Source organism: Cyrtonyx montezumae, unplaced genomic scaffold (genome assembly GCF_038088225.1).
Source record: "Cyrtonyx montezumae isolate F1298 unplaced genomic scaffold, pur_monq_1.0 scaffold_7, whole genome shotgun sequence".
NCBI classification, from domain to species: domain Eukaryota; kingdom Metazoa; phylum Chordata; class Aves; order Galliformes; family Odontophoridae; genus Cyrtonyx; species Cyrtonyx montezumae.
In genome coordinates, this window is record NW_027072078.1 from 17,166,656 (window position 1) to 17,291,452 (window position 124,797).

Genomic DNA, 124,797 nt, shown 5'->3' on the forward strand with positions numbered 1-124,797 from the left:
GGAATTTTCTAAAGTCAAAAAAGGAAGTAGCCCACTTCTAGATTAATTTAATTAATTAATTACTTTAATTACTCAGAGGCCATTGATTTCACTGGGTAGAAATCAATGGACCCTAGATAATGTAGTGTTCATCTTTGTTTTTAATTGCTGCCCAGGTCTGGACCTTTTGAGTACTTGCACAGGATTTTAAAACTTGTTGAACAGAATGGTCAGTGTGACTTTGGGTTAGCAGTACCTGCACAAAGATGAAAAAACTGGTAAAGCCCAGTAGGGCTAACATTTTCATTGTCATTTGTTCTGTGCAACAACTTAAATACCCAAAGCATCTGATCTACAAACATCCAAGGAAACATAGCTTGTACTAAGAATGACTCTTTAGTTTGGTAAGAAAACTTAACTGTAGTATTTAAAAAACTGTTGCTTTTGCGTGGTCAAATAGGATGTCAAATGGGATGACTTTGCATTTCTACAGTGAGAACTCCAGTCCATAAACATAAATGAGTGTGTGCTTTCTAATCTTAGTGTACTATTAAAAATGATCTGTCTCCACACTGGCTATTGTAAAAGGTTTATCAGTAAATAAGAGCTAGCCATCTGGCAGCAATCTGATGGTCTGGCATTTCTTTCATTTGGTGTAATTAAGACATAATGTCAATGAGGATAGAAAGATATTACAGGATATTGTTTCCCTTCCTGACAGACAAAAAGCAAAGCAAACCCAGGCATTTAGGGAGAATGAGCTCTGAACTGCAGCTGAGATGTTTATTCTCCTAGCAAAGATCTTTATCCCCCATCTACAAGGTTCTATTACAAAGATGTCATGGCTGTTGTATTATTAGCAATGCAGGCATAGTCATTTTGCCCCACAGATGAAGGTACTATATGCTAAAAGTATTTCCTGAACCAGTAGTAAACAGCCAATTCTAACTATCAAGTTCTGCGACCATCTGTAAAGGAGATATTTTGGAGAGATAGAAGAAAAATCCCCCGTCTCCCACTCTTCAGTGGATAATGTGAATGAATTGTAAATTCTATTTGCGTGTCTATTAAGCCGACAGTTGTACGTTTGCATATGGAAACACAAGCAATAGTAGTTGCAATTCAAATGATGAAAGCACATTACATAGATGATGATAATGTTCGAGCACGCAAGGCTTCTGCAACAAAAGTTAGCCACAAGCATTAAAATGTAAAATTTTTTTGTGCTTGACTTGTGAAGACTACAGAGTCCAATGAAGTCGCTGAAGACAATCATGAAGCAGTGGTCGTTATTGGTTACTAGTAAATAAGAACATTTGCCAGGTTTCCCCTTCTCCCCTTTCAATTACATCAGTAGTGGATAACTGCCACTTCACCTCTGAGTAACATAGTCAACAAAATCTGCTCCTCATTAGAAATATCACATTTGTTATCTGGCTTGGAAAGCTCATCTGAATTAACAGTGGGGGGAAAAAAAGCATTTGTAATTATTTCTCGATTTTTCTTACGAGCATACAAATTTGTTTTCTGTATTTCCAAACACCTTAATTTCTTTTTAAGCCCTCAGTAAATAAAGTTTGGTGAAACATAAAGAAAATATATTCCCAAATATTGGGTTTGTATGTCTTTTCTGGAAAAATAACGTCTCAGTCAATTGGCAATATTTTTGTATTAAACTTTTTTGCATGCTGAAGTGATCAGCAAAGCATAAAGTCTATTTGGAATAATTGAAAAAATCCTTAATAGGAGTTAAAAAAGATTTTTATCAGTGATCTTGCTTTGGCTGTGGGCCTGCAAAGGTAAAACACGCACCAGGCTTGCATAAGAAATTGGCTTCAGTAAAGCTGATATGATGAATAAAGGAATGTCATCGACAAGGAAACAGAATTAACCTAACTCCCCAGCAATAGAAAACTCACTTCACACAGTCCTATTTGCAGCTAAAACATTCCAGGAATTCATCATTCATACATACTTTTGTTAGAACACCACTCAGTTACATGCTCTATCTTCTTTCCACATAATAAAGTATCTCCCTTTGATTTATGGAATTCACGGATACTTCAATAGATACAGAAACTGATCTTGTTTCTCTTTTTAATTCCAGGGATCAGGTCTTATATATTGTGCCAGAAACACTTCAGCAAGTCCAGCATCTCCAGCATCTTTGCAGCACTTTACTGGTGAGTATGAATAAACATGTATGCCTAAAAAGCACTCGAGGGTCTTGACTTGCAGAACAGTTTTGCATTTAAGATTGGACAGGAATGAAAGTGAAAAACTTCAAAAATCTTTATCTAATATAATTTCTTGAAGTAAGGCTGAATTAACCTTTCATTTGATGAAGGAATTTATGGGGAGAAGCTAGTTTTCTTGTGTGGCTCTCTGAAGGCATTGATCCTTACCAGCAGTGTCCAAGGCAATGAAAACATGAACTCTGGGTAGCATGTTCTGCAAAGAGATGGCTCAAGAAAAGTCACAAGGAAGAACACTAGAAGAAAAACTTTTTTTCTTAATATGCAACTACACTATCTTATTTTCTCATTCTGAAAAAAAGCTTGAATTGTGTATTTCTTTTTTTCTCCTATGCCCAGCTGGATCTGTGGAAGCCTCTGCTGCCTGAAGACATGAAGGCTGGAGAAGATCTGCACATAAGGGTCCCAGCTCCTCTGGTGCAGGAAGTGAAAGAAAGCTTAGATCAGCATATGATCTCTTATAAGTATGCTCTCTCATTCTTTGATAGGAAAGGCCAACTCTAGCAATCTTCATTGCCATCCCAGAAGAACAGTCAGCAAGTGATGATAATACCCAGCCTTTGTTCAGGTGTCTCCAACTCATCTTGACCTGCCCAATGCACAGCTTTTAAACCACATTCCCCTTTATCCTGATTATTCTTCCAACTAACCTGGACCTGGAAGGTGAAGCTGAGACAGCCCAATCTGTCTTGTTCCCTGCTGTTGCCTCCTCAGTGGCAGAGAGTAGTTCTCAGATACGCGACTCAGTTCTTTTGTCTAAAGTCAAAGCTTGGTACAACCACTACTGACAGAAGTATGCTTTCTTCTTGGAAAGGATGGATACTGGGACACAGGGTCCACCCAGTTTTGAAGAGCTCATAGATTTACAGCAAAGAGGCAGAGCCACTGTAGCTCTCCATTTCCATTCCCTGCCTTTTGTTGCTCTACTGTTTTAGAGAAGAGCAATTTCAAAGCAAAATATTTTCAATTTAATCAAAGCTACAGTCTTCCTAACTGTTCCTCCTCTGCCTTCTGCCCAGGTGGGTGCAAGTTTCCTAGCACCACCTAGTGCAATAGAGAAATCCTAGCCTAGACCAAAGGTCCCATTGTCAGGTCTCCACTGTACACGGATGTGAGATCAGTCACTTCTGCAAATGGCCCCCAAATGCTTCATCACACCTGCTTAACAACACATCTGCTAACTGCCACTCTTTGGCTTTCAACAGAAAATCTAATTCAGAACAAAGAGTGTTTGAAAAGCTAAAAGGGAATAAATAAGATCTATTCTTCACAGTCCCATTTGGAACTGACTTTTTCAAATAAAAAGTAGCTAGAGACATTTCACATAACCAATCCTGTAGTCATTCAGGACTGACGACAAACACCCTAGGGACACATACTTTCATTTGCCAGAGAAAGGGTAAGCTAGTTACTCCAGTGTAATTTAAGGTTAGAGCTGATCTTGATACCCTGACTGACAAATTGTTTTTAGTGAGTGTGAAGCCTGGCAACCAGGCAAGGAGAGAACGGAGGTGGCAGCCAGTATGAACGATCTAGAATCAGATTTCAGCATTCAGGACCTAGATGACATTCTACAAGATATTAAACCTCTTACTTATAAGAAGGTTCTTAACTTTCTAATGGTTTCAGTTCAATCTATTAGAAATTTTAATACTAAATCACAGGTAGCATCTTAATTTTTTTTTCTTCGGTTGCATTGGGGGTGGGGAGTGAAGCCAGAACCATATCCACATCTTGTACAGTACTAAAGAAAATGAGTAATCAAAAGATCAAGCAGAAATTTTATCTTTGTATTGTAGGGGGGTTGAAATATAGAATAAGGCAATGCTATAGTTGAAGTTCCTGTAGCAGAGTCAAAGCAGGAAACACCTTTCAGTAGGTAGCTGACATGCAAGGAAGGTAACATGACAGTCAGATGAATAATGATAGAGCAATACATGACAAATTGTAATCAGGACATCAACATTCTAACTGTGTCAGACACTGAGATTTCTGTTTGCCAGAGCTTTGACGAGGCATTTTGCATGTAGTTTCAGTCCATAGGTATTTGCACTGCTAAATTTTAGTCTGAAGTTCAGATGTGAACAAAAATCAAGGCCCAGAAAGAAAGTAAGCTGTAGCCATACTTAAAAGTTATATTTGCAGTTTACAGAAATGCTGGCTGATAGGTTATTCTGCTGAGACAACTATTTGCGCTTACAGTGCTTGAAATCACATTTAAGCTACCCTTGCAATTGTCTTATCAGAAGCATTTACATTAAACACAATCTGTGGCTGTGTTACAAGGAGCTGTTCTCAGTGAGAAAGCATAGTGTCTGATCCAAAGTCCTCTGAAGTTAAGGAAAAGGCTTTGACTCCTTAGATCAGGGAGTTAGTCCTGTGCTACACTCATTTCTGAATTAATTTGTAGCTAAAAGGTAGAGTTTCTTAAAGAGAATGCATGCTTTGCAAAAATAAAGTTTTGCGAAGTGAAAATGTATTATACTTGTATCCTTGTATACATACAAGGATACAATTTCACTTTCCTGAATAGTGGTATTTTGAAGAGTGGACCATGAACAGAGTTGGTAAAGAAGAGGAAGACCTTCAATTTTATTTATTTTTTAAAGTCTGCCACAAGACTTCTGTACTTCAAGATTCCTCTTTCATGAAAGTAACCATTTTGCTGTTGGTGATGATTTTGCCAGCAGCCCACAACATAAAGGTCTAGATCTTTTTATTTATTGATGTAATACTGTGCATATGGCATGATAGTTCTGCAGCAATTGTTTTTTTATTTCCTTTTTCCCCTCCTCTCAGAATCCTAATACATGATGTGCAGGAACTTGTGGACCAGAGCACACCAAGAGAGACGAGCAGCAACAGACAGATCCCAGAAAGTTACAACTATACCCAGTATCATACAATGGAAGAGGTACAGATGAACCGAAGTCCGTTTGCTGTCTTTGCTGCTATTTTGCATATAACAAGGAAAGAAACTCCATGCTTGCAGAAAGCTCTACTGAAGTCACTGAAGCTCTTTTTTGCTTCACGGTCTTTTCTGAAGGGTCAGCACCAACTTTGGTACTTTGAGTAGAATCCTGGCCTGGATAAATTGAATGTGTATTAGCCATTGATTTTGATCAATCCCTCAATTCCACCCTGGCCAACATCTTAATGCTCTGTGTGAAGCAGCCATATTATTTTGCCAGCAACATTCTAGGGTTCAATTGATTGGTTTCCTACATTTCTGCCTTACGTCTTATCATAATGTTCAGTATTTATTCATTTAATCCCCATTATATTTGGCCAAATGTGATGGGCAAATGTGATGGGCAATGACCATTTATCTCTGGCATCCCAGTGAGGAAGGAAAGATTCAAAAGAGAATAACATCATGTAGGCAAAGATGGACAAAGGAGAGCTCAGTGACATCCTTTCTTCAAGCTATGCAATAGAAGTAAGAATGCAGAGTCAATCCTCAATATTTTCTTGTGGTATATTGAGTTACCATAAGACTCCCACTGAACTTTCATGAAGAAAATAAGTACCAATACAGAAAATACTGCAATGCTCTTTTGGAGATTTGGTGGTCTGGCTCCATATTCAACAAAGACAGCAAAAAGACACTTGATGTAATGGTCATGTTGAGTGAGATTCATCATGATCAGTGTCATTTTGTAGTGAACATCCAAATGAGAGGAGGCCACGGTTTTGCTCGCAGACAAGTGAAAGTCCTTCCATAACAGGAAAATAATATAACAAGTTGATGACACAGCTTAACTTTAAGGAAGAAACTGTTTGCCCAAGCAAAAGAAAATGCTTTAAATGTGGAAATTGAAGTGGGTAAGAGAAGTAAACTCCCTTTTGCCTCAGGAGTTCTCCATGACTATTTCAGATTTATACATGGATGGCTCACATTCAGAACAACAGTGAGCTGGTGACTCAGCATTACCTTGGGAAGACAATTGAGAATCGAACTATGTATTACCTGCAGGTAAGAGAGGAATTTTACTAAAATAAAACGTAACTTTATGTAAGAGAAGTACAGAAGAAAGTACATGGAGAAGACAGGATTCAGATAATCCTTAGGACAGTCCAAATCCCAGCTCATCAAAATAACGGGAGGTGGTTTTACTCCTCTACAGTAGAGTGAGCTTTCCCAATATCCATACACCATTGCCATAACCTTGCTATTCTGCAGTGGAAACAGTCAATTTAACAGTAATCTTATTTAGAAATACAAATCAAGCTGAAACTAACTTGGAAACAGCCATGTGTGAGGATCAAGAATTGTGTTTTGTTTTTTGCTGTTCTTACTACTTCTCATGGAATGTAATTTTTGTCCGAAAGTATGTCACAATACTGCTATTGGAATCTCCAGCAAAAACTGTATCTTAATAATTGGATGAGTTATTGTCTAATACGCTCCTATTACTGAGTAAAATTAGAATCCTTGCCTTTTTGCAATTCCCCTTCTAAAAAAGGATCTCAGTGTAAGATCAATCAGGCCTGTGAATGACTAATATAAATGAAGAGTCTTTCATTGAAACATCCACTCAACAGACTTTAAGACTCTTGCTCTGATATGCTTAACATATAAGGTTATTAGGAAGGAGGGCTTGTCATAATGATGTCAGTAATAATTATTACCTTAGATAACTGAACAGTATATCAAGGAACATCCATTTCTTCCTGTATCAGGCTAGACTATATTATTGTAATACAAGTTTTCCAAGTGACCATTTTTACATTCTTTTAGATCAGTCAACCATCAGATAAAAACAAAAAGATAATTTGGATGGACTGTGGGATTCATGCCAGGGAGTGGATCTCACCAGCCTTCTGCCAGTGGTTTGTGAAAGAAGTGAGTCCTATATTTACCACTTAAATAATAAAACACCACCATGGATTGCTATGGATATTTCAGTTCCTCATCTACAGTGGTCCCAAGCATTATGCTTTTTCTGCTTAAACATGATTTTCAGCATTTCTAATTGTACAGTAACCGGTAACGATCCAAGTTCAAACCACAGTTTGAGACATGGAACAGCATCTATTAGTGCACTCTTTCTGTCATATGATATGATTCCTAAGTCACCAAATTAGACAACAAACTCTCCATTTTCTACAGTGGCTCTCAGATCTAGACTGTCTGTATCACAAAGTCACAGCCCTCCTGGAATTAAAAACAACCCTAAGATACAGTATAGCAATGCTCCACATACACTAAAGGAATCCTGTACACAACGCCTAATGTATCATACAGCTGTCATACCTGCAAGACTGTATCCATATATAACGCATAACAGAGTGATAGTGTACCCAGTTGTTAAAGTCTGAAGGTACACAATGTAACTACGGATCCAGCGGATCTTGGATACCAAGGTTATAACAGCAAGTGAGTGGTTCTTGGAAATAAGTTCTGAGTTAGTTCTTACCGGCTATTATCTCTATGTTCTGTCTGATCCTTTGTACTTTTTCTTTTCAGATTCTGCAAAATTATGAGTCTGACCCAAAAATAAGGAAGTTTCTTCAGAATTTGGACCTGTACATTCTGCCAGTCCTCAATATTGATGGTTATATCTACTCCTGGGACACAGTAAGTAGTGAAAATTCAAAACTGAGCTGATATTTAGATGTGTACAATGTGTTTAATTTTAGATAGTCATAGCAATTATATTTAAACAGAACAGTGACAGGATCATTGCTAACACAAATCCTCTCACTGCAGTGAGTTTGTTTCTTCTGGTAAAATAGCGTTCACTTGAGATCATAAGACTAAGAATTCCTAGCAGATGTCAAGCGCCTTGGGAAGATGGAAAGTCAAAACCATAGGATCCACTGCTTCTGGGAATTGACTCATTTCCCTGCTAAGAGTCGAGGCTTGGAAGACAGAGCTAATAAGCATGTCTGAAGGACTAAGCTGTGTTTTGCAGAATACCTCAACTAGGAGATGAGTCTAAGCACCTTTGCAGCATGGGGCAGGAGGAGACTTGGTCAAATATCAGGCAATCTAGTTCTGAAATAAAAGTGTGCCCCCAAGTAGTCTTCATTTTCTTATAATGAGAATAATGACAAACTGTGCCGATCTTCAGCAACTCTCTTCATGCCTGATAAGGTACACACGCCCAGGATAACATGTCTTTTAAACACAGGACCTTATTGGATCCCAAAAGGTTCAGCCCACTGACATATGGACCTGCCATCTCCAGGTTGCTTCCCAGCAAGGTTTGGAGTAATGGAGCATGCCACACTCTGTACTTGGATACATTAGTAGTTCAGTCAGGAGGCTCAGACAGACAGTGCAAGGAGTTCTGCAAGGAACCAGGTGCAGCACTGAGTACAAGTATAACAGAGAAGCAAAGAACAGCAAGATTAGATGACAAAAAAGCTTTTACGTTCTTTTCAGATGCAAAAGATAAAATCTGCTATAATCTCTTTTGGACACAGACATATTCAAATCTTTCTTAAAAGTGCAATGCTCAGTAGAAATAGTTCAGTACAACAGAAACTGCATGTATGTTTGTTTTTGGAAGAGCCTCTGGAGGTTCATTTCAAGATGCAGGAAGGTTTGTGGAAGATGTCAGCACGGCTGTAGAAAGTAAAGCTTTATCACTACGTTTTATCATCTTTGAACACAGAGTCCCCTACAATGTAAGAATTACTCAAAAACACAGGTCTAAAACAAAGGTGTCTGAACAGCATACTATCAATATTCCCTTCAGATCACTGAGTTGTTATTACTCAATTTATTTCTGATTAGGCTCGTTTGTGGAGGAAAAACCGTTCTCTGCATATGAATGGTACCTGCTATGGGACAGATCTGAACCGAAACTTTAATTCCTCCTGGGGCAGTAAGTTTCAAGTATTTTAGGTCAACTACATAAACGTAAAGCAACAATAACAGATTAGTCTCTGAAATAAGATGAAGTCCAATAGATTACAATAGAAATGCTTTGGCATCAAAATATATGTAAAAATACCATCACCAACTTTTGACTGCCATCTCCTTTTACAAGATGAAGATCACTGCTCACATTTTTGTACCTCTAATTCACTGCAGGTGAAAGAACCGCCAGTATTAGCAGCTAGGCAGCTAAACACCAGTATTTGTCCAGTCTGGAAGTGTACAAGTTAATTCACAAGTTTCAAATCATATTTGCTATCAAGAGAAGAAAGAGTTACACTCCTCTGGCCCTCTATTCTCCCTGCCCACACACACTTTATCACTCCAAGGTAAACTTCCCTTGGAACTGGACTTAATATGCCTCTAATCTGATCTACTTCTTGTATTCTCCTCCAGCTGTTGGTGTTTCTTATAACTGCAACAGTGAAATCTTCTGTGGGTCTGCACCAGAATCGGAGCCTGAGACAAGAGCTGTGGTCCAGCTTATTGAAAGCAAGAAGAGTGATATTTTGTGCTACTTAACAATTCACTCCTATGGACAGTATATCCTCACTCCATACGGTTCAACAACCAAACCTCCAAGTAACAATGAAGAACTGGTAGGGGAAACCATTCACCTTCTATACTAGTAGAGAACTAGTACAGGCAGCTGTACACACAAAACTCTATTTGTCCTGTTGCATTTTCTTCAAAGAAAACTTCATTTGAGGAATATCTGAGTGTCTCAACATATTCATTTATCTTGTGTAGGGTTCTGGTCTTTTAATCTTATGGGTTCATAAGGTTGGAAAGGACCTACAAGATCATCTAGTCCAACCATCCTCCTATCACTATCCCTACCCAACTACTAAATCAAATCTCTTAGCACCTCATCTAAACGCTTCTTGAATAGCGCTAGGGACGGTGCCTCAACCACCTCCCTAGGCAGGCCATCTTCCTTGTCTACCTGTTGTATGTGTGGCATCGCAAGGTTTCTTTGTCTCAGAATGAATCTAATGAATCCTAATCCTTCATCTTAAACTCAAAAATTGTTACAGATAGCATACTTCTTTGCAAGGCAAGTAAAAAGCATCAGTGTTCTGCTTGCAATCAAACACTGTGTTAGAATGTGTTTGTATTTTAGGATGCTGGTAGATTATGTGCACGTGGTTGTGTTCAGAAGGGGCACTCCAAATGCATTCAAGAAGAAAACGGGAGCAGAACAGGCACCTACTTTTTGGTTACTTCTCTCCCTCAGTTACTGAGTGTTTTAAGTTCAATAAAATGTGTATTCTCAAATATTACTGAGCTGTTGCACAAGTGAAGAACATGAGGAAGTTGGGCTCAGCTTTTTTAAGAGACACTAAACTAGTCATTCAGTCCAACTATGGTTTAGTTTCTAAGGACAGTGAGACAGTCTACAGCAACAGAAGTGTAAAAGATCATTATTGATGTAAGCAGTATCTGTATGCTATATAGCATTGATTCTAGTCTTCCAAAATGCAGCTCTCTCACACTAGAACAAAACAAATACCTTCTCCACCTAACAGCTGTCATCTTTTTATTTAAAAAAAATTACATAAAAAGGAAGAACACCGAGTAATTTGTAATGGGTTTCCCTAACATCTTGAACTAATACTAATAAAACTTGAAGCTGAAATAAATTGGCAGACAGAACAACTGCCAAATTTACTGGTACTGGAGAAAACACTGTTCATATATTTTCACTTTCTAGATGCATGTTGCACAGACAGCAGCAGCTGCTCTGATGGAAAAATATGGGACCAGTTATGAAGTAGGATCAACCTCTTTGATTTTATGTAAGTTTGTTCTTCCCTTTGATTACTCTCTTTTTCAAAGAGAAAGTCACTCTTGTGTCACAGGCATCAATAAGTGCTGTTTTGCTGAGTTCTCTCTTTGAGTAATATTTAATGGACTGGTTCAGTGAAATCGTGAAGGAGTAGTCATTTGAATACAAGATAACATTGTACGTTAAAGCTGACTACAGGAAGGAAGGAAGCATTGATCAGAAGTCAGTTCTCACATGAATTCCTCACAGATCCATCACAACGGACAGAAAGAGATTGGCGATAGATCATTCTGACCCTGCTGAAATCAGCAGCAGAACTCCTATCTGTCTTCACTGGAGTCAAGCAAAAATTAAAATCCCAATCAGGTCTACACTTACTCCACCAGATATTCACACACTGCAGCTGCTTGCAGTTCCGTGTGGAATATGCTGGCTTCAGACTCATTCATAATTACAAAACAGACGTATTATGAATGCACCTTCAAAGCTGGTGCCCGGGAGACTTCAAGGGCCCTAGAGACTGCCTGGTAAAAAAACAATCTTTTCTCAGTAATAAATAAGTCACACAAGTCACCAGAACAGTAAGTAGCTGGCTCCAGTGCCCATATTTTGCATACTCATATCTGCCTATGGCAGTCCCCTAGTCACATGAGTCACCTTCTGCATGAGCAGTGTGATGTAAATATAAGGTAACTTGTCCATGCCAAAGTCTGCATTTTACCAGGGTTTGGACTTATAGCAAATGAGTAAAAGACAAGATCTATGAGGTAGATGAACAATAGCAGCCAGAAATTTTTCAGGCTTTAACAAAATTACACAAAATACATATATATTCACACACACGAGTGCCAAACAGTGCCAATGTAGGAAATGAAGTATCAGAACAGAAGAATGTCCAGTTACCTTGTATCCAACACTAATCATGGCAAAATGCTATGCAGGAGATGAATTCCATAGGTTCTGTGCTTGTTGTATAATATCATCTTACAGAAAAGAGTTTCACTTAGGAAACTTCATGCAAGACTTAAGATAATTAAGAATGTCATCACCTGGAAACACTGCTCTTAATGTCACAGTGATGTACGATTACTGCTTACTTCAGGGATTCTGATACAACCTTGCATTAACTATGGTAAAAAGTTTTTTCAAAGAATGGTGCGTAATACTTATATCTCCACTCCTTTTCTAAATTTACAGACAGTAACTCAGGCTCCTCACGAGACTGGGCTCACATGATCGGCATTCCTTTCTCCTATACATTTGAACTTCGAGACAAGGGTACTTATGGATTTGTTTTACCTGCTGACCAGATCCAGCCCACATGTGAAGAGACTATGTTGGCTGTGACAACTATTATTGACTATGTTGATCAGAAGTACTTCCCAGGTGAGGCTATGATACTGACCTCAGCTAGTTTGGGCCTGAACCTCTGCCTGACAGCTGTACTTACACTGATTGTTTCTTAAAGACACCTTAGAATGCCCAGCAAGGCATAATATCTCTTTGAAATGACAGAAGTACATTAGCAGAACAAAATGTCAAGTATCTCAATAAAAGCTCATCCCAGAAAATACAAGCATCCACTTGTGTTTTAATAGCTATGTTTTAGGGAAGGAGGAAAGGATGAAGAGCTGTGGCAATTTCCCAAGCTTCATTTTCTTAACGTTCTAACTCTGCTCTAGCTTGAGTACACACAGAAACAGAGCACCATTACTCTGTTACTGAGCGTGTCATCAGGGGCTCACTTGGACCTATGTGATCCTTCTGTCAGCCACAGTCCTGCCCTATCCAGTTCTCTCCACCTCCTGACCATGCTGACTCCTGGGTCTTGCTGGCATTACTGGGATGCATGCGAGCCTTAAATATCACCAGTTCTCACTACAGAAAATTGGTCAACTTCCTTGACATTCTCCTTCCTTCCTTAAACTAGCACATCAGAACTTATCAGAAAATACAGTCTTAGGAGGCAGAGAATAATTGTAATCAGGCAGTCATCAAGAGCAGCCAGAAACAAGCTGAAGGGTTGAAATGTCATGTGAGAAAAGACAGGACATGTGGTCCTATCACTGAGAACCAGTCATATAAGTGAATACAGAATTTGTCCAAATACTTAATAAATATGAAGGGAAAAGGAAGAGAAAGATGAAGATGAGGTGATATTCCTCCTACATCACAGAGCATATTAGAGAGTGATTTATTTGCATCCTCAATTGCTGGAACCTCCACAGAGCTCTCAAGAACAGGAACCATTGTAGGCAGTTGAAGAGTGAACCATCAACAACATCCTGAGCTGCTTGAAATGAAACAACGAGAAATGAGCTTCTTTATTGTGACAGCCAACTGCAGAGTGTGCATGGCATTCAGTAAAATAGAGAAAACCTGTTCTAAACCTGTTTACCTGCTTTTGAATCTAGGAGCTCTACATCTCCAACAAACATTCACAACTAAAATTACCTGTAATAGCCAAGTCTTATTTATTTAGATACAAAATGAAGAGTTCAGGAAAAAAAATGCATGCAAAGTCTGAATTTTTGTTTTGCAAATTTCAAGTTTCCACATAAAAAATTAAAGTGTGCTGTGAAGAGATTTTCAACAAAATCTTTCAGACTTCAGGGTAGATAATGTCTTGTTTGTATGCTTTATTACGTAATGACTACTTGAAAACTTGTGATGACAAATATACATCAAAAGCTTCTGACAGAAAAGTCATAAATATACAACATGGAAAAGACTATAATATTGCTGACCAAGTTATAAAATACAGTGAGACTCTAAAACTTGACAAAGATCTCATAGATAGTATGTGGCATAACCTAGGAAATTCTTTGCACCAATCCCCTTCCAATACCAACAAGAGAAAAATGCATATCACTTAACCACAATACCCTTAGAAATAAAAAAACAAAACCTTGCAATCATTTTTCCAAAGCACAACTTACTGACAGTTTTCTTTCCCATGTGTTTAGCTGTCAAACCTTAGCTCCTGTCATTGTCCATAGATACACTGATTTGTAATGATCTAAATCTAACTCCTGCAGGTTCCCTGGAGCATAGTCCTCCAAGACCAACCCACTCATTTACAGTAAGACCCTTCTGTTGCTGGACTCTGTAACAGGTGTCACTAATTAGCACTTCTCCCCACAGGAGCATCACTCTCCAGACTTACGTTTAGTTTAGGATGTGACTCATAAGCCTTTATGTTTATGGTTGTATAGTGTCTTTTGAACTGTAAGAAACAAGACAAACCCATCTGCTCCACTGCTGTGTGCTGTCTTCAAGCAAGTAAGTTTTGATAACTAGCATTTTGTGTCCTTTTGCTAGTAAGCAGCAGTGAAGTTCTTCAGTCCCACCAGGGATGCAGTCAGCACCAGAAGGTAATGCCCTCTGGGGACCAAAGCCTGCATGTTTGCCAGCCCAAAGCCTGGGCTGCCACCAAGCACTTTCTAGAACTAGCCCATGACTGCACTGGAACAAAACCACTGCTGGCTGGGACCACTTTACTGCATTCAGAGACATTCCAAGACAGAAGAAGGGACTTGTGACAAACAAGCAAAAAACTTTGCTGATCCTGGGTACTTTCTGATAGAAATTTGCAGCTGCAAAATGCAACCAAGTGTGTCCTAAGGTTAATTAGCAGATCCCTGTGGGGTGGCTTAGTCCTTTATTAGCTCCCCTTGTTGGAATAACCAACAGCAGGTGGGGAAAGATACACCTGCACATGACCGCTAGGCAGGGGCTGAAAGGATTCCCAGCATTCAAGAACTCTCTCCAGGAGAAGAAAATTTTACCAGAAAAAAGATACTTGCAATAATGATTACCTAGAAGAATGCCTTGTTACTGTCAGTGCACTGATCATTCCTGGACATACAGCTCCTTGAATCTGTCAGCAGTGACTCACTGATTTTGCATAGTAGAAAGTGTTGCATAGTAGAAACTACAAAAGAAGGTGTAGAAGTAATACCTTGCATTCACTGTCATTACAGCACAAATGTACCACAGTGAGTGCTTACATCTCCTTTTAGGAACCACTGCTGCACAAGCAAGTTACAATCACTAGAAGACCAAGGCTGCAACAAATCGCTCTTTACAAACATTATATGGGCTTTATATTTCACACACCCTCCCAGTTTGCTGACATCTCTGTATACCTTTTGTGCTTGTGGAAGGGTGATACATATGGCTGACAAATGACTGCAGAGAGAGCGTTTTGTCAACCATATTCTGCAAAGAAAAAATTTTAAAGAAAAACAAACATGAATGTCTCTATTGAAACTTCTCTTTTTTCATGAATCCACTGCCTGGCTTTGTCACTCCTATATTCCTTTGTAGCCTCAACTCCTTGATTTCACTTTTTCATGAAGTGTAAGAGCCACATTCTAATTCCTTCACAGAAGTTGAGTCTTATCCTACTGAGACAATTTGTCTTCTGCTCTAACTCGTGTAAACACATCAGAACTTATCATGCAAAACCAATTATTATATTGATTGTTATTTCTCCCCAGTAAAGACCCATGACCCTTCTTTCTCCCTCATAGAGAAACACCCAGCTCATGCTTACTTTACTGATATAATTGGTTTTGAGAGGATTAATTACTTTTGGTCATTCCAGTTATTGAACAAAAACAAGGGCATCCTCATTTTGAGTAAGTGTTCAGCATTATCCTTGTTAATATTTCTTCCTTAATATAGAAATAAAGTTTGAATAAAGGGCCATCAATGATCTCATACAATTTCAGGCAAGGAGCTCCTCTCTGTTAATTTCTCTTACATGCTATGTTAATTTGATACAGTCCTCAGGCTCCTAACAAGTTAGCAACACTGTCCTCATTAAAGAAAGATACCACAAGGGAACTACACTATTAAATGAAAGCATGTAGCCTCATTTCTTAGAGCTTCACATAATGAAAGATCAAAAACCTGCATTTTGAAGGGAGTGCAAGAACACCTCTGTTGGTTCATTTTTTTTTTGGGGGGGGGTGGGGGAGAAGTCCACTCAAATGCTATTCTTTTGTACAGGTTCTATTCCAAGTGAAAAAAAAAGAAGCTGGCTCTAAACAAAGCTTTCAGACTTGGGAGTATACAGTAAACCAGAACAGGAAGCAGCCAGTACAGACTTGCTCAGAAACACAGAAAGATGGTCTCAGTGTTTTCCAGGCATTATCGTAGATGGGAATGCACTGATTTCCTAGAACAGAAGACTTAACAATTTGTGTTGTCTCAAATCTCTGTAGCCAGAACTCTTTTCCAAAGTAGACTGGGACCAGCTTCAGGTGGGACAGTCAAGCTTCAAGTGGAAACCAAAGCGTCCTGAACTGGTCTTGGGTTCTAACTACAACCTGTAGGTATTCATGGTCCTGATATGCTTTGTCTCACTCCCCATGTCCCACTCCCTTACCCTCCCCCCCTTTCTTTTTCTTTTAACTTTATCTAGATCTTGCTTTCCTTAACTAGATGAGGTTTTCAGTTTAACCATACATACAAAAAAATACAGCAAAGCCCCTTGCCTTGATGGCAAGCAGTGCACATGACTTCCTGCTACATAAATGGCTGATCAAAACTGCTTCCCCTTCATCCCTCCCTCACCAATACTAAGCTGGAAGGGGATTAAAAGTAGAGATAAATGTAATAAAAAAATCAAAATAACATTAAGGTTCAAATGATTGGGTATTAGAATTAGCAAACTTGAAAGTATTTTTAAAATGCATTTTGTATTTCCTGTATCTTCCTTACAATGAATCCAGACGATCCTTGTCAGTATAAAATATAAAGGAATAATTTGATCACAACTTGTCATCTCTTGCATCTGTCTGCCAAATCACAGTGTCTGCTTATGAACACAGACGTTCATAAAAACAGCTTCTTTCTGAAAGCTGGCAAGAAGTATGATTGTGCTATATAACCTGTGGCAAGCAATAAGAACAAATGCAGTGTCATGCTCACAGCTTTTAATTCCCCTCAGTGTATTGAGCACAAGTTACACATCACAGCTGCCCTCTGTTACGGGAGAAGGCCTCAAATGAAGGCAACACAAGGAAGAGAGTGGATTAAGACTTCATACTGACTGCAGCGGAAAATGCCTCAGTGAGAGAACATTTGCAAAAATAATGGAAGTTTATTTTGCTGTCAAAGGCCTCAGTAAGGGGAAAGAGGAAATGGATGGCTCCCAGATGGATTAACTCCATTTCTAGCTTTAGTTTTTTCTGCACAAGTCTTGGAAAGCAACAGACCTTGTCTTGAAAATACAAGCTTTATGTACCTAGGCCACATAAGTTTCTTTCCTGAGACCACAGTACAAGTGTTTTATCAGTCACTGATAGCACCAAGTAGGTCAGTTGTTATAATCAATCAAGAGTAGCAAAGATCCCCTATCCACTGCTGTCTTCTAACAAGAAGTCTCGATATCATGTTCCTAGATCCTAACCACAAAACAGAGAAATGAGTCAACAATGAAGCCTGTTTTACTCCAAATTCTCACTTCAGCCACTGTAAATCTAGAGAATATATAGAAACATGTTGCAATTTCTTCTTCCCCAGGTTAGCTCACCTAGAAACAAAGACACAAAGCCTCTTTAATGCTTTAGCTTCTACTTGAAAAATGAATCTTGTTTGGAATAAATAAAATCCTTGTGGCCAAACACTGTGATTCTGGAACTCCCTCTGAATTTGCTGTTTGCTCAGTCACCTGTGACACTGACCCAAACCAACTAGGGTTACTTTGAAAACGCTTAAAGAAATCATTACCTAGATACAGAAGAGCTTGCTAGGAAATACTATGCAAGAGTCATTCTCAGGGGTAAAGAAAATAAAAAAATAAAAAGTCCTCCCATAAGAAGAATGCAGTTCCATTGGTAAGAAAGATTATATGCGAGTTTCACAACTAAAATGCCTTACTTAACATTACTTCCGACATAGAGGCAGGTATCAAGCTATTCACTAATCTATCCAACTGTCTTCTAACTGCTACCAAAATAATCTCATTACTTCAATAAGCTTGCTAGTGCCTGAAATCCTCAATACATTGTTCAAGGATGCTCTTAGCATCTGTGCAACTGGGAATCAGTAAGAATTTTGGAAAGAGGCAAGAAGAACAAGGGTTAAAGGCAATTAATCATGAAAAGAATCTAAATTACTTTTAAATTTTAATTTGGTGCACCAAATTTAATGGATTCTTGAATACTAAGGCTACAGTAAACATGCTGATCCTATGTCTTATTGAGTAGATCCAGAGCGTTACTCATTTGTTGTGACCCTGAGTTATCAAGGACATGCTGGGCAAGCAGCCAAGGTAATACATGCTCAGCAATAATAATCTACACTTGAAAGTAACATGATGGCTGTTACATGATGACTGTACCAATTGGAGGAAGGTTAGATCTCCAGCTCTGCTAACTGCTTGACTTAGTATTTGTTTAAGCATATGAGAAGCATTATAAAATAAAGCATGTTTCTTAGAAACAGGAGAGAAGTTGAGCAATGTAAGTAGCAAAGAAATAGGAAGAGGTAGCAGAATGATGAGGGTAAATATGCTCTGAATTCAAGAGCAGTTCAAACATTTTTTTTAAAAGGCAGTGAAAGGCTCTGTGTGCACAGAGGACTGTCATTGTGTGTACCAGGAAAAGAGATCAACACATTATAGGAATCCTGCTCTTCTTAAGGGACGTAGAAATACATAGAGCCAAAGAAGTTAAAAGTAATAAAAAAGCCAATAAAAAAACTGTCCATCTTGTACAATTGCTCTCTGGGGTACATTGGTGGGAGACTCTCTCATTCGATTAAAGCCTCAAGGTCTCCTCCTCCATTATTCTCCATTTTCACTGGAAAAGAGCAAGCTCCAGAAACTGTCACACCCTTCAGGCTGCATGGATAGGATAATCCTGAAGTGCTCCTTTCCAGCTATAGTGAGTGTTTCATCCAGGCTACCAGGAATCTGATGTTATCTACTGCATGCTTGCTTTATAATGTCAGCCAGAGATTAAGCTCTTTGACTGTCTTCCAAGGAAAATTAGGAACTCCAACCTAATACAGACATTGAGAAAAAATTGTCTAATCCAACATCCATTCCATGCTCAGGAATACTCACATTTGGCAAGCTGGTCAGTCCCACTGATCTAGTCATGTAATTATGGTACCTCATCCAGTATTACTTTGAGTGAGGCCAACACACATCTACTGCAAGTCTTACTCTTAATGGCAAGAGAAACTACTTCACAAAATCCCTGAGTGGTAGGCAAAACAGCTTGCATAAGGATACCTGCAAGATGAACTGCAGAACACAGAATGAGCCCAGATCTTTTGAGCCTCAGTTGGCAACCTGCTCATTAGGTCACAACATTCCAACCAAGGTTTATAATAAAAAATGGCTTCAAATAAAAAGCTTTTAAGTATAGGTCCACTTTAAAAATGCATCATGTTCTAGAGCTAACCAGTATAGTTGTCTACAGCATTTGTCTTACATACTATTTTTAGTAATGTATTGTTGATTTCACATTTTGCTTTTCTGGAGAAAAACCATAAAATGCACTTGCAAGTACCATGAATAGGTGTCCTACTAAAATACATGCTGCTTAAAGGTCATCTTTTTTTTGACACAGGCTTTTGATTTTTATAAGTGCCATAAGTTTCACTAAAAAAAAAAAATATAGTAACACACTGCTACACTACTCCATTTCTTCTTCAGCTTCAAAACAGATGCTTTAGAGAAACCTAGAAGGAACATCACTATGATGATGTGTGAGCAAAAATCTGCAGCAAGTCACTGAGGCATTCTGACTTCACAGAAAGCAAACCTCTGAGGGCTCTTTACTAAAGAGCAGCAATATTTTCCAAACAAGAGTGGAAACAGAAGCTCCTTAACATGAAATCATCCTCTCTGTGGACCAGACATTTTTTCTAGAGAAACAGGAAGAGAACTTGCAAAACCACAATGTACCTCCAAGATATATATGCTTTTTTTTTTATGTACTGTTTTTAGGAAAAAACAGTTTTATTTAATAGGGAATGTTAAACTTACTGCATAAATGGTTCCAAATTTAAGCTTGAAATTAGTCCAGCACAACAACAATGCCTCAAAAAATTATAAGGTCTCTGTCACTATGGTAGCTAAATGGTAATGGCTTAATCCTGCACAAACTGAAACCCATAGTAGAACTTCTGCCCTTAGCAAAGCAGGATCTGACTCAGTAAATCTCAACATTAGCCTGATTTCTAAAACCTCTTTACCCAGTTTCTCACGGTAGCTTAGTCTGGGAATTCTGTGGAGACCATTCACTTGAAATGTGTCAGAGAGATTTCTTTCATTCAGCAACAAATTCCTGACTGATTAAAAGACCTGCACTGACAGCCCAATAGGAAGCCTTGCCATCTACTGCTTGGGCAGCCTGCACTATTGCCAGCATGTGCCAATTGAGAAAACAAGGAGCAGTAGGGGAGGGCAACTGGGAGTCAGACAAAGCCTCTGGAAGCTTCCAAGCAGCTTAAAATAGAAGGGAGTTGTTAAATGCAGCCTCCCACAGCCAACTAGATAAATTAACTATTCTCCAAAACATTCTACTACAACATCTTCTCACCAATCACTATAAAATACTGGATTTCAGGTTTTATTGGATCAGGTTCAGTATCAGGATTAAGTAATATGCTGGAGTATACAATAATGCCTAAATAAATAAACAATCACCAGCTCTGTGCCATGAAGTTGCCTTCAAAAACCCATATGCACTGACAAAAAGACTTGAGCTTTTACCATATTGTGCCTTTACCTTCACTTCCTGGAAGAAATATGGCTTAAGAGAATAACAGTATCTCTTAGCCTCTCAATCCTTGAACCCGTCGGATGATTTCTACTAAACTGGGAATGTGAGAAAAATCCCAGGCATCAGAAGTTCCCATAAGACCAAAAAACAAGAATTGGTTGCATAGCATAGAGAAGCCCATGTAATCACCTTTAAGAGGGAAAGGGGCATACAATAAGGTCAGTAATTAGGTCTTTGTAAGAGCAGCTAGGGGAACAGACACCTTAAGAGAAGAGCAGAAATAATTCCGAGAGTTTTTTAGTATGGGTGATGGAACCTGAGAAGTGTGTTACAGGGTAGGAACATAATTTCAGAAATAACTAGTCTTTCTTGCTTTTCTGCTTGGCTGTCCTCCCATCTTCTGTGAAAACTATAAGAGTTAATAGATAAAGCAGACTTGACTGCATTACCAATAGCACTGGTCTTCAGAAGCAGTGAAATTGCTTCAGAATTTTTCACAATACTAGGCAAAGGACCATTAGGAATACCAATAATCATATACAGAAAAAAAATTGACTCACCTAACCAATGATACAAACTCTAGCTATAGAGCACTCCTTTCCAGAAAATAAACTTCATCCAGGAGATGCTTTCCCTGTGGAGGTTAGCCTTTAAACTGATCATGAGGGAAGCACAGGTGAATTGCTTGCACCTGTGCTTCCTGGGCCAGACCCCCTTCACCAGGTGCTCAATCATCAGTTCAGGCCACAACATAACAGTTCCCTTACAAATACAAGACCTGAATCGCATTGCAAGAGAGTGCTGAAAAAAGAAGCTTCAATGCTGAGAAGCCTTGTAATACATAGTATGTAGTCATACAAAATAAGAGCCTATCAACACATAACTTATACTGCATATTAATAAATGTGCATAATAAAAGTCCTCCAAAACAAAACCAAAGGCAAAAAAAAAAAAAACAAGGAAAGAACATGTAGGGTGTTTACAGCAAAGGCAGCATATTTTCCTGCTGAAAGAGGACTGTATCAATTCTTCAATTTTTAAAATACTGCTTTCTTAAAAGCAAGCAGGAGTTTCAGGAAGAGATAGTAAGAATATACCCTCTGTCTTCACCAGGTGGCAGGATGATAACCTTGAACAATATTTTCTGTTGAGTATTTGTCACAAGGCTCAACGGGACTGCTAATTCCCTTTCCTACAACGACTCAGGCTGGAATTTCCCCTAGTTTTGTTATTAGCCTAGTTGCTATTTTTCTTCCTACCTATTTTGTTGCTTAGGAGACTGACAGTCATTGGAAAAAAAAAAAGAAAGAAAGAAACAACAACAAAACCTAAAAAATTAGGCCTATTCTTGCCAGTGTGATCCCAGGTTAACAAATGCTGAATGTCTGACACATGGGATCTGCCAGCGCATAAAGAACATGACTTGTTAGTACAAAGAGCATCCAGGGAAGAAAATACCCAGGCACAGCCAGCGTTTGCTCTCCAACAGCCAAGCAGTATGGATTTACTTTTTATGTTTTCAGGGCAGTAACAGAAGTTTCTCCAGTTGAACAATGTAACTGGGCAATGATTTATGGGGCAGAGGGTTCGTTACATGAAGGAGTCATAGAACATAGATGCAATTTTCCTGCCACTCAGGACTGTAGCATTCTGTAGTATTCCCTGGGGAAAGTCTACTAAAGCCTGTTTGTATACATAAATATGGTACCTCAGCAATTGCTGGCTCTTCCGTTCCATTTTCAGCAGGAGATCACAATCTGCTTCATAAATCAGGTCACCGTAATTTCCTCCTTTCCCCTTACATTTTTATTCTTCCTTTCCATCTTTCATTTTATTTAATGTGAAACTATAGCCAAGAGAACAGGGCAATAATAAGAGCTACTGAAAACTGCTCCAATCTTCTAATGCATGAACATCACTCTTAAGAGAAACCAGTGTACAATCCCAAGATTACCGAAGAAACAGCACACTTCACAAAGGCTAGAAAATGAATCCTGCACTACAATCCCTGTCTCTTGTTATATTCTGGCTTCTCAAAAAGACCAAATACATCCTTTCTTAATGTGGTGTTGAAGCTCTTTAGATTCCATCCCTCTTGAAAATTCTGGTGCTTATATTTAGGATTTCAGCCAAAGGTTTAAGAACTTATGCTAAGCCTCAGTGCTTGGCATGACGAATGTGTGGGTTTCTGGCACATGTATTTAAAAAGAAATGTGTTATTAACTGGCTTTCTAGGAGCTCGAGGAATTTGGAAAAGAATAATTAAATAATACAGGGCATTTGAAAGCAGAACATCTTCAAAAACTGCTGCTACACAAGATGACTCATAATGTGACAACAATGATATTACTAGTAGCACCAGAGGAAAATCCTGTCCCAGGTCAGAAACACTCAGATGCAGTGGACACATTCTAGGAAAGACAATGAAATGTTTCACCAGGCTTGTTTCCTCAGCTGAATAAGGCAAATGAAAAATTAGGTAATACCTGAATTTTCAATTCAAGTGGTAGTTAATGAGGGACTAAGTTCTCATGTCTTGATCATGCTCCTACTTGCAGATGCTGACACATTTCCCTCAGACTTGAAAGTAGGACTGACACCAATACAACCATTTTTTAATTTCAAGCTTCCTCCTTCAATCGGTTGTATTTATTGATTCCTGTGACTGGTCTTCTTAGCTTGCCCCTTCATAAGGGTTGTTTATGTCTGCTTACCTATTTGCTTATGCCAGTGGAGCAGTATAGGTAGCTCTTTACCTTTATATAACATAATATAACATAATCTAATATATATAACATGTTCTATGGTATTTTGGGGAAAACTGACACATTCATTGATCTATCTGAAGCTTGTACTAAACAGCAGATCACTAATGCCCTTTCAAAATTACCGCCCTCCCCAATGGCAGAAATGAAGACATAAGAGGCTATGCATGTGAACCAAAACATATGATCAAGAAAGAACAAAGAGGCACTTTCCCACAAGGTGAAAGCTTATGAGGTTACACTTAGAAGATGGTAATACACGTTCCCTCCTGGAGTGACAACTTTTGTTCAAAGACTCCCAGAGAGGTTGGGAATATGTATTGTAGGGTCATGACCACCTCACCTTTCCTATACTGCTAAAGTGGGAGGATTTATGTATTAATTTCTGTTACTGTAGTTCTTATAGACTAATGCCAATGGGTCAGGGCCATGCTGGACAAGGCATGACAATGACATTTTAAACATAGACAGCACCTCTTCTGCAGTGCACATATTTTGTTATCTAGATGGCACACAGCACAAGGAGGGAGAGACACATAATGAGAAGACAAATGGGGGGCAAAGGAAGAGCTGAGACAGGGGCACTAGGACAGGCATGCTGCTCAGTCACAGGCAGAAGCAAACATTCTGATAGATGTCTACTGCAAGCTAATGGGGTCATGCTGGCTGAGGATGGAAGAGCATCTCATTTTGGGTGCCATCCTGCTTCTGTTACAGAAAACGTATGAGTCCAGAAGTCCCAGACAACTCTCTGGTGCCCCCAGTACAATTTGTTTGTCCCTGTAAGTACAGGCACTCTGATGCTCCTTTACCTCAACATCTGCTAAAACAGCTGAATCAAATTTGAAAGTCAGATCTTGCTCAAGTTACTGGACTTCAAGCTCTCTTCTGTCACCTCCCTCTGTTGGGAACTACTCATCTCAACTGGGAACACTTCACATTTTCTGCATCACTCAGCTTTGGAAACCCATTTTGCCTCATCTATTTACATACCAAGCTCTTCAGTAGTTTCACTGTGGTCTGTGTGTACAGTACAAAGCCATGCATGGTGCAAGCATGTACAAAGCACATGACGTGGTGCCAAATCCCTGCTCATAGTGCCCATGGTTTACTGAGTCCAAATGGAGCCATGGTAAGGGCAGAGCAGAGGAACAACTCTGAGAAGTTATGGGGAGCATAAAGATGGCCAAATTTACCAACGTTCCAATAGCTCCTGCCATGAAGAAGGAGGCAAGAGTACCTATCATAGCAACTACCAGGAATGACCTGGGTGAGGGAAGGAAGATGTTAATTATGGTTGTTAGTAAAGTAAAGGGGGCCGTATATCTCACAGCAATGTTCTTTTTCTATTAACTTGGGATTTTCTTTTGGCACCTTTTTTTTTTTTTTAAATCAGAGACAGTCTAAACTGGAGCCATTTCTGAGTGTCAGATACTTTGCTTTGGAAAATATGGAAAATACAGTGTCATCTCCACCTTTTCTGAAAGAGATAAATCACAGACTTTACATAGGCTTCTGCATCTTTTTTGGTTGTTACTGAAGGCCAAAGGGGAAGAGATGGAAGAGAACTAACCTTGTATTAAAAATACCTGCAGGTTTTTGAATCAGTTTATAAAAATAGGTGCCTGAAGAAGAAAAAAGTAGGAATAAAGAAATCCGAAAATTAAATTCAACACCAAATAGTTTCTACTGTGCCCATCTATTTCAACTAGTATGATATTAATAGAATACACAACAGCAGGGAGTGGGAAAATAAACGTATTTTCGCTCACATAAGGGAACTGACTAAATGACTCACAAATGCCGTGATAATCTGAAATGATATTATACTCACTGAGACAAACCAGCTTCTTAACTGTAACCTAGCATGTTAAATTCAATCAGTTTTATCTGAGGCCATGGACAGATTGAGTGATCAATCTCTATTACCTTAGGCTCTTTTTTTATTCCATCTTTACAGTACCATTTTTCTTCTCACTAGATAGTTCAGTTCATTTCCCTGAGCCTTTGTCAGCTTAATAGCTGAATTTCAGACTTACACACAAAAAATGGCTCTCAAACTTCCAGAAGAAGGTGAGCAAGTAAGTGGGTTCTGTGTATGGGAGGGGGGAATATTGCTAAAAACAACAGGCAATTGTGAACATTGCCTATGTTGCAGTTACTGGATAAAGTTATGCGTTCACATTTCATAATGGAGATGTTCAGGGTCAAGCAGGTGCTGGCTTCAGATGCTGTAAAAATCAAGAGGTGGGGTATTTTTGGTCCTGCATAATTGGCAAGTAGGTATTCCCCTAGAGAAAAGGAATGAGGACACAGCAGTTAACTCTTCCAGTCCTGCAATCAGAGTGCTAATCAATCACATCCTTAGCAACTGCACGTTCACTATGGTACTGACACCATCTCCTGCTAAAACCGTTTTCAATTTATTCTCCCAGTAACTTTGATGATGGTCAGAGCAGAAGTTACATACACTTGCTGACACTGCTCTGAATGATTCCATCAATCTCCATTCTGCAATATTGGACCCTGCTGTAAATGAGAATCAGCTGCAAGGCTAGAAAGGAAGGCAGTAAGTGTCCAGACAATCTATGCTGTTTGATTTTCAGAAACACCGTGCAAATGACAAACACAGTGCTTCACTACAGCCTCTCTGCTCTAATAGTCTTAAATGTGAGACTAATGAACTTTATCTTTCAACTCCATTGAATCTCATTATACTGTAAATACACTTTGTGTAACATCTTCTTGTAACTCAGCTGACAAAAATAATGACACTATCAGCAAAGAAGGAAAAGGCAAGGCTATGGTCTTAAAATCAAACCAATCAGATAAACCCTTTCACAGCAAATATTTGTCCTGCAGTGATAATATACAGAGTTTGTAATGAAAAAATGCTAGATGTTGAGACTTTTTAAAATGCTAACAGAATCAGAAAATAGCATACAGGAGATAGACTAACAATTTATCCCTGATGGAGTTGCAAAGAGTGGACAGTGAATTTCACCTGCAAGTTCTATCCCGTAAAATATTCTTATGGGACATTTTTTCCGTATCTCCTCAGCCTCGGGATTCTGTCCTCTGACAAAGCCTGTACTGATCATTTTTGGAGGCAGAACAGTGGACTGGGTGGATGCTGTGTGGATATAGTGGGATGACACAGTGAAAACTACCTGTTTTCACATGTGGAAGATAATGCTAAAATGAACAGCTCAGATACTGGGAGGTCATCAACTAGAATGACAATTTTAAGTGATACTGACTGAGAAGCAGACAAATGCACAGCTTCATAGATTTGCAGAACGTACACTCTCTCAGTAATCTCAGCATTTATGGTATATTTCTAATTGGAGCACCTCAATTCTACATTTTCCTAATTGATTACTGTAACAAAGATGCCCCTAATGCTCCATATTCCTCACTGATTGCTAGGCAAACACTACTGGAGTGCCAATATTTGCTTTTCCCTTGTCATTGTTTGAGAAGGTATAAGTCATTTGAGACAATGCTCTATTAGTATTTTATTAAACACACATGGAAAGCATCCAGTAAGCTTAGCCTCTGTTGTTTTTCACATTGTTTTTTTTATTAAACTGCAGTGGAAACAACTGCTCGTCAGTTGTCGAAGCCGAAAGACAAGACAAAGCATTTCAAAAGAACTCATGATGTTGCTGGCCTGATGGTTTCACACTGGGGGGCCATAGGTTCAGAGAGGTTGAGAATTCAAAATTGTCACTCATTTTATATTCACATAGCTGGTCTCTCTAACCAAGCACTCCACAAAATTCCCAACCCCTTCTACCTTGTCTGCTGATGTTTTGTCTTAAACTAGAAGCAAACACTTTTATCAGTCAGAATTCATGCAGCACCTGGCACAGTGGGCACCCTGCCCCTAACTAGCTCTTTTGGTGCTACAGTGACACAAACCCACATTTTTATGTTAGAGGTGAATGCTTTGTTTTTTGAACGGGTAAAAAAAAGGCCTAGTTATTCATCTGAGCACAATGAGGAAAAAAATACACAACAGTTTATTCCTAAACAAGAATTCTGCTCTAACCAATATTTAATAAGGCTTTCCCATACCTCCAGGCCTCATCTTTTCAAATAGCATATAGATTTTCACTGTAGCCCAAAAGCTCAAGCAATAATCAGTGCAGCAGAGTTTGAGATAACTCCATAACTGCAAGTTTGGCCAACTTATCCAAAGCCGTCACCAGAAAGTTTTTGAAAAGTACTGTTCACTATTAACAGTACACAGAGTACAGTGCTTCAGACACACCGACTGAGATGCATATCTGTAAAATAATACTTCAGATTATCCTAGTAGTTCTTTCATCATTCAAAACATAATTACTTTTCACAAAACACTGTCCTGAGCTAGACAGAAGATCACTGTGACTTCTGGTAAGGAAATGCCTGGAGAGTCTCCTGCTGCCCTTGGAAAGAAGACAGAAAAAAATCGGATTGCAAAATCCAAATGCTATGGTCTTGGCTCCCTGCTACGAGTTAAGAAGAGGTTGGTTGGAGGTTGACTGCGTAGTTCAGAGCTAAAAATCCACACGGGACCAAAAGTTTTGAAAGAACAGTGTTATTACCCATGGCTGTTTTGCTAACTTAAATGTTTTTCCTTTATCCTACTCTATAATTAGGGTAGATTTTGACCTTATATATACCAAAAATGTGCCCCTCAGTGAATGTTTAAATTAGATGATTACTCTTATACAAGCTAATCGGGAAGGTGTATAAATAAAACTACGCGTGACTTTTCACATGTGCAGAAATGAGGTTTCAAGAATGGCAATTCCAGGCCTTTAGAGTAGAAAAAAAAATTCACAGTAAGGATCTGAGAAGAAACTTCCATCAGTTCTGCACTAGAACTCAGAAGTCATGAAATATTATCAATATTCTGGTGAACAGGAATTTGTCTTGTTATCAAGCTGATTGTGAACCACTGGTCAATGTCAGCCATGTTTTTCCTTTCTGTGTAATCTGAAGAGAACTACAGCCGCACATAGTTCCAGTTGCAGAGCATAAATCCAAGCACAAAAGCTCCTGTTTTCAGCTGTATGTACACTGTTGGGACGTTCTCCCAAGATCAGCTACTTCAATGGCCAATCACAACAACAGAATTCCTTACTTCTTCTTTTTGCTCATCTGATCACAGAGCAGAGCTAATGGTCCAGATTTAATCAACAAAAGCATTTACATTTCAAAATAATGAGAGTCACTCAGCTGGTAACTTGTTAATTAGTTAGTTTTCAAGCACTCTCCCTTTCAGCCTTTATCCTCTCCCTCTGCAGCTTTGAATAGATCTTGCTGAGGCTGACAATCCTTCCAAAAATAAAGGAAGTAACCTGAGCAAATGTTATCTCAGAATTCTATCTTGCTCTACGTTCATTTTACACCAATCTTTTGATTTCAAGAGGACTACTCATGATTTACCTGGGGGTAAATGTTTCAATGTATCAGACTGTCATATTTTTCCTGCTTTTTTTTTTTTCCTGTTTTTGAATGATGAATGTCTGCAAGGCAATTACATGCCTGAATTTAAGCTTCTCTCACCACTTTATTTTTCAGTAGTGCTATTCTATTTGGGGACAGATTCACACGTACAGAAAAGCTATTTCTGCCACTTTATAATCCAGTGCAATTATTTTCTTGATTCTAACAATGAAAGCTTTTTTACCCAAAGCTACACGAAAGTACGGAATATAAATAAGAATCTATTATATTTTTTCTAGGACCCAGATACTTGCAACTGAGGATGAATGTAAAGAATGATAATCTGTTCCTAGTATCTGTCCCTGTGCTAATAAAAATGGAAATATAACTGCTGGGTCTCACAGTCTTCCCCAGCATATTCCTCAATGACTGCAGAACTCCAATTAGTCCCCAGCACAGAACATGCTTCAGCTGACCCGCTGGCAATCAGTTGTTTCAGAGCCTAGGTTGTTTTATCCCGTGACTATATATTTTCCTGTCAGACAGAACAGACAAGATCTTTAAAGAAAAGAAGAGGTTTTGTGAAATAAAATGAAGATGTTTCACTCAGCACATAATTTCCTCTTACATCCTCATTTTGCATGGCACATAAGTGTGTGCTTCACTTCAAACACGTGATTAATCACCTCTGTGGGAACAGGAAGTCTTTCCTGAACAGGAGGCTCTCTCCTCTCTGGTGCAGCTCTATAAACAAATGCATTCTTTAATTTTGTTTTCTTTCTCTTTTTTTTACCTCCTATTTTCCTTTCTGCTTTTTTATTTCCTCTTTTTAAATTATTTTTTCCCTCTTTTTCTTTTTTCTTGTCATATATAATATAACTTTGCAAAATTTTTGTCTTCCCTAAACACGGTGGGTGACCAAGGGACTGCAGGAGACGGCTATTTAAATAAGGTGGGGGAATGGTTTATAAAAATAGCAGGACATTCCCAACCTTCTAACAGGAATTTGTTCTTCTGAATCATTTCAGTTTCTCTGGAAGCAGGAAGATAAAGTACACATAAGACTGAGCCTGGCTTTTTTAATTGATGTTTTTCATTATAAATGAACTACTTAATGATGTTTTTGAAAGTCATAAATAAGCACCACATAGCCTTACAAATAGAAGGTAAAACAGAACAAAAGAAAAGCAAGAAGGAATAGATCTGTCGTACAAAACTCTATCTGTGCTACGTCACCAGGGCATCTTTTAAAGACTTACCTAGTTTTGTGTGTTTGAGTACACTATATAGTACCTTTCAACACATTGCACATTCGGAAAAACGTTACCAATACTTTTAAAATACTTTAATGAAGAACCATGTGCTTTAACAGGACATTTAGAGCCTGTGAAGCCAATTCAACAATTCTGATTTTCACAGAATTGTGACCAAATTTCAGTTGAAAGAAGTGCTAGTTTTTGGTCTGAGCTCCAGGAAACACAGTTCTGGAAACGTGATTCATGAATTGGAGAATCTGAAGATTGGATGCATCCCATTTGAAATATTTAATAGTACTACTGCCACTTTCTTAAAGATAATTTCATGTGCTTGTGAGGGTTAGCCATTAAAATATGTTCTATCACAAGATCTCCAGCTTAATAATCCCTACAAGGCACTAATTCTGAAGACTACCACTTGATATCCAAGCTTGAAATTTCCATTGCACAAACTGCCTGATTCTACTAAAACCACTCATCTGATTAAAACTGCCTGACAGAAAAGATAGTTCCGAAGAAAAAGGAAAGAATTGGGGTACATGTTTAATTACATAAATATTTCAGGGGGATGCCACTGATTCTGTTTTCCTTGTATCCTTCTTATGTACTTAAAAAAACAAACAAATAATTAAAAAAAAAACAACCAACACATTGATACCAAGGGGCCTGACTCTGGATTATGCATTTGCAGTTGACCTGTCAGAGCTCAGCTCCATTGCCTCCTCGGCACAGCACACACCATGTAACTAGTTACTGAGTTAAGAAGTGAGAGTTACAGACAATTTGTTCTGAATGGCTTCAGTCTAATTCGGATATTTCTAGGATTCAGTACAGAGCAAGCAAGACTAATCTAGTTATAGAATAAAAATACTAGCAATTGCAAGTCAGGCTCTGGCAAACTTATTTTTTCAAATCCAAATAACCTTTTTGTTTTATATATGGACATACAGCTATTTTTCTAACTTTTATTTGGAATTTGGAGTCTCTGCTTCTACAGAGATTTGCATATATGTTTGACTTAAATCTCTGTGGAACGGTGTCCATTCCAAACCCCTCTCCCTTGCAACTTTAATTAGATTCCTTGATTTCAGCATGCATAAGGTATAAGGTTTAGCAGTTCAGGGACACTTTGAGCAATTCTAGGCTATCATCTGTACAGTGATGTGGGAATCTTCTGCATATATTCACAGCAGCAAGAAAACAGCCAGACTGTTACCATAACAACAATTTTGAGTGAGGGAGCTATAGAAGGGAACAGCAGGATGAAGAATTTCTTTGAAAACATTTCAGTGTAACATCCGTGTGTGAGATAGGAAGGTAAAGAAGCAAGCATTAGATAATCAAGTCCTTAAAATCTGCAGTATGTTGTTCGTAATTGCAGTGAGTTACTCAGAAAAAAGCCCTCCCTGCTCAGCCTAAGGCTATGAATATCTTTAACTGCAGTTCTGTGGCTTGTTGACCAGTATCTCCATGCAATTTTGTGTGTTTTACCAGAAAATGGCCCCTTTCCAAATTTTAATATTGGCAAGCTACTCTTTGTTATGCTTCTTCCCCAGAGGAGCTTGGTCTGAGTCATGCTTGGTCCTTTTCATTCTATCCTAATACATAATACATATTACTTTTTGCTAACCATTAATAGACATGTTTTACTATCTAGTTTTCTTTACCTATAAAATTTTATATTTATAGATCCAATGGTGCCTTGCAGCTTTAGAGTTCTCATCCTCTCCCCCCAACTCTGCAACCCACTGCAGTGGGTTTCAATATTCCTTTGAATTTTGACTCTGCCCCATTCTTCAGAAATACCCATTAAATTAAGTACTCCTTCTTTGTTGTACACTCTGCTTTCTCCTGTTATTAAGCTTGTGGAACACACTGATGGCAGTTATTTTTAGCCATCTACCTATTTTTAAACAACTTCACTGCTGAGCTCCCTACTTCAAAATACACCACTGTGATTTCAGTTTAGTTATACTCAAGGTCATCTATCTTTCCTGTTCCCGTCTTCTAGCACACAGACCACTGTTGTTCCGGCTACTGCTGATGCAGGAAAAAGAAGATGGCATGTTGAAAAGTAGACTCTTTCACCCAGGCTTGACTACGCACCTCTAACCCAGTGCTAGCCAACACGCTGCCCGGTCCTGCACAGTGCGGTGAGGTCAGAGCAGTGTGTTCTGTAATTAGGTCTGGGCTATGTTTTCCCTTAGAAACACTCCCTCTTTATCATCAGGACATTTCAAGGCTCCCTACTATTTATTTATTTGTTTTTATTTTCTATTTTTCTTAAAGCAGTCACAGAACTGATTTTTCTTTTTTTTTTTTTTCCCTGTCATGAAAACGATAATGAAAAACAATTTCTATTTTGAATTTTTTCAGCTATTCCATTACTGATCTTTCCATTGGCTCAGCGGAAACAGTGAGAGTAGGTTTGATTCTTTTCTGTGGAAAGAACATCAAAAAATCGTGTGAAGTTTTTTTTTAGAAAACGAACAATTTTTTTTCTTATCCATTATTTTGCTGGCAATTTTGCATAGCATTTCTTGGAAAATACATGTGGCAGTTTGGTTTTAAATTTCCTCTGTTCTGCATGTGAAAAGGCTGCAGACAGGAGGGGGAACTGGAAACTCCCCATGTCAGTCAGCTCTGTTCATTCAATGGCTATATTTATTAGTTTCATTAATAACATATTGAGTGGCCCTGGTTCCTCAGTTCTGCATGCCTACATCATCCTGACTGCCTTGCCATCCCCATCAGCTAGCACTCTAAACCGAGGACTCTCTCAGCTTGAGATTTCACATAAAACATGCGAGCAAGAGGATATCACATGCTTTTAGGTCTTGATGGGAAGACTGCATACAGCGTGATGGGGGAGCGGGGTAGTAAGTGACACACAAGATGAGTAAAAAGAACTGCTTGAGGTCGAGTGATAAGTAGATATTATAAAGAGAAGCAGAAAGAAAACTATTGTGTAAAGCGTGGAAAATATCCCCACTGCTACTCCTATTTGGTTATCTGAGACATGAATGTATATATACAATCTGACCAGAGCGCTAGTCATAAAAGGTTTTGTAGGAAATACGAAACACTGGTCTATCATCAGCGGCTCTTAGGGGAAACACTTAATTTGCTACATTATTAATGCTGAGGCATGGACTACTCCCCCAGCTATTTCCACTTGACTCCTCTGTTCTTACTAAAATCAAGGCTATAAAGAAGAGCAGAACTGTGGCAGGGGTCTGCTCCTTTTGGGGACAAAAGAAAGAGTGCCAACATTAAGACAGTAATTAGATTGACTGTCCTTTAACATTTTTGTTAGTGTTTTGGGTCTGCTTTCTTTTTAAATCTATTATATGATGCAATAGAAAGAGTTGGCATAAATCAATAAAATCTCTGTACTCGGGACTAAGAGTTAAGGTTGCAGTCTAAGCTCCACTTCAGCTGCAAATATACTAAGTAGCTGTACTGTCTTTAGATCAAACACTAGGCTTGAGATGTTTTCAGAAAAGGACATTTTTTAATGTATTCTGCCGTAAAGAGTGATCCACAAAAGCCAAACCTATCTCCTCAGAGATATGGGAACTGAACTTCTTTCACTCTTCGGAGATCTTCTCTTTTCACAATTATCAGATTGGATAATTGCTACCTTAAATACTTCAGTTTCCCTTTTCCTCCCCTATGTATTTTTGGACCATGAACATTAATGCCTGAAACCTACAACGCTTCAAGAAAGGAAGAGACTAGGGTGTGCACTGATGCTCTTAAGCACTCCCAAGGATATGCGGCATACAGCCTCTTTCAGAGGTATCTTCTATTTTTCCTGAACAGGTCACAGTGTATTAGCACTGGTCTTTGAGCTTCTTTACAGAAACATACATTTTTGCCTCATATAACAATAGACATTCAAGGACACAGCAAAAAAAAGGTCTGCTTAATAGCAAACAAATAATACTCTCAGCAGTTATATAGTCCCCTCAAAACATTTGATCCTCACGGTCACCCTGACAAGATGTTCTTAGTAATATTTACCTGCTTCCAGGTGGAAGAGCAAAGGTACACTGGCATCACAGAAGATCAGTATCACACAACATATATCAGTATGACATCAGTTAAGATTCAAATGCATGTGCTCTGTTAAATGTACACATTTTTACATGATGATAAATAAGTCCTACTGAATGGGGAACTCATACAGCTCATAAAGGTATGCTTGGCCTTTCCCAGAATGAACAGAGAGCCACTGTTAATGCAGCACACAAAATGCCAATAGAGAGTGCAAGGTAGGGGAGATGGAAATCCATGACAATGCAGTACTTTCACCTACTGCATCTGAATGTCATGGTGTCGCTACTAAAGATACCACTTCATAGTTTGGCAGTCACCAAAGGAGAAGCTGATGTTCAACAGGATATAATTTGACTGTAGGTGGTATCAAGCAGGATTTGGTTTTGGTGACAGAGAGACTAGGTGGACTAGGCTGACAATTCCTAAAATCTCAATTTGGCACAGAATTCAGTAATAGCAAATGACAGTTCAAATAATCTTTCTTGGGCTTGACTACATTGTCAAGAAAAGCAGTCTCCCCATTGCTTATCCCTAACTTTTGAGTTTCTATTAAGTGGGCCATCTCTGCTTTCCTCATACAAAGTGGAAACCAGTATTAGTTTTCACAGCAGAATCACTCAGGCAAAATGTTTTATAGAGACATTCACATTTTGTTGTGTGGCTGCTAGAACAGGAGAACAAGTGAATTCCACAAGCACGCCTCTACTTCTGCTACATAGGAGCACATAGGGGAAAAGGGTGTGCATATCACTCAAACTGAACCAATACAAGATTATGATATATGGTTAAGTTTATGTAAAATATCTGCTGTGGTACAGGTACAATCTGACACCTTCAAATTCTGGTACAATTCCTTGCCATACAGCCCCACTAACATCTTCCAATATATTAAAACTAGACTTGAGGTTTTGTTTTCATGTTTTGTCTTGAGTGTTCTATTCTTTTTCTCTTCTGTTAATAAATAAAACATTTATATCTGAGTGTATATTTATATATATTAAATTGACATAAACATACAGGTAATTTTCTCCAAGTTGTTTGCTTTTCATCAGTTCAAGTCACTTCCATGCAAGTCCCGTGTGTAAATACAGCCCTGCTGAACAGTAAGGGACAAGTGGACAAAACCTTTCTGACACAAAGACTCATTGCCTGTATTTTCTAAATAATTAGGGGAATGTTCTCCCTGTGGTACATGCACAGTGTAATTCTCTATGGAGGGAAAACTGTCCTCTTAAATGTGTCAGGCAGCAACTACGTGAGGGCTGATTTTTTGTTGCTCAAAATTGCTCAGACCATGGATGTTTTTGTGTACCTGCCCACTACAGCAGGCCAACTTTCTTCTAGAGCACGCACTTACCCCCAGCTGCATGGAAACACCGAAGAGAAGGAGGAAGACACCTATCCAAGCCCAGCAGCCTTTGCAGCCACTGCTGCCACGGCCTTCATCTTGAATCTTCTGCGCCGAGGTAGACACATGGGGCACCAAGCCAGAGAGGCTCAGCTGCCAGAGGCCGCATTTGAGGAGAAACACAGCTACCACTTCACCCTGCAGATCAGTTAATTTTAGGCAATACCTGATTTCAATGACACAGCTCCCTGTCAGCCTGTTGTGCTCTCCTCAGACAGTTGTGACCACATCAAGAACCCAGCAGCACCTATAAGAGGAAAATGCACTGTGTGGGAGTGATAGTGATGTTCACAGGGACAAGTAAAAGCTCTCAGTGTGGCTCACATCTTTTGCGTCTGAAATCTTTCTCTACATGATCTCCCAAATCCCCACACAATCTCTGAACTAGTGCCTGACTTTGAGCACAGCCCAATCCCAGACAACATAAGGAAGGTTTTGGGGTGGCCATACCAGCAACAAGACTGTATGGACAACTGGCCTTGCTGGGTTTATGACTGAAAATGTGATGTGGGGTTATCTAGCGCTTGTTTTTTATTGTTGTGGTGGCCTAAGGGGGCAGGCGCCTAGCAACAGAAATACTGGGAGAAAAGCAGGCAAGGGGTTAACAGCAATCCCCACTGTGAAGAATCTGTCCAATGGCAAAATTTTTATAATTATTTGGTGATCAGCAATCCAGAAAGCATTGCTAACTTGGCAGATGAGACACGAAGTGTGAGGAGGGGACAGAAGGGGTAACAGAACGGCTGTGTGGGGAGCGAACAGCATGGCTCTCCTGTGCCGTAAAAAGACCCACCTGACAGGGAGAACATTTCTTCACATGCTTCCTCCCAACCTTAAAGCTCATGCTGTTGCTGCTGCATTTCATGGATGCTGCCCAGGGATGGGCTGAACAGCCCTCAGCCTGCTGCTCCTTGGCCTTACAGGCCGCTCTGAGCAGTGTCACACTTAAGAGTCGATGCCACAAGGCGCCTAAGGGAGCGGCTCACTGGGGAATGGCCGTTGGCGGGAAACCTGAGGGGCGAGGCGCCATTTTGAGGGGCTTCGGGTCTCTCCTCAGGGCTTTGGCACTGCAGCAGTCTGAAACGCCTCCACCTTGGTCCCTGCCGCACTGAACTGCTGGACTGTCCTTCCCAGCATCATCTGGGGAGTGAGGAGGAGCATTTTTGTCTCCTCTGTCTTCTCAGGGGCTGTGTTATGCCCAGGGCCTGGGAACACAGGGCTGGTGTCATGCAGATAGACACAAAGCCCTCTCATCCCTTGTGGAGATCAGCGAATGACATCACCTTATTTTACATGGAAACGAAGATCTGAATCTGAAACCTTTAGTTCTCTGCCACAGCTGATGAACTGTATTTAGACCATTTCCCAAAGTATTAAGCATTCTTCTGATCAGGGGGACAGTTCCATCCTTCCTCTTCCAAATCACCTTAGTTGTAGCAGCCTGACACAGTATCTCAGGGTCACAGTAAAGAAGGTGGAAGTAAATGCATATTTTAGGGACCAAAATATTCATTTCGGAAGGCCAGGATTCTCATCACTGAACTATAATACTCCATCTATTTTGTAGTAATCTGCCAAAAAGGTAAGAGGTCTTTTTTGCTGAAGGGTAGGAAATTTCCTATTCTCCTTCCTGAATACCCCAAAATACTATTAAAATGTTATCACTCAACCATACTTCTCTTTAATTACGGGAGTAGTACTAGTGCTAGGTTTGCTAACACCATTTAGGCTAGATCCTGAAGGCAAGGTTAGCTCCTGATTACCTCAGTAAATTAGAAATATTAAATATGAGCCCCAAACATTGGCTGAATAGCTAGATAGCCACACATTGCAAATTTCCTGCCTGTAAAGTGCTGAGCTCACTCAGACTGCGTCATCCAGGGAAAGGTGTAAGAAATCCTCTGCCCTGGGTTTACCACTACTCCTCTCTGCTTCAGCTCAGGTGCATATGAAAGACAGGAACTGTCTGGAAAATTATGCAAAGTTTGCACATGAGATTGTACAATGATTGCTTCATTGCATCATCCAACAAGATACTCATATGCCGTCCATGAAATCTTTCTTCAACAGTGGGAGTTGCCTAAGGTGTGTGACTGTGTGCAACCTGAACAATTTCAGAGAGAAGGTGTTCTTTCACAGTATTTCCATTCTCTGGTCTCCAGCCCAGAAAAGTGTCTGACAGTGGATCCTGCAGACTAATAACCTACCTGTTTATGAGAGGAAGTGTAAAGCACTGAAAGTTCCTGGAAAACAAACAGTTTGTATGATTACCTGTAATTGATTATTCTCCCTTTAATTCAAGCCATCTGAACACAGGCCAAAGAACCAGCCATGCTGCCTGCAAGTTACCTTCATAAAAGTTTTTCTAGAGCTCTCTGCAAGTATCTCTCATAGGTGGAGTGCAGAAAACTAATTTATACTAGAGGCATCTTAGGCTAGACACACAGCCTGTAAGAAAGCTCAAGGTAGGTGAGATGCTAAAAGCTTCCAGACTATTTCAAGGAAGAGAGAACGTGGAACAACAGAAACTTGTTTTTACAAGAAAACAAACAAACAAACAAAAAAACCCCAATGATTTTAAAACTAAAGCTGTGTGCAGAAGGAATTCTCTTTTGTGTCTAATTCCAGTCATATCTACGTTGTATAAATCCACATCGAAAAAAAGAGACCATTTTTTTCAGCCTCGTATGTTTGTAGTAGTATGCTACAAACTCTTTGATGACAGCCTCAGTTACTCAAGCTCTGTGAGTGACATCAAGATATCACTGCTGCACTCTATAAATTATGTTCATCATTCAACATATGGGATGACCTGACTGAACAGAGCTCCCATGTGTATCGCTGGAACATTTATCTTCCGACTTACCATGGTACCTTCTAGAAATCCTTGACATCACCCCACCTTCTTTTGCATTCAGTTAATCCCCTGGAGTGAGCCACCTCTGTATTCATCTCTCTCTCTTCATTAGCTACAGAGGGAGTATAAATGATTTGGTTAGAATGGTCATCTGATTTTTAGATGCAGGGGAAAGGAGGGCAATCCTACCTTCTGCCTCCCATGAACAGTCCTGGCAGGTCTTCCAACAGTGACAGTGAGGCATGTTGCTGCAGGAATAAAAGCTATTGTATTGTATTAAATGAGCCTTAAAGGATGTTCATATGTGGTGCCATTTAGATTGCTGCCATGTATAAGCACAAGACATCAAAAACTTAAAGGGATGTAGACCAATTTTTAAAAGTCAGTCATTTCACTTTATTCTGTGACACTGCAAAGAAATAGTGCTCAGAATGTCTGTATTTATACCCCATAAATACATTATTAGTACTTCAGCATCCAGGTGAATTCAATTGTGCTTGCAATTTTGTAGACATTAAAAACGGAGGCTAAACGACAGAGGCAGGGGAAAGAGAAAAATACTGCACTCAGTTCCTTCAAGACTGTGACACACGGACTAGAGCACCTCATTAACGTTTAGGAGCCTCAAAGTCTAGTCCTGTTTTGACCACTGACTGACAAATGTTGTGATAGACATGGAGAACGCAATGCAAGTGCTCTTTGTATCTTTTACAAAAATAATACTGGCTAAGATCTTGAACCAATGCAAGCAGACAAAGGAAAAAAGTCACTGACTCCAGCAGAAGCAAATTTGGAAATCTGGTCAGCTTCTAAGAATGCAAATGTCTTTCTTGTGCATCTTTTCCAAAAGCAACATGTGCAACAGCACTGATAAAAGCAACACTTAAGTCACTAGAAAACACATCTTTAAAAATGTTATTTAAATAAAAAAATGTGATTCTGATAAGCTAAAGCATACTTAGAAGTTATGTATTTTATGCCAACATGTATTTTTACTGAACCATAGCTTTAAGTGATGTTCAAAAATGATTTCACTGTTCACAGAAGTTTCATAAAGAAATAATATACAAGGCACACTAAACATTGTCGGGCCAAACACATTCTACTGTTTATTACACATATTACATTCTTAAATAAAAATGCGTCACATAACATTTTTGCATAGATATCTTACAATATACCAATTTAAAAAAGAATTATGAAACAGACCAGTAACAAAAATAAATTTTTTCTTCATTAATAATTTTGTAACATTAACATACCACCATCATATAATACAAATAATATTTTTAAATCTTAAGACTTTTGTACAGCAAAAAAACTGACAAAGTAATATATTTATATATATATATATAAAAAGCCTAAAAAAAATAAAATGTCAAAAAAAGGCAGAACTGAGGGCTACAAGATTGGGTACTTCTGTGATATATTAGAAATACCAGAGTAGGCCTGAGAGAACGTGACCGAGGGCATCTCCAAAATGCACTTGTCAGACACATCTGGTAAAAGAAAAAATATAGTGCAAAATGAAAGTCCTTCAAGCAATATATATATATATATATATTTAAATCAGGAGCATTCATACTTTTCATTGTTGTTGCTAAAAAAAAAAAAAATCCCCCAAACAAAAGTCTAACATGAAGTAGAGAGTAAGAAAGGTTTGAAAGGATAAGTAAGAAAACAGGCCATTTTGCAAAGCAGTAAAAAAATTCACAGCCTGCATTATTATTTTTCCAATTCAGATGAACAGACATGCTAAACTAAGGCCTTGTTTCTAAGAGAAAAGCTGTCACGGTTTATATGCAGCGACTACAAAACCATACACTTAAATCAGTGCAAGAACCTTCATGTGCTGTAAATGTTTTAACCTTTTCTTACACTTTAGCTTAACTGCATGGGATGCCAATGCAAACACAGTCTAGGCAAATTGAGTACTGGGTACATCTACGAAGTGATCTTAACTAGACTGCTGTTTTAAGGTAGAGCAACTTCCCTGGTAGAGACATGGCCTTGGTAACAAAGTAGTGTGCAAACCAGTGTTTTGATCTACTTCTAGAATCTGACAGGCCTGTTTTTTGAAATACAGAGAGATGGGAAAAATGCATGTTGCAAAATATAAAGATCAACCCTTCAGACAACAGGCTTTTCACAGACTGCAAGTTAGCTTTTTTATTTCCCCAAGAGCCCAATAATAAATGCTAAAATTGTCACCTTTCTGTCCATTCTAGTTAATTTTCAGTGTGTACATGAAAAGCCCACATCTCCCCCCCTTCCTACCTCCCCTCCCAATCCCCAGTTTGCAGCCTATCCATTCACAGTACACAGCAACATGTATTTCCCAGAATTGTTGAAAACTTCCCTACAGAAGCTGAAATGATTCCTAAAATGCAGTGGCAACAATAAGTGCCCTCCCTAAATGTAAGCAATAGGCACGGTTGGCTACTACACACTGTAAGTCAGTAGCTCAGTCTCCTCTTCTGTGTAGGTATATACAGTAGACCGTCGTACCGCCACACTCACACAGAGACAAGGGTGTAGAACCTGTTTTCTGGCAGTATATAGAAGTCAGGACCAAAGCACTTAAAAAAAATCATCAAAGCTTTCATTCTGAAAGTTGTGAAGAGTTTCCACTTTAACTATCACACCAAAAATACCGTTAACAAGCATTAAGGAAAACTATAAAACCCTGTTTGCAAATGACACCTGCATTTGAAAATTTTCTGGTAGGGAAACTTATTTTTGAGGTGATAAAGGCAGCCTACCCCACCATCTCCACGTTTTTATATATATAACTTATATATACAACTACCTCATTATATATATAACTTATATAATACAAGTATGTCTTGGACCTCTTCCTCTAAGGGAGGAGAAAAGTCTCAGTTTTGTGAGACAGATCTTAGTACCCAGTAGGCGAGACCCTTCAGTTCTTGCTATGCTAAATCTTGCTGTTGAAGCCAGCGTAGATTTGTGGAAGAGGAAGACTGCAGTAACCGTCTCTATCAATAAGAACAGACGCAAATGTGACACAAGGAAGAAAAATACCCAGGCTCGATCTGGAAATAATCATTCTCGTAAAGTCTACACCTTATTGAATTAAAGACAGGCAAGATTTGTCTATGAGCATCTGTAAAACCTTGGGAGGAAATATTTTTTATTTTTCAAGCCAAATCCACAGAGTTAGTCAAGCACTGTTTTTGTTCTTGATGTGTGATGACCTTTGCAAGTGCAACTCTATCTGAAATCAGCAAAAAGTACTTCAAAAGAATGCTGGGTTAAAGGTGTCACCCAGAAATACAAAAGCTTAAAAACAGTCTTGCTGGATGGAATGTCTAAATGTGCTAAGTCCTGAATAAAAGCAAGAATAAAAGCCCTTGATTAACTGGATGCTAGCCAGGTAACAATAAATTATGTCAAAATGATCCTCTGCTTTTATTTTTTCAATTTAAAGAATTTGACACCGTAAGGGAAAGAAAGAAAAGGAAACTCTTAAGATAGCTGGATTTTCATCAGTTTTGTCAAAAGCACCAATTACGACCTCTTCTGTACACAGACAAATGAAGTATGTTAAACAGGAAGAACCACCTTTGTGTTAGACGTGACTACAAGAGCCCAAATTGTCTAAAGCCAGGTAAGATGAAGAAGAAAGCCTGATTCTGTAGATAAAATGTCACAGACAAAATACACTCAATCACTGCAATTATTCAAGTCAATTTTAGCCATAATCCCTGTGATTATACTTTTCAGACCTGAAAGTAAAACAGTTCCAAAAAGCAAGGGACTGGAGGCTCCTCTTGCATTTAGGTTCTTCCATCTGATCAGTGTTTGGTCAGCATTTTCCAGGTATTAAGTGAAAATGTGCCATTTTAATAATACAGTAAACCAAAATCCAAAATATCTGAGGAAAATAAGAATGGTAAAGGAAAAAAGGTTTTATGATTTACTTCTATAGAAATATTAGTTGGCTTAGATTTCAGGTACTGGGAATCATTTTGGATACCTCACATGGGTCTTCCAGGCTAGCAAGCTTGTTTTCACAATCTTTGGTTGGTCCCTGCAGCTGTGACATCTCATGATAAGATGCTCCTTCAAACTGCTTTGCTGTTATTATTTTTGCTTCTTCAAGATTTTCTTCATCTTCCTCTCATAAAAACATTATAAAGTTAATAAGGATAAAACTATCAGAGTTTGAGAAAAATCCTACAGGCCCATTCTACAGTCTGTTCTGCCAGTGCAAGACTAGCAAGAACTAGAACCAGTACACATTTAATCAGAGACAGCTCTGATATGAATCACTAACACAGAAATCTTAATGTTGAAAGGTACTGCTGGAGGTTACCTAATCCTACCCTCAAAAAATAATTCAGTTTCATTAAATCATACTGCTCAGGGCTTTGTCCAAGAGGCTGAATAAATGTGGGATTTCAGTCCTGGAAAAAGATTTTTGTTCCTTCGCCTGGTCTATCTAGATGAAATAATTTTCTAGACTGAGTACTGGCTCTTGAAAGAGAAATTCAGGGACAATGAAAAATAATTCACCCCGAGAATTCTTTATAAAAATACCTATGATTATTTGGGTCATTTTTCTCCTAAGGGGGGAAATACAGCAGAGCAAAGATGCACTGAAGTGTTGTTTTGTTCTAAAAAGTGACTAAAATACAATGTGTCTCCATGTTTGATATGAGTGATAACATTTTTTCAGTCTGAAGTAAAAAAAAAAATGGTGATTGTGTTAGAAAAGACAGTTTTGTTTGCCAGGTCTTAACCTGGCAGTATAAAACATGTATTTCCATAAACTTAACTTGTAAATTCAGTAAATCTGATAAGAAAATCTTGATACTGGCACTTACTAAATGATTTTTCAACACTGTAACAAGTGAAGTACATCATTATCCAGAATATTCTGCCCAGTTTTGGTCTCCCTGTTACAAGAAAATTATTGACATAACTGGAGCAAGTCTAGCAGAACTCCACCAAGATCAGGGGCCAGAGCACACAACAGCTGAAGAGAGGCTGTAGAACACAGTTAAATCTTAGGAAGAGAAAATAACAGATCTTATCGCTGTCTACAAATACCCTACAGAAATCATGGAGAAAATGAAGCCAGACTCTTCATAGCGATGCATAGTGGAAGAGGCAGCAAACAATTTGGAACATGGGAAATTCCTATTTGACAAACAGATTTATTTTATTTTTAACCATTTAAGTGGTCAAATACCAGACCAGCTTATACGGAGTAGCTGCAGAATTTCCATCCTCGGTAGCACTGCGAGATTGACTGGACTCAGCCCTAAGCTCTAGTTAAAGGTTGGCTGAGATGACCGCTGAAGCTCCCTTCCCACCTGCGTTCTCCTCTGACTGACTCTGTGGCTCTGCTCCAAAGTACTGTTTACTATTCATAAAAAGTGACATTTCCTTTAGCTGTTTCTTCCATGCATACTGTTTTCTGTGATATTTGTCTCAATCTGTTCTCATTCTACAGTTCCATGGCCTTGGAAACCACATTTGAATCTCTTCAGAAAAGCCAGAAATGTCTGTCTTCTGTTCTGCAAACAGGTGTAAGTCCAGCGTAAAGGACACAATCCTAAGCTTCTCCTTTCTGGAGCTTGCTAACTTTGTTCTCAGCTGTTACCAAGTCATCTGTTTATGGTTTTGCTTCCACAGAAGACTTATAGAAAGGATATGCCTTTTCTTATTAGCATACTTCTACTCAAACTTATAAATAGAGGATATCTATACAACTTTACCAAGGAGATATAGCTCAAAAAAGGATCTAGTTATAATGCATTACTCAGGTTTGAAGTGCACAGCTTGAAATATCTGTCATTGTAAAAAATGACTCCTGGAATGTGCCTTTCCAAAATTGAGACTCCTATAAAATACAAGTCAAGCTTTGAAATTTTAGTAATGATTAAGACACTTGCAAATGAAGGCCCAAAAATTGAAGTGCAGAGACTGACAGAGTACACAACACATACATTGAAAAACACCTCCCTTAAGAAACAGAAAAGATGGTCCCCAAGCCCAACATTTGGCTTCAGATCTCAAGACCTGCAACAGAAAGAGCCCGTTAAGTCTAAAATCTGGTTAAGTCTCTTATCCTCTTTTCTTTTATGCTTGTATAGCTATATAGACCCAGGATTTAAACATAAGCCTGTCCCCAGAACAAAATAATCAGATATTTCAGCGTGTTTTTTTTCAATTGGGCCCTTGTTCTGCCATATTTAAATGAGACATCAACAAGATCACAAATGAAAACGGGAATAACTGGTACTTAAACTGACACTGAACTATGATTTGTAGACTACTGTTAGCATGTCTAAAAAGGCAGGTGTGTTCAGAGGTCAAAGAAGGATATTTATGCAGGTACACAGACAATAAGTACCACAGCAGTAAGTTTGAGAGCACATACTTTAGGATGTTACAGTAATGAAATTCTAGGATTCTGTTATCCTTTTTCTAATTTAACGCACTGAGTGGATGTTCTACAGTTTCACACAGCTGAGGTTTCAGATCCCATTAGACATCTGGCAGGATGCTCCATATATTCTAATACAAATTGGATTCTAGGGCCCTCAGTCCCAGTAGAACAGCTGGATGGAATGGTCATAAAAAGTATGCAAACACAGAAGCAGAGAAATACGAGATTGTCAGCAAGCAGTGCTCCACATATGTATATATAGTATGGTTAGTTTAAAATCTTTGGAATAAACTCAACTTTCTTTCTTTCTCTCTTTCTACCTTTCTTTTCTTCACACTCGCTCTTGCTTTCTCCTTCATCATGAATGTTATGTCATTGCCCCTAAAAGATGGTTAGATTTTGGTCCATATTCCATGCCATATGGGCCAGACAATGTGTTTCCCCCCTTCCCAAATCTGCTCAGTTGACAGTCACAGTGCTTTGCAAAAACTGTGAGGAAAACCAGCATCCTTCAAGTAAATTTAATCTCTCACTAGAACCAAACGTTGCAAAATTTTGAGAACTCAAGTGCCAAGGAACCCAGTGACAGCTCTTAAACATCTGTTGAGTTTCTTGTTTGTTCTTTTTCCCCAAGAGTACAGTTTCAACTCCCAAAACATGAATTAAGGGAAATAGTTAACAGTCAATGTGTCAAAACAGTCAAAGAAGGGCAGCTGGCTAATACAGTATAAAAGAGCAGCAACCATTTGTGGACCATGCGCCATTTTGTTTAATTTCCAGTCACATCTTGTAAAGATGGTCCCAGAATTTACAAAGTATACAATCTAATGACCACACACCTGCTTGCACAAACCATCTTTATGGTCCTAAATGCAGTCTTTGGAGTCAGGGCCAGCGCCATATAGTTTCAAACAAGTTATTGTAAGATGCTTTTTTTTTTCCTTTCTTTTGTAATAAAGACTTTAATCCACTTTGAGCCCAACAAAATCAAATTATCAATAGGACTGAAGGGTGAGCATGAGACATTCACTTCCCCTTAATGGTTCACACAGTAGGCCAAAACAGACCTCAAGGTTATTAGTACTTTAGATCAATCACTCAGGAAAGTCTCATTGCTGTATGTAAAACCCAACCCTTCCTTTACTGTTCACACTGTTACACATAGAAGCAGGCTACAGCATCAACTTGATAAATGGAAAAGGAGGACTTTCATCATTTCTTTAAAAGGCTAATGCTGAATGAAGCCATTGTACTTGGAAGAAGTTCTCTATTTCACACTCAGACTGGAGCAGGATTTTTGGCTTGTGTGTGTGCGTGCGTGTATGTTCAAAAAACATCAAGTTTAATTTAAAATATCTGCAGGTGCTATTTACCCAAACAAAAGTCTAATGTTTTAGATTGGTTATTAGAAGAATAGCAAGAAAAAGCAACATAATTTATCACTAAGTCACTGTGAGTTTTGTGGCTAACACGCTCACATGATGTGGAAGGAATCCTGTAGTCATGCTTGTGTGGCCAGTCCCAGACCGATATCCAGGTGAAGACAAGGAGTTCTGAAGATCACTTGTTTGTAGAGAAAAGAGAAAAAAGGTTTAAGCTTCCAAATAAGCTTTTAAAGTTTTCATTCAACAGATAAACAAGAAGTCCTAGCTATGGCAACAAGGTGAGGCCTACAGAGATATTAGGTGCTGTTTTTCAGGGTGTATCCCTTGGCCACTTAACCATCATGGCAGCAGCTTCCAGAGTCCCTAGTGCATATGTTGTGCAATAGCCAAAACAAAAATCTAAACAAAAACAACCAAAAAAAAATATAGTCCTCCGTGAAGTCTACATAAACTCAGGCCAAAGAGAGGATATTTGTGTAACAAGTGTCACTCCACAGTCTACTGCCATTAAGGCCACTGGTATTGTCTTAAAAGGATCTCAATAGCTCAGTTCTGGGAAGAAGAACCAAAACCAAGACAGGTCAAAGTGTCTGTGAGAAGTCTGATGCATTGAACATTAGGAATCCTCAGACAAAGAACAAATGAACCAAGAGGTTAATTTGGCTACCAAACTGGGATTTGGTTTTCTAGGTCATTGTTTTCCCCCCATCTATTTAAAAACAAAGTTAGTGCTACAAATATGCAACTTCAAGACGACATTTTCTCCTATTGAGTTGCACTGAGAAGCAAGTTACATAAGCCCCTCCTACTGCCGTCCACCTGCAGGAAAGCCTCCTCCATTTCCTTTGTTTTCCATTGGCAAACCCAGGAAACCAATTCAGGAGAGACGAAGTACAGTAAGCAATTGTTCCTTCTCATTGAATTCACATCTATAGCATTTCCTCCTCCTGCATCTTCTCCCATCCAGCTGGGGCAAGGCATAAAGAACCGATGGATGTATTGAAGTATAACTGCAAGTATGACAGTGTGAGTGAGTGTGTGGTCTCTGTACAGAGGGTTATATGTGATCGAGTTCTCTTCTCCTGCAAGGCAGCACTTATAACTTGAGTTCCACTTTCATCTCACAACACCTAGCTCAGATGTCATCCATGCCAAGCTGACCGATATTTAGATGTGTCTCTTCATGTGGAGGGCAAGGTGATCAGACCTGGAAAAACATCTGCAAAATAAAGCAAATATGAAATGAAATAAAGATTTTGGAAAGGAAAAAAACCTGGTTCCTGAAAACTGAAATAGACTAGCTGAAAGCTAAATAGACTACTCTCCTCCTTTTGCTGTTTCTTTCCCTCCTCTTTCACTGAGTGAAATACCAGGGAAGGGTGCTCATATATGTACCTGAAGAATAAAATGAAATTTTTAGTGTTTGTGCGTATGCTAAAAAATAAAACAAGTCGGTTTTACTTAGTCTTTTTTCTTTAACTGATATTGCTACCTTAAACAAACACCAATGTAAGTTTTGAAAACTAAGTTCTCATTTTTAAATCCAAATTAGAAAGAAAATAGTTCAAAGCTCGTAGGCTGAAAATCCTTCAGGCTATGTATCTTTCCTTTTCTCTCTTGGGAATCTCAGTGGTAATATGTGGATGCCAAATGCTATCCCCCTAAATTATGTTGAGATAAGACAAGTTATTATTAAACCCACCCTGTAAATGTGAAAATTTAAACACAAAAAGGCAAGGAAACTGTAAATCACACAAGAATTAAAAAGCCAGGACTTCCACTTTCAATTTCTGTTCTTAGTCCACAAAGCTATCGTTCTTCCATCTCAACATGCAAAATAACATTCTGAACATGTTTTTTGGATTCTGATGAGATGGTCTTAGAGCAGCAACCCTAGAGAACTAGTTGGCTTTTAGGGCTGGTCTAAACATGAAGACTATTAAGGATAAGGAAGGGCATAAAATTAAAATGAAGCATCTATTCTTGATGAACTCCCTCTCTAAAGGCGTATGACTGCCTTCTTTTGAAATTACTTAATCCACTTGGGAAATGGGTTAATACGTTCAGAATAAAACACCCTCCCAGAGAAGAGCAACCCCAAAAAGAGTTAATCAGGAATTACCATTCTAAAGCAACTGCCTTCTAGAAGACATGCTGCAGGGAACTCACAGCAGCAGGAACAGCAGCCCAAAATCTGGGACTTCACACCACTAATATCTTCTCACTGACTAGGGGTTCTCAAGTGGACAGGTGCTTTTTCCTTCTCTGTCAATCAATACAAATCCCATTTTATCAAGACTGACAGTAAGCAAGAATATTTTACCAACTCCATGCCCATTAGAAATGAGATCAAAGGCATCGATCCATTTCAAACATAGTATCAGAATGATATGTATAGCAACAGAGAACAAACTACTGGACAAGCAAGCAGTTGTTCTGGCTGCCTACCCTTAAGCCTTGAGATGGAGCTCAACTGTGAGGAAATACAGAGATATCCTAATACATCAAACTTCTACTACACACTTCAAGTTGGAACACTCAGAAATGGGAAGTTTCCAAGTTCCCTGACAGTCTTGGCTTGCTTTCATTCCACCCTAAAGCATAAGACACCGGCACATTTATTCTTAGTAAAAGCAAGAAACGTTCATTATAAATATCACACAAAAGGACACATCTGTGGGTTTTGAATAAACGTTGTAGGCTCTGAGGACATAATGAGAAGCTACCTTGAGAACTGATTTGCCTGAAATGTCTTTCCATTGCCCGGCAGATTAAGAATACAGAAATATACCAGTTAGAATATCCTAATGACTTACTACGAGAATCTGCATAGCTTATAAATGGGCAGTAAGTCTATTTCAAAAAAGGCAGTAGCTGAGTATTTTTTAGAAAGAAGAATGTAAAAGAACAAATTCAACTTCAGTCAAAGAAAATAAGTTACCTCAATCTAAAGGCAAACACGTTGAACAAACACCCTGAGTAGAAAAAGGCTAAAAAATTGAAGAACTAATAAAAATGGAGAGATTACAAATAATTTGGGGATCTTTTCCATCTTGCCGGCAGCATTGTCCTGTACAAGCAGTCTGTCTCCATTTATACAGAGATGAGTCACCAAAAGGTAAACTATTAAGACAAAGAAACCTTGTAAGAAGGCAGCTTTCACAAGAAAAGCTAGATACTCATGATCTGTGGATGAGAACAGCTCTGCTCATACCAGCTGTTCTCTACTGATTTGTATCATCTCACACCAGGGTTAGTATCTTTCTGTAACAGAATGACAAAAAATAAAGACTTCAGTATAAGATAGTGGCTGTACTCCTCCAAGCTCCTGCATGAAGTGCAGACCCAGTCGAGGGTCTGACAACAGGCACTTGGCTTTCAGCACAGCAGGCTCAGCACAGCTAGAATTTTCTAGCCTCAGGGTGCCAAAATACACCCTTGGACCAACGTTTCTTTCGTCAGTCTAAACAGAGAAAGCAGCATGCTCTGGCTACAAGGGCTGCCAAAACAAAACAACAGCTTGAGTGGCTGCCAAAAAGACAAGCACCAGCTGGCACTTAGCCTAGGACTAGTCATAAGACCACTACCCAAGAACGGATTTTCCTCTCCAATTGTCTTTATTATTAATGCGTCCCAGGAAGACGTATGCAGAGCCACAACACAGCAAAATCTGTTAAAAAATAGGAATTTAAACCACAGTTTCACATCAATTACCATAATACTAGCATCTAGTGTATTTTTCAGCTCTGTAATATTTTTATAGATAATAAAATGGCATAATTTTTTGCTAATTTGCAGATAATAAAATGGTACAGTATGAATTCTTCACATTCTCCTGCTGACAAATTTGGTTAGTTCTAGCCTATTGGTAAGGTTGGGTAGATGTGCACCTTTATTTTCAACAGTAAAGCAGTCTCTATCAAATGCTGCAGCTAAAATGCTTAAAAAAAAAAAAAAACAAAACCAAACAAACCAAAAAAACCTACTACTGAGCAGCAGACATATTTTCTCCCTGCTGGAACAAGAGCCAGCAGTGAAGAAGGCTCCACAGGATGAACTGACAAGGTAAGTTCCTTTTCCCACATATTAAGAAGCAGCAGCTTGTTAGTCCCTCATCCTGCTTGCCAGATAGGATGTGACTTGCTCCACAACTCTGGCTCTGCACCTCTTCCAGTTCTAGACGAGCACTGGCATACACACAGCGTGGTGTACATGGACCCATCACCCTTCCTAATCCAGCTCTTACTGGGAAGGACAGTTTATTCCAGGTTAAGATACCCTAAATTCTGAAAGCCACACAGCGATGCACAACGCAAAACTTCCCCACTCTGAAACACAATTCACTCCCTTCTCTTCTTGCTCCATCTCCCTAGCAACACACTACTGCTCAGCACTGAAGCCTCTGCAGGAGAAAGAGGGAAGGTAATAATAATGGGAAGAGAACGTACTGCTCAACCATCTTTCTTACCAGCTGTGGATTCCCTACTGTGGGATTTTTGTGCATTCCAGCAAAGCACATTCTTAACTTGCTGTCAAAGAGGACACTGAACACATGCTCCAATAGTCAGGCACTAAACTTGTATTTGGGCACAAGCAAGTGTCACTACTCTGCCATCTTCTTCCCTTGGAGTGAAGGCTCACGCTGTATATTAACCTGCCCTGTGTTTCTGAAGAGCATTAACTCCTGGGGAATGATAATAAACAGCGCACCCCTTGTGTCTGGGAGGCATGAGGGACTCGTACACTGATTTCTGCACCACCTTAGCTGATTCTTCATCCTCCCCTGCTGCCACCAAACCATGTATCATTTGCAGCACATACGGTGATACTCAAACCAAGGGTGGCCTAACATCTACAGCTACTGATGAGATCTGTGGGATGCACATTGCTTGGGCTGAGACAGCAGCAGAACACAATCACATCTTCTATCTCTTTTACTTTAGAATGGTCCTGTACAAAAATGACATGAATATCTCTGTGATGGTGGCCAGGAGGTCACAGATACAACTACTTCTGAAAACAGACTGGAAGGGAATTGCAGGCAAATTGTACAGAGCTCCTTTTCTTTGCTACTTCAATCACCACTTTCATGCTCTGATTGCTCAGGTGTGGCCATCCCTTCCAAACAATTCTGTGATGTCAGCATTGCAAAAAGTAGCTCCAAAAAGCTCCTAAAGATTTATCAAGCCAGGATGTTTGGGGGAGTGACTATGGCTTATGTCAATAACAGTGGATGCAAAAGAAGGCAGCAGTTCAGATGTGAAGAAACTGTTCTCCATCTGAAAACCCAGGCCAAGGAAGGAGCATCTTCAACATCAGATGTCTGACTAAATGACTAGGGACAGACTTATGCTCATTTCAGCTCTCACTTGAAGTGATACCTGCAATAGATGGTACCGGACAGATCAATGAACGGGAAAAGAAGGAAAAATAGTGTATGGCAGAGTGACCTAAAAGAACAGGTAGTGCCATTCTGTGAGCTTACAACAACTGACTGGAAAAGTAAAGCTGAACCTGACTTCTGCCACACTCAAACACCACGTGCATGGAGTTCAACAGTGCACAAACTACAGCATTCTTCATTTCCTTACTAATACTGTTTTCTTTTACCTACAGATCAGTGGAAAAGCAGATCTATTAATAGTTGCAGAAATACATCTTTTACCTGCAGCAACTGAATTGGCTGCCAGCAAGAAAAACCTAGATAGTTACGGGAAGTATGAAAAAGGATACTGAAAGAAGGTCTGAAGGAGACCTTGAGAATACTGACTGTATTTCTTTTAATCTCTGCTAAAGATTCTAACACAGAAACCCTGTAGTTTTGCACTGCTTGTGACAGTGTGCTTGTGGGGCTGGGAATGGTTACTCTGTTCCTTAAGAGAAAAAAAAAAAAGAGAAAGGCAATGCCTTAACACTAAAAACAGAACGTAAATGTCCTCCTTCACTGAGGTGCTTATACAAAAGCATGTCCCCAGAGGTCTCTATTTGGTTTATCCTGTCCCTCATTCTCAGCAAACGAAGATCCAGGGATAAAATCCAAGAGGAAGCTGTCTGAGTAAAAAGGTGGGCAGGAAGAAGGGAGAGAAGGGGAGAAGAGTGCTCAAGAAGATGAAGCACTTGGAAAGGCAGGATGTGAAAATGATCAAATTTCCTTCCCATAAAAGGATGGGGTCCCTTGTTTATGTCCCACACATCCTCTCTCCATGTGTGTTCTGTGCTGTTCTGGTGTACCCAGAGGCTTCCTAGAGTATTCCAAATTGTATTACAGAATGTTTCCTTATCAGAGCAAAGAACCTTAGTGCTGCATTAAAAAGATGGGTAATTTTCTTAAGTCTCTTTTAAAATATATATACAAATAGGATTAGCCAGATAACATGTTCAGATGCAAGCACATCATTTGATTGCTGTACACTGGATCCAGGTTTTACCCAGGGCACTGCCAGCCTCCAGCTGGGGGGGGGCATGAGGAGAAGTGCTCATTGTTCGATCCTGTCAGTGCTGTCAAGAGTCATTACAGTGGTAATTGCTTTTGCTCCACCCTAATTTCTTATCATCTGTGACTGGGGTTAGGGAGGAGTGTTTTCTTTTGGTTTTGTTTCTGCGCTCAAAGAACCCAGCTTTCAAAAGCACTCAGCACCAAGCAAGGACAATTCAATTTTTCAGACGAGCTTTTTCATTCAGCAGCTAAAGTGGCAAGGACAGCAAAAAGTGGGCAGCAAGCAGCAGCTCCCATCGCTCTCAGTGGGAATTGCTGGCTTCCCAGATCTCCAGGCAAACCTGGCCCCTCATTTCTGAGGGTCCAGAGAAGGACTGCTGCGTATTAAGCTCTTCAAGAATCCTGGCTCTAGGCACCCCCATCCAGCTTTTAGATCTGCGCCCACACAAAACAAAGTGGCAGAGTATTTCCCACATCAAACAGACATCAAGGTTGAAATTTAGAACTGGAGAAAAGATTCACTCATTAGCAAGAATATGCAGCAATCACTGATCCTACACAAAACAATCTCATGAACTTGAATAGTCAGATGTACCTGAATTAGCCCTGTGCTTTTGAAAATGAAGCACCCTGCCAACATGCAAGCAGCCAGCAGAGGTGGCTGGGATAGCCCTAGAGGGAGCCAGGTGGGGAAGGAGCTCTGCTTTTTAGAGGACACTGATCTATGAGGATGGGGAGAGGGAAAGCTGTGGAGATAGTTTGCGGACCTACTTTGATACAGTAAGTCTGTCACTGAAGTGGTCTGTGGCCTTCTGGACTCTCACTGATTATGGAGTATTGAAATAAGCTGCCCTTTGATCGAGTTGAGTCCAGCGACCACAAAAGACATGACAGGTGTCAGTAAGACTTATCAGCCCTGCTTCTTTCTTTGTGTCCTCCTTTGGAGGAGGAACTAGGGCAGGGGGACAAGAGACCTCGATAGGCCAGGCTTCTGCTGTCAGGGGTCTGGCAGCTCCACACCACTCACAAGGACCACATTTTGCTTAAACACCACGTTATTAGGAGGCTGCATTACCTGTCACAATGGTTGCATTTAAAGGGCTTTGCACCCGTGTGCTTTCTGTAATGCCTTGTGAGCTCGTCGCTCCGTGCAAAACGCCACTCGCACCCTTCCCACGAGCACTTGTAAGGCTTCTCACCTGCAGAGGGGAGAAGAGAAGAGTCAGCACAACAGCAGCATTACTGAGCACTCCACTCAAGTCCCATTTTTCCACCTCACCGCTTCCCCACCCAGGCAGGTTAGCGCACAGTCAGTCAAACCATCAAAGCCAGAGTGCAATGGAAACAACTTAGGGCTTATGACACATTGTACTGTGGATGGATCCAGCTTCAACTTCACATCTGTTAAAATTCTCCCTATACCTCATCTCCCATTTCTAACAAAGCTTGTTAACTGCTCTTCAATGAAACCCTCAGCACGTCCCCAGAATCCTCTGCCCTGTGCTACTAAAGCCTGATTTTCAGTCAACACTGCAGCTCACTCAGCTCTTGCTGGCTAATTGATATGGTACCTGTGCTGGCTGTACCAGCCCTGCAGATGGGAGCGGGTCACATATCCCCCTGCACACCCAATGACAGCAACCACCACCACTGTACCGTGTGCTTTTTCCAGGCTGCAGCTCCCCCTTGCATGGCCAGACGCACATCTGCTCCCCCAAGTTTCCATGCTCACAGTCTCCTAAAGCTGCACCTTTTCTCTAGTTGCTTCCAACAATTTTTGGGGCTGTCATTCTACCCCCAAAATAATCTTATCACTGAAGCAGTGAAACGGTGCAGCAGTAAGTCAGGGTGAGGCTGGTCTACTGTGTTCACAGTTACCTATCTTATGCAGTGTCTGTGAATCAATCCCCCATGGTGTAGCATCCACGGAATCCTTCACACCTAATGATGGAGGTCTGGCACCTCCCCTTTTCTCATTCAGAGTATTCCTGTACATGCATATTTATCATCTCCCCCAGGAGCAAATGCTCCATTGCTTCTCCCCCTGTATAAATTCAATGTCACTGATCCCCACGTAGTCAGCACAGTGCAGATGCATTAGGAGAGGAAGGAGTCACTTGCACTACAAAGATCCTAAGCCAGCAATTATAAACAGAGAAGGGATTATTACTTATTTATTCTTAAAATTGCTAAGCAGGCAATCTTGAACCCACCACTGACCAAACTGAAGCTGCAATCTGTATGACCTCTCTTCTTGGCTACAGCAAGCAAATGTCTCAGTGCAGAGACACAGATTTCTATATTTAGCACGTCTATTCAGCAGGTAAAGAAGTAAGATCTCGTTAAGGGAGACCTATGTATTTCAAGGTGACAAATTGGAAAGGCCAAATGAAAAAAAGCAAAGAGGGCAAGAGAATTGCATCAAAATACATAATAATAATAATAATAAAAAGATGTTCTGTTGTGAGTCTGCAGACTTCTCATTGCTAAGGCAGCTCTGTTGTACAGTGGTCACCCACCCTGGACAGCAGAGTGGGCTGAGGTGTTAACTGGAGCTGAGCCACTTTACCAGACATTAAACACAGTAACTCAATTAAAGGATTCACTGGGTAGAGCAATGAAGAGGAAGCAGCAGCCAGCAAGACTTCATCAGAATATCAAATTGTCCTCTCAGTCCCTGAAACAAGAAAGGCCAGCCAGCCTGGATGTCTCTATGGTGTGTCACAAACTACCATGGGGACATACCCAGCAAGACAATAACAATCTGCTTACATTGTGCCTGACTGATCAGCTCTGCAGACCTGCATGGTTTTCAGTGTGACTTATATATATATATTCACATATACATTTCAGGAAAAAAAAAAGTAAGAAACTTCTTGTTAGTAAGCTAATGCTGGTGTCCTGTTTCTATTCTGGTTGCTCAACTGCAATTCAAACACTGTCACCAGCACTGCCCCAGACACCAGAGCTGCAGTTGTTTGGCACTGTCTCAACAGCCCATGACACCCTACTACGCACGTTGCATTTGATCTCCCCTTGTCAGAGAAAAAGGACTTCCCCTGCCCTGGTCACATCTGTGAAGGTGCAGCAGTTCCACGTGAGCAGTTTGTGCATTGTTTTAGAAAGCTTTCAGTAAATGAGCCTCAGTGATAATTCAGCTTGCTTGATCTCTGATGCTCTCTAGTGCCTACCTGAGAGAGGAGACAGCAAGGCAGACAAAGCACCTTGCATCCCGTTTGCTACACATGCTGTAAAGGTGAAAGACAAGTGCCCAGCCAAGTCTGGCAGGTACGGCCAGTGTGAAAGCAGAAGGGTGAAGGCAAAGAATCACAGGGTTCTGTGAAACAAGGGCTATTAGGACTGAAGCTGCGTTTGGCTTATTAACATTTGTCAAAAGCTTTGAAAACGTATAGTGCTATATATAGGTTAGGAGAGACAAAAATGCCAAGCACGATTACTGGTAAACCCACAGGATGCCACATATCTCTGCTGCTTGCTCCAGGGGCTCCTCTCTCAAGTGTTCTCAATTTGCAGCTTGCACTGCCCTGAGCGGAGTTCTGTTCTCAGATGCTTTTCCTCTGAAACTGAAGCCACACAAAATGTCAGCACACCTCCCTGTGCTCCCAGACAGCAGAGCACACTGGTGTGCAGTGCTGTGCAGAGCACACAGCCAAGACACAGGAGCACGGTGACATTTAAAGCCCTGTAGAGTCCCTGACCCAAAGAACCTTAGAGAGGGCAGCATCCTGCTCTCCTGCAGCCACTCCGTAGTCCAAGCGGGCACGAAGAGAGAGAGCTCTGTATCTCTGCACAAGAACACAAAGAACAAACTGCATCTTTAATGGCTGCTTTCATCTTACTCGCAGATGAAATGAAAGCTGTCTTGCCAAGGTGTACTGTAGGAAACGTGGGCGTGAGAGAGGCCCCTCCTTCCTCACTACTGGAATGGCAGGCAGGAGAAATGGGAACGCTCATTTTCACGTGCCAGGCTGCTCTGCTGCTGTTGTAGAAGATTTGCAAAAATAAAAGGATAGATAGCAAAATCCTCCTCTGCTGAAAGCAATGGCAAAACTCCCACTCACTTCCATAGGACGAGGATCTCCCGCTTTTTAGCAAATTAATTATGAGCTTTAAAATCCAATTAAAAGTAGGAACATCACAGAGCTATGCCATACTGACAGTTTTCAGGTTCTAATTCCTCAAAATTAATAACTGCACTTAAACCTTCTGTCTGAGAGCCGTTCTTGGGAAGGTGCTCTGCTCCTTAAGTCACCTTTGTTCAACAGAAGGATCTGCACAGTGCTTACACAAATCCTTCAATCCGCAGCACACACCCAAAAAGAAGCCGATACCCAACTGTGTGGCTGCTAAAAGCAGCTTCTGCTCTGAATGTGCCCCACACCACAGGGCTGGCTGAGCTTCTACGTGTCCACAAGCACGCCTGGGGACGGCAGCAAGCCAGCATCGCAGATTTTAAGTGTCAGATTATACAGTTTTCTGAGACAAGCATAACACAAAGTCCCACTTGTGTATGGAAAAACTCTACAACTGACCTGGAGTAGTGGAGCAACCTACATAACCTGCTTTAGCAGGGGGGAGGTCTCTCCCAGTCCCTACAATTCCATGGTTCTGCGATACTGTGATTCTGGGTCTGCTCCCTAGGCTGAACCACAGTGCTCTGAAGGAGGGCAGCAGAGATTGGCCCCAAACTGGAATTTCAAACTGCAGAAAACACACAAACACGTCGTTAGCTGCACAGGTACCATGCTTTAGCAGCAGCCTACAAGCATGCGGACAGCTATGCAGAAAACTACTGATTGGTCCTTAGACCATTTTTATCCTTTCATCTTCCCAAAGCATGTTTTTGTACCTTGATATCGGTCCACTTGGGGAAGAAGCTCTCTGTTGCACTTCTGTTTATGGCACCTTACATAACCTCCTTCTAGAAACTATACCAAAAGTACACTGCAGTAACAGCCTGGCCCTGCATCCCTTTTCATGTCGTCCACCCTAGTCCAGTCTGGAAATTGGAGAACAAAGAATTCCATAAATTTATAGGAAGCACACAATGATAAAAGGTAAAATTTAGAGAAGGTCATTGCAAAAAGCCACTTGACTTTGGCACCCCTGAAATTGAGTTGCTTTTCCCTTACTAAGACAAATGCACAACTAAATATTAGGCACCTACATGTGAAATAGGTTTGTCTTGAAAGCCAAAAGTTTATCATCTGAAAAGATAGAAAAGCATGCAGTCCCAGTACCACCACCATGGTAAACACACAGCAGATTCCCAGGCAAACGCTGTTGGTAGACCTGGGTTGATTTGAACCGGTCATTTTTCATTTTGGTGAATTCAATCTCATGCCATTTTACATCCTGAAAGCCATCTGAAATAATCACCTATTGTTCCTTTTGAAACTAACGGAGAGACAAAGGAATGTGTGGAGCATGACACATCAGAGACCAGTAAGACTACAGCTGGAAGTAAATGTCTCCTCTCTGACTGTATGGGGTAGCTAGGTGGGCTGTATCTTTGCTCTCCAGGCACAAAATGCAGACTAGCAGGTTTTCTCTCCCATATACGCAGACTGCATGCCCTACATAATCCTAGCAATAAATATTCTCTCAAAACAAGGTAGAGGCAATGCTGTCTCTTTTCCTCAAAATACACAGACCCCGTTCTTGCCATATACATCTCCTAGAAACTATCGGGTGCAGGGCGTATGTCTTTTGTACAAAGAGTTTCTTACAGTACAAAGAGCGTTCATTACAGACATCTCAGAAGGTGTTTTCAAGAGATCACTTAGTAGAAACGTTATGTACATGGTGGTACATAACCAAGATCAGCTGAGGATGCTGCCACAGCCGCAAAGCTACAGTACACAATGGAAGATGCTAGCGTATTACACGTTTTACACTTTGCACTATTTATTGCCAACCCAGAGGGTTTAAAAAGTCTTTGAACCCCATCTCCCCCCAAAATAATGAGATTTTAAAGAAGAGAGCAATAATAATTAGAGATAATTTGCCTTCTGCTTTAGAGATAACCCAGGGTCACGATTTTAAATTTCTCTTGGCAGCCCTGCAACTAGAAACATTAGTTTTTAAAACAAAGCAAAAGCCAACTAAACAGAGAAAGGAGTTTGTTCTCTATTCCCTGAATTTCAGAAGGGAAGACTTCAGAAGAAAACCCTACAGATTTGGGTATGTACATAAGACAACGTAGGCTGGCAGCGCTGCAAGGTGAAAGCCAATGGCCGGCTCCATGCCCATTAAGGCTCAAGTTTCACCCCACATCTTTACAGAACTGTAAGAAACATATCCTGATTATCCATGCTTGTTTCCTTCTGGCACCCCATGCACCTCAACTTAAACACCACAGCACAAACATGTTGACTACAACATGCTTTGTAAAATAAGCAAGCTGTTAATACCCCACAGTCCTGCAATGATCTTCAAAAAGAGACCAACCACAAAAGTACAGTGGAGGATCACAGGCAAAAAATCTTGCTAGGATACCTCACTGCTAAAATACAGTTAAGAGGTTTCTTTTATCAGTAAACCTTTTTGTCTAACTCAGTCCTAAAGAAACTGAGGAAGAGAACACATCCTGTCTGCACGCACCTTTTGGAGGACAATCAGATAGGATGTTTGTTATGCTACACTATAAGAGCTTCTTAATATGAGATGCACACAAAAAATATGTGAGTCTTTAAAAAAAATAAGCACCTCCTGAAAAATCACCATGTGTTCTAATCCTCTGTGAATTATTTACATGCAGTTTCAGAATTAAAGTTTTATGAAAGAAACTCAAGACATCACCTTCATCTTTAAATTCTGTGATTAAAAATAATACTCAAAATGAAACCAGTTCTAAAAAGCCTCAGTGTACTGAGAGACAGCTTTAGCTATGTTTTCTCTAAGACTGGCATTCCCAGAGAATCAGAGAAACTGCAAATTACAACTGGGAGGAATTAAATGCAAGATTTGTCGCCTGGGTTTTCCCCATAAGGATGCTCTGAGAGCCTGAGCTGTATAAAGAAATGTGTGAAGAATCAAGCAGTCCCACTGGCTTTTTATGAGAGTGTTTTAATAATTTTCCTTGCCACCCTTTCTAAGAAATCCTTTTGGGACCTACTGTTCATGGGCAGGTGGTTGGGAACACCCCTGCAGTGTCACTGGTGGGACAGCCCTGTGCTAGGGGTGCTGTCCATGCAAAAGGAAGTTGCTCAGGAACACCAGCAGCCAGGAGGCAACAAGAAGCAGCCCCCCAGGTTGCTTTGCACAGAAATGCCAGGCAGACATTTGTATTTGCTTTACAGTTTATTACAAAAGTCTGCCACAGCACAATAGGAAGCCTAATGTGGAACATCACATTAACAATATTTTATATTTATGTAGCACTCTTCATCTGTAAGGGTCCCTGAGAGCTTTACAAGCTACATACGTGGCATACCAATGAAGCCGAGCCATAATTCTTCTAATTAGCTGAATATCAGCGCACATCACATGGCACGACAGAAAATGTGACTGGTCACACCTCTCTTCATATGGAAAGTGCTACGTGATATTTAACAGGAGCATGTTGCAGAAGGAAATTCAGATTTAAGGAGTCTTGAAAAGATGAGATCTCCCATCGCAAATAGGTCTCCTTTACACCTGTGTCTGTCCTCCCTTTTTGGACATGCACACTCCCTCAAATACTAGACACAGAGGAGGAATAGCCCAGGATGTGGTGTTTGTCAGATATCTCTCCTTTCACACTAAATTCAGCAAGTTACCACCACAAGGCTCCCAATGGTTTGCAGGAGACTTTACAGAAAAGCTACAGAGCTACTGCAGTTCAGCACACATCATCACCCTCTTTTTAAGATCAGAAGGTTCATCCCTTCAGCAAAAAGGGAGAACAGGCTATTTAATACACACATCCTCTGGAAGTCAATGCCACTATTTAAGTGTATGTACATGTGACCCATTAACCAGTAAAACTAATTATAAAAATCAATTTCAGATACTTTCCTGAGCCTTTCATTCCTCAATATACTCCTAATTGATTTTTGTTGGAGAAATAGCAAGCGTAATTATTATTTTTATTATGACAAAGGAAGGCAAGGGGGGCCATGGTCAGTATTTTAAGTGGCTTGCCAATGCTTTCTACCCAAAAAGAGGAAAAAGGGGAAAAAAAACATTTTATTCACAGTTTTGCCACCTGCTGGAAAGATGGAAAAGCTTTTGAAAGGGTGACAAAGCACAAGAGAAAAGCTGGCAGCAGACAGTGCAGGGCTGGAGAGGAATGTGACAGAATTGTGAAAAATACAATGTGAGAAGGTTGTACCTATTTATAGGCAAGCAGGGATGATCAAGTGTAAAAGAAGTACATTTCCGTGAGTGAAGAACAGCTCCTTTCATCCAAAAAGGTCAGAAGTGCCCTTATAGAGAGATGGCTCTAATCATGTCTATATTAGAGATGGGGGGAAAAGAGGTTAAGAGCCAGATCCAATGTCCAATCAGTCTTTCTACGAACCTCAAAGCTCTGGATTAGTCCCCAGGGCCCTTGTCAAAGCTCCTCCACCAAGTCAGCTGCAGAGGATGTGAAAATAAATGATTTTTTTCAGCCTTATTTCTTGCAAACACACAAGCACATAACATACATCTACAAAGCCTACTTGTCTAACTGAAACGCAGAGGAAAGCAACACGTGCAGCAACACACAAAGAGATGGGAATACTCCATTTTCTATCCTACTTGCAAGGCCACTTGTAACAAACCCAGCTTCAATTTGTGCCCCACACCACGCGTGGGGTGGCTGGTGCCAGCCTTTACCTCCCAGGCCCTACCCAATCTCCCATTGAGCAACAAAGCCCCAAAAACACCGCCTCCATCTCAGATCCCCTTGGCACCAGCCTGGGTGCACACCCGAGCACCTGCCTGCTAATTGCCAGCCCAGGGGACGGCAGCTGGGTGGCACGGCCGGCAGCACCCAGCAGCATCGCCGACAGCACAGCTCCCCAATGAGCCCTCCAGAAGGAGTGAGAAGGGGGGAGGAAAATTAAAATGTTTTGAAAAAGAGATGGATAGAGTTGCTTGGCAACACGAGGGCAGAGCAGCTGTGCAGCAGGGCTGGTACCCGGGTGGGCTGTCAGCACCCTGTGCTTTGTGCGAGCCAGAGCACCGCACATCTCCCCTCCTCTCCTCCTGCTTGGCCCCACCAGCAAGGCATTGCTGCCTGTCCTAATTACACATTCTGCACTGCTTCAGGCTGCTGTTGCTTCGGTCCCCAAGAGATGTAAGAACTTAAAAAAAAATCTCTACTGAGGGTTTTTGGTTTCAAATTCAGCGTAGCTCTGTGAGCTCAGAGATGCAAGGCGAGGTGGCAGCAGATAAAAAGTAGGATAATTCAGCAGTCACCAGGTCAGATTTGTCAAGGACTCCACAACAGACTTTATTCCCCTCTGGTTTTCTTAGTAAATTACAGGAGGGGGTGAACAGTGGTGAGAGCCCTTCATGGATGTGGTGAATGTGTACTTATGGCAGAGCAAGCAGCAACGATCTGCTCCTCAGACACTTGCATTAGTCCAAGAGTTTCTGGGAAATACCGAGCAAATAACAAAGGTAAACACAAGATATTTATCAAAGACTAGAACTCACCAAAACAAAAAGAGACACCCACTTTCCCAACTCTTAATGTTTTAAACTGGTTTTGCTCCACATTTTTTGCTAATGAATGTGATTTCTCAATTATTCAAACCACCGCAGCATGGTTGGTTCTATTTACATGTCACTTCCTTTACTGCCCATTGCCCACTGAAAAAATCAGAGAAAGGTGACAAAAGAAGCAATGCAGAGTAGCAAAGACAGCACAGGAATAAAGCAAGGGAAAATAATCCCCATTGTTCTGGTTCTCAATTTTGACAAGAACAAAAAGAAGAAAGGAAAAAAGATTAGCTTGCCTTCTCATTGATTCAAATATTCGATTTGACTGGGAGGTGCACAAATGATTCCCCTTCCTGGAAGTCACCCAAGCTACTTGTGCTGCCAGAGGAGCGCAAATGAAGAACGACACAAATGTACTACACAACCCCACTACCAGGTGACACTGCATCTTCACAGAGATATCTTTAAAGACATCAAATTTCCTAACACACATCCAGTGGCAAACAAAGCCCTGCAAAAGAATCACCTTTGTGGTTCTCCGGGTTTTGCAGAGAGTTAACAATAAAATGCAAGCCATTTTATGACAGATCACACCTTAGTCTACTCAAGTTAATTTTCAACCAGATATTCACACACAGAAGTCTTCTACTCAAAAGCCGTTATTTCCCACTACGTAGGCCAAATTTTAGCTCAGCTTGTTACGCTGAGGAAAGCTCTTTTCTCCCTGCCCATCCCCAGCACACATGCCATATTTTCCTAAAAAACAAATATTTTTCCTCCAACTTCTCAACTAACGATGGCAACCACACTGGAAAATTACCAAACGTGGAAACTTTCAGCTTCAAGGAAAAGCTTAGCTAAGCTGCAGGTGACCAACCAGAAGGCATCCAAACGGAAGTTCACGGGGAATTAACCATAATGCAGTTCCACACAGTTACGTACTGAACAGAAGCATATGCAGGTACAAATGCCTCTATTTTTATGACATTCATTTCCAAGAACTAATATGCACTTCTAGTGCTCTAATGGTCACTTAAGGTCATCATAAAAAAACTAGAATGACATTGCAAAATTGTCCAACTAATCTATTAAGTTCTCTCCATTGGTGATAGCAGTGAGTCCATGCGTATCAGAGCAAGGATGCCCAGAGATCTGCAGGTAAAGAAAGTCCCGCACGGAATTTTATCCTCCCCTTTCCAAAAGGGCTACACAGGCCTTTAAAACTCCCTCACTTGAAGTTCTTGTTTCATACTATTTCAGCCTACAGCTGCCCACTACCGTTTCCTGCTTGACATTTGGTAACCAACTGACTTTTGACAGCGGTGTCAGACAAAAGTGTTCTGAAGACACTGACACTTTCTCCTGAGTTCCAAACTGAAACTGACAATTTCACACATGAAATCTGCCCTCCAGGCTGCATCTTATGCTTGCCCTTCACCTACCTTTAAATACACTTTTTCAGACTATACCATATATATCCACTCCTCTGAGGTGGTACTCTGTGAGCCACATCCTCCATCCCCTTTGCCAGGTGACTCCAAGAGGTTCAAGGATGGATGGATGGAGAACACCAGGTGACAACAGAGCAGTGGCCTGCTGTAGCACTTGGAGGAACCTGCACCCTCCCTCCCACAGCTGCTTAACAGTCAGCAAGCATCACTTTCTAGGTCTCTCTTGTACCAAAAATCATCTCATATGGCAAACAAACAATACCTATTTCTGTTTTCAAGCCCTAATACTAAGACCATCTCCCCACCTGTGCTACTGAATTGGCAAGTGATGGAGAAGAGACACAAGACTGGAGATTATGGTACCAGCAACCATGGTATCCATGAACAGCACGGTTGTGTTAAATGCTGAGGGCTGCTTTTGGCAGGGCCTCTCCTGCCCTCTGTGTCACTCACCAAGTGCACTGTCTCAGCCTGAGCTCTCACTGTAACAACAAAATGAGGCTCCGGCCCAGCACAGTGAAATCATAAGACATCTCTCTAATCTTGCCAAATGGTTAAATGGCTTCAAAGCAAAAAACTTTTTAAAGAGCTCACGATCAGGTTGGGCTTCTTTTTATCAGCTTTAATTAGATTAAATTAAAAAAGAAAACAGAACTACAACTATAACTCAGAACAAATCCAGGCATGAATGAAGGTCTTCCCTCACATACCTCTACTGCCTCAGTTCCCTTGCTCTTGCTTTCAGCAGCACATCCAGCATCCAGCCACTGTTTCAGCTGCTGTCATGGGAGCTTCAGCATCCTCTGTTGTCCCTTTGCCATGCCCCAGCCCTGCGTGCAGAGCCAAGAAACTGACAAAGCTGTGGATCTCTTGCTGTATAACAAAAAAATCCTGGGCCTTTCCTGGCTTTTACTTCTTCTGTTCTAGACATACTGCTCTCCCAACTGCTTTTTCAGTACTCATTATTCAGAAGCCTGCATCCTGCAAAAATACTGCTTTGCTTGGCCGTTTGTATTTTCTTTCTCATCCTCAGCTCTCTGTTCGCCATTGCTACCTCATTAGCACAACACAGCACTGCAACTTCCCAGCCATGGGTTATCACCAACAGTCTTTATTTCCTCTATTATTCTTTCACTTCAAATTAATGTTCTTCATTTATCATCCATCCTTCCCACCTCAATTCTTTCTTTTCCAATCATTTCCAAATTCTTGACACTTCTACTTCTAACCCCAGCAACTCTGGAAAACTCTTCTCTGTCATTTTAAATCCCACCTCAAAATCCTTGCTTTCTTTAATGCTCTTTCTAATACTCTTGTGTATCTCTTTGTCTTTTTCCTTCAAACCCAGTAATGTGTTTCCCTACAGGGTGGATTTATTTGTTTTGGTTACTCTCACCCAGTACTCTGAACCAAAGAGCTGCATAATTTAAAATGAGACATCACAGTAATGTGAAGCAAACTCCACTTAAGTAAGTGCTATCTCAAGACAGTAGGTAGACTCCTGCTATCTATTTACATGGGCATCTCCTGCTTGTTTTAGACTTTAGAAACCTAAGTAAAGAAGTGAGGTGTCAAGCTTATATTGATTTGAGCTGATTTTAGGACGTATTAGACATCCTGGTTTTAGATGCATAAACGAAAAAACCTCAAAACCTGTTCCTCACAAAATGCAAACCCCAGCAAAACACTCTGTGGGTCACTTCTTATCATTACCACAGCGTTCAGGATTTCCTGGTTAGATCGTACATAACGCTTTATCTCTGGCCACCAGGTACCCATGTCGCCTCATACTTTCCTCTCTACATTACAGCAAGGAAGGCTGATGTGAGCTGTTTGGTCAGGAGATAGAAATCTCTTCCACAGGTCTTTGATCCAAGGGAATCAGCGACTTCCTCATGACTAATCTTTCCATAGGTCACAGGTCAGCTCCCCCTTAGACATATTTGCATCCAGATACTCACCAGCAATATCCTGTTTTCTAATTTAGGAAGTACTGATGACTATACATTTTCTTTGGCTTGTGCTAATTCCTTCTCCCTCTGTTCTCCATTACACTGGCAATTCATCTCCATGCCTGTTCTCATCTCCATTCATCTCCAGTCCTGGCTGGACTAGAATTCCTGCCTCTTAAAGGAGACACTGATGTCTGCTCCATGAATAAGTGTGAGAGAATGCATTAGAGCTGAGTTATATGCCAGTCCTCGTGGCTCCTTTGTTAGTTTGTTTTTTTTTGCTTCACCCCCATGTTGGTAGCACAGCCTTTCCAATCCTACAGCTCACCTTTTACTCCTGTTTTCAAGCACAGCCACTGCTTCACCCTGGCATGGCTTCTTTGCTGCCCTGATAGACAGTTCTGACACTGTTCCTAGCTCCTTTACACATTCTTCACTTTAGATGTTCCAGCTTTCTTCAAATCCAATCAGATGTTTTTAATTCCCATTCCACCCAGACAATGTTTCCCCTTTCCCATCCAGATTAAATTATCTCCCAGAAAGATAATTGTTTCTCCCTCTCCAAAGGTCATTGAGAAGGTGTTTTCATAACCAGTTCAACTGTTGATGGGCTTTACAGAACTGTCCTCATTTTTGAATGGATGAGATGCAGGAGAATAACTAGGGAGGCTTGCACAGCACCAAGCAATGTGAGATGACCGTCTTGGCTCCCCAGTAAAGTGAAGCTGCAGGACGAGTTGGGTTCCAACCCAGCAAGCCACCATCGGTCTGCACTGCCTCCAGCCCTGTCTGGCTCATCCTGTGTGAGGAAGGCCAGCCAGCCTCTGCTCAGTGTTATGTACGAACAAAAGGAATGCAACCTCCTTCTGCTGCCTTCCATCCCACAGCTCCCCAGCCTGCGGCTTTTTTTGTCTTCATGAGCAGGGAGTAAATCCCTTTGATCCAGCAAGTGGATGTGGCACATGCAAGTTGAGTGACCAACCTGCACCTGCCTCCCCGCCCCACACTGAGAGCCCCTTGTCTGTTGGAGCACTCATGCCCTCTTGCACAGAGCCCACACTGGCAGAACGTTCCCTCCTGACATTAACAAGCTACCAGCCAAAGGACAATATCTTGCAGTCAATTTCAGACCCTCTGGCTCAGTCACTGACTAAGCCTAGTGACTACTAGCTATCAGCCCTGCTGGGTGCATTCAAATTTAACAGCACACACGGCTTGCTGCAGCTCTGAGCCAGCTACAAAAAAAACAAAGCACTGATGGAGAATAGGGCTGCTTGTGCCTAGCACCAAAGCATGCATGAGAAAGGAGGCAATCCCGCCATTTGCAATTCAATCCCAAATTTCCACAGCTAGTCCCCTCTATCCCTCTCTTCTACCGAACTTCCAGAGCTCCCTGTGGGGTGACCTCACCGCAGAGGTCACAGTAAAAAGACAAAGTATTGACTGCACTGCTTCTGATTGTTGTCAGTGACTTCAAAGGAACAGAGCACTGAAACAGGACAGAGAGTCTAAATGACTTCGTGCTTGGACCCAAATTAGCTAGTTACATAGTCTTAACACGTGCTTCCCCAACACTCACTCAGATTGCTCCCAAGATGCAACCTAAAGATACTCAGATACTTTGAACTTTTCTGAGTGCAATGGGAGTCGGGTTCCTACCAGCTCCCAGCACCTGCAGCAAAGAGTTTATTTTAACTGTGAGGATGTATCAAGACCATGCTGCAAAATAAAACCATGTTTTCTACACAGCTGTGACATAACTGGGTATAGGATGCTTATTTGGCTGCAAAGAGGAGGGCTGGATTCTCTCCTCTCATGTCTACTACCTGTAAAAGCATCACAGTGCCAGTGAGAAATGTTTCTTATCATGGAACAACTGTAAAACACAAGATCTGACATGTTGATGTTATCTAGAGCAAGGATCCAAAATTCAACCAGACCTAAGGATGGGTACAAAAGCATGAAAAATCTTGCACGATTTTGACTCCAAAGGGTGGAGGCCTTGAAAGAGCAGCTGTATTTGCAAGAGTTTTCTCAGGATTCTTTGTCCCCATTGCCACCTGCTGGGTGATAAAAACATAGGAATTCCACAAGTTTATCCCACCTAGGTGAACATATCACATCCTTGGCTAACTTCAGGAACAGCCATGTAAGACTATCACTTGCAGCTTGAAGAGGAATGCAGGGGCCACATCCAAACAGACAAGGCAATGGTGCCAACTCTCACAGCCCAGACTTATGGCTGCAGAGAACCCTGCTTTGCGTACTGGGACGCCTCCTCTGGGACGTCCTCGGGGGCAGCCTGGGTGGAGCCTGTGTCTCCGTGGTTACCCTCACAGCAGCACTGGCAGCACAAGGAGTCTCCTGACCATACCGCTGCAAGTTTTAAAATAAAAACTCTACTTTCACTGGCTTCAAAATCACAGACTGCAAGGGAGGTTGCCCCTGGTAAGGTGGCTATCCCCAGTAAAAGCACTAGAAAGCACATATTAAAAGATCAAAAACAATGCCTTTATGTCTTAACATGATTTATATTTCAGACCATGTAACTTGTACAGTGCTGCCTAGTACATGATGGATGCAGCTCTCTTAACAGCCCACACATTTGTTTGATTTACTGCATCGGTCCAACACGTTATTTTCTACCTTGCAAGAACAACCTCACTTCTAGGAATCTGCTTGCATGATAAGATCATGAATTAAATGTGCAGTTATTGTAAGAGACCACACATTTTACAGTAAAATTGAGAAAACTGATTACAGCAATCCCTCTGGAAACAAGAATAATCACATGATAAGATAGTGCTAATGGGAATTTATCATCTCACATGTGAGGCTTAGAACAAAGCAGCAATGCTAGCAAACTGCACGGCTATTACTGCCAATGAATGCCAGCCGAAAAGCTGCTGGGGACTATGAACAAACGACAAGAGAGGAGAGATGCTGAACAGCCAAAGTGAAGCCAATTTGGTATGGTTCAGGACGCTTACACAGTAAAGCTTATATGCATCATTAATCAATACTATCCAAAATAACTGCCTGGTATCTTTCCCTACATAGTATTCCCTCTCTACCTACACTACTCCATCCGAACTCCATGCAATTCTCCCATTTGCTCTCACTTGTATTTCATCACTAGTGTAGCCCAAAATACCGAGATCTCAAGGGTACAGCATCTGTGTATGCACACATCTGCATCTACACACAAGCTTGCTCTCACACAAACGTTATTCCCAAACTGTGCATCTCAGAACTGAAATACGCTTTTTCTTTTCCCCTACACAAAAGGCAGCAAAAACCTATCCACGGTATTTTTTATTTGAAGCAATTAACACTTGACTAAAATTAACATTTTTAAAGCTGTCTTGGGGAACTGAGCGCAGAAAACCCAAATTGGCATGCCCACAGTTCTACAATAAATGATACAGCTTCTACCCTTTAAGCATCCTAAAATTACTCTCCATCAAGCCCCATAATACACATGAAAACTAAACATATCGATGGTAGACAGCAAACTCCTCCATTCTGTTGAAAAGAGGATATACTTGCTGGCCTGCCATATTTTTCCATTGCCCTGTTTCATAGAGAGAGGCTTGAACTCTTCTGAAAAGATTTTTTCCCTTTTCTAAAGGAAAAGAAAAGGAGATGGTTACAGTTAGGTGGCAGGGAGACAAGATGAGAGAAGCATCCTACACAAGTACCTGTATGAGTCCTCTGGTGAGCCTTTAAGTGGGAGCTCTTTGTATAAACCTTCCGGCACCCATTAAATTGACAGCGATGAACCCTCTTCTTGTTTTCTGGAGATGCTTCTACCCCTGGTCCTCCTTGTTCACTGTCACTTTGCCCATTCTTTATCGTCCCTGTGGTTGCTGCTGCTACACTCACTTTCATGGAGCTGAGGGAAGATTTCTTGGCCACCAATTTCAAAGTCACTGTGCCATCCATTGCCGAGAGAGTCTGTGAGGTTTTTACGAGGTGGCGGCTGAGCTCTGGAGAGGAAGGAGGTGTTAATGAGGTTACTGCATTGAGCTGAGCCTGGTTGACGGCTGTGTAGCTTTCCGTGGAAGAGCTGGTGGACTGCAAGCTGAGGCACGTCTCAGACAGCAGCTTGTCCCGTGAGAGGATGATGTCCATGTTGGTGGTTTTGTCACACATACTCGTCTCCACTGGCAAAAGGATGGGGTCCAGCCGCCGGATACTGTCTTCTGCATCTGGAGCTGAGGAGGCATGAAGGAAGCAGTCCAATTCCTCACCAAAGCTCTCAGAGATCTTCCGCGGTTCAGTCTGAAGGTATCGCTCCAACTCGAGGCATGTCTGCAGGAGGGGGAGGGAGGGGAAGAAATCACTATTAGACAGGGATCACAGCACAGCTCCCACTGAGGGCAAGAGAACAACGCGGTCTGGAGCCATTAAGAGACAGCACTTGTGCAGCAGCTCCTTCTTAAAAGATGGTTGCTTTTTGGGAGGCATGGGGATTGGCACTTGCTTGAAACTGCTCAGACACTGTATGGGAATATCCACGTACAGAATAGGATACTATGGTAATGAAGATAGTAACAACTGGAAAGCGTCTGCTAAATTTTCATGGAAATCTGCACACTACCGCATTTCAGATGTAATCTGGCAAACAATCACCTCCACATGAAGCTATTCAAACTGCCCAAACTCGGGACACATACAAACAAAACATCACCTCTCCAAGAAATTCCTTCCTCTTTCTTCACACACATTATGCTTCACTCCAAACTGAACTCTGCATTGTTGGCTGAGGCCCAGTCTTCTTCTAAAATGGCAGAAATTTGAAGTATGGTATTTTAAGATAGAAAGAGGAGACAGAGAAAATCCCCCAGTAACAGCATAGCTTGTTTGAAGGGGCTGAGAGAAGATGAAGATGTGACAAGAAAATGGGGACCTAGTGCCTCTTTTAGAGGATTTTTGTCACATCTGAACAGGCAGTCCTCCTGTACACAGAACACCACACTTGCACACAAGCACACACACAGCATCTTGAAAAGTAGGTGAAGATGCAGGCAGAGATACTGCCGCATAAAAACCATGTTCTACAGTTCCATAGCAGTGATTATCAGCATGAGGATGCAGTGAGCCTACTACTTGACTGTACCTTGTATGATTTGCCCTAAGCTAGCACTAGCACCAATAAAGCCTCCAGGCACCATTATGCTGCCCAGTGTTCTTCAAACCCAACATTATAGACTTTTATTATTTATAGAAAGCTGTTATCTATAGTTTCAGGAGCTTTTAATGGAGTTTATTAGTGTTGTTTTTCATTTCTTGCTGCCTGAAAGGATAGCTGGTTTAATACCAGCTGCAATTTTACAGGACTTAAACACACATACTAGCAGAGAATTTTTTTTGAAACTTTTGAAAACTACTCCTGAGGGAACAATTTAAAGATATAAAAAAAGGGATTTTAGGTAAAAATACTCAGTGCAGCCTAACAGAGCTAATGGTCCAAGTACATCTCAACCTGAAAGCCCAACATCTGATCAAGAAACAAACGCTTCCTGCCACCAGAGGTGAGATGGAGGCTCCTGTCCTTTGAGTACAAGCCTCAATAGGAGCACAAAGAGGCTCCTCTCACAGCTTTCTGGGAGCTACCACCAAACTCAGGATTATCACTTTCAGTGTAACCTGGAAGCAACACTTTGCAAACAGTTTGATGGGATGACTTCCAGAATTTCTGAATTCAGAAAGATTGTCAGTTATCTATTTGATTACTTAATAAACAATCATAGGCCCGAGCTGTAGCGATGAACTTAGCTAAAAGCAAAAAAATGACAATATATGCAAGTGAGAAGTGCTATTCTTAAGTGGAGTGACATGACACTGTCTATTCAATGCGTATGGACTTATTAGTCTGCAATCTTGCCTTAAGCAAACCACCAAACAATCAAGTTGCTCCAACTTAGCAGGGAGCTTCACTTCTTTATCACAAAAGGGATCCCTGAAGAACTGTTTTTGACAAATCCCTGGAAGGTGAAGTTGGCAAGTTTTTGGGCAAGCAGAGGTTCAACCAGTATGCCCTCCAAGAAGTACCTGGGAACTGGCAATGGCAAGTTGCAGCCCACAGCTTGGGCACTCTGCTGCCTTCTGCTCTGGATTAACACTAAACTGCTGCACTGCCCCAAGAAACCAAGGGGTTGCAACAACCACCCATCCTCTTTTCTTCCAGCAGTTATTTCCAATGGACAACAGCTGACAAAAACTGAAGCCAGATCATCAGGAGCCTGCTGCTCCACCTCCTAAACTGAATGAGACTGAAGAACAATGATGTGGACACTAACTCAGTGCAAGCTCAACATCCGTGACTTGTGGGATTCCACCTGGGGGCTGCCAGCTCGTTTCTCCAACATCCTTGCTCCGAGCATCACAAGCAACCACTCATTTGTGCTCTCTCCTTTCCTCACTGCTCCTTCAGCTGAAAGTTTTGGATCCGTTCCTATTTCCTGCTGCAACAATGTGACTTGGTCCTGTACATCCGCTGGGCTGCCCCTGAGGCTACCCCACTTCCTGAGCACAGCAAAAAGTTGGAAATCGTGGGAATCAGCAGTAAGCTTCACAGCAGGATTTAACAGCATCTGGTTCTGCTGCAACCTAAACTTGCTGGCTTGTGTGACAGCAGAAGCTTTCACTCTGAACCCACCTTAACTCAGGGCCAAAGACTTTGCCAGAGGGATGGGATAAAACTTTCAGCTTTCACTCAGGTGTCCCCTTGCTCCTGAAGGTCCATCTGAACTAGGTCCTGATGGAGCAGCACACAGCCCCCATGCTGTCCCTGTGGCACCAGTACCTAGTGACTGCTCACCCTTCTCCCCCAGGAAAGCAGACACCATGGTACCAGCAATGAGGGAAGCCATGCTGGGGCTGCTCACAGTAACAATGGAGAGCTGCTCTAGTGGACACAAAAAGCCTGTGTGCTGCTTAACTTGCAGTTCTGGGACTGGTAGTATGGCTGTATTTGGGGATCTGGTCTCTCCCTGGATGAATCCTAATGGGTTTTGGGGCAGCTTTCCAAGTGAACCCCACATTTCTTCAGGACTGATCCCACACACAAAACTAAATACACATCACCTAATTTGGGCTTCCTGGCTCACCAAGCCTTCATCCAGCAGGGCAGAAATAGGTCCGGAGACCTAATAAATAGAAGGTTTCCAAAGTGGAGCATAAACATAATCAGAAACTAGGGATATAAGTGGAAAAAAAAAAGATACTGGGACTCAAGGCCATTAAATGTGACACTAGTGGCAGGCAATTTCAATTGCCAGGACCAGAAAGCTGCAAATTGGTTCCGCAGGCCCATGGATGCAAGCAGGAGATGCTGTTCCTTTAAGACACTACTAGCCCAGTGACAACAATAGTAGGCCTGACAGTTTTTCCAGCTTCACCATTAATTTTCCATAAAGAGCTGTTTCTCAATGAGCCCTTTTCAGGCAAAGCCTGATGCTTCAGAAACCTGTAATTATTCTTGGCTCCCCCCTCCCGCAGCCATTGCACCTGTGCCATTTCAAGACACCAGCTGGTCATGACTTGCCTTCTGCCTCAGAAATCCAAAACCAGTGGATCAAGCCCATCTCCCCATAGAGAAGGGAAAAAAAAACCCACCAAGAAACAATATAATGAAGCCCCTCCTTCTCTCCCTCCCACACACCAGCCCCCTCAGTCCCTCCACCAAGTCAACAGGGGGAAGCTGAGCGTTGCTGTGCCAGAAGACCTCCATCTCATCTGCATGGCAGACAAAGCCTGAGGAGGGCTGAGGCCACAGCCTTGTGGCAGCCCTGCCAGACCCTATCTGGTGCCGAGGCAGGCCACGGCATGTACAACGAAGCTTCTTTCCCCATATGCACTCCCTGGCATATGCCAAGAACCTTATGTGACCTTGCCTTCACTCGGGCCCGAATTGCCCAGGGAGCAGTACACTGAGTTTTGAATGCAGCCTGTTTTCTTCACTCATGCTCCAGCAAGACTTAGAATTTCTAGGCCACATAAGCTCACCCCTTTGTCAGTAAAAGTAAAAACAGGCTGCTCCTGTTTACTTTTCCAACAGAGGTACATTTTCATCACCTACAAACAGTGACTGGTGTTTCCTGGCTACATCTCTTTGTTCCCCACACCATACCATCTCCTTAGCAGAGCAGTAGAACGCACCACAACACTTCCACACACAGAACCACATCCTTCTGGCAGTACAAGACAACCACTGCAGTGCTGCTCTGTGCCTGGCAAGGACCTACTTCTTATAAAATGCAGTGGAAAAGAAACACACTCATGCTTCCACAAGAGTGGAGATGTGATACACGTACCATTTTCAGAAGAGGGTAGTACTCACCTAACTGCATCCAGCTGAAAGCCTTTCAAGCTCCTGCATGTTTCGTACAGACAAAGACAGGTCAATGCAGTGACAGTGAAGTTCAGACAAGGGTAAAATAAAGCCCAAACACTTCAAATGATTTGAGGACAGCTGGGGAAGACACCTAATAACACATTCAATGGGTTCCTCTGTTTTGTTGATGCTGAAGTATTTTCCAATATCTCGATTCTGAATTTTTCTAGCAGATTATGGGAAGTTCTCATCTGGAAGTGCTAGTTAATTCTAAGTGCCATTTTACTGCAGATAAAATGGGACATCAAGCACCGATCTTGGAAGTTATCCAAAACCTAATTAAGAAGTTGGATACTTAGATCAGGCTGTGACAGAGAATGAAAATGTCAAATGTGGTTGACAAGCAGGTCTGATCTACCAGCTCTGTTTACAGAACTTGAAAGGATTCTTCCTGCAGCAAATTTTTATTGGTGCAAAGCAGAATTATATATGCAATAGCTAATCCTCCATTGTAATTTCATCACTATCCACCGGCACATAAAAAATGGATCTTGCTTGTAACATGAAACAATTACAGAAGTGTCAAGATTGCAACAGAAGGGAAGACATCCTCAACCCAAAAGCATCCCAAAACAATAATTCTAAGGTGAGGGTTACCACAGTTCACTCAGGCCAGACTATGTCATGTTGTTTCTGGATCCAGTGCCTGGTGGCAGTATGTCACTGTTCACCAGAAAAGCAAAAGCTTTCAGCTGCAGTGGCACTTGCATTTTGGTTCCTGGATATTGATCAGAATGCTGTGAGACAGCCCTGAATTAAGAGGAGTAAAAAAAAGTAAAATTTACCTGCCTTCCCTGAAATGTCATGTTATTTTTTCCCCTCAACCCTAAAGCAAGGTGTGAAAGCTCCATCTTCTCCCTGCTGCCAAAAGCCTTCATTACGTCCTGAACAACAAAAACCCCTGATACTCTTGCCCATCTATCGCAAGGTTGTCATCTGTTTCCAGCCAGCTGCCAAAAACTCCAGCTTTTCCTCTTGGCAACCTTTACAGGGCAGTTGCTAGTTGTCAAAAGCTGCAGCACATCTGAAGCCCAACATTTTGGATGGCATAAAATTGACAGAATTTTAGTATTTAAGTAAGTAGTTCCACTAAATACACTCCGAAAAAAAGGGAAAACTGCACTCTGAAATGAATGAATAGTAAGAAAGTTTCAGCCAGGCAACAGCAGATAATTTGTTTCAAAGACAAGAAAGGCAAAGCTCCTGTGCCAGCACATCCTGCCTAAATGTTATACAGTTCCTTAAGAAAAAAACAGCTACAGTTTTAAAGTACAACAATAAGCTACATGCAGTCAGCTAACTCATGGTAAAAATCCGCATGCATTCTTAGCCCCCTGTATATACGAGGCAAATCCAAGTTAACTCTATGCTCAACAAGCAGGCTTTTGTCGAGAGCAAAATCAGGCACACACATGGTCAGCGAAGATCAGCTGATAAACAAAGCCTTGTTTTCCTGTGGTAACTCCAGCACACTCACAGTGGCTGAGCGAGTCTCAGCAGCCAGCAGCATGGGCATGGCGACTCTGATAACGCTGCCATTTTTGTGGAATATTCTACACAGAACCCACGCCTCTGTTTGCAAATGTGTTCATGGTAATTATGACCAGTGTCCGTTCTTTCCCCTTGGCGTCAGCCCAAAGAGTGAACTTTTAAGGAAATGTATTTAGCCCAACCAGCCCATCACTATTATTCACGTACAAAAACATTCTCAAAGAATGTTCCCGTATCACAACCCTGGCGGCTTTCTCTCTGCACTCTTCTCACAGCATTTTTCTTCTGACCATAAAAGATACTGAAGTCAGAAGTCTCGACCTCATTAAGCAAAGACACCATTTAATGTAAGAGGTCTGCAGATTTACTTCAGGAGCAGCATCACTACCTTCATATAAACAGAAGCCATCTTCCTGCTGCTCTGGGGCATGATGTAACCAGGGTCATCAGAGACTACAGTCAGCTTCTAAAGCTCAAAGGATAAAAAACACTTCTGTCATAAATTAGCTATTTCCACTAGCACAGTGAAACAAATCCCTTGAACAGAACAATCCACAAATCTAACCAAGAAGTCAAAGTCAAGATTTGTTCCCCAATAAGCGATAATTTAAAAAATCTTATAAATCTCATGTTTTTGTAAATGGACAAAACATAACTGTTCACTGAAAGTCTGTGGTATTTGAGCTCTAAGCATAGACAGCTTCAGTGCACTAGTTGTGAGATACTGAACAAAGGACTGCAGCTAAGCATGGCTGAATTTGATAGGCATCTAGATTAAAAAATGGATGAAAGAAATCTGTGAACATTGAACCAGGGCTTTGGAGGGCTTGTGGTTTTTTTTGGTTTTTTTTTTTTTTGACTGTTTAATAATGACAGAAAAAATATCTGAAGCAGTCACAACAAAAAACAGCAGCAGTGTCAGCAAAGGATTAAGGACAGCCAAATGAAGAATTCAACAGTGGAGGCAGCCCATTGTGCTAGTACCAAAGTATGATAAAACCCATGTGTGCTTACACATCAGAGCATGCTCTGCATGCTGCCACACAGTTCAGACCACAGTAGCCATACAAAAGCCCTTTAAGCAATTATATATAGATACGTATAAATATAACGTGTGTTTCAGAATCACTCTCAAGAGGTTGCTTCTTTGTGTAACAACCTTGCATGGCTGAGTGAGCTGGCTAGTGGCCCTCACTACAAACTTTCCTCCAAACTTCACTGAGTACGTATTTAACCTGTTGCTGTCCCACTTGGAAGCAGCTTTAATTTAGCATTATAAATAGCAAAAAGGGACAATTAGCTCCTAGAATTGCCCATTCTAGCTCCCACTGAAATCAAAGGATCAGGTTCAAAGCATGCCCCAGAGTGTGGTAAACTTCTCACAGGAAATGGATATGCTAAAGTAAATGCTGACGGCTGTGAAATGTACAAAGTAGAGCAATATTTTAGGTCTCGATCCTCAATTAAGATTCATCCCTATGAAGCACTGCAGTGGGGTTACAGAGCAGAACTGGATTCCTCATAATTAGTCCAGATTGGATCACGAATGAAAAAAATGTACTAGCTAGAGATGTTTCATTAACATCCAGAGATAGCTTAACATATCCCCCCTCATTGGCTGGCACAAATGTGTACACCAGTTGTGCTCTCACAAGCCCAGGCAACAACACATTTGCAAGCACAATTATTCACAATTAACTAAAATCTTCAGAGGAGATGTCATCGATACACTCGACATGTGGTACATTTCATAAGGGGGTGTTTTTGGTTGTGAGGGTTGTGAGTTACCTCTGCTCTGACCTAAACACATACTCAGCAGGAAGATGCATAACAATGAATTCCTAACCCTAAACCGTGTGATTCCTCAGCTTAAATTTGTGTGATCAACATCTGTGTGGTGGGACTACCGCAGCTATTCCACACACGATGCTCATTCACTGTCACATCTCATGGCTCAGAAAGACCTTTTGTACATTGTATTGTTTTTGGCTGTGGGGAGGAAGAGGTGGGGACCTGTCTGGGAAACAGGAAGCAGGAGGAAGCAGGGGAATATGGAGCAGAATAAGGTCAGAACGAAAAAGAATAAACGAGCATTTACACAATTTCTAAACCATAATAAACATATAGGACCAAAGTCTGCCTCAAGCCATGCAGGGAACAGTGTGCTGCTTGGCTGAAGTTTAAACTCTAATGTGAACCAGCAACGGTCTGATGGCTTACAAAAGCCATTTGCTGCTTTTTTCTTTCTCCTTTTTTAAAAATAATTTGGGCATTTGTTATCTTACAAGAGCAAGAAGATGCATATGCTGCTGTGATAAATATGCCAGTCTGGGAAGGGAAAAGAGAAGACAGAAGCCTCAAGTTTCACCATCACACTGAGAAAAAAACTCAATCCAGAAACAAAGTGATGAGAAGCACAACCGGATCCTCAGCTGGGGTAAATCAGCACAGAGCAGCACTGATTTCATTGTTCCTGTTTACATCAGCCAAGGACATTGCCAACACTCAAACTCCATGAAATTCTGCACTATGTTAGCACCATTTAACTCCAGCTTACGTGAAGCAGAATTTGACATGTTCTTTGATGGCTGGAGATTGTTATTTTACATTACAGATCTTGTCTTCTTTACTAGGAACGACGTGACCCCAAAGGAAAAATTGGAAGAATTTAAAAACACCACCATCTTCAGGCATCCTCATGCCTGGATTCTTAATGTCAGCCAGCAGTCTATTTGGAGGTACTCACTAACTGGTTACTGCCACGTCTACCCAGGACTTCCATCTGCAGAGGAAGAGTCTTCATGCATCCCACTGCAGGTAAACCTGTCTCTTACTCAACAGCAGGTGCTCTCTAAAGGATATCCCCTTGCTGCCAAGAATGTTTTCCCATTGTTTTCCTTTTCTATGCTGCACTGCCAAAGCATTTGTGCCAAACCTTAAGCCATCAGGGATTTTGATCCAGCTTTGAATCTCACAGACAGTGCACTTGTGCTGCAGCATGCCCCAATAAAAGCAGCAGGGTCTTCTTTTTAAAGCCATTTGCTGGAGCATTCTGGAGAAGAATCTGACAGAGTCAGCCCAGCCTCCCACTAGCAATACAGGCAGCTGCCCACAGGCACCTGAGGAGACCTGTGTCCTTAAAATGCCTGAGGCTGAACAAAAGGGAATCTAGCACATCCTTTTGTGAATGCTTTTGGCAACTCAAGGTGTGCTGTCAGACCAAGACCAGGTAGTGGTTTCTGCCCATGAAAGAGATCTTCCCTGCATTAGCATAGTTTCCAACAGGCTGTACAGCTAGCAGCTGCTGCATAAGATGGACAGCTGGGAGATGCCACCAAGAGCCCTCCCACTGACTGACTTGAGAAGGCTCAGCAGGTCCCATCACCAGCAGCCCAGAGCCAGAATACCTCTGTGAGCCAACTTACACAGGCACGGTTCTCATTCTGGCTCGTTCAGTCTATTAACTGTGGACATCCACCCAGTTGTTGTGGATTTTAATATGCTGCCATATCAAAGTGCTATTTCAGGACAAAGCTATTAATAGTAGTAGCAGCCAGAAAGCAGCCTAGAAGGAATGCAAGTGTCTTGATATTCCTGGAAGATCTAACAACTTCCCAGCATCCAAGCAAACAACATGTTCAACTGAAGATTTTTCTGTGCACAAGAGCCTTGCTCTTTTATTAGGGGATCTAACTATATGATAAGCAATCATAACATCCTTCACAGAAATGCCCAGTATGGATACCTGCTGAACGCCAGGTCTGCAGAGGTTACAACACAAAGTCCCAGAGAGTGGTACTACATTACTGCAGGCAGGCTGGTGAAAAGCAGAGGCTGGGTGCTCTGATGAAGCATCAGGAGATACTGAAGTTCTGCAGCAGCAGGTGAAAGAGGTGAAGGATGGGAGAGGACCTGACTAAGACCTGCTTGGAAAGTTGTCTGACACAAAAACTTCTTGTTGCTCAGAAGATCTCAGTGAGACCTTTGGCTTTCCAGCCTCATCCTTAAGTATTATATTTGAGTAAACCACATGAAACTTGACACTGTGCTTTCCTCCAAGATCAAAAGGCCCTAATGATGTTGCTGTGAATTAGAAGATGGCACACTCAGCATAGAGCCTTACTGATTGAACCATCACACACAGCTCCAGCTCACTAGCAAACAAAGAGTTTGGTACAGGATACTCTGTTCTCTCACCACCTTCCAGAACAGTAACAAACAAAACCCATATACCAAGAAGGAAAAGAGAAACACACTGTGGCCATTGTAATCCCAGGAGTGGACATGCTGTTGGGTATATTTCCAACTCAGAAATTTTAAAAACTTAGTTTACCTTATGAGTCTTATTTTCCCTGATTTTCCTTTTCTATATTTATTTAAGGATACATTGTACCTTCTAACATAAGTCCGCTTTTGTGGGGTGGCTATATACCTCTCCTTCCCTCTATTGCCTTTTTGCAATCGGATGGGAAGTCTCCACTGTCATGGACTTGGAAGACTGCAGCCAGGCTCTCTTGGCTTGGTTTCTGGGAAGGGGAATAGCAAGGCTATGTGCTCTGTTCCTGAGGAACAACAACTCTCCTGCTGCAGCAGTGGTGTCCCCTTCCTTGCAGGACAACCAATCCTCCCCATCATTTTGTTTATCATCAATATTGCTTGAGTGAAGTCATTTTTAGTAGCCCTCAAACAGGCAGGGTCTGTTGCCAGCTATCATAATCCCAAACACTTTCAGAACTCTGTCACTCTTCTATGGTACAATCCCTGTAACAGATAAACACAAACATCACGTTCCCCCATGTACAAATTACAGCTTTCAGGAGCTGCAATATTATTTTGGTTATAAACACACAAAGGTAACCTTTATGCCAGGCGAGGAGGAGTTGCACAAGAGACCATAGGCTGAGCCTCTGCCTTGCAGGGAACAATCCTGAGAGCCTTTGCTGCTTCTCCTCCCACCGACTCCGCTTCCCAGGCAGTTGCAATGATATCAGTGCTGAAGTGAGAGCCAGAATTCCTTGTGGTGGTAACTGGGGCTGTCGGAGAGATTTGCTTCAGTCCCACAGTCCAGGAACCAGGATTCAGAAAGAGAAACAAGCTCAAAACACGCTGTGTTAACTATTGCTAATGCTATTTGCTGGCACAGCCTGCATATCCAGGATGCAATATTTCATGACTTTTCGCCATCCTGAGTCCCTCCAGAAGTCAACATAGCCCTTTTCAACACATAGACACATTCAGGAGGACAGCATGAGCACCTCAGTGATGTTCCCCATCATGAGAGAAAGGCTCAGAAGGATTTCATCCACTTTACATCTCTAACCCTTCCTGTCAGACCACAGGCATCCCCAGCTCTGCAGATCTCCCATCACCATAGCACTGAGTGCACAATATATGCCAAAGAAGCACGAAGTCAAATCGACTCTACAAGCCTTGCCTGGGTGCTCCCTGAGGTCCTCCTCTGGAAATGCTAATGTGCCCCTACCCCACCACAACTAATGATGCACTCCTGGAAGCAAAAACTGCATTAAAGGTCCTCTTTACATGTGAGCCAAGAGCTTTCTTTGCTCCATACCACTTTTACTCATAAATATAATATCAAGGTGATTGTGTTCTCCTCAGCCTACTCAATGTTCTGTGAGTAAAACTGCAATTGGCGATTTATCAGATGGGAAAATAAAAGCCATTTTTCCCTACACTTAAAAATGACCACGTGCAGTCTCTGAAGCCCACCAATCTTCTTAACAAGGTCATGAATATCAGCCTGGAGGCGGAGGCAGAGAAACAAAACCACCCTCCACATGTTTTCCTTCCCTGCCGCATTCTTACCGATGTTTTGCTCACTTTCTAAGCAAAGAGGAAGCCTCTCCTGTTCCCGTAAGTCTGTGTTTATTCACATTCCAGGAGCAGTGGTGCTTACAGCCACGAGGAGCTCTCCAAGGGCAGAGAATCAGACCTTACTGCAAAAGATTCTGAAGCCTGAGACATGGCCAGTTCTGAGCAGCAATGAGGTGGAAGCCATGAGAGCAGAAGAGAGGCAATGGGTGGTGGGACACCATGAAATATTTGTCAAAACTGTTCTGCCGGCTAGCAAAAAAGCACAGCACACCATTCGCCCAGTGAAAAGACTGAAAATGCTCTTCAGGAGGCACAGCCTTAAGGGTCTGAACAAATCCCCCCAGACGTCCCTGGTGACAAAGAAGCCCAATTTGATCAATACAGCAGCATTATTAACACAGAGATGGCTTACACACAGCTGGTCATACGTTCCTGCCTCTGCCGACTGTGGGGGAAGGGGTGGAAACTCGGCAGCAGTTCACAGGGGAAATGTCTCTCAAAATCATTAGACTGCACAAATAATCTCTTACCCATTTCTATGCAAACTGCATTTCTGGGAGAACTCTGCTTTGTCAGTATTGATCAAGCTCAGGTGGAAACACATACATATTTTGTGCATTGTATGTTGGGTTGGGTTTCTTTGTTTTTGTTTTTCTAAAAGAAATCTTACTTTTAATTGCTTTAAGATTCCTATCTTCGGGCTTTTCTTTGCAGTTATGAAATGCCTTTGTGGGCTGGGGACAGACACAAACGTAGGCAGTTAACAATAATGTGACTGCAGAAGGTTGGACTTTATGAATAGCAAATCTTGTAAAAATATTATGGGGACTAGGGGCTGAGTTAGGTGTATTTGGATTCAAAAAGAAGGAACGGTAGAAGAAGGGTATACATTGCTATCACTGCCGAGCCCTGGTCGGAGTCATGGCCCTTCTGTGTCTGGCTCTTCACAGAGTTTACAGACAGTCCTGGCAAGTAGCTCAGGAATTGGCAAGAGAACAGAAGGGGAGAAAAACACATATAGCTAATCATCTGCTCAAGTATGGCCAGCAAATCTGAGGATTTAGTAAAATGGGGCCTTGTATGTGCAACAAGCCAAGTGGGGAGGAAGGGCATCGCTCAGGCAGCAATGTGCATTTGCACCATCCCAGGTGGTTTGTGAAGGGAAAAACACGACAAAAGCTAAAAGGAGAGCAGTAAATACTGACAGCATAGGAGGAAGGAGTGACTGTAATAACAAACACAAGATGGCAAATAGCCTTTAAAACCACGAGAAAGACCTTCTTACCCAAAGAAATTGGGTTTCAGCCATTGCTGTAAAGAAAAAGCACCAAGAAATGCTGCATCTGCACCAGTTATCTTTCTTCAACACTCAGCTTGGACATGGTCAAAAAATGAGGAAAACAACAGACTCATTTGCCCCTCTACCAGGAAGAAATCCTGCCACCTCTCTGACATAAAAACACAAAGACCATCAAAGTAAATACTGTACAAGGAAGGTAAAAGGCTGAACTTGAACTCACTGCATGACTCTACACTGTATTTACCAAGGTTTTCTCATCAGAAAAGTGTGGTGCTACTCCAGAGCTGCTGGCATAAAGCTTTCCCAGAAAGGGGTGCTGTACAAGTGTCTAGACAGAATAAAATTAAAAAGAACAAATTATATGACACTGCCCACTGTCTGCAAGCCAGGGACAGATTCTCACAGGGAGGAGTAAATCACTAGAACTGTAATCATAGCTAGTGGAGTTATCTTAATTTACACTAAGCAAGAATTTGGCCCAGAAAAATAATCCTGTCAAGTCTGCAGCCAAAAATTCCTCTGCTAGACCACATTCCACCAGCTAAACTGCCAGGGAAGACAATTGCAAAAAGAATTTAATTAAAATAGAAATCAAGGAACCAGTAGGCTTTTCAGGCTCCACACTCGTCTTTCCCTTAGTGACAACTGAGTATTTGGGTGCCCCAATTTCCCAGCCAGAAAAATGGGCACCTACAGCTCCCTGCTCTCTAAGGGCAATGACTGAAGCATCCTATCTGTTCAAAGCTCAGTCATTGTATCAAACAGACTTCTGAATGCTCTAAAACACTGGGTCTTGGATGGAAGCACATGCATTTTGCTTTGCTGAAACAGCTCTGTCATTGCTCTTGGAAAATCTGAGACTCAAAAAGGCAACTCTGAAAGACTGTAGGTGTCAGTCCTCTGACTCACCAGGGTACTGCTAGGGAATTTTACTGCCCCAAACCACATAAATCCTCTGGCACAGTGGGGGAAGGAGAAAGTCCTTCCTCACTGTTGATCCCTGTCGCTGAAATACAGATATGCACAAAGAATACTGCTTTGCCAGTTCTCTTGTTCGTATTTCATCTCTGAACTTAAACTTCTGTATTGATTAGTATCTCCAACAGAAAGTGGATTTTCTGCACACACTTATTTTTTCAACTCCACCTGGAAGTCATTAAGTGGAATAATACACCAGGGATGCAGAGCAATGCAATCACGCCATCAGCTAATAAGGACGATGTCACGTGGTGCCTAACTGTCGCAGGTCCTTTCTTCTCTTTTACTCCTTAATTTTCATTAAAACATTTGGCTTTTTGCATGTTTGTCTGCAAGAACATCTGCAACAGTGTATTGTGCAGAACCTGTTTTTTTTTTTTTTACAGTACTTGTGTTCAGCACAAACATTTTTAAAAGATGCTCACCTCTGTGCTGTTCATGGAACATTTGTGCTTGAGAAAGCCGCTAATTTCCAGGCATGATCCTGTTTTGTACACCTGATACCTGCACTTCTAGAAGAACATAGTTACTGCCCCACAAGCCAGCTGAGCATTGATTAACATGTTATTTTGTATTCTCTCACACTCTTCAAGGACAACCTCTCTTAAAAGCTTGCTGAAAAAAAAAAAAGAGAAGAAAGATTACAGTCTCTGTGAACAGTTTCACAGAGGCACATAGAGAAAACCATCACGGCTCTGCAGCCCACAACCAGCTGTGCAGCTCATTACTACCAAATGAGGCCCCACTGCTTTGATACAACCCCAGCAGACACTGGGTTGAGCAGCATTCCTCCTGTGCAGGAAGGAAGGGGAATCACACATCCTCCAAAACACCAGGATTCTTCTTTGCAAGCCTCCTCTGCAAGCATCCTGAACTGCCCCAAAGGAGCAGCAACAGTTAAAAGCAGCAAAGTGGACAACAGTCCAGGAAGGCCTTGAGTGCAGGAGAGCAGTTGAGCTCACCGCAACCCATGGCACATAGTGCTTCCCCACATCTCAAGCATGCCTCCTGCTAGCAGCTTCCTCAACTCTTCCTTTATGGTGGCGCGGCTGGGATTTACCAGTCCTGCCTCTCTTGGGTCCAGTCCAGAACCCACTTGGATGCGAGGGAGTTATTTCCATTTCCTCCAAGAGCCTTGGGACAAGGCCGAGCTGCCTGCCCAGCACTGACTCAGCAACAACAGCTGCAGAGGAGGTGGAAATAGTGCCTTTCTGTGTTGCAAGGACTGGGGCTATGCAGCAAGCTGGTGAAAACACCAGGAAGAACCTTTAGAGGCAGCCAGCACACAATCACGTTCACAGCTTCACTGGGTGAGTCCACATAAAAGTCCAGGAAAACGTGCACTCCAAACAATGCCTTCCAAGCTCCTCACACTGATGAGTGAGACACTTTTCTCTGCTACAGTATCAGCATGAGGGTGCTGCAGGCCCAACATACTCTCCCACAGCCCTATGGGGCCACCTCCTACTCACTGGGGCTGTGCTGGGACCCTGTTGTAGGGCAGATAATTCAAAAGGATGCAATTCATAGGAGACATCACGGAGGATGGGATATTTCTGTAAGGCTTTATGTAGATGGTACACAGACTACTGATAAGTAAAGGGTGGCTCACCTTTTACGATAGCTGAGGCTCACCGATGATCCACATGGGAGGGATCTCCAACAAGAGAACCTTCCCTGGCAGTGGTCAGCCCTTAAATGGGGTCTGGGAGATGTGGAGCCAGACTCCACCCCTTCCAATCACACAGGTACATCACCTTCACCTGTGCCCCTGTGGCTGACTCGGTGCTCACCTCAGGTGATCCATCAGTGGTTCAGGCTATGATTCAACAGTTCCCATACACCTGTCCACACCACTCCCTTTGCTGAGGGCAGGACAGAGGTGTGTCAGGTGTTGCAGAAATTAAAACAGCTTTTCTAATAAGCCATGATCAAGAAAACCAGTGGACTTCAGCTTTTGGCATACGTATGCTGTTTTCAGAACAAGGAGCAGCAACTCATGGCAGCATTACTCTTCCCATCACTACTAACCATGCAGTTTTCAAAACCATACCTGTACTTGTTTTTAGGCTCTAAAATTCTGAGGTTTTCCACTGCCTGCTATCAATAACCACTCTGATCAGTTATCATCACATCCAATCATTAACACCATTTTTACTTCATCGACTTGAGTTTTGATCTATTTTTGGTGGATTTTTTTTTTTTTTTTTTTTTTTGTGATGCCACCAGAGAGAGAAAGCATATAAAGAAACACACACAGGGGCAGGAAACAAAATCCTTGAGGCTGAATTTGGAGAAAGATAAATTAATGTATTTATAGAAGAAATACCAGCAGAGCACTTACCCTAACTACAAAGCTGAGATAGAGTTAGGCTGAAGAGATCGGAGCAGATAAGACAGCAAAAACCACTACAGTTTGGGGGATACATTCTTAGCATCTCATATACAGGAAAACTGGAGGGAACACCAAGATGGAAGGTATGACAAAATTGAAAGGGACATGCACAATTATTACTAATTTTCATGTCTGCTGCATAGTCAGTATTATAATCTCCAGTCAATGAGAGGAAGTCTCACTTTACATTTAGATGAAAATTCTTGAAAGTTAATATAGATAAAGATGGGGAAAAGCATCACTTCGTTCTTTTATGGACTGGATATGAAACCAAACAAAGCAATGGAGCTGCTCATGGACAAAGAAGAGAATAGAGGACAGCGAGAAATTAGATTCAAGCAGGAAGGAAAACAGGGTTTTAGATATTCTTCCCCCAAATGAGGTTTTAGCCTATGCTTCCAAGGCAGTATGAAATGACACCCAGGCAAAAGTATTTTATGATGTAACAGAGATGATTTTTTTCTGTGCTCATTTCTGGATTAGAAATTTCTGAATTAGTAGAACTGCTAATCAGCAATTCAGAAAATCAGTAATTAGCAGTGGACCAGATCTACTTATATGCACAATTAACGGATGCTGCATGAAGGTAGTGACTGAAAATGCCTTTTTATCACGTGTACTCTGCTTTGAACCCCATGTGCCTTCAGAATTTGCCATTAAGATCCCCCTCCACGCTAAACATTAGCTTTCCTGCAATCTTTCTTAACCTCAGAGGCCAATCTGCAGTCAGAATTCAGCCCCACACTCTCTCCTTGTCATGGCACTACATGACGTGACACAGATTCACTTTTGATTTCAGTAAGCCTAGGAGGAAGCCCCACCTCCACCAGTCTGGCCTCTCTTCCAACCTGGCACACCATACATATGAAGTGGATTCTCCAAATGAGGTTCCTCTCTGGCCACCCATACATGCACACACACAGCCCTGCCTTCAGGTAAGTCATGCTTATACCATAGCTTTTTGACATGACTAAAACACAGCAAAAAGGCCTTGACAGATTTACTGACAGAAGCTAGCTATAAGTTCAAAATACCATTCCGCTCATTTATCTGATCCCTTGATGAAAGTGCCCATGGAATTACACAAAAGAATGCAGATGATCATTTACACCCACTTTCAGGTTGGCTTCCACTGCTGAATATGAAAGTCTGATCAAAGTGGGATCCTTCTATCTTCCCATGCACTGAGAGTGCTGAGAGACCTCTCTCACCTGTCTGTGTTTTGCTGTCCCAGGGGAAGCAAATCCCACACTAGATATCACCCTGCCTTGCAGTGCTGGGGAGAGCATGTTTAGAGCTTAGAAACATCTCTTCCCTTCTCACCTCCATGCCTTCTTCATTTGAAAAAAACAAAGCAAATGAACCATGCTGCATCCTGTTTCATAGACAGACATTTTTTGATGGAGAGACAATTTATTTCCAGCAGAGTTTCCATTATATATTAGCTGAAAGTAGGGGAAGAAACAGTATTTATAACGTGCCTATGGCCACAGTCACTACAAAACAGAAATAAGCCAGTACGATCAGCACATAACTTAATGGCCTACTGCACAACATTTAACAAATGTATCCTCTCATGACAGCTCTTGAGACTATCTCCTCCTCCTGATAACATTTGAAGCACATTTATGAGAGCCATAGAGCAGTAATATTGTTTTAATCAAATCATTAAAATGGGTGTGCTGTTTTGTGCCCACATCCTGGTATTTATTCCACATCCTGACAACATTCAGGATTTGTATAGGCCATTCTCCTCCAAAGTGTCAAGTGACTTTGTAGATGCTGGGCCAGTGTAAATCTGCGTATCACCACTGTGATTTTGGCAGGGCTGCATCAGTTTGCATCAGCCAGGATCTGACTCACCAACTGATCCAAAACCCTCATGTGATGTGAGAACTATTTTTCCCTTTCACAGAAAGAAAAAGGAGTTCAGAACTCGATGTCAGTGGTTTTCTTAACCTTTTCCAACATACAGAAATGGAAAGGAGAAAGAAATTCCCACCTTCTCACAGTGTAACATCTGCTGAGAGATGCAGCTTGCTCAAAGAAAATCCTAAATAAGAAGGCATTGCAGCTGATCCAGCTTTCACTGTATGAAGAAAATCCATCTAAGACTGCCCTAGTGGAGTCTTCAGCCTAGGAATTATCCAGCATCCATATGAATAGGCATTTGACTCTCAGAAGATAAGTATTCCTACCCTAGGCTGTGCTTGTACAATACCAGGTGACATGCACTTATCCTGAAGTCCCCCAGCCGCAACAGAAGAACCTGACAGTCCCTTTCGCTGGGTTGGGTCAGCACTTGGAGCCATCAACCTCTTCTTTCAAGATCTCTGATACTTTTCTCCTGGACTGATCAGATGGAAACGTCCCTTCCTCTCACTATGTGCTGCAACCCCTCCTGCACCTTCACCTGTTTCATAAAGCTCCAACACTAGAGGCTACTGGTTACACCAGAAGCGTGTTTCTCAACACCAAAAACAAGCTTCTGGCTTTCTCAAATGTCTAGGAAAGCCTACGAACACAACTTTACACTATCCCAAAAGACCACAAACCAAAACCACATAAAAACAACGTGCACCTTGCCTGAAGTACAGCAACCTTTCGATGTTCACATCCATTCTGGGGTTTTGGCATAGCTTATGAACATCTGTGACTGGGATAGCAGCAGCACACAGTGATGGAAAAGAGCTGCTTTGCCCAAACCGGTCATACTGTCCATCATCATTCCAGTGCCCACTGCTTTTCCCTTATTATTATAAAATGTAGACAAATTTTAAAAAGAGACACTGACATTCCTCCCAAACTGATCTAGTCACTGATGAGGGAGGTCTCTTTTCACTGGCACAGCCTTTCCATTGAGCAGCAAACGCAGCCTCTCCGCTGTCCACGTGTCGGAAACAAAGCCATTTCTGTCCTGATGTTTTCCATATGAAACACCAGCTCCCATCCTTCTTCTCCTCTTTCCCTCCCTTTCTTATTTTATTACTCATGCAGCAGCTGTAGTAGCTTGCAGATGAGTGGAATGTTTCCTTCGGAGCAGTGTAAATTTTCCAGACTGACAAGGGAGGACAAAAGAAAGAAAAGAAGAAAACAACCTCTAAACAAGGATCATGAAGTGCTTTTCACTAGTAAGAAGCAGACAGCAAACTCTGCAGGGCTGTGACCCTTTAAGCAACTGTGCAGCCACAAGTAAAAGATTAAAGCCCCCAAGCCGCTGTACCCTAGGATGTGAAGCACCTCAGAACCAGCAATGAGCCAGGGGTACCCAGACAGGGCAAGCACAGAAGCCTCATCCAACAGATGACAGAGCACCTTGCACCTCACTGTGAGGAGTCCCATATGAGCAGAGCTGAGTGGGGAGAAGAGTAACCAGCAGCTGTGAGATGATGGAGACGTGGCTGTACTGCTATTGCACACCTCATGCATCTGTATGCCTCACCAGATTTGTACCTCCAGGTTACGGACCAGAAGCAGTCAGACACTGCTTATGGTGTCACATGGTGCTGTGGCTGCAGTGTTCAAAAAATGCAAGAGTAACAGGCTGCAATGAGCCAGGATATCTTTTATTAGCCAAACTGATATTAGTGGGGAAAAATGAATCAAGTTTTAGGGCCACAAGATAACAAAGCGGAAGGTGCCAAACCAAGTCTCTCACATCAGAAACAGGGACAGCCTCTAGAAAGTAACCCTGGTTCAAACATTTGCTACCAAACAGTCTACCAGCTGGAAAAAAAAAAAAAAAAAAAGGACATTTTTGTTAATCTGAAGTGTTTTATTAGGATACATGAGTTCTGCAACCACCACATCATCACCTAAAGTTTCATGCACCCAAGAAATGATGTGCAGGGGGAGACCTGAATCAAGCAGAAAAGCAATCCAAATCTCAGTCTAACAACACACCTAAGGCTGTGATGAGAGCACAAAAAGCAAGCAGACAGGAGCAGTTCTCTCCCCTTCTGCTCTTCCACTTATCAAACATTCTCGCTGTGGCCTTTGCTTACTGGAACCTTGGTTTTCCAATCAGCACTGGTGAAAAATGGAAGGTAATTAAAGGCAGTCCCCTACCTTACCCCTACCAGTACAAAGCACAATGCTGATTCCCCTCCTAGGCTGGAGGCAAGACAGGTCAGCAATGGGTAGAAACTGCAAATGTTTGCAATGCAAGAACTCTCCTTCATCTTGAAAACAAAGCATGCCCACTGAAGAGTCAGGATTAAAACCAAACGCCTAACAGCATAGTAGCCTAGTAGTGCCATTAGTAGTGAAAGCATTTTGAAAATCTAATTTACTTGTCACGCTGCATGCATTTTCCTCACTGCACAATCCAAACAAACAGTCACTTTCACTTTGATTTCCAGTCACTTTACTCAGTTGCATGGGAAGAATGCTGCACTGCAAGGGCTGCAAAGACAGCGGGTGGGCAAGATGAACCCATCCAAAAAGCACAAGCCTTGCTTACAACATGTTGTTTCTTCCTCTTTTTTTTTTTTTTTTAATTATATAGATGGAGATAATTTCAGTGATTGCAGTTTATGTCAAAGCATGTTGATTTACAAGCTTCATCATGGTCAAATGTCAACCTTATGCCAGTGTGCCTTTAAAACTGACCTTGGGAGGCTGTAAATTTAAGGGCAGGATTTGTAAATCAGGACACGAACTGGACTCTCTCAGAAAAGCCTCTCATAAGGCAGTGTCCTTCTCCTTTGCATGCCCCCCCATCAATCACATTGTCTCCCAGACTTGCTTCTGTTCCTGGCTACCTCCCTACCCCTTGCTGAGCAGGGGCTGTTGGCATCCTCATGTGATTTAAGCCCCATCTTTTCACGCAGGTCCGTAACACTGGCAAATAACCAACAGGATTAGGAAGTGTCAGACATGGTCTGTAAGCCCCGTGTTCAAAACCATTATGACACGTAAATGCGTACGTCTGTGGGACCTTCACCAAGCATTAGTACACTGTCTGTGCGTGACTCAGACTCTTCAGTGTACATTGTAAAGTATACCACATGCATCTTAATAGTTCTCTAAACAACAACACGTGTAAGGAATACACACTTGCACTGAGCGGAAATGCTCTAGATTGGAAAGGATCCCTCATGTGAGAACAAAGAGAGAGCAGGTACCTCCCTTAAAATAACTAAGAGCATCAGAGAAGCTTATCAATACAGTGAAAAACATTGAAACACTAAAAATAAACAAACCCTTGCCTTCTTGTTCAAGTTTCCTACACCCAACCCTCCTGTTCGCCTCACTTGCTAAAAACCACGATGGAGTAGAATTGGCACTATGCACAGACCTCAGGGAGGAAGGGGTTAAGGTCAACTTTCAGCTCTTTATCTACACTGTTTCACAGAGGTTGTCCCACATCTGCAGAGGGCTCTCAGCTGCACAGTGCTTTCACCCCATGGGATGGGGTGGCTGGGTCTGTGACACTGCCTGCCCCTCCATTGCAACCCCTCTTGCCCCAGCCACCTTCCAGAGCACCGTAAGCCTCTAACATTCCAAGCCTCTAACAGCAACCCTCACAGCATCTGCAGAAGCAATGAGCTACCAACAGCCTGTAACTGAAGAACTGAGGAGAGGTTTGACACCCTGATGCAATCCAAGATGTCTAACTACCCTGGTCCACAAAGGCTGAAGCAATTTCCTCTAGGAAGGGAGAAGAGATGCAGACCCTGCTCTCACATGCAGCCAGGCAGCCCTCCCCACCAGCTGCTGCCAAGACCAGGGGTGGCAAGCACAGGCGTATGCAGGGACATGCACATATCTCCATGCTGCTGTCTCTCGAGTTCAGACAATAGAAGCATTTTCTTAATGCCAGTGGAATCAAGTAACCAGCTTTTTATATTTTTTAAAACAAAAGACCACAGAGTAAGTCTTCAGTGGCTCAGAAACAAGAAAAGTAGAAGGAACACGAAAGCTTTTTAAAAAACCTATGTCTTTAAAGACCATCTCAGTGCTTTGTAAACCAAGCATATGATTTTTGAACACCAAGAGGCAACGCGGGGAAGGAAACACAGCCAAGAGAGTACTCAACTCAGACACTCAAACACGTGTAGTGTCTATCAAGACTGAAGTCAACAGAAAACTGGGATGGTCTCAAATACAACAGCATCAAGTAGGGGAAAACAATGTAATCAGATCTGTACGCCAAGCCTGTCCTCTACCTAGTAAAACAAGGGAGGAAAGGAAACAGAGAGGAAAGTAAGAGGGACTCAGCATCACTCTTGAAAACCTTCATTAATTCTCCAAAATTCAGCTTTACCATCTAAAATGAAAACTCCCACCAATTACAATGCTTGTGAATAAATTTTAGGAGGTTTTGAGTGTTATGATCAAAAGTATTTCTTCCCTTTTGCAGGATGTGACAGATTTGGTATGAGGTGTTACACAACTGTTTAACATACTGAACACCAACGCTTCTCCACCAGTGAGCAACATCCCTTTTTTATAAGGACAAATGCAATCAAGGTTGGTCATGTGCAGCTACAGAGTCATACAGAAACAGCTTCCTCTTACATTCCTGTACCACATGTTCCAGTGCAGAATGGAGAACCAGCACACTGGATGCTTCTCAGTGGAAAGATATTGGACAAGGCCTCAAAAATACGTCAGTATCCAGAAGAAAAAAACCCAAAAATATTGTCTTCCTACCTCAGAAACTTCAGTGTGAAATTACTGTATTGTACTGAAGAGCTTCTGACACTTCCACATGGAAGTATCGCATTGCTATACACTAGCTGTATCTCTCAATTTTTATGGAGCCTACTCAAGTCTATGCACTGCATATTATAATATAAAGACATGTGGGTTGAGAGGTTTGAGGGTTAAAACATCTCAAACAAATAAGAGGAAGCATACTCAAGCTTAGAATCCACATGATTGTGCACTGCTTACAGGTATATACTCCATCTCAAACTCATATGCCACACACGTTTAACACTTGTAACATGGATTGCAAGGCTCTACACTTTCATAATGCTTTAGTAATTTATAACAGGTTCTGTAATAAAGGGGATCGCAAAACAGTACAGACAGCAGTTTCCAGTTTGTCTTTCCTTTTTCTCCATCTCCTTCTACAGGGTGACAGGAGTTTGCTGTCAGCACATGGAGCAAGCAGAGAGCATGGACTGGTGCTCCAGTCTGAAATACACTGCCTTACACATGTGGCTGTTCTTGGAAGTCAACCATTTCTGCAAGATATTCTCAGGAGGCATGATGTATAAGCACTATAAGCACTTAAGAAATGTGTTGCACTGTGACTGGAACCAAGATGAAATAGCAATATTAAAAGAGATGTTTTAGATTATGTAGTGGCCAACTATGCCATTAAACTAGAACAATGGAGACGATGGGGAGGCAGGAATGTTTTCCAGTGTGATTTATATCTTTCCAGTAGTATGGAAAGTTTTCCTATAGGCCTGAAAATGATCCTATCTGCCAAGTAGAAGTCAGCATTAAGATGTAAGGGTTCCACTAGATTAGTCACTTTGGGATTCTCTGCTCTCACACAACACTGGGATTTCCAGGCCCACTGCCAGGATGGGTCATTTCAACCTCCCCATCCCACTAAGACCATGTCTCAGCATCGCTGGTGTCAGCCATTTCAGAAGATAAAATGAGGCTTAAGGACTTGATTAAAAATACACAAAGAATGCTCTACCACAGAGTCAAGGTTAAAACAAAGGTCTCCTTGATTCTATGCAGTCAGGAAATGTACATCCCCCTTCAAAGGATCAGAGCTTGCTGCAGTTGAGAGCAACTGGGTCAGCCAAGGCAAGAGGAAGCATTATCAGTTCAACAATACAATGCTATTCTTACCAATAAGATTTGTTCTGCCCAATGACACATATGGGAAAGGGTGGCAGTCTTGTAGTGTAAGCCTGAGTATGACACTCAAACCCTGCAAATTTTAAACTCCTGAATCAACTACATGCACAGTGGCCCCATGCAGTTACCTGCTTGCTGTGCTCTGGGAATCACATGCTAGAGTGTGCTCTTGCAGCCAGCACCAAAAATGAAGAAAGCCGCAAAACATATCCCCACAAGACCTCTTCTCCACAGAGGGATGGTGAGTCCAGAGACCTCCAAAGGGACAGGAGACTAGGGTCTGTTTGAAATGCTGCACTTAGAAGAGATGTATCCAACTACTGAAGATGCCCCCCACACGCTGATCTTTCAATGACCCTCAAACACTGTTGTGAGGGCACAGCACATGGAACAGGCTGAAGCCCCATGTCCAGCCCCCGCCAGTTCTCACTTTGCAACCCAACACACTCACAGTGGGACCACGTGAAGCTCCACGGGATGCACTCCTTGCAGCCACTCCCTCGAAAACAGCATTCTGCCCGCCTCCTTCTGGCAGAGCCAGCTCCCCGGCTTTGTGCTGCTCTCCCTGCAGCCTGGCCCCAGTCTCGGGAATGCCATCAGACACCTTCTTCCGAGGAATGGCTTGTGACCAGAGCTCCTCATGCTGCAGGGCAGCAGCCCTACAAGTGCTGAAATCTACCCCCAGATGGATTCTGAATTGCGGAGTCAGCTCACAGGAGCAAGGGCAGCCCAGACGGTTCACATTACTACAAGGATGGAGCGTCAGGCAGAAACAGACAGATACTGAGATACCAGCCAGCTGGTGTACAGCAAATGCCTGATTTTTCAAAGCACATCCCACCTCTTTCTTTTATCTCTCTCATGGGCTTTGCAATGCTGCTGAAAGAGACTAAACAAGGTTCTCCCTCTCCTGTTGAAGCTGTGCTGCTCATGAGGTCCTGACCTCTCCACTCCAAAACACTCCTGACCTCACAAGTGCTTCTGCTGAAGGAGGACAGCCAAAACTGACACAGTAAAGCATCTTTTTTTTTGCCTAAAACCCAATCCCTCCCTTCCCACCAACATCTGTTTTAAAATAATGCAAAACACATCATAGATTCAGTTCCAGCTTCACTTCAGGTATTCCTACTTTTACTACATAAACTATGACTGGGATGGAGTGACTTTTTTTTTTTTTACTTTTTCTTCCTGAAAAGAAAACATACAGAAGAGATGACAAAATTTACTTGTGTTATACATATTGTTGGGCTGCTTTCATTTGGCTCCAATGCTGTCAAAAGCGCAAATGTCAAACTTGCCCACGTTTCTCTCATAGTGGGAAGGGAAAAAGGGCAAGATCAGCTGACCACGCGCGAGCATTTAGCAACCTGTCAGTGCCCTCTCTGAGTGATGGCTGTTTCACAATCGGAAATATGAGCAACTGCCCAGCTGTGAAATCCTCAGTCAGCAGCTACAATAGCATGGTCCAGAATCAGGACAACCAGTGACTGGGGACTGTGGCAACACTCTTACCCCCAAGTGTTCTCCTCAAGTTGTCAATGAGGCACATGCATCACTTACTGTAACACAAGGGACTCTACTTCTAGCAGCAGCAACTGGCATGGACTAACCCTTCCCCATAGAGAGCCAACAGCATGCGAATCACAAAACAACCTGAGCTCACAGCCCAACCAGGAAGCCTGCTCTTGACCCCCATAACTACTTCCCCCCATTTAAGAGACTCTGAAGTAATCTCCTGGGGACACGGCTTTGCTGCTGCCAGAAGCACTGCTCTGCAGCCAGCAGGGAGCTCAGGTCTTGCACTAGAGCTCTTCATGGGAGTGGAGACAAGACCTATTCAAGCATCTTTGCACAGAATTAAAGCTGCTGCTCCCAGCCTCAATGCTTCCCACAGGGATTGGCCACTACCTTGACAGCTAGGACTGACTGCACCATGACAGTTTTAAGGGATGCCTTCAGATGCACAGCCACACGTGTAATGTATCCTGAAGCTGCTATGGTTTGCCCAAAGTGAATAAAGCCCTAAGACCTGGCTCTGTTCACAGGTGATTCAGAAGACTGAAATCAGGGTCTCTGTGTCAGTAGGTCTGCCAAGCCCATGTGGCAGCATGCTCTGTACAGCAACGGCAGCTGCTCCCACCAGCAATCCACTGGCTTTGCTCCCCCGTTGTCTGCAAGGAGAGTCCAGGCAGCAGCAGGGCAGAAAAACAAATTGTAAATACAGGATGTATTATGAAACACTGGGCACTGCTTGGAAGATCTGAGGGAAACAAGGGAAAATACAGTAATTTATTCTCAACTTTGCTTCTCAAATATACTGAGAGTCAGTGGAGTTTAACCAGGAAAGTGTCACATTTAACAATAAGAGCGGGCTTGGGTAGGTACTTTGTTCCCTATCAAACAAACCACTGCTCTGCTACGCGTAAAAGAAGGCAGCAGGAGACAAGAGTATCACACACAGTACTGCCTAAAGCATGCTGGCTATGTCAACAGATTATCTCGCTTTGGACTTCCTGGGCTGTTACTAATATGAAACCGATCCAACAACAATGATGCTAGGAAAATTATTTTTTAAATGAAATTATATCAATCTCTTCAGTTTAATTAGCATGTTAAAATTATGAAAGGAAAGCAGATGTGACCACCATGGATGTCAAGCTGAATATTAATAACCAAAAGCATCCCCACCCCCCTTGGAGGATAAAGCAAAGTTGGATCGGTCATTTTTGCACATTAAATCCTGGATGTGTTCACACGTAGCTGTCAGTAAACCTCCTGTAGTTGTGTGCACAAAAAGCTGGAGCCAAAACAATTTTACTAGGGCAAACCTTTAAAGATCCAGCCACAGCACAGCCAGATGACAAAGCTACAGCCTGACTGGCCACATTTCTCCCTGCACACATGCTTGCAAAGAAAATTAAATGAACGTTCCACGCTGTCACTTGATGGAGAACTAACACATTCTGTCCTTACACTAGCCAAGGCTAATGTGAGTGCTTGCAAGACAAAACCCAGTGGCTCGTTATTTCTGAGCTCATGGTGCCACGGTCTGAGCATGGCATTAGCACCACATGTCATTCCAGCTACACTCCACTATTCTTACCCACGAGCACATTTTTTCTGTTAAAGAGACACCAGTTTAGAGGATTCCAACTGGCACGTCACTTCTGTCAGAAAATCACCTCCATAAACAGGGCTACAGGGAGGAATGCTGCCTTCCCTTTCCTGGCAGACAAGTATTTATAGGTCTATGCATTTGGGCTTGCCGTTAATTTTATACGGCTCCTTTCTGTCACCCATCATCATTTCAATGCATTCATAATACTGTATCTCCACCTTTAGAAGTACTCTGATTCTTCCTGCATGTAACCAGAAGGCACTGATTTATGGGAACCAGCCAGAGGCGGCATTGTCTTAAGGCACAGCAAGAAGCGTGCACTTCTCACATTCCCCAAAAAAAAAAAAAAAAAAAAGAATAAAAATGAGTTGCCCCCTGCTTACAGAATTCAGCCTCAAAGCTTTCGCCTCCATGCACCTGCCCGCCCCCACTTCTGCTTTAAGCTAGGATTTTTATTGACATGTACTAATTACCTGAAAATAAGAATGATCTACTCCGTTTCCACCAGCTGCCAGCTGTCAGCACTGGCTGGAAGCGATCAGCCTCACTTAAAAGAACAAAAATAACGAGAAAAAAAAAACAAAAAAAACAACTAGGCTCAAAAATGAAACGAAATAAAAGCAGAAGTGGTCACAAAGGCAGACCTGGCAGGTGTCACCGGGCCTCAGGTGCTCGGACAGCTGCGGGCAGGCAGAGCTGCACGGGCTGCTCAGCTGGCCACGGTAAAAGGACAGAGATGTACAGCTCTACCCATGCGGAAAAAAAAAAAAAGAGAAAAAAAAAGAAAACGGAAAAAAAATGAAAAACAAAAGGAAAACAACCAACCCTGAATCAGAGAACAAAAAATGAAATAAAGGCAGAAGCGCAGCCCCGAGGCACCGACTGCCTGCACTTAAGAGATTTACAGGAGTAACGTAAAGCATTCACCTGCTGCCAGTTCTCCTCCAAGGATGGCAAAGCTGAGAAGTAGCCGGTGTCGTGGACAAGCTGCAGTTCCTGGAATATACTATAACTAGCCAAGACATCCATGCTGCTGCTGGCCGGCCCCTGCTCTGCTTTGTGTGTGTTTGTTTGCTCTGGAGGGGGGTGTTTGGGATCATAAAAAAAAGAGGAGGAAAAGCAACCAATGATAGATCCAGCGTCCCTTTTGCTTTGTTTTGTTTCAGTCACACTTCAAAAAAAAAAGAAAAAAAAAGAGAGAGCGAGTGAAGAGAGGCGGGCGGTCAGCGCGGAGGGGACGCGGGGCCGGGCCGAGACGGCCGCGCTCCGAGCACCCCGCGCCCGCCGCACCGGGGCACGTCCCCGTCCCCGTCCCCGTCCCCACCACCGCGGCCATGCGCGCTCGGACCGCCCTCCCCGCCCCCTCCCCGCTTTATTTTCGGGCCCCCCCCTCCCAGTTCCCTCTCGCCCTCCCTCAGCAAACCCAGCCCGATGCCCCCCCCGCCCGCCGCCGCCTCGCAGCCGCCCCGCCCACCCCTCGTGCGCAGCCCACTCAGGCAGCGCGTGACCATGTAGGGTAAACGGCGGGGCGGGGGGGGCGGGGCCGCGCCGCGGCTGGAGTCACAACCGCCCAATGGAAGTGCGAGGAGGGCTTCGGAGGCGGGGATTAGCCGCCGACTGCTCGTCGATTGGCTGGCGTCGAGGCTCCCGCCTTCTCCCCCGCGGCTCGTGGGGCGGCGCGCGGCGTGCTATTTTTAGGGCGCTATATAAGCGGGCGGCGGTGCGCGGTGGCGATAGAGCGAGGGGCGGCGCGGCGCTCCTCTCGCGCCTGGGGCTCGTGGCTTTTGCCGCCTTCAGCAGAAATCCGCCGTTCTTGAGCGGCTGTGGGGCGGGCGGCCGCCGTGCCACTCCCCGCCGCTGGGCGTGAGGGGAAGGCTGAGGTGGCTGGGCCGCTTCCATGTCGGGGGCCTCTGAAGAGGAGGTGCGCCCAGTGTGGCTGAGTGTAATGCTCCCTGAGCGAAGGGAGCGTGCTGCCGTGCGGAGACCTCCGCTTCTGCTGCAGTCGCTTTGCTGCTCCTCGTGACCGAGGTTTCTGCATGTGCTGCTGGCTTCCAGCTGCTGGCGTGCAGCACCCGGCACGAAGCAGGACGGCCTCAGCTGTGCGGGGCCACTGGCACACGCTGTCCTGCCCGGTGTGATGTGAAAGCATGAGGCAGCAAAAGTCATCCGTGTTAATTAGTCTGTGGTATGTTTTCTTTCTTGCTGATGAAGATAAATTGCCTTTTCCGAGATTGAGTCCGTGTTAACAATTAGAGAAGCCCCACATGACGGATGCTTCTAAGAATAAATCTGTTTGCCTGGACAATGGCTGTGCTTTGCGTGTGTTTTCCAAGCTGCTGATGGAGAGCACTGCTGTTACTTAAATAAAGCAAGCACTACACCCTTGTATTCGAGAGCCAAACTATGGAGAAAGGGTGAGAAGTGAAGCTACTCCACAGTAATTGGGGGAGACTGAGCAGGGGGCATTTTCTCAAGTGGACCGTCACACCTATACAGAAATGCTTGTCTGCGGGTGCAGGCTTCAACCCCTGGCTTCGTGCTCCTTCCCACCAAAGAACTCAGCACAGGCTGAGGCCAGCTCAGAAGGATGCCTGTTTCTCACACTGCACCTCAGGAGCTGTTGATTGTCTTGTGCGAGGCTATCTCTAGCATTTTCATCTCCGCAGAAGAGCTGGACGTGAATAATCAATTGCTCTTTCTCATAAATACACCCACAAAGGTGGCAGTGCACTTGTCGGCAGGAAGAGGAGAAGGAAGGTTAGCGCAGTGAATTGTGCTGAAGGTCCTACAGGCAGTCGTTACTGATTCCAGACATGCCTCAAGCTGGCACAGCAATGCTTTGCTGGGACACCTTGAAGAGCAGAGAGCTCATCTATGGTGGTCAGAGCTGGTAAGGAAAAGTACCTGGGTATTTTAGCACAGCTCCTGTACTGAGAGGCTTTGCAAGAAATAGCTGTTTCAGAAAAAGCTTTCAAAAAGCATCACTCCTTAAGAGTTTGTCAGAACAGGGCCATATGCATATGTAGAAGCTGTCTCTGACCTAGGCAAGGAAACAGGACAAAAGCAGTAAAGATTTATGGTGCAAGCTACTTAAACATACGGTTTATGTTCAAATCCTGTAATTCCTGTGGCTGAAAAACATTTTGGTGCTATAATTCTGTCCTTGTTAAGCATAACTACCCTTTGATTAAGTAGGCTGTTTAGTGCTCTGATTGCCAAGTCATCCCTCTAACACTGGTGCAAGAACAGTGGCCTGTGTGAGCTGTGGATTGCTCATGCTTAGGTTTATTGGAAAGCTCTGCGCCTATGAGCTGCTGTGTACAGCCCAGGAGTCCCCTCAGCTGTGACAGTCACATATGCTTGCCACCAAAGAGCTCTGGTTTGAATTGTCACTTAAAATCTTTCTGTCTGTCTATTTTGAACTTCCTGCTGAAGGCAGGCCCCTGTAGGAACAGCTTCTTTTCCACCTTTGGAGTGAAGGTTGTTCCCAGTGGAACCAGCTCATGGCACCAGCAAAGATCCCTGCTTGTGCGCAGGCTGCACTGTAACTGATGGCCAGATCTGGTGAGCAGCTGCTAGTCTGCTGCTCTTGCTGGCTTCAGGAGAAATTGTCTGAGGGCAGGATTTTGGCTGTGAGCCGTGAGGTGAAGAGCTGGGCTACAGATCTGGCTGCATGCCCAGGTGGTTTCCAGGCAGACACTGCATTTTTATTGTCTTGGATATTCTGTTTTGGAGGTCAGTCGAGAAAGCAGAATGGGGTTATCATTTGGCAGAAGTAGAAAAGCCTGGACAAAAATTGAATGTGGTGATACACTGGGTGTGATGCTCTCAGTCCAGCATCTTGGGCAGTATATACCTGTGCTAACCCAAAAGTAATGGAAAGCAATTTTTGCCATACTCCTTTGTTTTCCAGGATGCACTGACCTTACTTCTGGCAGATAGCCACTCTTCCTGCTCTGGCTCAACCATGCTGCCCATCAGAGAGCAGTGCAATTACACGTGGTAGAGGAGTTCCACCATCACACAGATGGGCTCGAGGGCACTGAGATCTGCACAAACACAGAGGTAAAGGGCACATGCTTGGACCTGCAGAAAGTGTAAGGAAGAACATTGCAGCCCTTGCTCAGTTTTGTCCTGAAATGGGTAAAGACAATAGCCCGTCTGGTGGAAGTTTTTTTAGGCTAGCTGCACCCAAACTCATCATTGCTATACTTGCTGAAATGTTGGGCAGACGAGAGGGGTGCTATGGCTGACCATACCATGGTGGTAATGGGGCTTGGCACCTGGGAAGAGGAAAGGGCTTCTATTTTTGGCATTACAGGGCCATGGGAGTGGTTAGTCCTTGTGAAAGGAAAGAAAACATTTCCTTGTTCCTTCTGCTCTTTTGAAGAAAGAGTAGAGGTGACTGCCGTTTTCTGGAAAGAGCTTGAATTTCTCATTGCCTGACACAGGACCTTTGGCAACAATCTCTCTTGCTCTCACTGAGTTGGGAATGCAGTATTGCCCTCTGCGCTCAGCTAGGTTTCTTCAATACACCAGTGCAGTGAGATTCACAATTTTGTTCAGTCTGATTGCATTCCCTTGTCATATTTCTAGCCCTCCTGAGCCCAGGAGTGATAGTGAGGATGTGCGTAATGGGGACCCAGCAAGGAAGGCTGATTTGCTTGGAACTCTGTGGTGATGTTTGCTTCATTGCTCTGAACTGGACAGTGACGAAGTGCCATAAAGCCATATGGTTGTATATCAATTTATGGTTTAAACATTTCACTGAATTTATTCCCTTTGGTACCAATGAAACAGCTATACTTAGATCCCCTGTACACAGCTCAGGATGCAGTTTTAAACCCGATGGTCTTCAAAGATGGCAAAACTACCGAAGCACCTCTCCAGCAGGGACAAGTTGTTCTATGTGTGTAGGCTATGGGTTCTTTCTACTGTCATATCTGTGTGTTGTCCTGCCATCTGCACCTCTTCCTTTCCCCCATTTGAGTTTTAGGGTTAACACAGCTTTCCTGGATTTACAGCCTGCAACAAGGCTGTTTGAAAGCATTAGTCCTTCAGCCAATGTCCATCCTGAGGAAGAAGAGGTTGGGCCTGCACAAAGGTTGTACTGAGGCTATTAGTGGTTTTGAAGCCACTTGTGAAAAGTAAAGAGAAGGACTGGCACTGAGAAGCCTGCTAAGTTTGCAGCTGTAGCCTCTCCAGGTGTGGCTGCAGAAAGTTATTGTCAAGGTTCATTTTGAGGGCGGTGAGCCACCAGGTGGCATGGCTGGAGGAGGCTTCCAGAGGTGCAATTGGACAGCTCTAAAGCCAGCTTCAGAACTCAGTTTCCTAGAGGAAGGCCTCTGCTGTTGGCCCCACGTCTTCCTCTTGCCCCTGCACAGCACTGTTTCACTAATGGGAAAAGCAGTTCAGTATCTCACATCTCTCAAAATTCTCTAAACCCTCTATAAACTGTGACCATGCTGCCAAGCTGGAGGGAGGATGCTGGAGATCCCATCTCTTCCCTTCAGCAGCTCATCCTGGGAAAGCATAATGAGGGCATGAGGAAGAACCTTTATTATTATTATTTATTTATTTATTTTAATAATGTGGGTAGCAAAATATGTAGGTTACATCCTACATCACAGATACCATTTTGTTGGTCACCTCTCCAGCATATTTATTCTATGCTGCTCCTCTCCAGTCAGGCTCACTGGGGAGCAGTAGTCAGGCTTTACTCAGGAGTGTCTGTAAAAATGTGTGTTCCCACCTTGAATTTATCACTCTTCCCCACTGTCCACAGTTTTCAAACAGCTCCTCTCAATGCAGATGTTCTTGGTGCATGGGGAGATTTTCTTGTTTGCATTGTCTGTGAGGGGAAAGCGTAAGTGAATGCTTACTGTTGCCCCTAAGGTCAACTCAAAAACTGAGACAGAGATACATCAGAGAGAAGCAAATTTTGGTGCTGCAATCCTGTTCTGCACTGCCAAGAAGGTAGATCTCAATAGAAAAATTTAAGCTAGAGCTAAGGTTAAATAAGCTTCATCTTCTGGCAAGTGCAGCTCAAAAACAGCATGCCAAGGACAACTGGGACAGAAGTGATTTCCCCTCCTGTCTCTATCCATGGGAGCTGGCATAGCTGTGGCATCTGCTAGAGTTGGTAGGCAAAGCTCTAATATGTAGTCATCACATTCGTGTTGCACTTGGCACTGCTGGGTGTGAAGCAGGGTGGCTGCGTCTCTGCACCAGGCCTGTGTGGCTGGAGGTGCTTCCTGCCTGCGAGCTGCTCTCCAAATCTCCAGTGATAGAAAGGTGACTAGCATGGAGCACTGCAGGTTCCCGTGTCTTCCCTTCTTCCTAAAAGCAAGCACCATTTGACTCCCTTCCCTTCTAAATCAGAGCCTTATGGACAATGCAATGGCTTTAATTGCAGGGCAGAAAATGAGCACCCTCCAGGGTTAGAGATTAATGGGTTTAACCCATAATCATAACTTAGGGCATCCAACAGACTTGGTGGATTTTGCAAGCTGGTTGATGGCCAGATGCAGATGTTTGCTGGGAAAGCAAAACATACCATCCTGAAGCAGAAATATTACACAACAAGTTCAGTTCTCTGGGCTGAGCTGAAAACAAAGACTGATGCTTCCAGGGAAGGTTTGAAACAATAGTTGAACAGACCTGATCTAGTTCTGACCAAGAAGCTTTCTGTCTTTCAAATTCTGAGCCTTTTACCACCTGTGTGTCCTGCTTTCCAGAGAAGCAACATGGCTGTGTAACCCTCCTCCTCACTCCTCTTGCCCTCCAGATCCTTCTACGAATCTATAAATCATCTAAAAGCAGACTGGCAATAGAGGTGTAAAGGTGTAAAGTTCTCAAATTTCTGGCAGTACTGTGCTTCCAGCCTCTGGGGATGAGAAAGGTCAGCACATACAGAAGCAAAACAGAGACCTCTGCCTTCTGCTCAAGGTGATCTTTGTGTTTCTGAACCTCTTTGCAAGGGCAGTTATCATTGCTATTCTGTCAGTGCTCAGCATCTGACATGAACAGTCTCTGATCGTATTAGTAGGCTCTTAGGTACTTCTACAGTACAAATAATAAATAATAATGAGCTGCAAGGAAGATCACTGAGTCTTGGTTGTCTGCTCAGGCTCTTATGGCTCCCACCTGATGAGAGACGTCCACTTTGTGGATACTTTGTGAATACTTCTGAGCTACTGTTGCTGACAGTGCCACAATACTGCTCAAAAGAGTGGCTTGGGGGCAAGGTCTCTTTGCACTAGGCATGAAAGAGAAGGTTGTCCTCAGCCCAGAGTAGCATGCTTGAAAGCACAGTAGGATGCATTCCTGTGTATTGGTGGTTTGGTTATCGTGATGATCTTGCTGAAGGCATCAGAACTTCTCCCCATGGATTGAGTGGGAAGAGGTACTACCCTACCCTTGGGCAGAGGCTGAGGATCTTTGTCCCTCTGCTGCAGCCTGCAACGTGACAATAGGATACAGTACTATGGGAGATACTGAGTGGCTGTTGCTAAACATGAGAAAGACATTTCTGAGTGGAATCTCTGGGTTGGTCGCCTTTTAATGAGTGAGTTGGATTCCACTTGGGAAATCTGTAGAAACCCTTACCATAAATTGGAGGCATTACTAGAATTGTTCAGCAGCTTGTAACCAGGGTTTGTATTATTATACACACTGCATTGAACAAAGTGTTGGTTTGCCATTGCTGTAGCCTTCAAGAGCCCTTTTTAAGAAGAGCTGTCATTGCAGCACAGAGCATATGCAGCAGAGAAGCACCACAAGGAATTCCCTTGCCAGTTGGTGCCTGTACAAAGGGGAGAAATGTCCAGAAAGCAAGGGATACGGAGCATTGCTGGATTTTTCTTTCTGGTCTTGTCACAGATGAAGGAAATTGAGTTTATTCAAAACAAAACTTGTCTTCAGCAGGAGGCTGCACGACTCTTACTGTGCCATTTTCACATCCTCTTGGGGTTTCTTTCTAGATCTGTTCCTTACAAATAGCTACTGAAGATGTGACTCTCACAATAAAGCGTGGATGTGTAAAATAACACGAAAATATGTCAGTGCAAGGAGTGAAAATCAAGGCTTTGAGCTCACTTTTCAGGGTGGGTCATCGTGGATGCAGACAGGTGTTGCAGCTACTCGGGTGTGTGAAGAACAGAATACCTGGCTTGACTCTAGCACAGCTCACAACAGTGACCAAGCCCCATGTAAACAGTGAGGACCAGAGCCAAACTCAATTGCAGGCCAAATTCTCAGTACTAGCTTATCAGCCAGGCTCTGCTGGCTTTACTGCTGTGACACAAAGACATCACCTAAGTATCACAGCATTTCTCCCTCCATAGAGCATCTGTTTGGTGAATGCTGTCAAATTAAATGAGAGAAATGGTTCTTCCTTTGGTCAGACCCTTCCCATCCCAGTATCAACTGCATATCCAGGATTTCTCCATCAGATCTTTGAACAAAACCCTGCAGACAATGAGAAGAGCTGCACACAGCCAAGCTCTTCTGAGAGCTCGGTCCTCATCTCCTCAGCCACTATGGACTGCTGAAAGGAAAGTGTGAGGATATTGCTTAAGAGTGAGAGCCTGTCCTTGGCCTGGCTCCCACCGTGCTTTTTCTTCTTTTGATTTCACTTGAAGGTCAGTGGTGTTCTGCTGAGCATCTTGCACTGTTTCAGCCAGTGTTGTGCAGGGGGCCAGGTGGATACCTGGCTGCTGGTAAAAAGACAGTAGTATCAAGAGTGCTCCCTAAATCTTGGGGTGTTGGTTGCAAATTGGTACTCATGGGTTAAATGCAATAGAGACAAAGCTTTGTCCAATGTCACAAAGTTATTCAGAATCCAGAAAAAAGGATGGATTTCTCAAATTGCAGAATACCAGGAGGCTGTCCTGTGGATGCTGTACCTGCTCCCTTGGAGCCTTCTGTGATGGGAGAATACTCCTGGCTCCCCCCAGCAATTTGTGAGCTCCCTGCTGAGCTTTCATTTCCTCCAGGGCAGTGCTCAGCAGGGCAGCCAGCAGTTTGTCATCCCTGCCTTTTCTACCCATAGCAATTGCTGCCACCAGTGAGTAATTGGCTATTACTATTAAAGCTATGGGTAATGTTATGAGATTATTTTATAAGGGGTGGAGGAAATCATTTGGTAAAATGGAGGTCACCAACACAGCCTCCCTTCCTCTGTAATGGGAGGTAAATACCTGCAGAAGGTGATCTGGGACATTATTCTTTCCGAGGAAAGTAACAAAGAGGTAAAACAAGTGACAAGTGGCAGCTGAGAAGATCTGAGTCTTGTTCTGTAGTTCCCTGCCTTGAGAGCTGTTTTGTGGGTGGCTGAAGATAAAGATGCTGGGTGCAATCATTCCTGCCAGAGCTCTGTAAAGTCAAAGCCAAGTGTCATTGTGTATGTTGGATTCATGCTGATTTCTGAAGCCAAGAGTTAAGAAACTATGCAGAGCCTTGGAGGAGTGGAGGAAGAGGGAAATGTGCGTCCCTCCATAAACTCCTGCAAATTCCTGGAAGCAGGAAAGTACCAGCTGCTTCTGTCTCTGACATCACTTCTTCTCCATGGCAACATAGAAAGACATCACTGTGTTTTTGACAGAGGAGTCACAAGAGTCTGCATGGCTGGGATGAGTGACAAACAGTGTTATCTTGAGAAAGCCTCAGCCATGAGCCTGCCTCCCTTCAGCTGCTCCATCCTGGGTACACCTGGGCTTACCAGGATCCAACTTGGGAGCATGAATGCCTGGCTGAACATCTGCACCCTTGCAGTTTTCAAGTGTGCTGTCCCACTGCAGTGAGAAATGGTGACTCACCCCTTTCTGGGATGAGCCATTACATCCTGCATATATTTTTAATCATTTTTATGAACCTATTCACTGAATTCTGCACACATTTGAGTACATTGTTCATCAGTGGACATGATGAATTTTAGCAGAATATTCCTGAAAAACTTTCACCCAGCTCTTGCAGTGTTAAGTGTGGCCATGACCTTATAAACAGGCAGGACTGCAAACACTGTGCCAAAACTGGGGATGCATAGTCATTCTCCTTAAGGAGACCAACTGCTGCAGGAGTTTGCTCTGGTTTGCTTTGAAGTCAATGGCAAGTTTCCCATTGGCTTAAGTAGGAACATGTGTTTACGGAAATGAATAATACTGCTCCTCTCCTTTCCAAGTTTTGTATGATCAAGGCACGGCCTGAGTTGACCTAGAAAGTCAGCATGTTCAGCCTCCATCTCTCAGCTGCACAGTAGGTGTTATGAGTTTGAATTGTATGGAAGAGTGCTCCATACTATTGGTAACTTAGATTATGAGCGTTCATTGGGTTGGAACAGATGAACTGTGAAGGTTTCCTTGTTTTCAACTAGTAATTTTCACTTTAAATTGGGTTTAGATGGAGTGTGTGTCAACAAGCACAATACTTTTGTTTTTCTTGCATGTATTGCTCCTACTTTGGATGAGCTGCCTGCACGGACAGCATTGCTGTAGCCATGTCTAGGGAGGAAGCTGTCACTGCTCACACAACTCTTTTCGAGGTCAGGACCATCACCCAGTGTCAGCACTGGATGGGGTGCTTCTGCATCCAAGACTCCCAAGCCCTGATGACAGGTACCACAGGAATAGGTTCATGCTTGAAGCTCCAGACAGGACACTGTGGCACGGCTAGCAGTGATGTCACTGGGGACATGTCCCCCAAAGGCCACCTCATGTCTGCTGAAGGAGAGGGAGTCTGAAAGGGCACTACTGTTTTTCTTGTCATTCATTGCAGGATAAATGCTTATTGAAGCAACTCCCTCTAATAGCTCAGGAGAGGCCTTTATGGTCTGCTGTGGCAGTGATCTACAGATAATGGCTCCCACCGAGATTTTCACACTCTCCTGTGATCCTCATACTGGATACATTAGAGCTGACCTGCAAAGAAGGATGTTGTATTTTTCTTGAAAGGCTTATATGAGGTGCCACGATTTTTGGTGCATTGTTTGTTTCTTGGGGATGACATTATAACATTATGATGTGGGAATACAAACCACTTACTTTTCACTTCAGAAATAGGACCATCAAGGCCCATGTACACAAAATGGAGGGAATGCATGGGACTTAGGGCAGGGGGTCCAAATCCCTACCAGAGGGACAGACCTGCCAAAGGATGACCAGGGGAACCTTCTTCCCCAGTCCCTCAGCAGAAAGGGCTGCAGAGGTTTCCAGGTGGACTGAGTTTCCCTCAGCAAATGTGTTTTTTTTAATTTTATTTTATTACTTTTACTTTGAGGCATTTTATGAGAACATGCTGATTTGAGCATTATTTTCAACAGGAAAGGCAAAGGGAATCATTTGGGCTTTTCTGGTTTGTTTCATTTATGTCAAAATGTCTTGTTTTGATAGAGACAGAATTGTCATTTCTGTGATATCAACATGTTTTACTATCTCCTGCTGATTTTATTTTATTTTCTACTAAGTGTAAACATACTGTTCATAACTTTTAATGATTTATCATTATCTTTATATGATATTTAATATTGTATCTAACTTTGATACATACCATTGTTTTGACATCTAAGCCAAGTGTGTTTTTAGTGAAATGAAACAAAATGAAATTAAGGTGCCAAGGCAAAACAACTCACTATTTCTTAAAATTAATTTTCTTGTTTCTTAATAAATAAAAAAAAAGAAAAAAAGAACACCTGTTCTTTAATTTTTTCTATTCCTAATGGGGAATGCATCTATATTCCAGGGTGTACAAAGCATCTCTGTTGACAGTCAATATGCTCTTGGGCACTTTAGTTAGAGCTAGCAATTAAAAATCAGGGGAAAAGGTTAAAACAATCTGAGCAGAAATATTTTCCCTTTTCAGTTAATGAGGTTTCACGTGGAAGAAGAAAGATGGGATGAAAGGCTTTGGTGTGGCCTGTTGTGTGGTTCTTATTGGCTGTGGCACATAGGAAATGACTAGAATGTGCTCACATTCACAGTCCCCAGCTCATCAGCTCCCAGCCCGGCATTTATGAAGTTGTAGCTGGAAGTGATTGCTTCCCACATGGGAGGGTGCTACCTCTGCCTCGTGCTTGGGTCACTGTGCCAAAAGCACATGGCTATGAGGCATTCGGGAGGGTAGAAACTCTCTAGGCACTGGGACAACAGCTAGCTCTGGGTGCTGGGATCTCTGTTATCAATGTTGCTAACTTGTGTGATGCTTCCAAATTATGCTGCGATAATGGCATTTATACATCACACTTTGAAGATGCTCTTTATTGACTTAATGTGAATATTATTGCCATCGTTTATTACGGGGAAGTATCTCATAGTAATTGAAATACAATATGGTGCCATTAATCACTTTGAATACAAACTGCTAACTTTTAACTGTTCATAGTATATTAAACGCTCCTCTAACCATAAAACAATTAGACTTGCAGTCAGATAGTTTAGAAATGGCCAACGGTTAAGATTCATGATGATTGATGTTTATGTGGAGATGTTTATATTTTTGTGTTTGGGGAATGTGTTTCCTTTGGAGCTTCTGTGAAGGAATCGGGGCTTGCAGCTTTTTATTTGATGATAAAGAACTGTAAACAGGTGTATCCTGAAGGTGTAATAGTTGTCTAACAGCATCTCCAGGGCGTAATGGAGATACAAGGGAGTCTGGAGCACACAGCAGGCTGTGCAGTGAGCATTTCTAAGGATCACCGGCACTCTTTCCCCATTATTCTGGTAAAGGAAAATGGTAAGAAAGAGACAACTTCACAGAATCTTGAAGGTTGGGAAAGACCAATAAGATCATCTAGTTCAATCATGAGGTTTTGGATGTACTGAGGTTTTGGGCAGTGACTGCCCAAAAAAAGCTCCTTTGCTTTCACAGGATGCTTTTTGAAATTCTCTTCTCTCTCCTGCATTACTTAAAAAGGAAAGGTTTTTTTCACTTTGGAAAATAATTTTCAATTAGAAAATTACCTGTCTACCAAAAAAGAAAATCATTTAAGCTGCCATCATAGCAAAGCTATGACAGTGCCTCCTGCAGTGCTTGAGCCAGGTGAGAAAAACCCCCTCCAGACCTGCCCAGCTCATAGCTCCGTGGCTCTTTGCAATGGGAGCACTGCCCAGCAGCTCCAGCCCTGCTTCTGCCACCCCAATCTCCCAGGACGGGTGCAGGGGCAGTGCAGAGCAACAGCAAATGGTTGGACAAGAGGCAGTATTTTAGAAAGCTCCAACGTTAGCTCCTGCAAGGCTCTGGGAAGCCTGGCTATTCTAATGCTTGTGGGAGCCTCCCTTTTTGCTGCCAGATTTTAAAAGTGTACTTCAATGGCACTCACAGGAGGTGAGGAGATGTGTAAGGTCACATTTCAGGGCACGTTTTAAAGATTTTCCAAGAAGAGCAGAGCAAGGTCTTTCTGCTGGGGGGAGGGGCTCTGCTTCTTAGCTGGAGCTTTTATTGTCAGTATGTATTTTTAATAAAAGGGAAGTGATAAAAGCAGTAGCAGGTGACAGAGCCCTGCGTTGTTCAGCTGCTGACATTTATAAGACAATGCCAACGTCTCTTCAAAACAGACTCCTGCTTGCCCCTACTGTATTGATGTACACATTTATTGTACGACTGACAGCAGTGAGATGAAAATGATAATGTACGAAAAAATCCCAGAGGCACAGAGCGGCGGTTTTGCAATGCAGGCTCTTTGCCTTTGGCATCGTTTGGAGGATAACGGTCTTAGATGAGTCACTGTGAAGCAGCACAGGCTACTCTTTCATGCAGCCTCGATACTCATTTTTCCTGGTTTCTGGTGACACCAGCTGTGTATATCTTAATCATCTCGGCGCGTTTACAATTCTTTCTCAATTATCTATAAACAAACCATGGCAATTACATGGCAGGTGATGGCTGGAGTGAGCTGGTCAACTGTGAGACTGTGCAGCGTGGTGGGCGCGGGAGAAGTGAAAAATAAATAAACGCACTCCAGGTGGTAAAAAGGTAGCTGCAACCTTCCAAATAGCAGAGTGGAGCAGAATAAATTTACTGCACAGGCTCAATACAGACCAGAGGGCAAACGTGCGTTGGGCGTCCATCCGCATTCAGTCCACGTGTCACCACCCCAGCTGGGCTAGGTGCTCCTCCAGGGAGCACGGAGGTGGGGTGGCCGGTGCTCAGTGCTGGTGCTCTGGGGCCGTCTGCAGCTGGCTGGCACAGAGCAATGCCTGGGTCGAGGAGGAGGAGGCTGTCGTGTTAAGTTAGAGCCCAGCCCTGCAGATCGGTTCTCCGTGAAGTATTTTTGGTTGTGTAGGAACAGTCCCTGTGGCAGCAGGCTGACCTTCACTGTGGAAGGAGAGTTTATTCATGGGGTGCACTTTGTGGGATACTCCTCACCCCAAGGACACTGGCGCAGCAATATGGTTGTGATGTTACACACAAGCTTCTATTTCCAAATGAAAAATGAAAATAGAGAATGCTCTCCAGCTATTGATTCTTTGAATTTGCATATTTGGGTACATATGTTTGATGTCTGTCTTTGTGTGCAGCTGTTTGCCAAACGTGACAGGATTTGTTTTTTAAACCTGGGGGCGAGTTCTGCCCTGTGCATTTAAAATAAGATTCCTCTGAATTATTGAATATGTCAATAAATAAAGCAGAGGAAGCAGGCAGGGAAAAACCCAGAGGTCCTTTGCAAAAGGAGGTTGTAGATGCTGGCAATAGGCTGTTACAGCAGGAAAGAAAAAGGGGGGCAACATTAAAAAAAATTAAAAAAATTGAAAGGACAAAGATTTGGATCGAATATCTCTCTTCTGCTTTTCTCTGGGTTGGATGGTAATTACGAGCTGGACCCTGGACTGCTTTTGTTCTGTTTCTGTGAATGTAATTCCACCTTGTGGTGGAGGGTGAAGGAGAAGTGGAATACTTGAATAGAAACCGAAGCAGAAGGGGGGACATCTGGGCTGTGTCAGTGCTGCTCAGTGGGATGGGAGATACCAGCACCCTGCAGCCAGGCACGGGGCAGTGCTGGGGAGACCCTGGGACCAGTGAGGAGGAGGCATGCATGTGCCTTTCCAAACAGTAATTTTTAGCCTGCAACGCAGCTGAGCAAAGAGGAGAGGAAAAGGAAGAGGAAGGAAAAGGTCAGTCCCCAGAGATGCTTGGCCACGGAGGATGGGATGTGGGAGGCCGCAGCCACGTGGGCTTTGCATAGTCCGTAGCAGCGTGCTGTGTTTCTAGTGGCTGTCACCAATCAGCTTGGATGGATGGCTCACCCGTGTGCCAGCCCTCCTGGTCACCCCATGGGTGCATGCAGGAGGAAGGAGCTTCCTTGTAAGAAATTATTTTGCAGACAGGGTTGTTGGTGTGGAGCAAAGCGTTTCCTTAAGTGAATAGAATGAGGTGATTTTGCTGTAATTGTTGTGGGTTGGGGGAGAGACTAGTGTATATCAGGAAACCAAAATACTGGGATTTTACCTTAATTATGTGCAGCGTGAAGGAGGAAGAGAGGAATTGTGTATTGAGAGCTGTGTGTACGTGGCTTGTGGGAATGGTCACACTGATTGCTGAAAGAAGGAAAGCATGCCCCATTCATTCACAAGGGAGATCCAGCACAGCCACCCCCTGACATGCCCCTTGGCCTGGCAGGAAGGGTCCGTCTGTTCAGCAGGGCTGGGGAGTGCCAGTGCCTCGACCACATACTGCTGGGAGCCCACCAATAAAACATGCATTTTAGAGAGCTCAGCATCCCATCCCCAAAATTATAACATCCCTTGCACTCCTCTCAAGAGATTTTGCATGAGCAACCATTTAAATGAATGTTACATTATTTACAAGTTTTGCTATTATTGAATTAATGTTACATTCATTGGAGTTTTTGTTTTGTTTTGTTTTCAAGGCAGAGCTGTAATTTGAGCAACATATTCATCAAGTCGGAAATGGTGGCTCCAATTATTTTAACATTCATTTGCCCATTCAGCTTCCTCTGCATCTGCTGATTTCTTGGTGCGGCAGCATGTCGGAGCGCTCACACACAGCCTGGCCAGGGACGTTTCTATGCTGTTCAGCAGCAACGTCTCCACAGGGAGACAATGGGAAATGTTCAGTCTGGCACAGCTGAGGCTGCCAGAGCTCTGCTGCGAGGGCCATTAGGCATCGGTTGCAACAGTAGCACATCCCTGGGTATGGATTTCCTTTCTCTGCTGGCATGTCCCTCCTGACTCAGAGCATGGGAAGATGGGACTGGCAACCTAGATTCAGGCTGAGTAACAGGAAGAGGCCCCAGCAATTTGGCAGCACAGGGGCCATCATGCAGCAATCTCATGTGTGCATGGTGGTGTTGCTCGTTGTGGTGAGCTTTGGATAACTGATTTAAATCTGAAAATATACTTTTGGTCCCTGGGCAAGAGACCATGACAAAGCATCAGCCTCTCAGCAAGTGCTGAAAATAAGCCAGAATAGAAAAAAAAAAAAAAAAAAAAAGTATTTCATTATTTATTTTGGTGCCTGAAATGTAGGCTTTCCTGACATGATCATAAAATCTTGTAATTTATTAATGCTGTTCTCTTTGAAGCTACACCCCTTGCCCTCCATGCCTCAGCTTGGGACTGATCCTGCCATGCAGCTCTGACAAGCACTGCTGGAGCACTGTCATGCCAGCCCCACACATGTGACTGTCAGAGCTCCAGTCCTCCTGGGCATGGGACTCCCAAGATGGTGTGGGTTTAAAAAAAATCAATAACTGTGCTCTTTGCCTGCTTTCTCGGTCTATGAGACTCTCATGAGCTATTCCCTGCAACCATGAGAGCTAACTACATGCTTTAGGGTTTGTTTTTTTTTCGCAGAGGAGATGGGAGACTTGGATGACTTTTGGCCTGCAGTAGTTCCTGATGAAACCATGGGATGAGATAGCCATGATGTGTGACAGTCCTTGCAGGACCATCCCTGCACCTATCTGGGGCTTCAGCCTCCAAAGGAGCCCTCTTCTGCTCTGGCAGAGCTCTGAAGTGCTGGCATCTCTGCTTTTGCCTGTGCACATCTCAATTTTCAGCTAGATATTTGCAATCAGATATATGCAGTCCAGTTGTTCAGTATGGCTGGATGGAGCCAGTCACATCTGGCACCTCTCATTCCACTGAACCTAGAAAAGGAGATGGATAATCTGCACTGAAAGGCAGAACATTCAAAAATGTTGTTCAAAACTGGATTTTGCTGAATACCTCTTATTTCTAAGCAAGGGACAGCTCAAAGCAGTGCTGGCCAGCAGCAGGTTCTCCATGTGTACAACCGCCCAGGGGTGGCAAGGCCAAATGTGGCAGGGATCTGCACAAAGGGGAGCACAGTGGAGGAGGAAGGACAGCAGTGCTCAGGAACATGATGGAATGTGGCCCTGCAAGACCCTCAGCAGTGGCCTGTTGGACGTGCCTCTGTTCTGTTCATTAATCTGTGATAATTAGACTTTATTTGCAGAGGTTAACAGCAGTGGCACATGGTAATTAACCACTCATTCCCCACTAAAGGAGTCATAAAGCTGCTTGCATGACACTGATCTGGTTGCAGGTATTTTTGGTGCTGGTGGGTGCTCCCAGGGGGTGATGCAACCCTAAACCACTCATCTGTGTCTGGTCCACCCTGAGCCAGGGCTGCAGGAGGGATCAGGGGAAGAAAAAAACAAATCCTCTGCTGTTAGCTCTGTGGCACCTCGCTGGCCAGGTGGGAGCTGTTATTTCCCTAGGGCAGGGGCGATACTACTCAAATGCTTGCTGCCTGCGGGCAGTAGCATGCTCCATTTTGCAGGGCACTGCATGTGGCGTTAGAGCTGAGACCAGCCTGGGATTAGGAAAAATGGAGCAGAAGTGTGGATTTTGGACAAGATTTCCCCCTCCCATTTCATTGCTTCTCCCCCCCTTTCCCCACATCCCCCTCCAGCAAAGCCGAGCTAATTAGCTGAATAGATGAGGATAGGCTGGATGGGGAGAAGCCCCGTTGCGTGCCCTATATTAGTAACCCATGTGGGAGCAGCTGGGTTGGAGAGAGATTGAAAGGGAAAATTGTAGGTGCAGGTTGAAGAAGGAGAGGGATAAGCTTTCCTCCCGGCATGGCTATGATGTCATCCTTCTCCAGTGCCAACCAGCAGCACCACATCTGTCCCCTGCAGCATGATGACCAGCAGGGATCCTGCTCAGGGACTTCAGCACTATGCACTGGTGCTGCACCCTCCTCCCCGGCAGAGTAGGGCAGGGCAGACACAGCCAGATACTTCACAGCAATTTGGAAGGAACCTGAAGAGGTGCCCAGGCACAGCCGCAGTGGAAAGAGTGGCCGTGGGTGACTCCAGTGGGAAGTAGGCAGCTGAGGCAGAGGTTTAAGTAGGCACCTTGTTGTGTCTGTGTTTCTCTCTCTGAAGCAACGCTACTCATCCCTACAGCTGTGTGCCAGCACCAACCTTCTGTCCACAGACCCCTGTGTTCTGTTCCCCTGCCCAGGAGCTGCTACAACAGAGGCAGTGTTTGCGTGCAATTAGTGCCTTTGCCCTGGGATACGGGGTTTGCTTTAATTGTCAAGCAGGTGAGCACAGCTGCTGGCTGCAAAACCTGTGGGTGCTGGAACATCCCCTTGGAAACATCCAGCTCTTGTCTGTGTGTATTCCATGTTCTGCTGCTAGCTTCCATGAGAAAAATCACAAGGTAGTATTTCTCAGCTCACAGCTCCAGGATGGCTTTTGCTGATCCTAAATCACACTGTTTCGTTTCTTCCTTTTCTTTCCCAGCAGCCATCTCTCACAGCTTATCTTCCTGCCTGCTCTTCCTTTTTCTGGCCCGTGCTGTGTTTGTACTCCTATGCATACCACTTCCTGTTAAAGCATTAGTTTGTCTTGTGCTCACACTGCCTAGTGTGTCTTACATGTGAGTAATAGGAACTACTCTGGGACAGAAGAGACATTTAGCCATGAGAGCACTAACACAAACTCATCTTCTGAACTACAAGGTTCTTTTTGTTTGTTTCTGTTTTTGTTTTGTTTGGTTTCTGGAAAAAAAAAAAATAGAAATGACCTCAAATAAAAATCACTTATTTGTGAGGCTTGCAGAATGAAAATTACTCCAATGTTTCAATTTTCACTTCGTGAAAACAGCTTCCCCATTTTCCAAACAGCTATTGCAAAAGGATTTGCCATTAGTAACAGAAGAAGCTTCACATCTGGTCGAGGTTTCACCATCAGACAAAGGGAAAGACGTCAGCGAGGCATTAAATGTAGATAATGGATTATCAACAGGGGAAGCAGCCCTTGGGGGGGTGGGTGTGGGGCGGGGAGCGGGGCCAGGCGTCCCGAGGCACAAAGGCGGCCAAGGAGACGAGGGAGGGCTGTGCCTGGCTCCGGGGCTTATGCTGTTTCTGGGGGAGGCTGTGGCTGGTCCCCTGATGCCTGCCAGACGTGGCCTGCAGGGAAGAAATCAAGTATTAACTGGTTCCTGCTCACAGACCTGCATGAGGAAGATGAGTGAACCAGGAGGGAGACTGCTGGAGCCAAGAGAACAGTAGGATGCCAAGCACAAGCCAAGCGGTAAATTATTAGTGAGCATGAGTAGGAAAGCTTTCAAAGGAAGAGTTGACAGAGACGCTAGCAAAATCCCCAGGGTAAGAAAGAGCCTTTACTAAACTTAGCGTGAAACCCAAGAAACACCTTTGATGGGTTTGGAAAACAACCCTGGTTTGGCAGAGGGCAAGTGGGAAGGAGCGAAGAGCTGATGGAATGCCTCCAAGGAAGTGGCAGGGAGCTCCTGTGGAGCTGAACAGCTCGGAGTGAGGAGGAAACTCAGCAGCTTTTATGCTGCTGTGCTGCACATGAGCCTCTGTCTGGGAGCAGGACTCCAGAAACAGAAGCAGGGTACTCTCTGCAGAGAGCTTACTGCCCGATGGAGATTTGCCCACATCTGGTCAAACAAACTGCAAAATGCTGAAGAGCTATGCACATGTGAGTAGAAAACCAAGACAGGGAGGCAGTGCCCTATGCTGCCCTCACCACCCACAGCAGAAGCAATTCAAGTGAAGGATTTGCCTCCTCTGAAAGATGGGCCCTGGTCCAGATCCTCCTGATGTCAACAAGGAACCTGGCTCCAGCAGAGCCTGATCAAGTTGGCTTGAGTCTGGTGAGAGCTCATCTCTCATACTAGAGCAGCAGAAATCAAAGAGTGGTTCAGATTGAGATGTCTGTGTGTCCCCAGCTGCCTAAGCATCTGGGAATCTCAAACTTTTAACACAGGCATTATCACAATGAGTGCCACTGTCTTGCTCCCAGGTGGGAGCAGGGGCATCCTGCATGGGTTTGCCCACATCCTGGTGAAGATGAGCAAAGATCTGGAGCATCCACATTTGTGCTGTCCTCCATCTGCCTTCCCAGGACCTCCCTACCATGACATGTGAGATGTGGATGCCTGGTGGATTTAGCAAACCTGCAGAGACTGCACCCTTCTCTAATGGTCACCGACCTGTGTTTTTCTCCTGCCCTTTACCCCTTGCAGTTAAGAACTGTAGTGAACAAGTGCTATAAATAAGCTGCAGCAGCAGCTTTCCAATCTGGGGGCTTTTTTTGAAGAAGGCCCAAGGACGTTGCTTCAGACAATGGGCGCAAAGAGAACAATGAAGGCTGCTTGTCTGGGTAAGACAGGTGGCTGGAGGACATGTGGCGGGGATAAGTGGGTGTTACAGGGGTAACTGCAAGGATCTGGCCTCTTTGGCAGTAGGTGTTAATGGTGTTAGAAACAAACCAAACAGGAACACTGGACAGTAAACAGCATGCTCTTGTCACCTTTCCAGTGCGCAGTCTAACCAGTGTAACCAAACTGTTTATGAGTTATTTTGTCTCCCTAGAGTCTTGATGTTAAGCAGGGATCCAAATTTCTAATGAATGAAATGTAATTTTGTAAAAATACATACATCCAGATTTGTTATTTATTTATTTTCTCAGCACAGGGAAGTGAACACTGGGCATGAGCCCAATTTTTTCTTTCCTTTGTGGGTCACCTTTCGGAACTGAACAAATGGAGGATCTCAGTATTAAAATAGAATAGGGCTGGAAACATCATCAATGGCTGTGCTCACCTCGGCGTTCCTTTGTCCCATGACAGCAAGGATCTGGAGCTTCACAGCACAGTGTTGTCCAGGAATTTGCACTGGCTGGCTGGGAAAGGGCTCTGGACACCCATTCATCATGGCGAACTCACTGTATTGAGATGCACTTGACCTTTGCAAGGAAAAAGCCCTGTCCTCTACATGAAGGAATGATGAGAGGTGACAAGGAGGGAGGCTGACCTTGTGTCCTCTGGTGCCTGGAGCTGCTGGCAGCAGCTGGAAGATGCCTAAGCTGTTCCTGGGCCCTGTCTCTGTGCAGCACTAGGTGAGAGCTGCCGCACAGTCAGCCAGGCTCACAAGGCCTATTTTGGCGTGAGGATTTTGCCCTGGACAAGTCAATCTTTTCCCATCCTCCAAAGATTTTTTTTTCCCCTGCAAAATTTCAAGCCATGCCGTTGCAAGCCTGAGGGAATTGGGACCATGATGAGCACCCCAGGTGCAGAACTAAGTGTTGCTCCCACAGGATGCCAGCACTGCTTCCTAAATCTTGGCCAACTGCTTGCTTCCCCCTTGCTTACATCCAGAGAACAAATAAAATAAATCCTGGATGCAACAAGATTTTTAACTTAATTGGACAGCTGTAAAAAGTTATTTCCCTTATCAGCCCTTCTGCAGTTGAACCACCCCTCCTCTCCTAGATTATCTCTTGCTATGAATATCTGACGGCTGACTGTAACATGGAATGTAAATACCTAAATTCATTCTCCAGGACAGGTGTGCTGGCTGTCCCCTGCCTGGGGACAGCACTGGTCTGGTCTGGTCTGCTCTCCTCTCCCCTGCAAGAAGCTGTGGGGCCCATACATGGTCAAGCCAGGAAACACATCCTGATGGTGTTTCCACAGAGGATATTGGTTTATAGAAGAGTTTCCTTATTTCTTACTCAAGCCAGCTGCCAACTCTCCAAATAACTGCACATTGTGGTCAGTGCTATTGTCTGGATCAGGTCTGGCTTGCTCTTAAATCAGGCAGAACAGCAAGAATGAAAGACCTGTGGTCCTGCTCCTCACTCTCTGGCTGTTTGTATGCCCAGATTTGCATAGATTTTCTCATACAGCGCAACCTGCCTGCTCAGCAACCTGCCTGTAAGACATGTTTTTCAGCATCTCTTCATTCTCTCATCCCAGCAGCCATGCACAGCCCAGCCAGCAACCCCTGCAGGTGGATGCACGTGCTCCAGCACCCATCTGAGCCTACCTTAAGTCTTGGGTGCTGCACTAAGGCAGACAGACTACACTGAGATTTCAGAGCGCCTGGCTGACTCCATCCAGATTAATTATCAGTACCTAGGAAAAAGATCTCACGTCAAATTGGTAGGAATTCAGCTTTGTTTTCCCCATGCTTGGCCTCCTGCCAAGGGAACAGAGCAAAACCAGAGCTTCCTTGCAGAAACCTACAGTCATTCTGATACAATTAAATAAAGACTGATTGGATGCAGGGCGTTTAAAATACAGTGGTGCTTCCCTTCCATCCATCACGCCATTATGGGGAAAACTAAGTCCATTGGCAAAACAAGGGAAGCAAGATGCCCTCTGCAGCGCTGCGGCAGTGATGGACCCATGCACACAGGGCAACCTCACTACCGAACTTTGTCGGGGGACACGGGGCACTACAAAGTCCCAACGTGTCCCCGTGTGGGTACATTGCAGCCTACGCCGGAGGCTTCTAGGGCATAAATAATTCAAGAGCCGTGAAGAGGATTTCTCCCTCTGCCTCCCTCTCTGGCTTGTAACAAATGCTAATTTAATCAATCGGCAGTAAATCTGGCTGCTTGCTGACTCATGGCAGACGGTGCCCCTGCGGACTGGAGCAGCAGCTTTGCTATCTCATTTGGAAACGAACAATGTGGGAGCCAGCTTCGTTGCTTTTCACCTTTTCCCAGTTTTCCTCAAGTTGGTACAAAGCAGATACGATTGCAAACCGCATCCAAGACAACGGTCATGAGATGCTGAGCCAACCCCAGTCTGGCTCGCAAACAGGGCTGCCAATACCGAGGAGGGAATATGCATGGGGCATCGCTCAGTGTTCCTTGCTGCTGCAGGTCCCTGGTCTGTTGCACGTGAGCTTCCACGTCCACATAGCTCCCTGGTGCAGCAGTGGCTCAGGCCAACCTGCAGAAATCAGAGGGACAATGCTGTCTGGGAAGGAATATTAACGTTTTGATTATGATTAAAGCAATTTCACTTACTTGCAGTGTTTATTGGTTTACAACAACCTTTTGACCCACAGAAGAGTGGGTCAGGGAGTGAGCTAGGAGGCCAAGCTGAAAACTATGCAGTGAAGTGTTTTCCCAAATGAAAATCAGTTTGCAACCAAATAGATTTTTTTTCTGCTTGATCGTGTCCATTTTTGCTTCCGAAAAATCAATGACAGCTTTAAAAAAATTAAAACATCTCCTCAAATGTTTGCTGCAGGGAAAGATGGAAGCCCATCCCTGATGAATGCAATGTTTTCATCGGATAAAAACTATTAATACTAGCTATAAAGGTTTTACTTAGTGGGTTAAAAAAAGTCCTCCAGTGGCCATTTTTTTGCTGAGAGCAAGATCAGTGTGTTTATCTGCTACAATCTCTGTCTCCAGACTTAGCTACACCTCAGCAGTGGATGGAGCCTTTTACTCCATAACTTCCCACCATAGAGACTTGCTGCTGCCATGTGGGGTGAGGGGGTGAGACCAAGCGTACCAGCAGGGCTCCTGTGGGGCTGGGGCTGCATGTGGTCTGCACAGAGCATGGGCATGGGCCACATCTTCTGTATCTTGAGTGGCATCCAGCCCGGAATCAGCAATTAGCATCAAAACCCAGCAACTCAGCTGATCTTTGGTTGGCATCTGCCTTGATATTGAGCAAGGACCAGGGCTGTGAAGCAGCAGCACCCTCAACCGCTTGCTGCAGAAAGTTCCCATCCAACATATTGATTTTGTATTGCACAGCTCCCTGCACAGTGTGAAATCTTTTCATGAAAAGCTTTTATTCAGCTGATCAGCAGGGATGTCTGCTGCAGCGTGCCTTAGGGCTCTCATAAATGAAAGAATTATGAACATGTATTAATAAATTACATCCTGTATTTGCCAGCTCTTGCCCAGCTCAGACCTGGGTACCATCACAGGCAACACCAGCACTGCCAGCATCTCCTGTACAGAATTTCATCTCCCTTTCCTCCAACACAATGGTGTACAGGGCAAACACATCCTATTGAAGCAGTGCATGTTCTCTATCCCTCCATGCACATTTAGTACTGTGTAGTAATGAGGCCATCCACATATATGCAAACCACTCTTGAGACAAAACGCATGCATGACATAATTTCTGTACCATTTTAAAAACATGCTTTTAAACCTTTGTGTAGAAGCATGGATTTCTTCTAGACTGTGACACTCTGAAGGGGAGCTGCATAGCAATTAAAATGCTACCGTTGTTCTGTTTCAATTAGAAGTCCTCTCAGTTGTCAAGTCTTCAAGGTTTTTAAGCTAGCCTCTGGTGAAAGATGGCAACAGCGTGCAGTGATGGATGATGTTCACATGTTGACTTACAGCACAGAAAACGTCACAACAGTTACCCTACTGCAACCACATTAGAATATCACATCTTGTTTCTTTATTTCTTTTGTCACTGGTGTTCATTACCAAAGAGCTCGGCTGCTGTTCAACAAAGCACTTAAGGCCCTGCTTGATTTGTGCTGAAGTCAATTCCCTTTGCAGTGCTGCAGCACGTCTACATTAAGGATCCACATGGAAACCACACCAGATCTTTGCTTGTGTCAGCCCTCCCAGGCCTGGCAAACTGGAAGAGAACAATAATCCAAAGTACTGCAAGAAGTATTTATTAAAGAAAAAACAAAACAAAACAAAACAAAACAAAAAAACATAATGAGGGTGTAGTATATTTCAACATTCTCCAAATTGCTAAGCCCCTTCATGGCCTGAATGGCCGCCTAAATCATGCCAGTACCTGGCACAGGAGGCACAATCGCTTTGCTGCTCCTTCTCATTTCAGTCCCTTTGCTGGTGGCAACTGTTCAGTTCACCACTTAGAGAAGTTCCATCATCTGTATTTATCGGCTTCAGCCAAAACTCCCCAAACTCTGTGGTATGGTGAATCTGTCCCTAACGGGGTCTGTGTCTGAGCAGGGTGACTGGGCTGATGCTCCCAATGTCCCTTTTTTGCCAGCCCATGCACAGAGCAGCTCCACAGGAATGCTCACAGGCTGGGAGTGGAACTTTGTAGCCCCAGATGCTCTTGGTGGTGCCTTGATGCCACAATCCACATTGAATTTTGTGATTCTGAATTCATAGAATCATAGAATCATTAAGGTTGGAAAAGACCACTAAGATCATCTAGTCCAACTGTAAGTTGTTTGTAAAGGAGCATGCATCTCCAAGGGATGAGAAGCAGGTGGTCTTTCTCAAAGCTCCTGTGCTGGGGAGGACCAGAGCAGCCATGGTGACAGTGCTGGAGACCTCAGTGACGACTGGATGGAGTGACGTGCTGGTGTCTTGCTTTGCTGATGCCCTGTCATTCAGCCACAGGCATTTTGATAAGACAACAGCTCCAGCTGCAGTGTCCTAAAGCATATTGTAAGCACACTGAACTGCGACCGTGCTTTCGCACAGCTTGCACAGGATGTGTAATGAGAGCTGCCAGGAGGTCCGACTTGTAGGTTTTATAACAATGCCTTGCAAATAATCAGTGCTTGCACGTCTCCTTTCACTGTGAGGCACTAGCACTCTTTGCATGTGTTCTCCTGGTAATTGCACAGGGAATGGACACATTTGGTTCTGTCTCTGCTATGAATAATGCATAGTGAAGAGGGGAGGAGGAGGGGGGGGGGGCAAAAGCGCTGAGCTGCTCACATTTAGATGGACTTTCTTATCATTGTTATTTAGATGTCATAGCCGGTCTTCGTTTTTGTGGATGCAGAAGTGTGCTTGTTTAGGAGGGGGAGAAAGCAGCAAAGCAAAAAAATAAGCCACAGACTAAAACTAATCTGAGATTATCCATGCAAATTGGCAGCTGAGATTCAGTGTGAAAATCTAACCCCAATAGAAATGACTATGATTATTTCTGCTGAATTTTGGGTTTCTCCTGACTTACTAAGCTGTGGTGGAGGAAAATCCTCCCATCTATTCTTGTTTAGGTTAAGGAACATTAATAACCTTAAACTCATGGCAGCAGGCACAGGGATCCGTGCTCAGCACATGCTGCTGGCTGCTGCTGCTCAGCTCACAAAGCAGAGGCTTTGCCTTCACTACTCGGTATTCCTCACGTTTGCCTTTAATCAAGTGGTTATTCAGCACAGCCTGCTCTTTTTCTTTCTACTAGCTATTTCCTCTTAGAACTCCCACTCACAAGGCAGACAAGTCAAAACCCAGGAAATCAAAAGGCTAAGCAGGATTCCTGTGGAAAATACAGACAGTGTATATTTTCAGGCTGAGATGGTACCAGGCAGAGCTCTGGTTGTGTCTGAATTATACCCTTGCCACGTTGCACAAAATAGAAACATCTTTTGGAGATGTGGATGTGCCAGCGCTGCTCAGCAGGAGTAGCTGGGACAGCTACAATGTAATAGTGACTCCCAGCCACGGAGCTCATTATGCTGCCAGTCCAAGGGAAAATCCAACATGCTAGTTAAGAGTTTACTATGCACTGGTTTGCAAAGAACATCAGAGAGTGCAAGAGTTGAAACCAGCAGCAAGTTCCTATCTTTATCTATTTATTAACACAAAGAGCTTTACTTCCCTGTGGCAAATCTTCCAGAGTCCCTCTGGGGATGCTGTGCCTGGGTGCAGCTCAGGGCAGCGTTTTGCTGTGGACTCACTATGAATACACACCAGCTACCATGGCTCTTGGAGCAATGCCCCAGGATGCTGAGTACCTAACACTGGCTCTCACCACATCTACAGAACGAGTTCACAATGAACATCATGCACACCTGACCAGGGTGGCCACTCAGTGTGGGGATGGTGGTTGAGGACAGGGACAGCCACTCTGTGCCACCACCATGTGCTCTCAGCATCCCATCCCACATGGCGTGGGGGATGGATGGGAAGGGAACGACCATTTGTAGCTTTCCTGGTATTTTTCAGGGTTTTTTGGGGTCCAATTTCTTTTAATTACATTGAAATCCCAGATATTTGGACTCATTCCAGGGCTAACTGAAAAATGAGAGGGCTGGAAAGACTTATGTGAAAATGTTGTTAACATACTCCTCTTCCCCACTGTCTGTGCTTCCTCCAAAGTGCCCTGAACGCTCCAGAAATGCCAATTAGTGCTAACGAGCCCATCATGGCACATAATGTGAAGGGAAGTGCAGGAGGAGAAGTCACTGAACCTGACCAACCGGGGTCCTGGGCCTTGCAACAACATGGGAAGCAATCACCTCTGCCAATTCCCACATGCTACCGGACTGTGGCTGTGGTGGAGGGTCTGGGCCAGGGGGATTTCTGCTCTGCCATGGCTCCCTGCAGCTTTCCCTCACTTGCTGCTTCTTCACCTGCTCCATGCAAGAGCATCTGTTGACGCAGCATTATTTTTTAATCCCACAAGACAGCCAGCTTTCAGGAAAAGCTTTGAAAGAACTGCCATTGCTCGTGCCAAAAACATGTGGAATGAA

The 124,797-nt window shown here is 42.8% G+C and overlaps 2 protein-coding genes across 4 annotated transcripts in view; one reads left to right on the forward strand and one right to left on the reverse strand.

Annotated features, from left to right (window-relative positions):
* The window catches only part of CPO (carboxypeptidase O), a 13,305-nt gene extending 927 nt beyond the window's left edge, over positions 1 to 12,378 (forward strand). Inside the window, exons 2-11 of the mRNA XM_065751074.1 lie at positions 2,087 to 2,162; positions 2,574 to 2,698; positions 5,034 to 5,148; positions 6,112 to 6,210; positions 6,976 to 7,080; positions 7,705 to 7,815; positions 8,980 to 9,070; positions 9,520 to 9,722; positions 10,838 to 10,922; positions 12,110 to 12,378. Of these exons, the coding sequence (XP_065607146.1) occupies positions 2,087 to 2,162; positions 2,574 to 2,698; positions 5,034 to 5,148; positions 6,112 to 6,210; positions 6,976 to 7,080; positions 7,705 to 7,815; positions 8,980 to 9,070; positions 9,520 to 9,722; positions 10,838 to 10,922; positions 12,110 to 12,378 (1,279 nt within the window). The remainder of the gene's footprint in view (positions 1 to 2,086; positions 2,163 to 2,573; positions 2,699 to 5,033; positions 5,149 to 6,111; positions 6,211 to 6,975; positions 7,081 to 7,704; positions 7,816 to 8,979; positions 9,071 to 9,519; positions 9,723 to 10,837; positions 10,923 to 12,109) is intronic.
* A 31,432-nt stretch (positions 12,379 to 43,810) lies between these two features.
* KLF7 (KLF transcription factor 7) lies at positions 43,811 to 98,398 on the reverse strand. 3 transcript variants are annotated; one of them, XR_010623093.1, is made up of 5 exons: positions 98,026 to 98,398; positions 69,449 to 70,061; positions 53,766 to 53,889; positions 47,074 to 47,473; positions 43,811 to 46,432 (listed from the first exon to the last, which is right to left on the reverse strand). XR_010623093.1 is itself a non-coding variant. In XM_065751101.1 (4 exons), the coding sequence occupies exons 1-4, from the start codon at positions 98,125 to 98,127 to the stop codon at positions 47,422 to 47,424; spliced, it is 891 nt and encodes a 296-aa protein (XP_065607173.1). In that variant the 5' UTR covers positions 98,128 to 98,398; the 3' UTR covers positions 43,811 to 47,421. The 3 variants fall into 3 exon arrangements, 2 of the variants coding, with proteins under 2 accessions (XP_065607173.1, XP_065607174.1); XM_065751101.1 differs by having other exon boundaries at positions 43,811 to 47,473; XM_065751102.1 differs by lacking the exons at positions 43,811 to 46,432; positions 47,074 to 47,473; positions 53,766 to 53,889 and adding an exon at positions 61,237 to 61,270.
* Positions 98,399 to 124,797: the final 26,399 nt, after the last annotated feature.

Excerpts from the sequence above, each read along its gene's own strand:
- KLF7 (XM_065751101.1), bottom strand. The coding sequence starts at position 98,127 with ATGGATGTCTTGGCTAGTTATAGTATATTCCAGGAACTGCAGCTTGTC. Across the intron at positions 70,062-98,025 it reads TGGAGGAGAACTGGCAGCAG|ACATGCCTCGAGTTGGAGCG; the intron begins GTGAATGCTTTA and ends CCCCTCCTGCAG. Across the intron at positions 47,474-53,765 it reads AAATGCAACCATTGTGACAG|ATGTTTTTCCAGGTCTGATC; the intron begins GTAATGCAGCCT and ends TTTATTTTGCAG.